At 44.6% G+C, this 144,179-nt stretch overlaps 7 protein-coding genes and 1 long non-coding RNA gene across 12 annotated transcripts; 4 read left to right on the top strand and 4 right to left on the bottom strand.

The window, feature by feature from the left end:
* Positions 1-2,767: 2,767 nt before the first annotated feature.
* COA4 (cytochrome c oxidase assembly factor 4 homolog) lies at positions 2,768-34,923 on the bottom strand. The gene is made up of 2 exons (XM_075851317.1): positions 34,216-34,923; positions 2,768-3,248 (listed from the first exon to the last, which is right to left on the bottom strand). The coding sequence occupies exons 1-2, from the start codon at positions 34,274-34,276 to the stop codon at positions 2,986-2,988; spliced, it is 324 nt and encodes a 107-aa protein (XP_075707432.1). The 5' UTR covers positions 34,277-34,923; the 3' UTR covers positions 2,768-2,985.
* On the top strand, positions 4,309-30,771 carry PAAF1 (proteasomal ATPase associated factor 1). 3 transcript variants are annotated; one of them, XR_012881261.1, is made up of 13 exons: positions 4,309-4,383; positions 5,692-5,732; positions 8,229-8,332; positions 8,782-8,871; positions 18,855-18,953; positions 19,274-19,424; positions 20,715-20,909; positions 21,675-21,766; positions 22,872-22,987; positions 23,145-23,227; positions 23,875-23,957; positions 25,814-29,715; positions 29,797-30,771. XR_012881261.1 is itself a non-coding variant. In XM_075851316.1 (12 exons), the coding sequence occupies exons 1-12, from the start codon at positions 4,337-4,339 to the stop codon at positions 25,889-25,891; spliced, it is 1,179 nt and encodes a 392-aa protein (XP_075707431.1). In that variant the 5' UTR covers positions 4,309-4,336; the 3' UTR covers positions 25,892-30,771. The 3 variants fall into 3 exon arrangements, 1 of the variants encoding a protein (XP_075707431.1); XR_012881260.1 differs by having other exon boundaries at positions 25,814-29,910; positions 29,952-30,771; XM_075851316.1 differs by having other exon boundaries at positions 25,814-30,771.
* On the top strand, positions 33,669-36,571 carry COA6 (cytochrome c oxidase assembly factor 6). Its single transcript, XM_075851318.1, has 3 exons — positions 33,669-34,549; positions 35,332-35,482; positions 35,939-36,571. Exons 2-3 carry the CDS (start codon positions 35,339-35,341, stop codon positions 36,032-36,034), a joined length of 240 nt encoding a protein of 79 aa, XP_075707433.1. The 5' UTR covers positions 33,669-34,549; positions 35,332-35,338; the 3' UTR covers positions 36,035-36,571.
* Positions 36,572-37,492: 921 nt separating this feature from the next.
* LOC142741979 (uncharacterized) lies at positions 37,493-54,272 on the top strand. Its single transcript, XM_075851311.1, has 10 exons — positions 37,493-37,629; positions 42,993-43,131; positions 44,101-44,286; positions 44,375-44,498; positions 46,048-46,152; positions 49,364-49,464; positions 49,566-49,635; positions 50,625-50,725; positions 51,207-51,276; positions 51,625-54,272. Exons 2-10 carry the CDS (start codon positions 42,997-42,999, stop codon positions 52,551-52,553), a joined length of 1,821 nt encoding a protein of 606 aa, XP_075707426.1. The 5' UTR covers positions 37,493-37,629; positions 42,993-42,996; the 3' UTR covers positions 52,554-54,272.
* A 657-nt stretch (positions 54,273-54,929) lies between these two features.
* Positions 54,930-85,446, bottom strand: LOC142741980 (uncharacterized). Its single transcript, XM_075851312.1, has 10 exons — positions 85,204-85,446; positions 84,498-84,636; positions 83,970-84,158; positions 74,193-74,292; positions 72,367-72,456; positions 72,203-72,282; positions 71,949-72,030; positions 60,021-60,121; positions 59,840-59,909; positions 54,930-56,243 (listed from the first exon to the last, which is right to left on the bottom strand). The coding sequence occupies exons 2-10, from the start codon at positions 84,621-84,623 to the stop codon at positions 55,705-55,707; spliced, it is 1,377 nt and encodes a 458-aa protein (XP_075707427.1). The 5' UTR covers positions 84,624-84,636; positions 85,204-85,446; the 3' UTR covers positions 54,930-55,704.
* A 15-nt stretch (positions 85,447-85,461) lies between these two features.
* On the top strand, positions 85,462-104,456 carry DNAJB13 (DnaJ heat shock protein family (Hsp40) member B13). Of its 3 annotated transcripts, none has more exons than XM_075851314.1 (8): positions 85,462-85,535; positions 86,141-86,244; positions 86,937-87,098; positions 87,368-87,525; positions 89,313-89,426; positions 98,928-99,041; positions 102,951-103,027; positions 104,057-104,456. In XM_075851314.1, exons 1-8 carry the CDS (start codon positions 85,477-85,479, stop codon positions 104,208-104,210), a joined length of 942 nt encoding a protein of 313 aa, XP_075707429.1. In that variant the 5' UTR covers positions 85,462-85,476; the 3' UTR covers positions 104,211-104,456. The 3 variants fall into 3 exon arrangements, with proteins under 3 accessions (XP_075707429.1, XP_075707430.1, XP_075707428.1); XM_075851315.1 differs by lacking the exon at positions 85,462-85,535 and adding an exon at positions 85,581-85,758 and having other exon boundaries at positions 102,951-103,031; positions 104,057-104,143; XM_075851313.1 differs by lacking the exon at positions 85,462-85,535 and adding an exon at positions 85,582-85,758.
* A 1,296-nt stretch (positions 104,457-105,752) lies between these two features.
* UCP2 (uncoupling protein 2) lies at positions 105,753-113,405 on the bottom strand. Its single transcript, XM_075851310.1, has 8 exons — positions 113,283-113,405; positions 110,760-110,917; positions 109,647-109,845; positions 109,122-109,329; positions 108,806-109,000; positions 108,589-108,690; positions 107,645-107,825; positions 105,753-107,171 (listed from the first exon to the last, which is right to left on the bottom strand). Exons 3-8 carry the CDS (start codon positions 109,770-109,772, stop codon positions 107,057-107,059), a joined length of 927 nt encoding a protein of 308 aa, XP_075707425.1. The 5' UTR covers positions 109,773-109,845; positions 110,760-110,917; positions 113,283-113,405; the 3' UTR covers positions 105,753-107,056.
* A 20,586-nt stretch (positions 113,406-133,991) lies between these two features.
* LOC142740375 (uncharacterized) lies at positions 133,992-135,983 on the bottom strand. The gene is made up of 2 exons (XR_012880628.1): positions 135,800-135,983; positions 133,992-135,153 (listed from the first exon to the last, which is right to left on the bottom strand). It is a non-coding gene; the product is annotated as an uncharacterized LOC142740375 (long non-coding RNA).
* Positions 135,984-144,179: the final 8,196 nt, after the last annotated feature.

Here is a 144,179-nt window from a genome sequence, read left to right as displayed (position 1 = left end):
GGTAGACACACTCGCTCTGGTGTCCTCACACAATCCCCCCTCCCTTATTCTGGCTAGTGCCAGGAGGAGGGGGTTGAATCTTCAAACCTCCTACACTGTGTGCCGCCATTTTCTGAGCGACTGCACAGTGTAGGAGGATTAGATACAGGGCTCAGCAGACAGTATCACGTACACAAACATACATTACCTGCTACTGCTGCCGCCTCTGCTTGTCTACGCTCCTCTTCCTTGCGCCTTCGCTTCGTTGAACATATGGCCGGAAGTCGTCATCTTACTGTCCGGCAGCGGCTTCCGGTCCATATGAAAATGACGCCGGATTTCGCTCTACGAACTAGTTTCGTTTTGGTCTGTGTGGGAGCAGCTCATGCGCCGTTTCCACACAGACGGCGTACGCTGCAGAGAATGGAACGGCTCCCGTTCGCATTCGCTATGGGGATGTGTGTGCCGTATTCCATCTCTGTATGTGTCGTTAATCGACACATACAGAGATGAAAAAAAAATGGCAGCCCCATAGGGAAGTAAGAACACAGTAAAAATTAGAACATGAGAACACAAATAAAATGTAGGTTTTATATCGTATTAAAAGCAATATAATAAAAAAAAAAATCATGACACCTTCCCTTCAAGGCCATCGCGGGGTGCCGATGGTTGTCATGGCAGCGCGGGGGCCTAAGGAAGGGCTTAGCAGAAGCCTGTAAAAATGATAATATACTGCAATACATTAGTGTATTGTTAAAGGCCCATAGGGGGACTAATGAAATGTGTAAAAAAAAAAAAAAACATTTCCCCCCCCAAGCACAATGTAAAAAACAATTGCTATCGCTGTGTCCGTAAAAGTCCGAACTATTACAATATACTCGCACAGTGAACGCTGTAAAAATAAAAAAATTGAAACCGCCAGAATTGTTGTTGTTTTGGTCACCTTAGCGCTGTAATGAAAAGTGATCGAAAAAATCTTATGTACCAAAAAAAACTACAGGTCGTCCCGCAAAAATAAGCCCTCACCGCTCAATCGACAAAAAAATAAAAGTTCTGGTTCTCAGAATGTGGTGAAACTAAACGGGAGTCCGGAGGCGGCCGTGCGTGCGGTGCTCAGCTGTTTCTGTACTTCAGAACATTAATGCTAATAATCATTTACAGGCCCGGCCCCAGGTTTATGCGGGCCCCTGGGCGACAGACTTAGTAGGCCCCTTTGCCGGGGAACTCCCGGTGGCAGTAAAATGACAGAAAACTTCACTTTGTGCCCCCATAAAGAAGTTAGGCCCCCAGTTTGTACCCCTATAAACTTGGTGCCCACTGTAGCTAGTGCCACACAGCCAACCTCCCTGTAGGTAGCACTTTTGGGGCTCCCTCTAGGAGTGGAATCCTCAACCTGAGGATTCCATTTCAGGAGGAGCCCCTGATGTCACTGTCCAAATATGGACAGTGATGTCGGAGCTTCCCCAGAGACTCTTTCTCTCCTGGCATCACTGTCCATATATGGACAGTGATATCAGGGGCAACCCCAGAGCCAAAGTCCAGTGTTTAATAGTATTGGAGTCCTAGGGACGCAGAAACAATTGAATGTGGCGTCGCTACTGCTGTAACAACCATAGCTGCTGCTAGCGGGGCTACTCGGCCGGGGGGAGCGCGCATGCCGTGACGGGTGGCACGGACCCTCTCATGCCACGGGCCCCATAGCAGCCGCTATGGCTGCTACAGCGGTACTTATGCCGCCTCCTAGACGGGCTCCCTCTAGAAGCAGAATCCTGGAGGCAAAACTGGCCGGGGATTCCAGTCCTGGAGGAGCCATGATGGCAGCGTCAGCACCCGGCAGCTGAGTAAGCACCTCAAACGGGTACGGATGCCGGCCCTGACCGTTTATGTTCTGCCTGTGTCAGTCTTAAGGCCTCATTCACACGACAGGGCTTCCCGTCCGGGTGCCGGCCGTTCATAAATCGGCCGGCACCCGGCTGCATTAGGAATAATAGACCCCTAATGGGGCTGTTCACACGACCGATTTTTTGACGGCCGGGAAAACCGGCCGTCAAAAAATAGGACATGCTCTATTTTCGGCCGGGTAATACACGTGGCTTGCGCTCTATCTCCTCCTCCTCACAGCAGAGTGCATGTGAGGAGGAGGAGTTGATGCCATTCTGACAAATGGCATCGCTGCACACGGTGTGGCAGGGCCGGGGTGTACAGCAGGTGGAGGGAGCGCTGCGCTGGCTCCCTTCCCCTGCTTGTTAAAAGCGCCCTTGCCCGGCGACACCTTCCATGGCGCCGCTAGCAGATGCTGCGGGTGATACTACTGTAGCGACGCCACTATAGCAGAGCGGGGACGTATCTCCCCGCTCTGCTATGTGCTAGCCGCACTTTAGCTCCTTGAAGGAGCGGAATCCCCGTGTGTTCGGGGATTCCACTCCTGGACAGAGCGCTTGATGTCTCTGTCCATATCTGGGCAGTGACATCAGGGGAAACTCCTGAAGCGGAATCCCCGAACACATGGGGATTCCCCTTCTGGAGTTGCCGCTGATGTCACTGTCCAGATCTGCCCGGCCCGGAACGGATGCAAAACTTTATGCAAACCGGCCGGGCAAAATGGCCGATTTTACAGGCCGACACTCGAGCTCGGGTGGGACCCGGTCGTGTGAATCCCGCCTAACTGTTGTTCTCGGATTGCATTCATGAGCCAGAGATCCCAGCATGTACCGCAGGTAACACCTCCCCCCAGAGATGCGCTGTGGCACAGTCCTAGCGGAGTATCAGACACAGACTTGGGCAAATATGAAGATAAAAAATTATAATTTCTCAGATATAACGAACAAAATAAAATAAAGACGTCCAAAAAAATCTCAGTGGTTGGATCTTAGGACTCCCTCAACGAGCCGTGGAGCCGACGGTCACAGTCACATGGTGACAACATGGATTCCCACATGACACATATATATATAGTACAGGCGTAAAAGGCGGAGTCAAGTGCGGGGTAGGCAGATCCCCTGAAGACTAGGAAGCACTTCCAGGCATGTGGCCCCTCTTCTTCCTCAGCTCCTCCGTCCTCCTCTTCTGATAGTTCTGCATACAGTTCTTGAAGTCCTGCACTTGGTCCTGGCATCGCCTCCAGTCTTGGTGCTCCGCCATACACTCCTGTACCGCGTAGTGAAACGCCGTACATCCGGTCCGTGAGATCATCTGATCCACTGGATCCTCCTCATCCTCCTGCGTGCGACTGCGGTCGTGGGGTTGAGGGCTCGGGGCAGACATGTTTTCTGTGAAGGACAGAGGCATCAATGAATGACAGCTTTTCTAGGCTCCTGAACGGCAAATCCGGCTATTTATACAATTATTTGCCGGGGGGGGGGGCGTAACATTCTCAAAACGAGACCTGATAATTTGTTACAATGTATCAGTGCAGGTAGAATGTATCAGTCCAGAGTCCAGGGGAGGATTGTCTAGACTGGATACAATTGTAACAAACGCTCAGCTGTGAGAAGTATTAGATCTGTACAGGATTATAAAGAAATAAAATTGAGCCGATATGTTAATAATCATGAAAAGTTAGACTGGATAAAACTCGATCGATGGAAACTGCGCCAATTTCCTCACAATGGCGTACGCTGTATACATTTTGCACAAGTCGCTCTTCTTTTATGACACTTTCCTTACGCCACCTCATGGTTGGCATACTTCCCACCAATATTTGGCGCAAAAAAATACTGCACGCCGTTAATAAATGTAGCATAATAAACAACCGTCTTAGCCACTACCCGTTTCCTACAAACGGTCGAGAAAAACAACAACACTTTGGCGCAATTTGTGCAGTAGTTCTGGCGCATACATTGTCTCCCCTGATGCTTTCATTCACTGACAGCAAGTATAGATCTTTAAAATAGGAAGTTGCAGCTGTTCAATGTACAATTAGTATACACTGGTGATGACATCAGAGCTGTACTTCATAACATCACAGATGGGTGGTCAAATACTGGCAGTCTTTAGTGTGCTGGGACTTGTAGTTTACTAGACCTGTTATCTGTAAGGGACACCACACCGGGGTCTCACCATTCACTTGTGTCACTGTGTCCTCTCTCTCCAATCCTCCTCGTGTTTTAGTTCCTCCACCCCCGACCCTATCACTAAAACTTGTCTCCAGTCTCCGTGTCACCAGCACAGGCGGACGCCATTTTATCGTAGTCCAAGTGTCATTACACTGCGCACAGCTGGAGACACCGCGGACAGAGACACTTTTATTGCACATGCGCGGCGACCTCTTGTGACGAGGGAGTTCTACTTCCTGTTCACTAAAGGTCTCCGCCTCCGTCGTGACGTCAAGTTCCGGTTGTGTTCTGCCTGCACCAATATGTCCGCCAGGATTTTTATCCAGTGCGACTGGGCTCGTAATTTGAGGTGGGTGCTGCAATCGGTGGCAGGAATTTATCCCAGTTATATATGTTCATTGTACATTAGTGTGTGCAACCTATGGGCCCCAGATGTTGTGAGACTACAATTCCCAGTGTGCCCTGGCAGCATTGAACTGTGAGGGCTTGCTGGGAGTTGTAGTTTTAAAACATGTAGGGACGTAAAGCTTCCACAGTTATATGTTATACATTGGCTGCGCAAAATTTTATTTACATTTTTCTGTCCCTTTAAACGGGCGAATATTGTCATGTCACGGAGGGTGCGAAACTGTCACTGCGGTTCTGTTTAACCCCTTAGATGCCGCGGTCGTGTGATACACTAAGTATTCCAAGGCATTATACCAGCGATCAAACGAACGCAGCTTGTGGGACAAAAAATAAAAAAATAAAGTTGAGCAAAATTTTTTTATTTTTAATATTTAATAAATTATATGTAAAATTGTACCAATAATAACAACAACTAATTTCGCCCAAAAATTAGGCCGGCCCGGGGTGTCTCGCTTGGACCCTGTTACCCTTCCATTTGCCCTATTCCCTCTTTTTACCCCTCTAGACAATCCTCCGTGAACTAAACTCTCCGCACACCAGACTGATAAATGTTACCTGCGCTGATACATTGTAGCAAACTCTCTGCTTAAATATGTACAGATTTCTGAATGTAGACAAGAATGTACCCATTCACTGACAACAAGCAGAGATCTTAAACGTTGTGATGAATTGAAAGTCTATTGGAAAGTTGCAGAACTTTTCATTATATACAAACCTGGACAGGTTGAGTTCACCTCGGTGCAGTCTTGGACTATCTATACAGCCTGTGACTGTCAGGGCATGCTGGGAGTTGTAGTTCCTCGACCACAGATAACAGACTACTGCCCTATAAAACAGCTGTGACCGTGACAAGTATGTGGGCTTAATGATTTTTCGGATGGAATGTCCTGCGGGTTCCAGGTCGGATAATTTGAGTGGTTTTTACGCAGCGTATCCATCCCGTGGGAACCCGGCCTAAGGATATGTTCACACGTAGTGTTTTTCGGGGTGTACACCCCATGAAAAACTGAAGCAGAACGCCTCCAAACATCTGCCCATTGATTTCAATGGGAAAAACGACGTTCTGGTCGGACGGGGCGCTTTTTTATGCGGTCGTTTGAATCAACGGCGCGTAAAAAAAACGCCCTGTAAAAAGAAGTGCATTTCACTTCTTGAGACGTTTTTGATTGTGTCAATAGAAAAACGGCTCAAAAAAACGCATGAAAAAACGTGCAGTCCCCGGCTTCATGACACTTTTTCTGTCTTTCAGGAAGGCGGAAGGAGAGGCGTGGGTCTCGTGTAAGATCCCAGGTAAGACGTCGTACTGATGCCGGTAGTGGGTGAGACGAGGTGCCCGACATTGGCTGAGATCTATGCAGACCCTTAATAGGATTTACTGGATTTGAAAAACATGGCGTCTTTCTTCCAAAAACAGCGCCACATCTGTCTACAGGTTGTGTGTGGTATTGCAGCCCAGACCGATTCACTTCATTAGAGCTGTAATACCATAAATAACCATGGGTCGGTGTGGCGCTATTTTTGCAAAAATGCATCAATGTTTTTCTAACACCTTTAACCCCTTCAGGACCGAGACATTTTTCAGTATTTCTTTTTTGTTTTTCACTCCCGCGTTCCAAGAGCCATAACTTTTTTTTATTTTTCCGTCAATGGAGCGGTGCGAGGCCTTATTTTTTCGGGAGGAGTTGCAGTTTGTATTGATAGCCTTTAAAGTACCATTTAATCTACTGGGAAACTGAAAAAAATAATTTTTTGGACATCATTTATTAGTCCCCCTTGGGGACTTGAACCAGCAATCGTTAGATCGGCAGACCTGGGGGGCCTTCATTAGGCCCCTGGGCTGCCATGACAACCATTGGGAACCCCAGATCGCTTTGCGCTGTTGGAGGGGGCCTCCCCTCTCTTTTCAACGCTTCAGATGCTGCGGTCGCAATTGACCTCAGCATTTGAGGGGTTAAACGGCTAGGTACAGTGCGATCGATGTTCCTGGCCGCTGATCCCGGGTGTCGGCTGGGTGTTGGGGAGGGGGGGGGGGGGGTCGGGAATGTTGCGATCTGCCGTACAGAAGATTTGATGTAATATGTGGACGGGTCTGCCAGAGAAGGGGCTCTTTGTTAGCTACTTGCTCATAGAGGGGGGTCCCATGTAGAGGACCCCACTCTTTAATGCCCATATGCCTTAATACAGTATATAGAAAGGGATTGTCCTAGTGAGAGCCCCTTTAAAAGAAGATCCCTGGTAAAGCTCTGTTCACACTGGCAGGAGATGGAAACCTGACGGACCCAGAATATGTCAATGGAAGGAAATTTCGGATCCTAATGGAAATCCTTGAGTCGTCCTCTTCTGTCAACTTTGTAAATATTCAATTTATCCGTTTTTAATCCCATCTCTTTGGGTGTAGCAACATGGCTGCCTCTACAGGTCTCACACGGGATGTCACCCGGACGTTTCACCCCCATAGTTGTAAATCTGTCTAGTTATTCAGTCATACACATCAATACCAGAGCAAGGGGTGGATGGCTGTAAACACTGAGGGGCCACTTTATTAGACACACCGGCGCTCTAAATAACGTGTCCGAACCCACAAGTCGCCGCTCCTGATCCCGGATGAGCTATAACGGCAGACGAGCGGTTCTAGCGCCATTGATTTCTAATGAAAACACAAAAACAAGACTCCAGTGGGCGAAAGATCGCAAAAATGACATCACTGAGCAGTGGAAAAACATCGCCTGGTCACATGATCCGGCTTTCTGCGGCACCATGTGGATGGAGGTGGAGTAATGGGGTGGGGGATGTTTTGTTGGCGCCCTGGTCCTCTTATACCTGTGGACGGACGGTTCAGTCGGGTTCACCTAAACATTGTGGCCGACCAAGTTCATCCCTTCATGGCGGCTGTTTACCCTGTGGCAGAGTGACACTGTACGGTGAGAAGCGAACCGGTGCACAAGTGACAATATTCCCGCAGAACGATCGACACCTGGTGGAGTCCGGCCCACGATGAACTGCGGCGGTTCTGAAGGCCAGAGGAGGTCCAACGCGCTACTAGATGGGGATCTAAAAAAATGGCCGTTCAGTGTAACGAGGTGCATGTGTGAAAGGGGAGTGTAATGTCAGACATACTGGTTGTCACCCAGCTTTCCCAAGAAAGGATAAAAACTTGGCATTAGGGCTACAATATAACAAAGGTCATTCAGCCATAGATCACGGTGTCGCGCTGCCTGCAGCGCAGATTTTGAAACTCATTGTGGTCGTGACACGACAGTCGCAAGAAATCTGAACATGCCGGCTTTTTTCGACAGTCCTGTTTCAGTTACAGCAACCCGTGGGTCGCAACGTGATAAAGGCAGGACAACACAGCCATTCCTGACCGCGCCACATGTCATGCGGCCAAAGTCGCCGTGTAGCCCTATTCCGAGAGGGATTGTACAGGATTAGAAACTCATGACCTCTTTCTTCCAGAAACAGCGCCACACCATCCAATGGATGTGTCTAGTATTGCGGTCCTATTGACGTGAATAGGGCTGAGCTGCAATACCAGGCACAACCCATAGACAGGTGTGGCGCTGTTTTTGGAAGAAAGCCGCTATGATTTTCTAATCAACAGAAGTGGCGACTCAAGGACTTATCTGTATTACTCTCAGTCACAGGAAATGACTTACACATCATATACAAAAATATTAGCCCCTCCCCTTTATCGGTGACAACCCATCTTTCCTTGCAATATCCAGAGTATAAGTTGCGTCCTTGAAATTAGATTCCTTGCTAACTTTAGATTTCTCTGTCTTCTAGGAAAGCCTACGGTCTACGGGACCCTGAAGTGTGGAGGAAGCGGTCCAGATGGGACCCCTGAAATTACGTCTTCAGTGGAATTCTCTGTTCTTGAAGTCACTAAGGTATCGCAGTCCTTCTCCTCAAAACTGTACCCAAAGTGCCGCTCCGCCATCATAATTATAAAACTATAGTCAACCATAGACGGCCATTTTGGAGGCTCTGGAGCTGAGTGTTTTAGTCACCTGGTCACTCGACCTGCATACAAGTCTACTACTTCCTTCCCTTTTTTCTCTGCATTTTGTCACTTCCATAGCCACAACTTCTCTGTCCAAGGAGATTCTAAAGTAAGAACGTCCACATAGCAGCCCACATACCAACGTAGAAGAGTGAACGCAAACATCTCTCAGGGCTTCTATTCATTTCAATGGATAAGTCAGAAAGCCGCTATAATAATGATATGGTCATTGTTAAAGAAAATGTAATATTTTAATAGTATTTATCGGACACCGTTGACTATATGTATCAGATGTGGGCATTGCTCCCTCCTGAAGTGTACATTTTACTTCTACAGAAGAGTCTCCACATCTCCTGTCCTGCTGAGAACGTCTCCTGTACATTTTTGACTCCTTACACCAGCTTCTCAAGAGTCCATAAGAAAAGTGTACGTTATTATTATTATTCCTTGCCTGTCTACACAAGAATTCAGGGGAAAATGCTCCACAATCCTGTGACCAGTGTCACCTGCTGCTGAGTAATGTATTATGTATGAACAGCAAGAGGAGTCGGGAAAATAAGGGACAAACTCATTCAGTTGTTGAATGGACAAAAAAACAACTACTATAATACTGCTCCTATATACAAGAATATAACTACTATAATACTGTTCCTATATACAAGAATATAACTACTATAATACTGTTCCCTATATACAAGAATATAACTACTATAATACTGCCCTCTATATACAAGAATATAACTACTATAATACTGCTCCCTATATACAAGAATATAACTACTATAATACTGCCCCTATATACAAGAATATAACTACTATAATACTGCTCCTATATACAAGAATATAACTACTATAATACTGCTCCTATATACAAGAATATAACTACTATAATACTGCCACCTATATACAAGAATATAACTACTATAATACTGCCCCCTATATACAAGAATATAACTACTATAATACTGCCCCCTATATACAAGAATATAACTACTATAATACTGCCCCCTATATACAAGAATATAACTACTATAATACTGCACCCTATATAGAAGAATATAACTACTATAATACTGTTACTATATACAAGAATATAACTACTATAATACTGCCTCCTATATACAAGAATATAACTACTATAATACTGCCTCCTATATACAAGAATATAATTACTATAATACTGCTCCTATATACAAGAATATAACTACTATAATACTGCCCCCTATATACAAGAATATAACTACTATAATACTGACTCCTATATACAAGAATATAACTACTATAATACTGCCCCCTATATACAAGAATATAACTACTATAATACTGACTCCTATATACAAGAATATAACTACTATAATACTGCCCCCTATATACAAGAATATAACTACTATAATACTGCCTCCTATATACAAGAATATAACTACTATAATACTGTTCCTATATACAAGAATATAACTACTATAATACTGCTCCTATATACAAGAATATAACTACTATAATACTGCTCCTATATACAAGAATATAACTACTATAATACTGCTCCTATATACAAGAATATAACTACTATAATACTGCCCCCTATATACAAGAATATAACTACTATAATACTGCTCCTATATACAAGAATATAACTACTATAATACTGCTCCTATATACAAGAATATAACTACTATAACACTGCCCCTATATACAAGAATATAACTACTATAATACTGTCCCCTATATACAAGAATATAACTACTATAATACTACCCCTCTATACAAGAATATAACTACTATAATACTGCTCCTATATACAAGAATATAACTACTATAACACTGCCCCTATATACAAGAATATAACTACTATAATACTGTCCCCTATATACAAGAATAGAACTACTATAATACTGCCCCTCTATACAAGAATATAACTACTATAATACTGCCCCCTATATACAAGAATATAACTACTATAATACTGCCCTTATATACAGGAATATAACTACTATAATACTGCCCCTATATACAAGAATAGAACTACTATAATACTGCTCCTATATACAAGAATATAACTACTATAATACTGCTCCTATATACAAGAATATAACTACTATAATACTGCCCCTATATACAAGAATATAACTACTATAATACTGCCCCCTATATACAAGAATATAACTACTATAATACTGCTCCTATATACAAGAATATAAATACTATAATACTGCTCCTATATACAAAAATATAACTACTATAATACTGCCTCCTATATACAAGAATATAACCACTATAATACTGCACCCTATATACAGGAATATAACTACTATAATACTGCTCCTATATACAAGAATATAAATACTATAATACTGCTCCTATATACAAAAATATAACTACTATAATACTGCCTCCTATATACAAGAATATAACTACTATAATACTGCTCCTATATACAAGAATATAACTACTATAATACTGCTCCCTATATACAAGAATATAACTACTATAATCCTGCTCCCTATATACAAGAATATAACTACTATAATACTGCCCCTATATACAAGAATATAACTACTATAATACTACTCCTATATTCAAGAATATAACTACTATAATACTGCTCCTATATACAAGAATATAATTACTATAATACTGCCCCTATATACAATAATATAACTACTATAATACTGCCCCTCTATACAAGAATATAACTACTATAATACTGCCCCTATATACAAGAATATAATTACTATAATACTGCCTCCTATATACAAGAATATAACTACTATAATACTGTCCCCTATATACAAGAATATAACTACTATAATACTTCCTATATACAAGAATATAACTACTATAATACTGCCCCCTATATACAAGAATATAACTACTATAATACTGCCCCTATATACAAGAATATAACTACTATAATACTGCTCCCTATATACAAGAATATAACTACTATAATACTGCTCCCTATATACAAGAATATAACTACTATAATACTGCCTCCTATATGCAAGAATATAACTACTATAATACTGCCCCTATATACAAGAATATAACTACTATAATACTGCTCCCTATATACAAGAATATAACTACTATAATACTGCCCCCTATATACAAGAATATAACTACTATAATACTGCCCCTATATACAAGAATATAACTACTATAATACTGCCCCTATATACAAGAATATAACTATTATAATACTGCCTCCTATGTACAAGAATATAACTACTATAATACTGCTCCTATGTACAAGACTATAACTACTATAATACTGCCCCTATATACAAGAATATAACTACTATAATACTGCCCCTATATACAAGAATATAACCACTATAATACTGCCCCTATATACAGGAATACAACTACTATAATACTGCTCCTATATACAAGAATGTAACTACTATAATACTGCCCCCTATATACAAGAATGTAACTACTATAATACTGCCCCCTATATACAAGAATATAACTACTATAATACTGCCCCCTATATACAAGAATATAACTACTATAATACTGCCCCTATATACAAGAATATAACTACTATAATACTGCCCCTATATACAAGAATATAACTACTATAATACTGCCCCTATATACAAGAATATAATTACTATAATACTGCCCCTATATACAAGAATATAATTACTATAATACTGCCCCTATATACAAGAATATAACTACTATAATACTGCCCCTATATACAAGAATATAATTACTATAATACTGCTCCTATATACAGGAATATAACTACTATAATACTGCCCCTATATACAAGAATATAACTACTATAATACTGCCTCCTCTATACAAGAATATAACTACTATAATCCTGCTCCCTATATACAAGAATATAACTACTATAATACTGCCCCTATATACAAGAATATAATTACTATAATACTGCCTCCTATATACAAGAATATAACTACTATAATACTGTCCCCTATATACAAGAATATAACTACTATAATACCGCTCCTATATACAAGAATATAACTACTATAATACTGCTCCTATATACAAGAATATAACTACTATAATACTGCCCCTATATACAAGAATATAACTACTATAATACTGCCCCCTATATACAAGAATATAACTACTATAATACTGCCCCTATATACAAGAATATAATCACTATAATACTGCCTCCTATATACAAGAATATAACTACTATAATACTGTCCCCTATATACAAGAATATAACTACTATAATACTGCCCCTATATACAAGAATATAACTACTATAATACTTCTCCCTATATACAAGAATATAACTACTATAATACTGCCCCTATATACAAGAATATAACTACTATAATACTGCCCCCTATATACAAGAATGTAACTACTATAATACTGCCCCCTATATACAAGAATATAATTACTATAATACTGCCCCTATATACAAGAATATAACTACTATAATACTGCCTCCTATGTACAAGAATATAACTACTATAATACTGCCCCTATATACAAGAATATAACTACTATAATACTGCCCCTATATACAAGAATATAACCACTATAATACTGCTCCTATATACAAGAATATAACCACTATAATACTGCTCCCTATATACAAGAATATAACTACTATAATACTGCCCCTATATACAAGAATATAACTACTATAATACTGCTCCTATATACAAGAATATAACCACTATAATACTGCTCCCTATATACAAGAATATAACTACTATAATACTGCTCCTATATACAAGAATATAACCACTATAATACTGCTCCCTATATACAAGAATATAACTACTATAATACTGCTCCTATATACAAGAATATAACCACTATAATACTGCTCCCTATATACAAGAATATAACTACTATAATACTGCCCCTATATACAAGAATATAACTACTATAATACTGCTCCTATATACAAGAATATAACCACTATAATACTGCTCCCTATATACAAGAATATAACTACTATAATACTGCTCCTATATACAAGAATATAACCACTATAATACTGCTCCCTATATACAAGAATATAACTACTATAATACTGCTCCTATATACAAGAATATAACCACTATAATACTGCTCCCTATATACAAGAATATAACTACTATAATAATGCCCCTATATACAAGAATATAACTACTATAATACTGCTCCTATATACAAGAATATAACTACTATAATACTGCTCCTATATACAAGAATGTAACTACTATAATACTGCCCCTATATACAAGAATATAACTACTATAATACTGCCCCTATATACAAGAATATAACTAGTATAATACTGCCCCCTATATACAAGAATATAACTACTATAATACTGCCCCTATATACAAGAATATAACTACTATAATTCTGCCCCTATATACAAGAATATAACTACTATAATACTGCCCCTATATACAAGAATATAACTACTATAATACTGCCCCTATATACAAGAATATAATTACTATAATACTGCCCCTATATACAAGAATATAACTACTATAATACTGCCTCCTATATATAAGAATATAACTACTATAATACTGCCCCGTATATACAAGAATATAACTACTATAATACTGCTCCTATGTACAAGAATATAACTACTATAATACTGCTGCTATGTACAAGAATATACCTACTATAATACTGCTCCTATGTACAAGAATATAACTACTATAATACTGCCCCTATGTACAAGAATATAACTACTATAATACTGCCCCCTATATACAAGAATATAACTACTATAATACTGCCCCTATATACAAGAATATAACTACTATAATACTGCCCCCTATATACAAGAATATAACTACTATAATACTGCCTCCTATATACAAGAATATAACTACTATAATACTGCCCCTATATACAAGAATATAACTACTATAATACTGCCTCCTATATACAAGAATATAACTACTATAATACTGCCCCTATATACAAGAATATAACTACTATAATACTGACCCTATATACAAGAATATAACTACTATAATACTGCCTCTATATACAAGAATATAACTACTATAATACTACTATATACAAGAATATAACTACTATAATACTGCCCCCTATATACAAGAATATAACTACTATAATACTGCCTCCTATATACAAGAATATAACTAGTATAATACTGCACCCTATATTCAAGAATATAACTACTATAATACTGCCCCTATATACAAGACTATAACTACTATAATACTGCTCCTATATACAACAATATAACTACTATAATACTGCACCCTATATACAAGAATATAACCACTATAATACTGCCCCTATATACAAGACTATAACTACTATAATACTGCTCCTATATACAACAATATAACTACTATAATACTGCTCCCTATATACAAGAATATAACTACTATTATACTGCCGCCTATATACAAGAATATAACCACTATAATACTGCCCCTATATACAAGAATATAACTACTATAATACTGCCCCCTATATACAAGAATATAACTACTATAATACTGCTCCTATATACAAGAATATAACTACTATAATACTGCCCCCTATATACAGGAATATAACTACTATAATACTGCCCCCTATATACAGGAATATAACTACTATAATACTGCCCCTATATACAAGAATATAACTACTATAATACTGCTCCCTATGTACAAGAATATAACTACTATAATACTGCCCCTATATACAAGAATATAACTACTATAATACTGCCTCCTATATACAAGAATATAACTAGTATAATACTGCACCCTATATACAAGAATATAACTACTATAATACTGCTCCCTATATACAAGAATATAACTACTATAATACTGCCGCCTATATACAAGAATATAACCACAATAATACTGCCCCTATATACAAGAATATAACCACTATAATACTGCTCCTATATACAAGGATATAACTACTATAATACTGCCCCCTATATACAAGAATATAACTACTATAATACTGCCCCCTATATACAAGAATATAACTACTATAATACTGCCCCCTATATACAAGAATATAACTACTATAATACTACACCCTATATACAAGAGTATATCTAATATAATACTGCCCCCTATATACAAGAATATAACTACTATAATACTGCTCCTATATACAAGAATATAACTACTATAATACTGCTCCTATATACAAGAATATAACTACTATAATACTGCCCCTATTTACAAGAATATAACTACTATAATACTGCTTCTATATACAAGAATATAACTACTATAATACTGCCCCCTATATACAAGAATATAACTACTATAATACTGCCCCCTATATACAAGAATATAACTACTATAATACTGCCCCCTATATACAAGAATAGAACTACTATAATACTGCCCCTATATACAAGAATATAACTACTATAATACTGCCCCCTATACACAAGAATATAACTACTATAATACTGCTCCTATATACAAGAATATAATTACTATAATACTGGCCCCTATATACAAGAATATAACTACTATAATACTGCCCCCTATATACAAGAATATAACTACTATAATACTGCCCCCTATATACAAGAATATAACTACTATAATACTGCCCCCTATATACAAGAATATAACTACTATAATACTGCCCCCTATATACAAGAATAGAACTACTATAATACTGCCCCTATATACAAGAATATAACTACTATAATACTGCCCCCTATACACAAGAATATAACTACTATAATACTGCTCCTATATACAAGAATATAATTACTATAATACTGGCCCCTATATACAAGAATATAACTACTATAATACTGCCCCCTATATACAAGAATATAACTACTATAATACTGCTCCTATATACAAGAATATAACTACTATAATACTACTCTTATGTACAAGAATATAACTACTATAATACTGCCCCCTATATACAAGAATATAACTACTATAATACTGCTTCTATATACAAGAATATAACTACTATAATACCTCCCCCTATATACAAGAATATAACTACTATAATACTGCCCCTATATACAAGAATATAACTACTATAATACTGCTCCCTATATACAAGAATATAACTACTATAATACTGCCCCCTATATACAAGAATATAACTACTATAATACTGCCCCCTATATACAAGAATATAACTACTATAATACTGCCCCTATATACAAGAATATAACTACTATAATACTGCCCCCTATATACAAGAATATAACTACTATAATACTGCTCCCAATATACAAGAATATAACTACTATAATACTCCTATATACAAGAATATAACTACTATAATACTGCCCCCTATATACAAGAATATAACTACTATAATACTGCCCCTATATACAAGAATATAACTACTATAATACTGCCCCCTATATACAAGAATATAACTACTATAATACTGCCCCCTATATACAAGAATATAACTACTATAATACTGCTCCCTATATACAAGAATATAACTACTATAATACTGCCCCCTATATACAAGAATATAACTACTATAATACTGCCCCCTATATACAAGAATATAACTACTATAATACTGCTCCTATATACAAGAATATAACTACTATAATACTGCCCCCTATATACAAGAATATAACTACTATAATACTGCCCCTATATACAAGAATATAACTACTATACTACTGCTCCTATATACAAGAATATAACTACTATAATACTGCCCCCTATATACAAGAATATAACTACTATAATACTGCCCCTATATACAAGAATATAACTACTATAATACTGCCCCCTATATACAAGAATATAACTACTATAATACTGCCTCCTATATACAAGAATATAACTACTATAATACTGCCTCCTATATACAAGAATATAACTACTATAATACTGGCCCCTATATACAAGAATATAAGTAATATAATACTGCCCCTATATACAAGAATATAACTACTATAATACTGCTCCTATATACAAGAATATAACTACTATAATACTGCCCCCTATATACAAGAATATAACTACTATAATACTGCCCCAATATACAAGAATATAACTACTATAATACTGCTGCCTATATACAAGAATATAACTACTATAATACTGCTCCTATATACAAGAATATAACTACTATAATACTGCACCTATATACAAGAATATAACTACTATAATACTTCCCCTATATACAAAAATATAACTACTATAATACTGCTTCTATATACAAGAATATAACTACTATAATACTGTCTCCTATATACAAGAATATAACTACTATAATACTGCCCCTATATACAAGAATATAACTACTATAATACTGCCCCTATATACAAAAATATAACTACTATAATACTGCTTCTATATACAAGAATATAATTACTATAATACTGCTCCTATATACAAGAATGTAACTACTATAATACTACCCCCTATATACAAGAATATAACTACTATAATACTGCCCCTTATATACAAGAATATAACTACTATAATACTGCTCCTATATACAAGAATATAACTACTATAATACTGCTCCTATATACAAGAATATAACTACTATAATACTGCCTCCTATATACAAGAATATAACTACTATAATACTGCCTCCTATATACAAGAATATAACTACTATAATACTGCCCCCTATATACAAGAATATAACTACTATAATACTGCCCCTATATACAAGAATATAACTACTATAATACTGCCTCCTATATACAAGAATATTACTACTATAATACTGCTCCTATATACAAGAATATAACTACTATAATACTGCCTCTATATACAAGAATATAACTACTATAATACTCCCCCTATATACAAGAATATAACTACTATAATACTGCCCCCTATGTACAAGAATATAACTACTATAATACTGACCCTATATACAAGAATATAACTACTATAATACTGCCCCTATATACAAGAATATAACTACTATAATACTGACCCTATGTACAAGAATATAACTACTATAACACTGCCCCCTATATACAAGAATATAACTGCTATAATACTGCCTCCTATGTACAAGAATATAACTACTATAATACTGCTCCTATATACAAGAATATAACTACTATAATACTGCCTCTATGTACAAGAATATAACTACTATAATACTGCTCCTATATACAAGAATATAACTACTATAATACTGCTCCTATATACAAGAATATAACTACTATAATACTGCTCCTATATACAAAAATATAACTACTATAATACTGCCCCCTATATACAAGAATATAACTACTATAATACTGCCCCCTATATACAAGAATATAACTACTATAATACTGCCCCTATATACAAGAATATAACTACTATAATACTGCCCCTATATACAAGAATATAACTACTATAATACTGCCTCCTATATACAAGAATATAACTACTATAATACTGCTCCTATCTCCATGTTACTGTTACCTGACTATGCTCGTGTTATGTTTGCAGGTCACATGTCTGGATGTTTCCAGTGGTGGGGGTCTAGGGGTCTCCACCAGTGCAGATGGGTCGATGAAGATCTGGCAGACTAATAATGGGGAGACACGAGTAAGATTTGTTCAGGTCGTCTTCTGTATTTATCTGTAAGATTCGGTAGTTGACCTAAAGTCTCAGCCCAATTGACAGAACTGCCTTACACTGGCTAATAAATAATATCCCTGGCAGTAATCCTGTAGTTGTTCCCTGTTATCTGCCGCTTTGTTCTGTACTGACACTATTATATGTATTCAATGTAACTGCTATTACAATAGTTCGTATTATTAATGACTGGACACCTACAGAATATACTGAATAAAAATGTGTCTAAAAGTGAAGTATAAATCCTCCACGGGGGCTGTTCTTAATTTTGGGGTCCTTGTCCTCCCCAGAGAGTTCTGGAAGGTCACGTCTATGATGTTAATTGCTGCACGTTCTTCCCCTCCGGTATGGTGGTGCTAAGTGGCGGCATGGACGCACAGGTGAAGATCTGGTCTGTGGAAGACGCCAGCTGCCCGGTCACCTTCAAAGGACATAAAGGAGGTGGGTTACCGCTATATTTACTGTAGTCCCGTCTATGAACTATTCTACATCCATGTTGTTATTTTTGGTTGCCATGGGCTAGATTTTGAGGCACCACATTGTTCCACCCTATTAGGACATTTTTGTATAATATAGAGGGGGTCCTCTGTTCAGGATCCTCATCTCTTGGTCAGGGTGGAGAGCTGTTACATAGAGCGTCTCTCTCTCTAGAGGACCCGTCCTGTCCTGTATTACACAGATAACACGTTCATATGAATGGACAATGTGTAATACTTCATTTCTCCTGTGGTGGTGCTGCAGGGTTACTGAACACTTACTGCCAGGTACTCCACAGATCACAGCTGATCGCTGGGGGTGAGGTCACACGGTTTTACATCAATCACTTTAAAACCGTGAAACTCGTGGACTTACCCCATAAATTATCCTTTATAGGGTCACATCATTGATGATTAAAAGGGATGTCTGACTTTGTAATACTGTTAAAAACCTTTTTTTTTTCACAATTAGGAGACTTTTTTAATATGCAAATTAGGTTATACTAGCCAAAGGGGCGGTAACGCTCCACTCTCTGTGGGCGGTGTCTTTGTTGTCTGTATGACGCTGTTCAATCAGCTTTTATCGAGAGATCATGCTGTGTTCACACAGGTCCTTCACCATATCGCCTTAGCACTCATCCCGGAAGACTCTTTGCATCGACTCCAGCCTCGCCAGGACGACTACCCGGAACACGCTGTGCAGGGAAGGGGAGAAGCTGTGTGACGCTTCATACAGGCAACAATGCCCCGCCCACAGAGAGCAGCGATACCGCCCCTTTGGCTAGTATAGCCTAATTTGCATATTCAGAAAGAGACTCCTAACTGTGAAAATAAAAAAACATTTTGGGAAACAATTTAGATTATTATCAGCGTGAGAGCGCCTATGAGATTGGCCAATAAAAGACTAGTGACCGATCCTCTTTAAGGCACTAATAGCATGTTTCTAGGATATGCAATCCAATTAGTGGGGGTCTGACAACTGTGACCCCCGGCGATCACTTCCGATTTTTACGATTTTTCTCAGCGATCACATGGTCAGCCTATTATTGTCACTTCGAGATGAGACAAAGGGGTGCAGCGGTTTCCCAGCACGATCACCGTTTTCTTCTGGAGACGTCTGTGGAGTCAACAATAGCATTTCCACCACCCGTTAACATATTTGCTGTTCCCTTTAGATTTCCATATATTATATATATATCTCTATCTTGATTTTCTTTGCTGTCAGTGATAAGAATCTGTTGTATACATTCTGTAGGAATTTTGGATTTGGCCGTGGTCGATCGTGGTAGAAACGTTGTGTCCTGTTCCAGGGACGGTACAGCTAGATTATGGGACTGTGGGGAATCCACCTGCCTGGCAGTGGTGGCGGACTGCGGAGCTGTCATTAATGGGATCGCCGTAGGTGTCGCTGATAACACCATTGACCTGGGAACCCCAGAAACACCCCCAAGTAAGTGGAAGCTGCCTTGTCTTGTGTACATGTGAAGAATTAAGTTACGCTAAAATTCCCTGCATCAGAGGAACCTCCGATCCTGGCCGTTTAACCCTTTGATCGCCGCGGTCCATGATCAATGGGGACACTTCTTCAATCGCATCACCGAAGACCCGGTAACGTGATGGGAGATTGGGGAACCTAGGGCTGCCTGCTGTTAGGGCACACTACAGTATGTGTTGTCATAGCGACACAGTGTAATGTATCCGCATACAGAAGTAGGCTAATACATTATAAGTATAAAATAAAGGTGTAAAAAAAAGTTATCCCTTCATGGGTAAAAAAAAAATGGAACAAAAAAATATAAAAAAAATGACCACTAAAAAATTAAAACAACAAAAAAAAAAAAGCCAAAAATATTTTTCCCCGTATTTACGCTACACAAATAAATTCCAGAAGTGACACAGTAATGTTTTAATACCCCCAAACTGCGCAGGAAAAAATATAATTTCTCCTGTATAAAACAAGGCGTCCTACAGACACATCAATTTAAAAAAAAAATGGCTGCTGAAAAGCAAAAAACGAACAAATTTAGCTGATCATAAAGAAGTTAGTGGGGGGATCTGAGCTCCACGGGGTTCACGTGCTGTATCGAGGTGGTCAGGATCAAACTATCGCAGTTCTCAATAAAAGTCATGGTCTAATAAAGAGGGGGAGGGGCAACAGGGTCGCTCTCCGCACTAGTGGCTCTATATAAACTATCACTTTCTCTCTGGGCTGCAGGTGACCGGGAAACAGGGACTGAAGGAAAGTTACTGCTGCTGGCGAGAGAAGATAATAAGCTGGAGGGTGTGAGTCTGCAGAGCCGCCAGTCTGTAAGTATCCATGGGGATTATGGGTTAGTATCTAAAATTCCTGGAGGTCTACAGTGGTTTGGGGGTTTACACCTAGTATTTGTGTTGGTTTGGGCTTATGAAGGGGTTAATGGTGGGGGTCTAGAGCTAGAAAGTGTATATCAAACATCTACAACAAATCCCCTGCACGAAGCCATAGCGTAACATGATGATCTGCTGCCTGCAGCCACCACAAGAGGGAGCTCAATACATACAGATATATACAGCTCCCATAGAGTTACATGATAACATTCTGCTGCCTGCAGCCACCACTAGAGGGAGTTCACTACATACAGATATATACAGCTCCCATAGTTATATGATCACATTCTGCTGCCACCACTAGGGGGAGCTCACTGCATACAGATCTATATAGCTCCCATAGGGTTACATGGTAACATTCTGCTGCCTGCACTCACCACTAGAGGGAGCTCCCTACATACAGAAATATACAGCTCCCATAGAGTTACAAGATATTCTGCTGCCTGCAGTCACCACTAGAGGGAGCTCCCTACATACAGAAATATACAGCTCCCATAGAGTTACAAGATATTCTGCTGCCTGCAGTCACCACTAGAGGGAGCTCACTACATACAGAAATATACAGCTCCCATCGAGTTACATGATATTCTGCTGCCTGCAGGCACCACTGGGGGGAGCTCACTACATACAGATATATACAGCTCCCATAGAGTTACATGAAAACATTCTGCTGCCTGCAGTCACCACTAGAGGGAGCTCACTACATACAGATATATACAGCTCCCATAGAGTTACATGATCACATTCTGCTACCTGCAGCCACCACTAGAGGGAGCTCACTATATACTGCTCCCATAGAGTTATATGATAACATTCTGCTGCCACCACTAGGGGGAGCTTACTACATACAGAAATATACAGCTCCCATAGAGTTACATGATAACATTCTGCTGCCTGCAGCCGCCACTAGGGGAGATCACTACATACAGAAATATATACAGCTCCCATAGAGTTACATGAGATTAGATTCTGAGATGATTAATGTTTTTCACCTTTACCCTTTGAGTGTCTGACCCTCCCCCCTTTCGCCATCTTTACATTGCAGGTTTTCACTTTTGAAGGCGCAGACGCCTTTAATTGTTGCACTTTCCTCTCCAGTGTGAACGTCTTAGGAGGGGGTCAAGACGGTAACATCTACCAGCTGGACATCAGAAACACGAAGTAAGTGCACCCTGTGACGTCACAGACCTTGAGCAGACCCGATCCTCTCCGCGCAGGAGACGCCGGCGCTGCCCGTGTCTCGTGATGGGATCTCGCCGCTGTCTGGAGCGCGCACCCCGTGTTCTGTTCTGATTTATTGCATCTTTTCTCTTCTCAGAGCCCCTGTGCGGACCGTGTCCAAGTCGGGAGCGCCGGTATTATCGCTGGCGCCATTCAGGGAAGGTTTCATCGCCACTCAAGGTGCGGTCACCACGCAATCTGCGTCACGCAGTAATAGTGTTTGGAAGAAACGTTTGCGACATTAATTGTAAGTTGCGCCTGTATGACCGTTCAGCCCGAACTCCGTTATTTGGTGGTGCTGTTCTATACGCCACTATATTACGACCTTACCAAGGTGCGATACATTGATACACTATATGGCCAAAAGTATGTGAACCCCTAATTATTGAGTTCAGGTGTTTCAGCCACGCACATTGCAAACAGGTGAATAAAATCAAGCACACAGCCATGTCATCTCCATAGACAAGCATTGCTAGTAGTATGGGTCGTACTGAAGAGCGTGTGGGAAGAGTTTGGGGTTCGGCCCTTTTGTTTTCTGGCATGACTGTACCCCAGCGCACACAGCCAGATCCATAAAGACATGGGGTGAGGAGTTTATTGTGGAGGAACTCAAGTGGCCGCACAGAGCCCGAAACCTCAACCCCGTCCAACACCTTTGGGGTGAACTGGAACGGAGATAATGAGCAAAGGCCCCCTCCCCCAACATCAGCGCCTGACCCCACAAATGGGCACATATTCCGACAAACACCCCCAAAAAAATGATCGCACGATAATTAATACATGACCTCATGGAGACGCGTGGTAAATGCTGTGTATTATTTTCTCAGGGGACGGGACGTGCTTCATCCTCCAGCAGGATTCGGATCATCTTCTGGAACTGACGGATCCGGACTGTGATCCTGTTTATAAGGTCAGAGACCCCACACACTGCGTATAATCCATATTGTTCAACAACTGTCCCATGGGGGGTAGAATATGTGACCCCAAAACAGCCATGGGGCTAGTAATGTAGTGAAATTCCAATAGTCCAGAATTCGATCCTCAGGTGAGGGGTAAGGGGATTGCTCCTTATTTTTCCAATAATCCAGAAAGTCCATTAGTACGGCATCATGTGATATTGATGTATTCTGTCAAATCGCTATGGAGGGTGTTGGTGAGAGAAGTGTTAGGCGATGGAAGTTTTTTCTCCTAGCAGCAGAGTATTTAAGGAGAGGAGTGTGATGATCTTGAGGGAGATCAGACTGATAATTACTTATATAGCGGAGGGATCAGATCTTCCAGCAGCACATGGTATTTCAGGAGAGGATTGTGCTGATCATGTGGGGGGCACTCAGGTGATGATATTAGTGAGGATCAGGCTTCATGTGGCTAGGAGCAGGGTCTCTCGGCAGCATAGAATATTTAAGGAGATGTGTGTACTGATTTAGCAGTAGGTCACAGAGCATTAGGAAGTGCAGGGTCCCACTGCAGGACAGAGTATTTCAGGAGCAGAGTGTGCTGAATTTGAGAGAGGTCACAGAGTTACATAGTGGAAGTTACAGGGTCTCCCAGCAGCACAGAATATTTTAGGAGAGGTGTATGCTGATCTAGTAGGAGGTCACAGAGCATCACAGAGTGAGAGCATTTTTCCACAGCAGCACATAGTATGTCAGGAGATGTGTATGCTGATCTAGCAGGAGGTCACAGAGCATTACATAGTGGGAGGAGCATTGTTCCACAGCAGCACATAGTATGTCAGGAGATGTGTATGCTGATCTAGTAGGAGGTCAGAAAGCATTACATAGTGGGAGCAGCAGGGTAACGCAGCGGCACAGATTATTTCAGAAGAGGTATATTCTTATAAGCATTACATAAAGGGAGCAGCAAGGTCTTCCGGTAGCACAGAGTATTTCAGGAGAGGTGTATGTGTTTTCTAATAGGAGGTCACAGAGTATTAGATTGGGGGAGGAGCAGGGTTCCACAGCAGTACAGAGTATTTCAGGAGAGGTGTATGCGTTTCTACTAGGAGGTCACAGAGCATTAGATTGAGGGAGGAGCAGGGTTCCACAGCAGTACATAGTATTTCAGGAGGGGTGTATGTGTTTTCTACTAGGAGGTCACAGAGTATTAGATTGGGGGAGGAGCAGGGTTCCACAGCAGTACAGAGTATTTCAGGAGAGGTGTATGCGTTTCTACTAGGAGGTCGCAGAGCATTAGATTGAGGGAGGAGCAGGGTTCCACAGCAGTACATAGTATTTCAGGAGAGGTGTATTCGTTTCTACTAGGAGGTCACAGAGCATTAGATTGAGGGAGGAGCAGGGTTCCACAGCAGTACAGAGTATTTCAGGAGAGGTGTATGCGTTTCTACTAGGAGGTCGCAGAGCATTAGATTGAGGGAGGAGCAGGGTTCCACAGCAGTACATAGTATTTCAGGAGAGGTGTATTCGTTTCTACTAGGAGGTCACAGAGCATTAGATTGAGGGAGGAGCAGGGTTCCACAGCAGTACATAGTATTTCAGGAGAGGTGTATGCGTTTCTACTAGGAGGTCACAGAGCATTAGATTGAGGGAGGAGCAGGGTTCCACAGCAGTACAGAGTATTTCAGGAGATGTATGTGTTTCTACTAGGAGGTCACAGCATTAGTTTGAGGGAGGAGCAGGGTTCCACAGCAGTACAGAGTATTTCAGGAGAGGCATGTGCTGATCTTGTGAAGGGCAGTGACCTGTCCACTCAATGAGCTGATGTTGGGGACCGTTCTGTATTATCTCCCTGTTTGTCTCTCTGCAGGTTGCGGTCTTTGAGAAGTTGGCTTATACCTGCTGCAGGGATGGGATTATCCGCAAATATCAGCTCGCCGATCTCTGAGCTGCGCTCTGTATACTGGGAGCACTGGGTCTGAGCTGTATACTGGGAGCGCTGGGTCTGAGCTGCGCTCTATACTGGGAGCACTGGGTCTGAGCTGTGCGCTGTATACTGGGAGCGCTGGGTCTGAGCTGCGCTGTATACTGGGAGCGCTGGGTCTGAGCTGCGCGCTGTATACTGGGAGCACTGGGTCTGAGCTATGCGCTGTATACTGGGAGCGCTGGGTCTGAGATGTATACTGGGAGCAATGGGTCTGAGCTATGCGCTGTATACTGGGAGCACTGGGTCTGAGCTGTGCGCTGTATACTGGGAGCACTGGGTCTGAGCTGTGCGCTGTATACTGGGAGCACTGGGTCTGAGCTGTGCGCTGTATACTGGGAGCGCTGGGTCTGAGCTGCGCGCTGTATACTGGGAGCGCTGGGTCTGAGCTGTGCGCTGTATACTGGGAGCGCTGGGTCTGAGCTGCGCGCTGTATACTGGGAGCACTGGGTCTGAGCTGCGCGCTGTATACTGGGAGCACTGGGTCTGAGCTGCGCGCTGTATACTGGGAGCGCTGGGTCTGAGCTGCGCGCTGTATACTGGGAGCGCTGGGTCTGAGCTGCGCGCTGTATACTGGGAGCGCTGGGTCTGAGCTGCGCGCTGTATACTGGGAGCGCTGGGTCTGAGCTGCGCGCTGTATACTGGGAGCGCTGGGTCTGAGCTGCGCGCTGTATACTGGGAGCGCTTGGTCTGAGCTGCGCGCTGTATACTGGGAGCGCTGGGTCTGAGCTGCGCGCTGTATACTGGGAGCGCTGGGTCTGAGCTGCGCGCTGTATACTGGGAGCGCTGGGCCTGAGCTGCGCGCTGTATACTGGGAGCGCTGGGCCTGAGCTGCGCGCTGTATACTGGGAGCACTGGGTCTGAGCTGCGCGCTGTATACTGGGAGCACTGGGTCTGAGCTGCGCGCTGTATACTGGGAGCGCTTGGTCTGAGCTGCGCGCTGTATACTGGGAGCGCTGGGTCTGAGCTGCGCGCTGTATACTGGGAGCGCTTGGTCTGAGCTGCGCGCTGTATACTGGGAGCGCTGGGTCTGAGCTGCGCGCTGTATACTGGGAGCGCTGGGTCTGAGCTGCGCGCTGTATACTGGGAGCGCTGGGTCTGAGCTGTGTGCTGTATACTGGGAGCGCTGGGTCTGAGCTGTGCGTTGTATACTGGGAGCGCTGGGTCTGAGCTGCGCGCTGTATACTGGGAGCACTGGGTCTGAGCTGCGCGCTGTATACTGGGAGCGCTTGGTCTGAGCTGCGCGCTGTATACTGGGAGCGCTGGGTCTGAGCTGCGCGCTGTATACTGGGAGCGCTTGGTCTGAGCTGCGCGCTGTATACTGGGAGCGCTGGGTCTGAGCTGCGCGCTGTATACTGGGAGCGCTGGGTCTGAGCTGCGCGCTGTATACTGGGAGCGCTGGGTCTGAGCTGTGTGCTGTATACTGGGAGCGCTGGGTCTGAGCTGTGCGTTGTATACTGGGAGCGCTGGGTCTGAGCTGTGCGTTGTATACTGGGAGCGCTGGGTCTGAGCTGTGCGTTGTATACTGGGACCACTGGGACAGGGTCGGATTTACCGATGGACATTTATGATTCATAATTGATCCTGCCGGGACTGTGACAGTGAAGCGGATTATTGAGACGCTGCCGAAGATCATCACATATAGACTGGAGCGTATCACCCTATACGAGGATTAGTCACCGCTGGGATTTATAGGAAAATTCTACAATTTAAAGGGATTTTCCAGCTGTAACTAGCGCTCCAGCATTGTATAATAAAAAGTTCTGCTACTTTGTAATAGATTTTTTTGCTTCAGTTCCTGAACATTTATTTTAGCCCTGCTTACTGTCAGTGAATAGAAACAGTCATGTTTACAGCCAGAGGCTGAAAACCCATCTTAACACACTTCTCACTGCTGAGGGTTTGCTACAATTGTATCCAGTCTAGACAATCCTCTGCGGTGCAACAGCACAAACCTTTATCCTGTCCCGATAGTTTGTTACAACAGATCAGTAAAATGTATCAGTCTGGAGTCTCGACTGTTTACCTCACAGAGGATTGTCTAGACCGGATGCAAATGTGACAAACCCTCAGCTGGGAGAAATATCAGGTTTGTAGTGGTTTTCAGCCTCCGGATTTAAACAAGAATGTTCCCATTCACTGACAGAAAGCAGAGATCACGAAAATTGTGAGAAATTGAAACAGTCTATTATAAAGTGGCAGAGTTTTCATTATATGACGATTACGCGTCATTTACATAAAACCGGGAAACCCCTTTAACCGCGATCTTTGTCATGTGACCAGGACGCCGCTGCCGGGACCGAGAATTATTAAAAATCTTATTCATAAGGCAAATGCCAAAATTCGGGATTATTATTTTCGCCTGGGCGGAGAGTGAAGGCAAGCGTACTGTTTCTGTATCTCCTATAGAAGTTATATGAAGAGACGGGGTCACGGGTCCCCATTCTCCAGGTAGGTGCGAGTCCCAGAGGTGGGACCCGCACCGATCAGATACTTCTGGCGTATCTTATGTCTATACCATAAATGTCTGAGGTGGAAATATTCCTTTAGTCATTGTTTAATGAAAATTCCTGAACCTAATATACTTCCTGTTCCAATTTCTCAACATTTTCAAGATCTCTGCTTGCTGTCAGTGATCCAGAGGCTAAAGCCTTTTACAGATACAATGATACATTGTAACAAAATCTCAGATGTAAGTAATAGCTATCCGTGTTAAGTCTGGAACGGTCCAGCTGCTGTGTTCAGCCTATATAAGATTGTTTAGAGTAGTAGAACTGTCACAAACCCTCAGTAGTGTGAGCAGGACTTGTTCTGGACAGATTTGCAGCCCGCGGAGTAGAATGTCCCCATTCACTGATGGCAAGCAGAGAAATAAAAAAAAGGTTTTCCATATGGCCAAAAGTATGTGGACCCCTGACCATTACACCTGGAGATCACATTCCATGGGGTTAATATGGGGTTGTTCCACTCTTCTGGGGGCTTTCTACAAGATTTTGGGGTGTCTGTGGGATTTTGTGCCCATTTGTGGGTTCAGGCGCTAATGTTGGGGAGAAGGTCTGGCTTGCAATTGGGGTTCTGATTTATCCCAAAGGTGTTGTAGTGGGGTTGAGGTCGGGGCTCTGTACAGCCACTCGAGTTCCTCCACAACAAACTCCTCACCCTATGTCTTTATAGAGCGTGTTGCGTGAACAGGGGTACAATCATACTGGAACAGGAAAGGGCCGACCCCCAAACTATTACCACAAAGTTGAAAGCTACAATTATGTGTAAAATCTTTTGTATTCTGCACTATTAACCCTTCACTTTAAATAAGGGGCCAAGCCCTAAAATAAAACCTCCTCCCCCACAAATTACAGTAGTCACAATGCATTCCGGTAAGTAGCGTTCTCCTGGCATCCGCCAAACCCAGATCCCTCCGTCAGACTGCCAGAACATGCTGCTCCAGAGCCAGTGGCGACGCGCTTTACACCATCTCAGCCGCAGCTTGGCATTGTGATCCCAGGCCCGTGTGCAGCGATAATGGAAACTCATTTCATGAAGCTCCGGACAGTTCTGCTGCTGATGTCGTCACTTCCAGAGGCAGCGATCCAACAGAGGATAGTAGATTATGACACATCACATGTTTCCGCTCTGTGTGTTACGTGGTCTTCAGCTCCGTGTCTGAACTGTTCTTACTCCTAGATGCTTCCACTTCAGAATAATAGCACTTACAGGTGACTGGGGCAGATCTAGCAGATAATAACACAGGTGACTGGATCAGATCTAGCAGGTAATAATAGCACTTACAGGTGACCAGGGCAGATCTAGCAGATGATAATAATAACACTTACAGGTGACTGGGGCAGATCTAGCAGATAATAATAACACAGGTGACCGGGGCAGATCTAGCAGCTAGCACTTACAGGTGACCGGGGCAGATCTAGCAGCTAATAATAACACTTACAGGTGACCGGGACAGATCTAGCAGATAATAACAATTACAGGTGACCGGGGGAGATCTAGCAGATAATAATAACACTTACAGGTGCCCGGGGGAGATCTAGCAGATAATAATAACACAGGTGACTGGGGCAGATCTAGCAGATAACACTTACAGGTGACCGGGACAGATCTAGCAGATAATAATAACACTTACAGGTGACCGGGGGAGATCTATCAGATAATAATAACACTTACAGGTGACCGGGGGAGATCTAGCATATAATAACACGAAGGGTGTGTTCACAAATGAGTTGTATCAGCATCAGTTTTTTTGTCTCAAGTGATTAGAACTGATGCAAAACTGATGCAAAAATGTATCAGTTGCCATCTGGCTTTTTCACAATTTTTACTACAATGGTCCACAAAATGGTAGTTTAGGCTCTGAAAATGTGCCCTGTATGTAGTGTCACACACCCCCTGTAGATAATGCCACACACCCCTGTAGCTAATGCCGCAGTGTTCTCTGTATATAGTGCCACAGTACCCCCTGTAGATAATGTCACACAGCCCCCTTGTAGGTAGCGCCACACAGCCCCCTTGTAGGTAGCGCCACACAGCCCCCTTGTAGGTAGCGCCACACAGCCCCCTTGTAGGTAGCGCCACACAGCCCCCTTGTAGGTAGCGCCACACAGCCCCCTTGTAGGTAGCGCCACACAGCCCCCTTGTAGGTAGCGCCACACAGCCCCCTTGTAGGTAGCGCCACACAGCCCCCTTGTAGGTCGCACCACACAGCCCCCTTGTAGGTCGTACCACACAGCCCCCTTGAAGGTAGCGCCACACAGTGCCCTTGAAGGTAGTGCCACACAGCCAACAGTCCCCTTGAAGGTATTGCCACACAGCCACCTCTAGATAGCACCACTGTAGCTCCCTAAGCGGAATCCCCGTACACAGCGTTGCCGACTCTGTGACCAGGGATTCCACTCCAGGAGAAGCCCCTGTCGTCTGACGTCACTGGCTCATCTTGGAGTGGAATCCCCGGTCACAGAGTCGGCAACGCTGTGTACGGGGATTCCGCTTAGGGAGTTGGCCCTCATTGCTGCCAAACCCCCCCCCCCCCCCCCCCACCATTATATAGACCTGATCCCAGACAATGTAAACGGGGATCTGACTACCACGCTGCAGAACATGTCAGCGCTATAGAAACATACGTAATTATAATCAATGTGATTACTATTCTAATATCATCGGTGACACAATGTACATATATATGTATCCAAGACTGCGATACTGTGAATATGCTGGGAGTTGTAGTTCTACAGTTATCAGTCATACATTCCCTGCTGCATAACTAGGCAGATTTACCATTCAGGGGCTGTGGAAAGCTGGGTGGTACCCTCTGTGGGAGCGCTAATGGCAGCCATATTGGTGGTCACCCAGCTTTCCCAGACACAGATATAACTAGACGACGTCCGCGCTTCTTCACGTCTGAGGGTATGTTCACACGAGGGCGTCCGTAACGGCTGAAATTACGGGGATGTTTTCAGGAAAAAACATCCCCGTAATTTCAGCCGTACCGGCATGTGCAGGCGCTTGAACGCCGTGTCCATTACGGACGTAATTGGCGCTGCTATTCATTGGAGTCAATGAATAACGGCTCCAATTACGGCCAAAGAAGTGACAGGTCACTTCTTTGATGCGGGCGTCTATTTACGCGCCGTCTTTTGACAGCGACGCGTAAATTACGCCTCGTGTGAACAGACAAACGTCTGCCCATTGCTTTCAAGCCGCATTTTTCGGACGTAATTCTGGGCAAAAACGCCCGAATTACGTCCGTAATTAGTGCGTGTGAACATACCCTTAGGGTATGTGTACACGCCCTATTTGCGGACGTAATTCAGGCGTTTTACGGCCGAAAAAACGTCTCCAAACCGTCTGCAAACATCTGCCCATTGAATTCAACGGGTCTTACGATGTTCTGTGCAGACGAGCTGTCATTTTACGCGTCGCTGTCAAAAAACGGCGCGTAAATAGACGCCCGCGTCAAACAAGTGCCTGTCACTTCTTGGGACGTAATTGGAGCCGTTTTTCATTGACTCCATTGAAAAACAGCGCCAATTATGTCCGTAATGGACGTCGCGAAAAACGGGAGTACGAGCAAAAACGTCTGAAATTCAGGAGCTGTTTTCGCCTGAAAACAGCTCCGTAATTTCAGACGTAATTGGCGTTGCCGTGTGAACATACCCTTATCCTTTATTACATCCAGTCACTGTAAGGCTCTGTTCACACGCAGAGTCAAAAACATCTCAAAATACGGAGCGGTTTTCAAGAGAAAACAGCTCCTGACTTTCAGACGTTTTTGTTCCACTCGCGTTTTTTGCTGCGTTTTTTACGGCCGTTCTCTGAGCTTTTTTCAATAGAGTCAATGAGAAACGGCTCCAAAAACGTCCCAAGAAGTGACCTGCACTTTGATATCAATGGGAGGTCAGAGGCGTAAACGTGCAAAGATAGGGCATGTACCTTCTTTCTCCTGCGAGGCGGTTTTACCGCTCGCGTGAGAAAACCGCCCCCGCCTCCCATTGAAATCAATGGGAGGCATTTTCGGCTGGTTTTTGACGAGTTTTGCGGCGCGGATTCTGCTCCAAAAATCTCGTCAAAATACTCAGTGTGAACATGGCCTTATACTTCAATACATTGCTGGATTGATGCTTTTTATACACTAGTCACACCCAGAGCTGCCGTCAGAATCCTTGCACTCCAGTCCCATGCAAAGCTGCATTTATCATTTTTATAAGCCGAGTACAAGTAGAGCTGCATTGACTATTTTTATACTGCAGTCACATTCAGAGCTGCATTCAGAATATATGAGCAATTTATTTTGGTTACTGCACCTTCAAGAGTTTTAAATGCAGCTTTGGATGTGACTGCAATCCCAATCCCTGAGCTATAGATCCCGGGAAATGTAAATTCAGAGCCTACAACACATTGTAAATCCAGCTTTGGATGTGACCGGAGTACAACTAGAAAACAAAAGCCGCTGTTACAGCTCCCTCGAAGGTTCCCATTTAGCTGCATAACTAGGCCGACCTGCCATTCAGGAGTCTGGGAAAGCTGGGTCGCGTCATGGCGTTCCTATAGGTCCAGCTTTCCCTGAATCGGATAAACCTCAAGTGTCTGTGTGTCCGTTCCTTATAGGCGGAGACCCTGCGGAGCGCCGCATCAGCCCTGAGCTATGTCAGGAAAATGGCGCAAATAGGGCGCTGGAAAGGCTACCAATGTTTTCAGTCCTTTGCGCCAGAGGTAGCGTAAATCTACGACAGGTCGAAAACGTCATGAAGCGCCAAACTTAGGGAGTCCTGAATAGCACATTTGCCCGGTCACGCGGTGACGGTTCTGATATCACAGATGGAGCGGAGCGCGCAGGAGGCGGATCCTGGTTCTGCCACTGCGAAAATACAGTTAAAGGGCCGGTGTCCAATGTTATGTTAATAAAGCTCAAACATTGTACAATAAAAAGTTCTGAAACGTTCTAATACACTTTGTGTTTCAATTCCTCCACCATTTTTAAGATCTCTGCTTGCTATCAGTGAATGGAAACATTTATTTATATCCAAGTCTAAAAACCTGTACAGAACTTAACACAGCTGAGGGTTTGTTACAGTTCTATCCAGTCTAGACCATCCTCTGTGAGCTAAACAGCCTGGACTCCAGACTAATTACATCTACCTTCACGGATACATTGTAACAGACTTTCAGGAGTATTTGTGCTGTTCTGGTGTTTAGAGGATTGTCTAGACAGAGCGCATTTGTAACAAGCTCTCAGCTGCGAGAAGTATTAAGTCATGATGGGTTTTTGGCCTCTGGATGAATAGTCATATTCACTGACAGCAAGCAGAGACTTTGAAAATATAATAGAAAGTTGCTGAACTCTTCATTACACAATCATTAAGCTTCATTTACAAGAAATCCCATAAAATTCTTCCACCTTTAATGTCCTCTTTCTGGAATATCTTTGTTTCACCACCTATGGCCGCCATTTTAGTGGTCGTAGGGGCCTTCATCCAGCTTTTCATAGACCCAGAATAGTGTATACACCCACAATGTTATGTCCACTTACATTTCTCCCCCTTGTTCCTAACTATTCTGGCTGTGTCAGTCTTCACTGTAGCTCTCGCATTGTATTCATGAACCCCCTTGTGGCCAAAATACCATAACCCGGAAATATATTTATTACATAAGAACGTATCATAGCGCTTCCAGTAGCGGCCACCAGTTGGCAGTATAAAACACCAAAAATACCGTGTCCATAGAAACACGATAGTACTCTAATCATAGGACAAGATCATGTGACACGCAAGGGGCGCGGTTACCTGAATGACCTCCAGAGGGCGCGATTGCAGGAGTCGCAGTGGTGAAAGTCATTACCACCATTTTGTTGAAGACCAGTGACCGCAGCTTCAGAGTCTACAGGGAAAACATGCACAACCATCCAAGGCTTGCGGAAGATTAAGTCAACCGTGAATTTTGTTTTATTCCGTGTGATCAGCTGCGGTGTTCTGCTTTCCTAGGACATGGAAGCAGTGTTCGTATTAGGGAACCTCAATTTGGCCTCTACTGTCGGATTTGATAATGACATCATCAAGCGGCGACTGATTTCGTGAAAGTCCTGTATGTGCCTCGGGTCTGTTTGTAGCGTTGTCTCCGGTAAGAGTCCTTGTGCTGCTGGTCATTTCCGGGGTGCTGGGGGTACAAGCACCGGGTGGGTGATGGGGAGACGGTCACTAGAGGAGAGGGGCGGCCGTTATCTGAACGTTTTCCTTTTGACCTTAGAGGAGTCATTGCAGCTTTGAGGGTGATATCAGGGTCTTTAATCTCATGACACCCCAAGAAAGTGGCGGAGGGGGAGGGGTGACTGCAGTGTGATTGGATCTGATTGTCTTTTGCGCAGCATTGACCTCAGTTCTGCTACAGACTGATTCTACATGCACTTAAAGGAATTGTCCAGATTATACTCAGAGCCCACAGACTGCGGCGTAGTGTCAGCAGCAGCTCTAGATGGAGAAAAGGGCAGCACCGATCCAGTGGGAATTTATATTGCTCCGCCTCTTTTCCGAAACCCTGTATTGCTCCGCCCCTTGACCCGAAACCCTGTATTGCTCCGCCCCTTGACCCGAAACCCTGTATTGCTCCGCCCCTTGGTCCGAGACCCTGTATTGCTCCGCCCCTTGGCCCGAAACCCTGTATTTCTCCCCCCCTTGGCCAACCCTCGGCTCTCCGGTTTGGGTTCTACAGCTTTCTAATACTTTTGTGTATGTTTTTCACTTTCTCACCAATTTCGAGATCTCCGCTTGCTGTCAGTGAATGGGAGCATTCTTGTTATAGTAATCTGTCAGGCCACCCCTCTCTTTGGAACATAAACCTTTCCATTTCTTCCTTTAGCCCCTAAAAACATAATCCTTTTTTTTTTTTTTCGGCTTTTATTGCAGAGGTAAAATGTCGGCGCCCTCGGCGCAGGAGAGAGAAGCATGCTGGGATGCCAGGGACAAGTACTGGCAGTGTCTGCAGGACAATAAGGAGGAGGCAGCCAAGTGTCAGCAGTTACGACAAGGGTTTGAAAGCCTCTGTCCACGGCAGTGGGTATGTTCCGTTATTACACGGAAGCTCCGCCTTTTCTCAACATTGGCGCTGTAATCCGCTTATCTCCGGTGTTATATATCCATGTGTGGGGGACACAAAAAAAATAGTAGTGTTGATTTGGATCCATACATGGTCTTCTGTAAATACCTCAAATTATGCGGCGTAACATGGCAAATGCTTCACTTTACTTGTCACATGTCTCATACTCCAATCACATCCAAAGATGCACCAACAATTTCACCAGTTTGATCTTCGCTCTCAGGCTGCTGCTTTCTGCTGTTTGTGTCTGGCATGAGCATGCGTAGGCCCAAGCTACACAGGATAGCAGGATTGGGACTGCAGCTTTGGGTGTGACTGGAGTACAAGACACGATGTAAATATTTGCAGAATCGCTAATAAGTATGGTGTCCATGGTGATCGGATTGCACTGATTTTATGATTCCTTCTCTCTAATAGACAAAGTACTTTGATAAAAGGAGAGATTACCTAAAATTTAAAGAAGAGATGGAATCGAAAGGATTTGAACCGGCAAAACCCTCTAAGAACACGTAGTGACGGACGCCGCCGCCGCCGCACGCCCACACGTAGGAGATGGATATTTTAATTATTATATTAGAGCCTTAATTGCCATAAATCACCGGCCACCGCGGTCACTGGATCCGCTATTTTACATTTTGGGGAGACACAAGCGACAACATTGGTGACCTTGGATGGAGACGATGACCTTGGATGGAGGCGATGACCTTGGATGGAGGCGATGACCTTAAGTGACATTTTTTATACGTTGATTTTTTGATTTTGCGTCGTTTCTGTTCTGCAGCTTCTATGTCCGCACTGTACGTAGAAGCTGCAGGACGCCGGATTATCAGATCCCTGGTTTGGCGGCTCCTCTGCGCCTCTGATACCTCATCTAACCCTCACACCGATCACGTGTAAATTGATCTGATTATATTATAAAAGTTCTGAATATCAAGAAACACGAAAAAATGGCATTGATGCTTCTAAATCTTCCAAGAAGGCGGCGATCTCCCCGGTTACTGCTGTTCTTGTGTCTACGGTCAGTTAATAAATACAACATCCTGCTCTTCAGTCACTTCATGTTTTCTTCTCTGGTCACATCTAGAGCTGCATTCATAATTTTGCAATTCTCTGCTAGCTGGCAGGTTGCAAGGGGTCCCATCTCATTGTTGCCCCCTGCTGGTTAAGGGTCTGTACATCACATTCTGGGTCCCCCTTCACATCACGTTCATTCACTAGGATTAGCGTGAGTCTCGGGAAAGCTCTCGGCGTGCACGCTAAACGTGTCTGTAGGGAACATTAGACCGATGGAGGCCAAGAGAGTGTCCTTGCGGGATACGTCGGGCTGGTATACATCAGTATACGTTTTTTTTAAGTATGGCGCAGCGCAGTACAACGGAATTCTGTAAAAAAGCGTATAATGCGCAGTGTACTTCTTAATGTATTTTTTTTTAAGCTTGCATTTAACGCATGTCGAGTTTTTTTCCGGCATATGTGTCAAACGAAGTGCAATAAACGTGATGGGGAGGGGGCGAAATGGATACAAAGTTCATACCAGACATTTAAAAAAAACAAAAAACTACATCACCCACAATGCACTGCATCAAGGCACAAAATTTTCTTTCTGTCCCCTGGTATGTCAGTTCATGGTCAATGAATAAAAGCATCAATGCTATGGTAATTGACTTTGTATGCTCCATTCACATCCAGAGCTGCAGTCAAAAGTTCATTTATTATTATTCACGTTCTCGGGCGGGTAGCAGTGGTACTGTGCATCCCCTCATTACTACAATGTGCGTTGTTCTGTATGTACGTGACAGCGGGCGGGGGCTGCACTCGCCATTTATTGATCGTCACGTGGAAGGAGTAGATGTTGCGCTGTTCACTTCTGTACGGAAGATTCCCTGCGGTGGACGCTGAGTGATGACGATGGGATCACGTGACACGGCTTCGTTCTAAAGCTGCGCTGTAGTCTCATTGTACGGAAGATTGCGCCAGTCCCTGCGTGATGACGTAGTGATCACATGACACAACAGCCTGCCGATTCTTCTCGTAGTCACCGTGCTGCTCTCCGGACCGCTTTGTTCTTCACTCCCCGTCTTTTTTCGCTTGTTTCTGGAGCCCGGCCGGTAAGTGTCGTCATTATAGATCCTGGGCGGAGGCCGGACATCATTTTGTTGGTGGGATAGATTGCTGTATAGCGCTGCCAGCGTCTTCGTTCTTCATCTCCTCCTGACCTCACCCATCACCCCCCCCCAACCAGATCACCGAATAATAAGAATCCACCATGTACCAAGTCATCTATGGGAACCCCAATATGTGTACAGCTAATAAACCGAAACCTGCAGCAGTAATAGGTGTAAATATAACCAATGTCACTCAAGCCCCGCCCCGTATACTGACCACACCCTACTGCCCCAATAACAGTGTATCCTCCACAGATGTCCCCATAACAGTGTATCCTCCACAGATGTCCCCATAACAGTGTATCCTCCACAGATGTCCTCATAACAGTGTATCACCCACAGATGTCCTCATAACAGTGTATCACCCACAGATGTCCCCATAACAGTGTATCACCCGCAGATGTCCTCATAACAGTGTATCCTCCACAGATGTCCTCATAACAGTGTATCCTCCACAGATGTCTCCATAACAGTGTATCACCCACAGATGTCTCCATAACAGTGTATCACCCACAGATGTCCCCATAACAGTGTATCATCCACAGATGTCCCCATAACAGTGTATCCTCCACAGATGTCCCCATAACAGTGTATCACCCACAGATGTCCTCATAACAGTGTATCACCCACAGATGTCCTCATAACAGTGTATCATCCGCAGATGTCCTCATAACAGTGTATCACCCACAGATGTCCCCATAACAGTGTATCACCCACAGATGTCTCCATAACAGTGTATCACCCACATATGTCCCCATAACAGTGTATCACCCACAGATGTCCTCATAACAGTGTATCACCCACAGATGTCTCCATAACAGTGTATCACCCACAGATATCCTCATAACAGTGTATCACCCACAGATGTCCTCATAACAGTGTATCACCCGCAGATGTCCCCATAACAGTGTATCACCCACAGATGTCCTCATAACAGTGTATCACCCACAGATGTCCCCATAACAGTGTATCACCCACAGATGTCCTCATAACAGTGTATCACCCACAGATGTCCTCATAACAGTGTATCACCCACAGATGTCCTCATAACAGTGTATCACCCACAGATGTCCTCATAACAGTGTATCACCCGCAGATGTCCCCATAACAGTGTATCATCCACAGATGTCCTCATAACAGTGTATCACCCACAGATGTCTCCATAACAGTGTATCACCCACAGATGTCCCCATAACAGTGTATCACCCACAGATGTCTCCATAACAGTGTATCACCCACAGATGTCTCCATAACAGTGTATCACCCACAGATGTCTCCATAACAGTGTATCACCCACAGATGTCCCCATAACAGTGTATCACCCACAGATGTCCCCATAACAGTGTATCACCCACAGATGTCCCCATAACAGTGTATCACTCACAGATGTCCTCATAACAGTGTATCATCCACAGATGTCTCCATAACAGTGTATCACCCACAGATGTCCTCATAACAGTGTATCACCCACAGATGTCTCCATAACAGCGTATCACCCACAGATGTCCCCATAACAGTGTATCACCACAGATGTCCCCATAACAGTGTATCCTCCACAGATGTCCTCATAACAGTGTATCACCCACAGATGTCCCCATAACAGTGTATCATCCACAGATGTCCCCATAACAGTGTATCACCCACAGATCTCCCCATAACAGTGTATCACCCACAAATGCCCTCATAACAATGTATCATCCACAGATGTCCCCATAACAGTGTATCACCCACAGATGCCCTCATAACAATGTATCATCCACAGATGTCCTCATAACAGTGTATCACCCACAGATGTCCCCATAACAGTGTATCACCCACAAATGCCCTCATAACAATGTATCATCCACAGATGTCCCCATAACAGTGTATCACCCACAGATGTCCCCATAACAGTGTATCACCCACAGATGTCCTCATAACAGTGTATCATCCACAGATGTCCTCATAACAGTGTATCACCCACAGATGTCCCCATAACAGTGTATCATCCACAGATGTCTCCATAACAGTGTATCACCCACAGATGTCCTCATAACAGTGTATCACCCACAGATGTCCTCATAACAGTGTATCACCCACAGATGTCTCCATAACAGTGTATCACCCACAGATGTCTCCATAACAGTGTATCACCCACTGATGTCCCCATAACAGTGTATCACCCACAGATGTCCCCATAACAGTGTATCATCCACAGATGTCCCCATAACAGTGTATCCTCCACAGATGTCCCCATAACAGTGTATATTCCACAGATGTCCCCATAACAGTGTATCCCCCACAGATGTCTCCATAACAGTGTATCACCCACAGATCTCCCCATAACAGTGTATCACCCACAAATGCCCTCATAACAATGTATCATCCACAGATGTCCCCATAACAGTGTATCACCCACAGATGCCCTCATAACAATGTATCATCCACAGATGTCCTCATAACAGTGTATCACCCACAGATGTCCCCATAACAGTGTATCACCCACAAATGCCCTCATAACAATGTATCATCCACAGATGTCCCCATAACAGTGTATCACCCACAGATGTCCCCATAACAGTGTATCACCCACAGATGTCCTCATAACAGTGTATCATCCACAGATGTCCTCATAACAGTGTATCACCCACAGATGTCCCCATAACAGTGTATCATCCACAGATGTCTCCATAACAGTGTATCACCCACAGATGTCCTCATAACAGTGTATCACCCACAGATGTCCTCATAACAGTGTATCACCCACAGATGTCCCCATAACAGTGTATCATCCACAGATGTCTCCATAACAGTGTATCACCCACAGATGTCCTCATAACAGTGTATCACCCACAGATGTCCTCATAACAGTGTATCACCCACAGATGTCCTCATAACAGTGTATCATCCACAGATGTCCTCATAACAGTGTATCACCCACAGATGTCCCCATAACAGTGTATCATCCACAGATGTCTCCATAACAGTGTATCACCCACAGATGTCCTCATAACAGTGTATCACCCACAGATGTCCTCATAACAGTGTATCACCCACAGATGTCTCCATAACAGTGTATCACCCACAGATGTCTCCATAACAGTGTATCACCCACTGATGTCCCCATAACAGTGTATCACCCACAGATGTCCCCATAACAGTGTATCATCCACAGATGTCCCCATAACAGTGTATCCTCCACAGATGTCCCCATAACAGTGTATATTCCACAGATGTCCCCATAACAGTGTATCCCCCACAGATGTCTCCATAACAGTGTATCACCCACAGATGTCCTCATAACAGTGTATCACCCACAGATGTCCTCATAACAGTGTATCACCCACAGATGTCCTCATAACAGTGTATCACCCACAGATGTCCTCATAACAGTGTATCACCCACAGATGTCCCCATAACAGTGTATCACCCACAGATGTCTCCATAACAGTGTATCCTCCACAGATGTCCTCATAACAGTGTATCACCCACAGATGTCCCCATAACAGTGTATCACCCACAGATATCCTCATAACAGTGTATCACCCACAGATGTCCCCATAACAGTGTATCACCCACAGATGTCCCCATAACAGTGTATCATCCACAGATGTCCTCATAACAGTGTATCCTCCACAGATGTCCTCATAACAGTGTATCATCCACAGATGTCCCCATAACAGTGTATCACCCACAGATATCCTCATAACAGTGTATCACCCACAGATGTCCCCATAACAGTGTATCACCCACAGATGTCCCCATAACAGTGTATCACCCACAGATGTCCCCATAACAGTGTATCCCCCACAGATGTCTCCATAACAGTGTATCACCCACAGATGTCCTCATAACAGTGTATCCTCCACAGATGTCCTCATAACAGTGTATCATCCACAGATGTCCCCATAACAGTGTATCACCCGCAGATGTCCCCATAACAGTGTATCACCCACAGATGTCCTCATAACAGTGTATCCTCCACAGATGTCCCCATAACAGTGTATCACCCACAGATGTCTCCATAACAGTGTATCACCCACAGATGTCCCCATAACAGTGTATCACCCGCAGATGTCCCCATAATAGTGTATCATCCGCAGATGTCCCCATAACAGTGTATCACCCGCAGATGTCCCCATAACAGTGTATCACCCCGCAGATGTCCCCATAACAGTGTATCACCCCGCAGATGTCCCCATAACAGTGTATCACCCACAGATGCCCCATAACAGTGTATCATCCACAGATGTCCACATAACAGTGTATCCCCCGCAGATGTCCCCATAACAGTGTCCTCCACAGATGTCCCCATAACAGTGTCCTCCACAGATGTCCCCATAACAGTGTCCTCCACAGATGTCCCCATAACAGTGTCCTCCACAGATGTCCCCATAACAGTGTCCTCCACAGATGTCCCCATAACAGTGTCCTCCACAGATGTCCCCATAACAGTGTCCTCCACAGATGTCCCCATAACAGTGTCCTCCACAGATGTCCCCATAACAGTGTCCTCCACAGATGTCCCCATAACAGTGTCCTCCACAGATGTCCCCATAACAGTGTCCTCCACAGATGTCCCCATAACAGTGTCCTCCACAGATGTCCCCATAACAGTGTCCTCCACAGATGTCCCCATAACAGTGTCCTCCACAGATGTCCCCATAACAGTGTCCTCCACAGATGTCCCCATAACAGTGTCCTCCACAGATTTCCCCATAACAGTGTCCTCCACAGATTTCCCCATAACAGTGTCCTCCACAGATGTCCCCATAACAGTGTCCTCCACAGATGTCCCCATAACAGTGTCCTCCACAGATGTCCCCATAACAGTGTCCTCCACAGATGTCCCCATAACAGTGTCCTCCACAGATGTCCCCATAACAGTGTCCTCCACAGATGTCCCCATAACAGTGTCCTCCACAGATGTCCCCATAACAGTGTCCTCCACAGATGTCCCCATAACAGTGTCCTCCACAGATGTCCCCATAACAGTGTCCTCCACAGATGTCCCCATAACAGTGTCCTCCACAGATGTCCCCATAACAGTGTCCTCCACAGATGTCCCCATAACAGTGTCCTCCACAGATGTCCCCATAACAGTGTCCTCCACAGATGTCCCCATAACAGTGTCCTCCACAGATGTCCCCATAACAGTGTCCTCCACAGATGTCCCCATAACAGTGTCCTCCACAGATGTCCCCATAACAGTGTCCTCCACAGATTTCCCCATAACAGTGTCCTCCACAGATGTCCCCATAACAGTGTCCTCCACAGATGTGGGCGTGTACTTTGCCTGATCTGGTGTCGGTGTGTTTCCCTCTCAGGATCATGCTCGTCTGTGAGGATCACGGCAGATTTTCGGAGTATTTACACCATTCACTGATGATGAGCAAGAACAAGATGGAGGTGTCGGAGAAGATATTGAAGCTCACCCTGGAAATCATATTCCTGCTGACCGGAGAGGTGAGGACGAGGCCTGTGGGGTGAGCCGGGATCACAGGACCTATCCTAAGAGACATCATCTTTTATTCTCCAGCCACATCCAGAGCTGCACTCTCAGTTCTGCCGTTTTTCTTGTTTGCTCTCAGGCTGCAGGATTTCACATTACTGCTGCCCCCTGCTGGTGAAATGCTGGTACAGAACCTTCTCTGCTGTGCTGCATTGTAGGAAATGGAGTGTTTATACCAGTTCCAATTGGAATTAAGAAAAATACAACTCCTACAATGCAATACACCGGAATGTAGTGCAATATATATGCGCTTGGCTAAGCTGTTTGGGATGTATTTGTCAGCGCAGTGACGACGGATTGCGAGTGGCAGGTAATAGATTTCTGAAAGCAGCTCTGGATGTGACTTGAGTATAAGACCAGATGTAACCCAGCTTTGTGTTGTTGTAAACATACAGGGCAGGACCACATAATACGGAAGGTGCCCCCACCCCCCACTATTTCAAATTGATTTCCCCTCCCCACGCTCTATCAACATGGTGGTCGACGTCGGAGGTGAGCCATGACCAAACATCTCCGGCTCAGGTCATCCCGGAGGGAAATCAGAAAGGATTGATTGACTGGAGAAATCCAACATGGACGATCGGTGACCGATCCTCGATCCAAATCACCATCCACATCAATGTCCACACATCACTGCCACTAGGTAGGCTGTAGATATTGATGCGGATGGTCTATTCGGATCCATACAAGGTCTAAACACTGAACCCGACAGAAATCAGAAGCGGACATGATGTCATCAGAGCCTCTCAGTAGTGCAGCCTCAGGCTTCGGGCCTGTAACGTCAGACAAAAATATCTCCGCGTGGAATTAAGATATCACAAAACGGTTTTCACATTTTTGTTGTACATGCAAATGTTTTTTAGATTTGCCTCCTGGTTCGTCTCCCCACGGACCGGACCTAATATTCTCACGTCTCCATACAGGATTTTGTCCTGAAGAAGAAACAGAATGAGCAATCGATAGACGACTGCCAGTTATGTTTATCAGAGGGATCGACCAAGGATCAAAGTCTAAGCGAAGAACCTCCATGTCAATCTCCATCACATGAGGAGGACACAGAGGAAGAGACCCCAGAACCTACGGAGACCACCCTCAATACGACTGAAGAGGTGGGCAGGTCGTCTCCACGCAGCTACCAAAGTCAATGCAAAATAATAACCCTAATGACTAGATCAGGTTTTCTTCTGATTGTCTCAGGTTCCGGTGCGGTGTGAAGATATTGCTGTCTTCTTCTCCATGGACGAGTGGGAATACTTAGAAGGACATAAGGAACGTTACAAGAATGTGGTGTTAGAGAGTCCTCAGCCTCCTGTTTCTGCTGGTGTGTAATAATCACTTCAAAAGGGGGCATTCCCCTTTAAATAATATTTAGCTAAAGATAAGTCTATAAAACAGTGAAGTCACTGTGTACATACATTACATTACTTATCCTGTACTGATCCTGAGTTATATCCTGTATTATACTCCAGAGCTGCACTCACTATTCTGCTGGTGGAGTCACGGTGTACATACATTACATTACTTATCCTGTACTGATCCAGAATTATATCCTGTATTATACTCCAGAGCTGCACTCACTATTCTGCTGGTGGAGTCACTGTGTACATACATTGCATTACTTATCCTGTACTGATCCTGAGTTACATCCTGTATTATATGCCAGAGCTGCACTCACTATTCTGCTGGTGGAGTCACTGTGTACATACATTACATTACTTATCCTGTACTGATCCTGAGTTATATCCTGTATTATACTCCAGAGCTGCACTCACTATTCTGCTGGTGGAGTCACTGTGTACATACATTACATTACTTATCCTGTACTGATCCAGAATTATATCCTGTATTATACTCCAGAGCTGCACTCACTATTCTGCTGGTGGAGTCACTGTGTACATACATTTCATTACTTATCCTGTACTGATCCTGAGTTATATCCTGTATTATACTCCAGAGCTGTGCTCACAATTCTGCTGGTGGAGTCACTGTGTACATACATTACCTATCCTGTACTGATCCTGAGTTACATCCTGTATTATACTCCAGAGCTGCACTCACTATTCTGCTGGTGGAGTCACTGTGTACATACATTACATTACTTATCCTGTACTGATCCTGAGTTACATCCAGTATTATACTCCAGAGCTGCACTCACTATTCTGCTGGTGGAGTCACTGTGTACATATATTACATTACTTATCCTGTACTGATCCTGAGTTACATCCTGTATTATACTCCAGAGCTGCACTCACTATTCTGCTGGTGGAGACACTGTGTACATACATTACATTACTTATCCTGCACTGATCCTGAGTTACATCCTGTATTATACTCCAGAGCTGCACTCACTATTCTGCTGGTGGAGTCACTGTGTACATACATTACATTACTTATCCTGTACTGATCCTGAGTTACATCCTGTATTATACTCGAGCCTTTTTACCCATAGAAACCAATCAGAGCTCAGCTATCATTTCTTAATCAGCTCTGTAAAAATGAAAGCTGTGCTGTGATTGGTTGCTATGGGTATCATCTCTTGACACATTTTATTCACGTTACTACGACAGGAATCTTTCCTAAATTAAAAGTTGTAGATATTTTATAAATTTCTCTTGATTTTATCCTGAATGTCCCTCCGATCATGCTTCAGGGTGGAGCACAGGTTTCATATTCTCTTACCCTAGGTGGAGTTTTCCCCTATGCTCACTGTCGCCCCCTGCAGAGTAATGTATAGCATATGAGCTTCCAAGAGGAGCTTGGGAGGGGCAGACTACTGCTCTGAGCACATTTTTACAGCACACTCCTAGGCTCTGTTCACACTGCTCTCTGAGTTGACGAGAAGACTGTCGCAACATGTGTTTTTCTCCCAGACTGTGACCAGGTCAGTGCTGCCGAGACGGCTGACGATGAAGGCAAAGAGATGAATAGTATCCAGGTGGATACGGCCCCAACAATCGCTGACACTCCCGTCACCGGTCAGTGGCATTTACGGTTACGTTTTATGTTTTTTGGCCATTGCTGCAGAAGTCAAGTGTTACATTCAAGTGGATGGGATTTAAAGGGGAACTCCTACCACGCACATTCGTAATGTATCCACAGGATGTGCCATAAATGTGTGATAGGTCTCGCTCCTATAAAGAACAGGGGTCCCCCAACAAACGGTGGGACCTACAACTATCACACATTCCTGGCATGTTCCGTGGATACACCATCAGAGTGTGTGTTGGGATTACACCTTTAAAGGAGATCTGACGGCAGCAGTAGATAAAAGGGAAGGGGCTGAGCTCGGGGATATATCGTTTTCTATGATTTGAATGCATATTTTTATGTAAAAAGCCGTTTAACTGCAGTCATGACTCAGAGAAAGCCTGTGAGTCCTGCCCACTCCCCTCCCACTTATAGAGAGATCCTGTGAGTCCTGTCTCCCCCGGCCAATCATAGAGAGAGCCTGTGAGTCCTGCTTCCCTCCCCCACTCAGAGAAAGCCTGTGAGTCCTGCCTCCCCTGCCAATCAGAGAGCCTGTGAGTCCTGCCTCCCCCGGCCAATCATAGAGAGATCCTGTGAGTCCTGCCTCCCCGGCCAATAATAGAGAGATCCTGTGAGTCCTGCCTCCCCCGGCCAAGCATAGAGAGAGCCTGTGAGTCCTGCCTCCCCCGGCCAAGCATAGAGAGAGCCTGTGAGTCCGGCCTCTCCCGGCCAAGCATAGAGAAAGCCTGTGAGTCCTGCTTTCCCCTCCCACTCATAGAGAAAGCCTCCCCCGCCCACTCAGAGAAAGCCTGTAAGTCCTGCATCCCCCTCCCCTCATAGGGAAAGCCTGTGAGTCCTGCTTCCCCCTCCCCTCATAGAGAGAGCCTGTCAGTCCTGCTTCCCCCTCATAGAGAGAGCCTGTCAGTCCTGCTTCCCCCATCCCTCATAGAGAGAGCCTGTGAGTCCTGCTTCCCCCTCCCCTCATAGAGAGAGCCTGTCAGTCTTGCTTCCCCCTCCCCTCATAGAGAACGCCTGTGAGTCCTGCTTCCCCCTCCCCTTATAGAGAGAGCCTGTGAGTCCTGCTTCCCCCTCCCCTCATAGAGAGAGCCTGTGAGTCCTGCTTCCCCCTCCCCTCATAGAGAGAGCCTGTCAGTCCTGCTTCCCCCTCCCCTCATAGAGAGAGCCTGTGAGTCCTGCTTCACCCTCCCCTCATAGGGAACGCCTGTGAATCCTGCTTCCCCCTCCCCTCATAGAGAGAGCCTGTCAGTCCTGCTTCCCCACATATTTTAACCGTTATTTTATTTATTATATGTAAATTTCTTTTTTACCCCATAACGTTGCAGTGTTATCTTATACGTGTGCGCCAGTTTATTACACGGTGTTAGTTACATACATCAGTTTGCCCGAGCTTCCAGCTATACTAATAACCAGTGGACAGTAGGACCCTCTGCCCAAACAGGAATCCCTGTGACCCTCATAAAGGGGCATCTCTCCTTTGATTTGCCTCTTCTATGCCGCGGTCAGCATTTACTGCTGCATAGAAGGGGTTAAACGGCGGAGATCAGAGGCTCCTTAGAGGTGGAGTGCGGCTAGGATTGCCACCTGCACTCCCGCTCCTCATCTCGTGGGCAGTTTCTTTGCCTACGATATGTCAGCGCCATAATATGTCGCTATACGGGATCCTACCCCCACTGGCACCCTGTTATTATGTCGCTACGTGCCAACAGCTTGTTGTTATTATCGTGCCACCAAATTGGAGGCACACAGATCTGTATAGACCTTGGCATGCGGTAGCGGCAATGTGTACTTCCTGCTATTGTCAGCGCTGTCTTCTTGTCTATGTGGCTTCCAGCAGTAGAGCAGAGCTGTCATTCAGTCATAAACACCCCCCCCCCCAACAAGAGACCAGTGGTTTACAAGAGGAGCGCTCTCTACACACAGTAAACCGAGCAGAGTTTCTGTATTCACTTCCCACAGCTATTGTCAGTGGTGTTATCCTGCCTATCTAGTCTCCAGCAGTAAAGCAGAGCTGTCAATCAGTCATTATAAACCCTAATCAAAGAATAGTAAGTTTCAGAAGGAGCTCTCCCTACAGACAATGAACACAGCAGAGCTTATGTATATACACTGCGTCTGTTATTATAAGTGGTGCAGTCCTGCCTATCTAGTCTCCAGCGGTACAGCAGAGCGGTCAGTCATTATAAACCCCCATTAAAGAATAGTGAGTTTCAGAAGGAGCTCTCCCTACACGCAATGAAAAAAGCAGAGCTTATGTATATACTTTGCGTCTACTATTATAAGTGGTGCAGTCCTGCCTATCTAGTCTCCAGCAGTACAGCAGAGCTGTCAGTCATTATAACCCCCCAACAAAGACTATTGAGTTGCAGAAGGAGCTCTCCCTACACACAATGAACACAGCAGAGTTTGTGTATATACTCTGCCTATTGTCAGTGGTGTTATCCTGCCTATCTAGTCTCCAGCAGTACAGCAGAGCTGTCAATTAGTCATTATAAACCCCCATCAAGAATAGTGAGTTTTAGAAGGAGCTCTCCCTACACACAATGAACACAGTAGAGCTTGTGTATATACTCTGCCTATTATCAGTGGTGCAGTCCTGCCTATCTAGACTCCAGCAGTACAAAAGGCCTGTTGTTATTCAGTCATAGGAAAACTACCACCCTTTAACTCGAGGCTAGGAAGAACCAGTAGACAGACTACATAAAACATCCCCTTCCTGACAAGTAGCAAAAAAGAGCATTGTGTGTGTTCCCTTTGTCTTTGGTGGCATCCTGCCTATCTAGTCTCCAGCAGTACAACCGGTGTATTATCATAAATCCCCCCCACTCTAGCAGAAATGGTTTGTTTCTTCTTAGAGCTTTTACTCTGCACAGCTGTAAAGTGAGATGTACAACACCCAAAGTGTAATCCTATTGTGCGCCCTCCAGTGGCCCTTGTAAAAATTGCAATATTTCAGATCTAATTTAATAGAATAAATTATTAATATAATTACTAAAATTAGGTGCACAGTATTAATTGTGAGGCAGAACCATAATTACCATGGCTTTCTGTTGTGGATGCAGCCATTTTGTGGGAGGAGCCAGTATTTATACATACTGGCTCCTCCCACAAAATGGCTTCTTTATTGATGTCCTATCACTAGGATCAGTAGACCACATGTTACTGCGGATTGCTATATGCACGTCTCTCTATCCCTCACAGGTGGAAATATTCCTACGAAACCCCCCGAAAGCTGCCCGAGCCCCCTCATTTCCCAGAAATGCATGAAGGAGGATAGCAGGATGATGGCACAGGAATACCAGGTACAAGAACCTGCTCCACCCAATGCCACTCTGTGTGCCCCCCTCTGCCCCTGTTCTCCCTCCGTGCATGCTGGCGTGACGTCCATGTTTTTATGTGACAGGATAATCCGGAAAAAGGAATATTACCGCCCCAGTGTAAAGAGGAAGATCTTCCAGTAGAGATCACCTCCGGTAAGAAAAGTCATTATTAAAGGGATTAACATCATCCAATAATCCAGAATATCTGATCATTCCACACTTATCGAGTCCCATTGATGCCAGATTAAAGGAATGTAGATCCAATAATCCAGAATATCTCATAATTCCACTTATCAAGTCCCATTGATGCCAGATTAAAGGAATGTAGATCCAATAATCCAGAATATCTCATAATTCCAAATTTATCAACTCCCATTGATGCCAGATTAAAGAAATGCAGAACCAATAATCCAGAATATCTCATAATTCCACATTTATCAAGTCCCATTGATGCCAGATTAACGTAATGTAGATCCAATAATCCAGAATATCTGATAATCAATGTATTTATTCCACACTTATCGAGTCCCATTGATGCCAGATTAAAGGAATGTAGATCCAATAATCCAGAATATCTGATAATTCCACACTTATCGAGTCCCATTGATGCCAGATTAAAGGAATGTAGATCCAATAATCCAGAATATCTGATAATTCCACACTTATCGAGTCCCATTGATGCCAGATTAAAAGAATGAGCACCCAAGATCCAGACTATGCAATATTTCGACATTTAATAAATACATTGATTCTAGATTAAAGGAATGTAACTCTAATAATCCAGAATATCTCATAATTCGAAATGTATCAGGTCCAGTTGATGCTGGATTAAAGGCACGAGCCGGCAAATGATTCCGAATATTTGATAATTCCGCACCGGTCAGGTCTCATTGATGATGGAATGAAGGAATAAACGTCCAATACTCCAGAATATCATATCGTTCTGCACCTTCAAGTCCCCTTGATACTGAATTAAAGAAATGAACGGCCAGTAATCCAGAATATTTGATAATGCACCAACTATCCGGTCCCATTGGCACTGGATTGACGGAAGTTTTACCGTGTTACCCGCAGCCGGAGTCCCCCACGGACAATCCGGTCTCTATTACTATATAAAAATACTTTGTGTCTATATCCCACAGGTGACCAGAGCGCCATGAACCCCCCAGAAATAAGTGGGAGCCCCGTCTGCTCTCTGGACTGCATAGAGGAAGAGAACGGGATGACCCCACAGAAATATCCGGTACTAGAACCAACTCCCGCCTTAAAGGGAAACTCCACCTATTAGCAGCTGTGCAGCATATATGAGGGTGTTGCATTGTTGTCTATTATAATGATATAATCAGCATTACTTGGGCTCTGTTCACACTCGCTTAGTGGCCTCTGTTTACAATGAAAGTCACGATGCAGTGCTGGATCCGACGCATTACCGAAATCAGCGGCGCCTGACAGACCCTACTGACTTGCAATGGACTCTGTCGGGTTCCCCAGAGGGGTCTGTCGTTTGACGTACGCAGCGCTGTTTTTCCGTCAAATTTGACGGTATCTGGGTGGTGGCTCCAGAAACAGTGGGAGGTAACCAAGTCTACTGCATCTGTAGTCCGGCAGGGAAACCATGGAGGCTCTTAGTCTTCCCTAAGCGGGTTTGTGGGGGAGCCATCCCAGAACCGAGCAGGCAGATCCACGTATGATCCGTGTGACGCGCTGATATTTTTGTATTACAGGCTGAAACTGGAGACAACACGTTGCCCAACTGGTGTAAGGAGGAACCGGATCCTTCCAAGATGAGTTCAGGTGAGACTCCGTAAAGAAGAAGCCCTGTTCTTATTAGGTGCCTCCTTAGTGCAGCTGGAACGTACGGTGTGTTCTATAATGTTTACAATGCTGAGCAGCTGAGTGTGGGCGGGGCTTCATTGTGACTGACAGCTCTGCTCTGAAACTACAGGTCATGTGTTGGGCGATCACTGCATAAAGCCGTCAGCTGACACATGACGACAGGGTTCCCGCTCAGGCATCAGTATCCACATTTTGTAGGGATCCTAGAAATAGGGATCATCTCCAGTTTCCATGCATTTAGGGGCAGGGGCACATTTTTTATCATATCGAGTCTGTGGTCACTTTATTACCTATGATCTATTACAGGTCTACCAACCAGCTGGAAAGTCCAACCTGACTCCCCCCACCTGTTAATTCCTGTCCACCATAAAAAGGGAGCTAAACCAAGTAACCCGGAGGGGAGTATTTCCAGCGACAGCCCCCCCATAGCGGTAATGGTAAAACCCAAGACCGTTCTGAACGAGGTACCGATCCCAAAGATCAAAACAGACCTGCCAAACATGTTTCGGCAAAAAGCCAGAGTAGATGCCTCCTCCAGTCTAATGAAGCACAGAGGCGGGGCCTTAAACTTACCGCCGGTCCATGAGAGTCCCGCAGCCCATAAGTGCCTGCAATGTGGGCGGAGCTTCCGAAACCAGATGGACCTGATTTCTCACCAGAGGACGCACGAAAAAATGTTCCACTGTGCGCTGTGTCAACAGAGCTTCATGGATAAGTCCGCCCTGGTGGTCCACGAGTGGACTTTTCATATTCACGAACCCAAGATGGGAGAGTCCCAGCCCAAACATACCACGAAGGAAGAGAGGCCCTTCTTTTGCGTCGAATGCGGGAAGTCGTTCATGAAGAAGTCAAGCCTCGTCAAGCACCAGAGGATCCATACGGGCGCCTTCGCCTGTCCCGACTGCGGGAAGTGTCTCTCAGACAAGACGGGTCTCATTATACACCGGAGGACTCACACGGGAGAGAAGCCCTTTTCTTGTTCTGAGTGCGGGAGACGGTTCACCCAGATGTGCCACCTCATTACCCATCAGAGCGTCCACATGGGCAAGGGATCGTTTGCTTGCTCCGATTGTGGAAAGTGTTTTTCGGTCAGGTCGGTTCTGGAAGCTCATCAGGCCCTCCATAATCGGCACAAGGCCTTCACCTGTTCGGACTGTGGAAAGTGTTTCCTGCAAAGGTCCGCCCTTATGGCCCATAGCAAGGTTCATACAAACGAATCGGACTCCACATACTGATCCTGTTGGGAGTTGTATTCCTCAAGCGCTCATGATTCAAGATTCTGGAGATAACACTTGAATCGGGTGGATCGGCTACTCATGTCTAGAACCGTGACTACTGGACAAATCCATCCAACCAATCATTCATGAATCGATCGGCCCATTGCATGCTGAGGGCTGCCGCGTAGGCGGATTCGCCTAATTGGGGCTAAGAGATGTGGAATGACCAAGAAATTGCGAAAATGCGGATCCAATAAGAGAATCAAAATTGATCTCCTCCTCCCCCAGAGACACTTGGCGTAGGGATCGGGGGAAAAGCTGACGAGAGATCGTGGGACGAACCCTAAATTATAGAATAATCATTGTATAATGAACAGTTCTGCAACTTTGTAATTTGCTTTTATGTTTCAATTCCTCATCATTTAAGACCTCTGATTACTGTCAGTGAATAACCTTTAATTTTCTTTGAACCTGTTCAGACCTATGAAGTCTTGTGTCCGTGAAACAGTCCGGATTCCCGGCTGATACATTTGACCTGCACCGATACATTGTAGCTGTTGAGATTTTTAGTTGACAGAGGATTGTCTACACTGGATACAATTGTAGCAAACATTATAGGAAGGACTGGTTTTCAGCCTCCAGAATGTAAAGAATGATGGTCCCATTCATTGACAGCAAGCAGAGATCTTGAAATGGTGAGGAATTGAAACTAAGGGGAGATTTATTAAGGGTAGCATGGCATGAGTACGTGTAGACTTGCGCAAATTTTTTTTTGTCTTTAGTAATATTCTGTCGGAATTTTGTTGGCCGCGGCCCCTCCCAGATTAACCCCGTGCACTTTCCTCAAGACTATTGGAAATGGGCAAGTGGCGAGAAGAAGTTGCCCATTTTAGTGCAGATATGGCGTGCCCAATTTTTTATTCTATTAGGAAGTTGCAGAACTTTTCATTATACAGCGATAAAGCTTTGCTTGCAAAGAATTGGAAGACCTAGAAGACCCCTTTAATACTTAAAGGAGTATTCCAGCATAAAACATTCATCACCTATCCACTGGGTGGGGTCCGACGGCCGAGACCCCACTGATCTCCAGCACAACTGAGTCAAAGAGGACTTTGAACAGAGTGGCGGTCAAGCACAGTGCTAGAGGAGACGGGGGTCCTAGTGACCGGTCATTGTGCTGGAATACCCCTTTAAGACACCCGTTGACATTTGAAGGCTATTTCCGTAGCTGGCTGATCTTTGCGGCGGTCTCAACACTCGCCATGTGACACAATCTGATGTTCATATCCAAGTTTTTTTTGTTGACCGGAACATGTGGCCGACATGTAATCGCAATGGTCAGCTGAGGGCCACACAGGGAAGACCACTAACCGAGCAGCGACACAAGTGTAATAATACCCCATTAATCATTGTTACAATAGGGTTACTCCTTGACAACTATTTTCCCACACCTGCAAAAAAATAAAAAAAAGACTCCACCCCTTTATTATATTTCCTTATTATATGATTTGCCTGGTGCTCACATGGAGTTTTTCACAGTGACTCTCAGCACGAAACAAAACTATAAAATGTGAAAAACTTGGGTCCAGACCCAGTGCACGTCGTTTCGCTCCAGTCGTTGTGTCACGGTTGTCAGAGACTTAACGACAAATATTGAAATGTTGTGTCCTTTATGTTTGTATAAATTATGATGCGCACCCTCTGCCTTATTTATCATTAAAGAGTATAACACACAAATTCTGGTACCTGTCAGTCTGGTTTCTACACTGTAGCAGCACGAGGCTGCCATGCTCGTGACAACTTTTTTCCCACACCAGGAATGTTAATTATATTCCCCTAAATACTCGCCAGTCAGCAGGGGCACACAGTCATGACAACTAAGCTCCGCCTAGGGTAGGCAATGGCAGCTGAGAATGATGCATTATGGGAAGTAACATTAAAATAGGTGATTTCTACAATTCCACTACACAATTTGTATCTGATGACTGGAGAGTTTCATTATATAGACATAAGTGACATGTATGAACTCTGCACATCCTAAACTTTTATTTCTAGGGGGCGTTGTGCTTTACATTTTTCTTCTTGGGTCAGATTTTTAGCCAGAAACATGAATTTCTGTTTTGTTTTTTTTTTTACAAAAATTGCATGAAGGCGCTTGTGTGTAAAAACAACGGAGTGGAATTGTGACGATGTGCAGGGGGTCTACATTCATAAAATAAATAGGTATGGGGGTCTAGTAATATTTTTTTATTTGTACATTAAAACTTAGCCAGAAATCCTGGCAATGAAAGGGTTAAGATCTAATGAACTGTGAAGCAGAAGAGCCGGAGCATCGCCGATCCTCATACTGGATAAGCAGCCATTAAGAGGTTAAAATCCATATATAATGTTAAATAACTTTGGAAATTAATTTGTTTTATTTGTGTCTTGTACTCCAGTCACATCCAGAGCTGCATTCACCTGCAGGTGAAGATGTAAGAAATAATAAACACACAATACATACAGGTAGAGCTGGATATGCTGGAAGAGATGTCCAGTAACAGCAATAGCTCAGCCGTAAAAGAGCGGCCACGGAAGTGAACAGGCAAGGGCTGAAACGCGTGGGGTGTAAATATCACCTGTCCTCGGATACAACACTCACTACGGCTCCAACCTCTGCACCAGAACCGATCTTCAAGACCTTCATGGGTTGGGGTCTCCATGGCCGAGAAGCCACACAGAAGCCTGGGACCAGTCTGCTCAATGCCAAGTGGCAGCTGGAGAGGTGTAAAGCCACTCGATTCTGGAACTGTTAAAACATCATCCCTGAAGGGATGGAACCACGTCGCCATCTGATGCAGGAACGTGGGTTTGATGGATTCTAGGAGAAGACTTCTTACCTGGATGTTCGATTCTAGGAGAAGACTTCTTACCTGGATGTTCGGAGACAACTGTAGAGTCTAGTGGAGGAAGAATAATGGTCGGGTCTGATTTTAAAAGTCCATATCTGGGACATTCACAGTGCAAATCCGATACCAGACCCTCAGTGACGTCATTAGTTTCTAAACATGAACAGGTTGCGTTTTTAAAAATATTCATCCACCCCTAAAAAAAATGGTTCCTTCCGCTAAGAGCAGAGATAGAAATAGGAGGAGCATCATAAATATGAGACAAATGGGGGAGGAGCAGTCTATAAAAACTGGTGCAGAATTCTTTGGTGTCGAACAAGGTTAGAGCTCTGAGAGAAGCAGCGTCCGCAATGAGAACAGACAAACGGTCTCTCGCCGGTGTGAATGCGCTGGTGCTTGACGAGGCTGGATCTCTGGACGAAGCTCCTGGCGCATTCTGTGCAGTTAAAGGGCTTCTCTCCGGAATGAATGCGCTGATGAGTGACGAGAGCCGATCTCTCTGCAAAACATCTCCCGCACACCGGACACGAAAACGGCTTCTCCCCCGTGTGCTTCCTCTTATGGGACAGGAGACGCGAGCGCTGGTTAAAGGATTTTCCGCAGTAAGAGCAATCGTAGGATTTCTCCTCTGTGTGGAATCGCTGGTGAGCGACAAAAGTTGACTCAGAACTGAAGCGAATTCCGCAGATGGAACATGAGAAGGGATTATTTGTGCAGCGGGATTTCTGGCGGGCAGTCGGGTCTGAGTGATTCGGGAAATGTTCTTGGGCCTGTGAGGACTGAAGAATCGCCACTGCGCCGAGAGCGGAGACAGCCGGACCTGTGAGGAGAGGGAAAAAAAGTGAAAAGAATTTACCGTATACGTACTAGAAAGATACTATAATACTATATAATATACAGCGATCAGCCGTAACATTAACACCACCCCCTAATCATGTGTAGTCGCCCTCGTGCCCCCGTACAGCTCTGAGTCATCAGACCAGGCGTCTTCTTCCATTACCCCAGTTCGGATTTTCATGCGTCCATTGTAGACACTTTCGGTGGTGGATGGGCCATCATGGGCACTCTGCCCTGTCTGCAGCTACACAACCCCCATATACAGCAAGCTGCGATGCTCTGCGTGTCCCGACACCTTTCTATCGTAGTCAGCAGTAACTTTATCGGTAATTTGTGCTCCAGTAGATCTTCTGTGGCATCTGATCGGACGGGCTAGCCTCCCTTCTCCCGCACATCAATAAATCTTGGGCGCCCATGACCCTGCCGCCGGTCACTGGTTGTCTTTCCTTGGAAGACTTTTGGTAGGTACTGACTACTGCATACCGGGAAACACCCCACAAGACCGGGAAACACCCCACAAGACCGGGAACACCCCACAAGACCGGAAACACCCCACAAGAACGGGAAACACCCCACAAGAACGGGAAACCCGACAAGACCAGGAAGACTCCATAAAACCGGGAACACTCCACAAGACCGAGAACACTCCACAAGACCGAGACTACCCCACAAGACCGGGAACACCCTACAAGACCGGGAACACCCTACAAGACCGGGAACACCCTACAAGACCGGGAACACCCTACAAGACCGGGAACACCCTACAAGACCGGGAACACTCCACAAGACCGGGAACACCCTACAAGACCGGGAACACCCTACAAGACCGGGAACACTCCACAAGACCGGGAACACCCTACAAGACCGGGAACACTCCACAAGACCGGGAACACCCTACAAGACCGGGAACACCCTACAAGACCGGGAACACCCTACAAGACCGGGAACACACCACAAGATCGGGAACACACCACAAGACCGGGAACACACCACAAGACCGGGAACACCCCATAAGACCGGGAACACCCCAGAAGACCCGGAACACCCCACAAGACCCGGAACACCCCACAAGACTCGGAACATCCACAAGATTGGGAACACTCCACAAGACCCGGAACACTCCACAAGACCGAGAACACCCCACAAGACCGAGAACACCCCACAAGACCGAGAACACCCCACAAGACCGAGAACACCCCACAAGACCGGGAACACCCCACAAGACCGGGAACACCCCACAAGACCGGGAACACCCCACAAGACCGGGAACACTCCACAACACCGGGAACACCCCACAACACCGGGACACCCCACAACACCGGGAACATCCACAAGATTGGGAACACCCCACAACACCGGGTACACCCTACAAGACTGGGAACACCCCACAAGACCGGGAACCCTCCACAAGACCGGGAACCCTCCACAAGACCGGGAACACTCCACAAGACCGGGAACACTCCACAAGACCGGGAACACCCTACAAGACCGGGAACACCCTACAAGACCGGGAACACCCTACAAGATCGGGAACACACCACAAGATCGGGAACACCCCAGAAGACCGGGAACACCCCAGAAGACCGGGAACACTCCAGACTGGGAACACTCCACAAGACTGGAAACATCCACAAGATTGGGAACACCCTACAAGACCGGGAACACCCTACACGACCGGGAACACCCTACAAGACCGGGAACACCCCACAAGACCGGGAACACTCCACAAGACCGGGAACACTCCACAAGACCGGGAACACCCCACAACACCGGGAACACCCCACAACACCCCACAACACCGGGAACATCCACAAGATTGGGAACACCCTACAAGACTGGGAACACCCTACAAGACTGGGAACACCCTACAAGACTGGGAACACCCTACAAGACTGGGAACGTCCACAAGACTGGGAACACCCCACAAGACTGGGAACACCCCACAAGACTGGGAACATCCACAAGATTGGGAACACCCCCCCACACCGGGTACACCCTACAAGACTGGGAACACCCTACAAGACTGGGAACACCCTACAAGACCGGGAACACCCCACAAGACCGGGAACACCCCACAAGACCGGGAACACCCCACAAGACCGGGAACACTCCACAAGACCGGGAACACCCTACAAGACCGGGAACACTCCACAAGACCGGGAACACTCCACAAGACCGGGAACACTCCACAAGACCGGGAACACTCCACAAGACCGGGAACACTCCACAAGACCGAGAACACTCCAAAAGACCGGGAACATCCACAAGATTGAGAACACCCCACAAGACCGAGAACACTCCACAAGACCGAGAACACTCCACAAGACCGAGAACACTCCACAAGACCGAGAACACTCCACAAGACCGGGAACACTGCACAAGACTGGGAACATCTACAAGACCGGGAACACCCTACAAGACCGGGAACACCCTACAAGACTGGGAACACCCAACAAGACCAGGAACACTCCACAAGACCGGGAACACCCCACAAGACCGGGAACACTCCACAATGCCGTCCATTTTGGAGAAGTTATGACCAGTTCTCTACACATCACCATTTGGTCCTTGTTTCAGTCGCTCAGATTCTTAGGGTATGTTCACACGGCTTATTTACGGCCCGAAAAATATCCCAAAAAAAATCGGAAAACTGAGTTCTGTTCCGGCGGGCCGTTTTTTTACGCAGCAGTTTTGAAAAACGGCCGCGAAAAAGAAGTGCATGTCACTTCTTGAGCCGTTTTTGGAGCCGTTTTTCATTGACTCCATAAAAAAACTGCTCCAAAAACGGCCATAAAAAAACGCAGCGAAAAACACGAGTGGCTTAAAAAACAGCTGAAAATCAGGAGCTGTTTTCCCTTGAAAACAGCTCCGTATTTTCAGACGATTTTTATTAAGCGTGTGAACGTACCCTGACACTTCTCCATTTTTCCGGCTTCCAACATCAACTTCTAGAACGGACTGATCACTTGCTGCCGTATATCCCCCTCCCCGTCATTGTAATAAGATCATCAATGTCAATCACTTCTCCTGTCAGTGGTTGTAGTGTTAGGGCTGAATGGTGTATACTATATAATACATTGTTTACTATATAATATGCTACTATAATAATAACTATTGATGATTATAAAATAATTGAGTGGTTGTCTTATGACAGACATTGGTAACATATTGTTATTATATGCCCGACTGATGAGGGTCTGACCACTGAGACCCCCAACAATCACTAGAACTAAGTTGGTCCCATTTGAATTTCTTCAGCTCTGGCATCGCAGGCCTAATGTAGTCAATGACCAACCATGTGACCGTTTCTTATTATCGCTATCATTACTGGATATACACACCTATTAGAAGACGGGAGTTATGGCGGCATCGCTGATTGGAGGAGACCCTGCTACTCAAGCTCCACCCACACATACTTTTTCACCCTGAACTGTCACTTTAAGAGGATGTCAAAAACGGTTTGAGCCTACATAATAACCCCTGTACAATAGTCAGATATACATCTATATACGGCTAAATATCAAATGTATTTCTTAATAAAAGATTAGTTGAAATAATTTTTTATTGTCATTTCTGTACCTGAGTTTATGTAATCAGGACCATCTTCCTCCTTACACGGCTGGTGAAATATCACGTCCCCGACACCCGACTGTAATTCAGGAACACGTGTTATTATCGCGTGACCTCAGTACACAAGGAACGGGGACATAAGAGGGATACAGGACATGTGTTTACTGTATATGACATGGGGTCACTGTACCTGATATCCCTGTGACATCATCTGATTATCTGCCTCTATAAAATCCTCGGAGGAGATGGGGTTCGGGCATTGCTCCTGGTGGTCTGTAGAATGAGCTCCACCTGCGAAGAATTTAAGGGTACCAAAATGAAATCCTGAACCGTTGTGTGCAGTCTCTTTCTCTTGTAAACTCATCTATTTGTGCTCCAGGCTTCAGTTTTTAGGGACAGGAAGTAGCTATCTGGCAACTACCATTGACCACCATTTTAGTCATTATGGGGCTTTTTTTATCTGTCACCCAGGCATTTTGCTACCTTCCCTCCTTCAGGTCTTCCTGGAGGTAATATAAACTTCTTCTTCTATTTCCTTTCACTTTACAAAGACATGCTTGATTAAACGTATTAAGTATGAACAAGATGAATAACAAGGAATTCTAGAAAGTGTAGTTCTATAATTAACCCCTTAATGACCGGGCCTGTTTGGGCCTTAATGACCAAGCCAGATTTGTTAAATCTGGTATGTGTGACTTTATCAGAGAATAACTCTGTGAAAGTTTAGAATATCCAAGTAATTCTGACATTGTTTTTTCGTCACATGTTGTACTTTATTTTAGTGGTAAAAGTAGACTGATACGATTTGCGGAAATTAATTAAAAAATAGAAAAATTGAAGAAATTTTGTAAAAATTTCATTTTTCCCTATTTTTAACGGCAATATGTCACATATGTACACACATACTGCACAATTTTCTTTATTAAATATATATTTCCATCTCTTTACTCTATTTTGGCAGCACTTTTGAAAAAAAAATTATTTTTTTTGAGCAATTTAGAAGACTTACAAGTTTAGTAATAATTTTATACATTTTGAAGTACATTTGGTTTTCCTGCACCAAGCCAGGTTTTCAGAGGCTCATAGGTGTCAGAATGGTGGAAACCCCCACAAGTGACCCCATTTTGCAAACTACACCCCTTAAGGTATTTATTAAGGGGTGTTGTAAGTATTTTGACCCCACAGTTTTTTTGTAAGAATTCATGCAAAGCAGGCGTAAAAAAATATAGTCTCACTTTTTTCATAAAAGTATCACTTTGAAGACCGATTTCTTTGTAAAGCGACCATGAGAATGAAGAATCACACCCCAAAATCTATCACCCTGTTTCTCCTGTTTTCAAAAATGCCCCCATTGTGACCCTAATGTGTTGCCTGGACACACAGCAGGGCTTGAAAGGAAGGGAGCACCCGGAGGCTTTCAGGACTCATATTTTGCTTGAAAATGTTTTAGGCCCCACTGTATATTTGGAGAGGTTTTGAACTACCAGAACGATAGAAACTCCCCATAAACTACCCCATTTGGAAAACTAGACCCCTTAAGGTATTTATCTAGGGGTGTAGTGAGTATTTTGACCCCACAGTATTTTGCTAAATTTAATGCATAGCAGGTGAAAAAAAATAAAAAATCACTTTTTCCATAAAAGTATCACTTTGAATACCGATTTCTGTGTAAAGCGACCATGAGAATGAAGAAACACACCCCAAAATCTATCACCCGGTTTCTCCTGTTTTCAAAAATGCCCCCATTGTGACCCTAATGTGTTGCCTGGACACACGGCAGGGCTTGAAAGGGAGGGAGCACCCGGAGGCTTTCAGGACTCATATTTTGCTTGAAAATGTTTTAGGCCCCACGCAGAAATGACCCCATTTTAAAAACGAAACCCCTAAAGGTCTTCATCTAGTGGTGCAGTGGGCATGCGGACCAAACATTTTTTAAAGGAGGAAATAATGGGTATCATTTCAGACACTATGGGTATATAATGTTTTCTTCAAACTCTTATTACGTTTCCACATGAAATAGAGGAGACGTGGTAGAAGGTTATTTTGTTAGAAATTAATAAATTTGTGCGGCACAGAAGAGAAGTGAAGCCGTGTATTCATAATGGATACATGTCGCTATAGACGTATTTGCCTGTACTTGTGACTATGTCTTGCTGAAGAAGCAGTTGGTGCCATTATGATGTCATTGTGGACAGAATTCTGTCCTAATATAAAATCAGTCAGAGAGGAAAAAATAAACTGTGATGGAGTGACGGGCAATATCTTCAAACAAATGGAGGAAAATGTATCCAACTATGTTGCAAACTCGAGTCTGTTCACCGGATAGAAGAACCTGCAGGGCTGTCAAGGCAAGGTTTTTTTTCAGTGACTGGTTGTACAACGTCTCTTTAGCTCCATCAATCCTTATATGAGGGACGAATGTGCCAAGTGACGCGGTTCACCATAACAGACCCCTGCCCGGCAAGGTAGGAACCGCTATGTGCACAAAACAACCAATCACCTACAGAATATATAGAGGGGCAATGTCCAAAACCATCTATAGGAACAGTAAAGGATCACTAATCCCCAAAATGATGTCAGTATTTCCAGAAGAACCGTAACAAAGCCCATGGTGTATTGATAAGGAACAGCTCGATTATTAGAGATCCTCCAAATAAAAAATATATCATGCCCGTATCACGGTACAGAATTAGGAATGTAACAGCCGTATGTGGCAGGACACAGTCATAAGAAAAAGGAAATACGTCCTAAATTTATTCTTGTAACCATTGCTAAAATGCACGACTTCCACTAATTCAGGGGCGGCACGGGCCGCAGGTGTTGGATTTATCTACTAATAAATGCAATGCCCACATTTATTTTTTATTTCAAGAACACTTGTGGGGTCCATGTTCTGAATAGACAGACGTGGCTCCTGCACAATAAACAGTATTCATTTGTGAGTGATCAAGTCCAGGATTTAATTGTCCAAGAATTGTATAAAAAAAATCATAAAGGGGAAATTTAGTTTTACAGTCTGAAATAAATAAACCTCCCCATGAGAATCCCTCCCTCCCTTGGGAAGCCCAGAAACTAAACAAAAAAATATGCATAAATGAAATTGACTCCCTAAAAAGAAACCCCCACCCCACCCTTTTTGGTTTTCCCTAAATTATAGATAAAGTTAATAATTAGAAACGGCGTGGTAGGTCTCAAAACAGGGGTATAGTTGCACAGGCCTGGATTTGAAGGGCACATGGGGCAGTAAAACCGGGAATCGCTCCTCCTTCCGTGTTTACTGCACACCCGGCATCTCTTTTGGGGGTATCTTTGGTTCACACAGGCAGGGACGGGGTGAAGGAAGTGGCGCTCAGTGAGCCTTTTGACATCCTCTGACTGGAAGGAGTCTCTAGGTGCGGGGGAGTCAAACAGGAGGCGCTCTATAATTTTCTCCTGATACTGGAGGAAGCTGAGCGTTCCCTGGGTCTTGTACAGCACATAGCTGTTGTAAGTGGCCATTTGGATAAGGTAGATCGCTACCTTTTTATACCAGGCCCTAGTTTTGCGCTTGACCAGGTACGGTTGTAGGACCTGGTCAGATAGATCGACTCCCCCCATGAACTTGTTATAGTCCACCACGCAGACCGGTTTCCTCTTATCAGAGGTAGCGCCCCTCTCTCTTACTGCCACTGTGGTGTCCTCGTGCACGGTGGAGAGCATGTACACGTCCTTTTTGTCACTCCATTTGACAGCGAGCAACTGGTCACTTGCAAATGAGAGTGACGCACCCCTTACTAGTCGCCTGGACACCAGTCGTTGAGGGAAGCCGACTCTATTTTTTCGTACCGTCCCACAGGCCCCTGTATTCGCAGCATGGAGGGACTTATACAGGGGGACACTGGTGTAGTTATTGTCGGTGTACACATGGTACCCTTTCTGTAGGAATGGCACCATGAGTTCCCAGACAATTTTCCCACTAATGCCAATATCCTCTGGGCATCCTGGGGGATTAAGGTGGCGGTCCCTGCCCTCATAAATGAAAAAGCCACAGGTGTAGCCTGTTGTGCTCTCGCACACCTTATAGAGTTTCACTCCGTATCGGGCTCTTTTGGAGGGGATGTATTGGCGAAACGATAGACGGCCCTTGAAGGACATAAGGGACTCGTCTACCGCTAGTTTTTGGCCTGGGGTGTATAAATTGAAAAATGAGTCACTTAGGAGGGAGATTAGGGGTCTCAGTTTGTTGAGGCGATCATAGGCTGGGTCACTTCTTGGGGGGATTTGTGTATTGTCAGAAAAATGCATGAAACGCATTAGAGTCTCATAGCGCGTTCGGGCCATAACGGCTGCAAATACAGGCGTGCTATGGATAGCGCTGGTAGCCCAATAGGAGCGGATAGAGGTTTTTTTTACTATCCCCATGTTTAGGGTAATTCCCCAAAAAAAAATTATTTCAGAAACTGTTGTGGGGATCCATCCTCTGGCATAGCAAGACCTGGGATTTTGGGTGCCAAATTGCCTGGCGTATAAATTCGTCTGCTGGACGATTAGTTCCAGGACCTGATCGCCTATAAACAAATGAAAAAAATTATAGGGACTAAAATTTGAGACATCTGCGTTGATGCCTGGAGTCGCTGTAAATGGCAAAACTTGGGGGGAGAAAGCAATTGCAGGATCCCAAATTGCGGAAGGGACTGCAGTACTAGGCCCGTCTCCTGACGCTTCACCGCTGACCGCTGCGTCCACCACCATAGGGCTGGGGGGTCCAGTGGCAGAAGCAGAACTTGTGTCGCTTTATGAGCCAAGTTCTGCTTCTGACGCAGTGTCCGTATCACTGCCGGAACCGCTAGAGCACAGCATGGCGTATGCCTGCTCTGTAGAGAACATTCTGCCGCTTCTGCGGTTCATGTTCACCACACTAATAATTGTTTTTTTTGTTGTTTTTTTTAGAAGACAAACAAAAAAACGGGGGTGATTACCTGTAATTACCCCAGATTACCAGTAATCTGGGGTAATTACGTGTAATCTGGGGTAATTACGGGTAATCTGGGGTGATTACGGTAATCTGGGGTAATTACGGGTAATCTGGGGTGATTACGGTAATCTGGGGTAATTACGTGTAATCTGGGGTAATTACGGGTAATCTGGGGTAATTACGGGTAATCTGGGGTAATTACGGGTAATCTGGGGTGATTACGGTAATCTGGGGTGATTACGGTAATCTGGGGTGATTACGGGTAATCTGGGGTGATTACGGGTAATCTGGGGTAATTACGGACAATATTCGGATAATATCGGAACACTGGCGAGTACGTATGTGGTGTATTTCACAGTATAATACAGCACAAGATTTGTATAGTATTTCTCTCTCTCCTCTCACAGATCAACTACAGTGAGAGGAGGGAGGGAAAGAGCACAAATCTTGTGCTGTATTTTGAAAATATGGGACTATGGTCACTGTGATAGGTATATCACAGTGACCATCTGATCAGGGACCAATTATAACGGTCCCTGATCAGTTTCTATTTACAGGCAGAATAGCTGCCTTTCAACTGACAGCGCATGCGTGCGCCATTTTTTTTAAAATTTTCTCGGCGGTTGGGGGGAGGGGGGGGGCACGATCGGGGGCCTAACAAGTAGTTTTTTATCTCCTCTCACCAAACATTCATGGTGAGAGGAGATAAAAATGTTAATTTTCCACCGCTGCGTTAATTGTAACGGCGGTCGCCGGTTTGGGGACCGCAAACAACGGTCCCCAGACTGTGCTCCAAGCCCTCAGCTACCTCCGGTAGCTGAGAGCAGGGAGCTTCACGGCGCCGCAATTTTATTCTGATGCAGTGCCGTGAAAAGGCCTATGCATCAGAATAAAGCCCGTTAGTGGCCGCCGTGAAAAGGCGTATTGGCGGTCACTAACGGGTTAAGGACGCAGCCTAGTTTGGACCTTAAGGCTCAGAGCCCATTTTTCAAATCTGACATATTTCACTTTATGTGGTAATAACGTCGGAATGCTTAAACCTATCCAAGCGATTCTGAGATTGTTTTCTCGTGACACATTGGGCTTCATGTTAGTGGTAAAATTTGGTCGATATATTCAGTGTTTATTGGTGAAAAATTTCAAAATTTAGAGAAAATTTTGAAAAAATAGCATTTTTCAGAATTAAAATGCATCTGCTTGTAAAACAGACGGTTATACCACCCCAAATAGTTACTAGTTCACATTTCCCATATGTCTACTTTAGATTGGCATCGTTTTTTGAACATTAGTTTATTTTTCTTGGACGTTACAAGGCTTAGAACATAAACAGTCATTTCTCATATTCTTAAGAAAATTTCAAAAGCCTTTTTTTTAAGGTACCTCTTGAGTTCTGAAGAGGCTTTGTGGGGCCTATGTATTAGAAACCCTGATAAAACACCCCATTTTAAAAACTAGACCCCTCAAAGTATTCAAAACAGCAGTTAGAAAGTTTTTTTTAACCCTTCAGGCATTTCACAGGAATTAAAGCAAAGTGGAGGTGAAATTTGCAAATTTCATTTTTCTTGCTGAATTTCAATTTTATTCATTTTTTTTCTGTAACAGAGAAGGTTTTACCAGAGAAATACTACTAAATATGTATTGTCCAGATTCTTCAGTTTTTAGAAATGCCCCACATGTGGCCCTAGTGCGCTCGTGGAATAAAACACAAGCCCTAGAAGCAAAGGAGCACCTAGTGCATTCTGAGGCCTCTTTTTTATTAGAATATATTTTAGGCAGCATGCCAGGTTTGAAGAGGTGTTGAGGTATCAAAACAGTAGGAATCCCCCAATAGTGACCCCATTTTGGAAACTGCACCGCTCAAGGAATTCATTTAGGCTATGTTCACACGGAGTGGGGGAGGAATATCTGCCTCAAAGCTCCAAACGGAATTTTGAGGCAGATATTCCTCCCCCAAAATACTCCGTGTGAATAGCAATTATCGCGCCGTTTTTCGCCCGCGGCCATTGAGCGCCGCGGGCATAAAACACGCTTTCTCCTGCCTCCCATTGAAGTCAATGGGAGGTCGGAGGCGGAAGCGCCCGAAGATAGGGCATGTAGCTTCTTTTCCCCGCGAGGCAGTTTTACTGCTCGCGGGAAAAAGACGCCGACGCCTCCCATTGAAATCAATGGGAGGCGTTCTCGGGCCGTTTCTGCCGAGTTTTGCGACGCGGTTTCCGCGTCAAAAAACTCGGCAAAAGACCCCGTGTGAACATAGCCTTAGGGTTGTTGTTACCATTTTGACCGCACAGTTTTTTCACAGCACGTATTTGAATTGGGCTGTGAAATGAAAAAAATGTCATTTTTTCCAATAAAATGTCATTTGTGATCAAAATTTCTTATTTTCACAGGGAAAAAAATACCCCATTTTGTTGCCCAATTTGTCCTTAGTGCGGCAATACCCCATTTGTGGTGATAAACTGCCGTTTGGGCCCATGGGAGGGCTCAGAAGGGAAGGAGCGCTATATGTTTGTTGGAGTCCAGATTTTGTTGGATTGGTTTTCGGGTGCCATGTCGCATTTGCAGAGCCTCAGAGGTATCAAAGCAATGGAAACCCACGAAAAGTGACCCCATTTTGGAAACTACACCCCTCAAGGAATTCATTTATGGTTGTTGTTAGCATTTTGACCTCACAGTTTTTTCACAGCACCTATTTCAATTGGGCTGTGACATTAAAAAAATGAAATTTTTTCCAATAAGATGTAATTTTTTATCAAAATTTCTTATTTTCACAGGGAACAAAATACTCAATTTTGTTGCCCAATTTCTCCTGAGTGCAGCAATACCCCATTTGTGGCAATAAACTGCCGTTTGGGCCCATGGGAGGGCTCAGAAGGGAAGGAGCGCTGTGTGTTCTTTGGAGTACAGATTTTGCTGGTTTGGTTTTCGGGTGCCATGTCGCATTTGCAGAGCCCCAGAGGTATCAAAGCAACGGAAACCCATCAGAAGTGACCCCATTTTGGAAACTACACCCCTCAAGGAATTCATTTATGGGTAATGTGACCTTTTAGACCCCATAGTTTCTTCACAGAACTTATTTGAATTGGGCTGGGAATTAAAAAAAAATATATTTTTTCCTATAATATGTCATTTTAGCTCAAAAATTCTTATTTTCACAAGAAATAAAATACTCCATTTTGTTGCCCAATTTGTCCTGAGTGCGGCAATACCCCATTTGTGGTGATAAACTGCTGTTTGGGCCCATGGGAGGGCTCAGAAGGGAAGGAGCGCTGTGTGTTCTTTGGAGTACAGATTTTGCTGGATTGGTTTTCGGGTGCCATGTCGCATTTGCAGAGCCCCAGAGGTATCAAAGTAATAGAAACCCACCACAAATGACCCCATTTTGGAAACTACACCCCGCAAAGAATTCATTTATGGGTGTTGTGACTATTTTGACCTCATAGTTTTTTCACAGAACTTATTTGAATTGGGCTGGGAATGAAAAGAAAATTATTTTTTTCAAATAATATGTAGTTTTGGCTGAAAATTTCTTATTTTCACAAGAAACAAAATACCCCATTCTGTTGCGCAATTTGTCCTGAGGGCCGCAATACCCCATTTGTTGTGATAAACTGCCGTTTGGGCCCATGGGAGGGCTCAAAAGGAAAGGACCACCATTTGGCCTACTGGGGATTTTCTAGTGCGAAGTCAGGTATGCAGAAGCCCCTGAGGTACCAGTACAGTTGAAACCCGCAAGAAGTGACCCCGTTTTAAAAACTACACCCTTGAGGCATTCATCTAGAAGTGTAGTGAGCATTTTGACCGGAGACCTACACCCCATAACCTGTAATGTGGGTTCTCCCGGGTATGGCAATACCCTACATGTGGCTGTTATCAGCTGCCTGGACACACAGCAGGGCCCAGAGGGGAAAGACGAGGGGGGATAAGCTGTGCGGAGTGCATCAGGGTAAGTAAAATTGGGGTAAATTATAAACCAAGGGATGTATGATCAATTTTAAAACACTCTTTCATACAGAGCTCTGGTTATTCGGGACACGTGTCACATTGATATATTGTGTCCTCCCTTATCCCCCTCTTATAGCAGACTTTGCACCTCTTTTGACTTTTTCCCTTCTTGCCAGTTTGGGGAACTTCTCCTGGAAAGTGTTGCCCTGGTACGATGCGTGTGGCCCCGCTTCCAGAAGTACTGGGTGCCCCCCCCTTCTTGGTCCCTAAAGATTAGGTTCTTGATAACCACCTCTTGAAATTCCAGGAAAGTTCCCCTCTGGCCTGCACATCGACGTAGCACGTACACATTGTACAATGCCATCTGTATGATGTGCCCGGCCAGCTTCTTATACCTCACCGCATGGCGCTGTAGGGCTTCAGGACTGGATCTGACAAGTCCACCCCTCCCATGTACCTATTGTAGTCCAGGATGCAGTCTGGTTTGGGGGTGGCCTTTCCTTCATATATCCTAAACCTGTAGGTATACCCTGATGCACTCTCGCACAGCTCATACATCTTCACGCCATACCTTGCCCTCTTACCCAGCAGGTACTCGCGGAATTGAACCCTCCCTTTAAAATGTACCAGGGACTCATCAATAGAAATACACTTCTCGGGGGTGCATGCTGGGAAAACCGGGCACTGGAACGGTCTAATAGGGGTCTCCGTTTATACAAACGGTCAAAACTGGGGTCATCTCGGGGTGGGCACGGCTCATTATCAGTATAATGTAAGAAGCGAAGTATTGCCTCATTTATTTATTTTTTTAGGTTCCAGTTCAGTTCTGAAGTTGCTTTGAGGGGCCCATATATTAGAAACCCCTATCAAACACCCCATTTTAGAAACTAGACCCCTCAAAGTATTCACAACAGCATTTAGAAAGTTTATGAACCCTTTAGGTGTTTCACAGAAATTTAGAGCAAAGTAGAGGTGAAATTTACATTTTTTTTTTGTCAGAAAATCCTCTTTATACCATTTTTTTTATAACACAAAAGGATTTACCAGAGAAACGCAACTCAATACGTATTGCCCAGATTCTCCAGTTTTGAGAAATATCCCACATGTGGCCCTCGGGCCGGTAATGGACTGAAGCGCCGGCCTCCGAAGCAAAGGAGCACCTAGTGGATTTTGAGGCCTCTTTTTTATTAGGCAACATGTCCGGTTTGAAGAGGTCTTGTGGTGCCAAAACATTGGGAACGCCCCAAAAGTGACCCCAATTTGGAAACTAGACCCCTTGAGGAATCCATTGTAGTTTTCTTGGGGTGCATGCGACTTTTTGATCAGTTTTTATTCTATTTTTAGGTGGCGCGGTGACTAAAAAACAGCAATTCTACTATTGTTTTTTTATTCTATTTTTTTACAGCGTTCACCGTGCGCTATAAATGACACATTCACTTTATTCTGCGGGGCGATACGATTACGGCGATACCAGATGTTTATCGTTTTTTATGTCTTATGGCGTTTGCACAATAAAATACATTTTGTAAACAATCATTCCCTTTTTGTGTTCCTTATTCTAAGAGCCAGAACTTTTTTATTTTTCCATCAATAAAGCCGTGCGAGGACTTATTTTTTGCGCAACGAACTGTAGTTTCCATCAGGACCATTTTTAGGTTCTTGCGACTTTTTGATCTCTTTTTATTCCATTTTTTGGGAGGTGAAGTGACCAAACAATTGTGATTCTGGTACGGTTTATTATTATTTTATTTTACGGCGTTCACCGCGCGGGATAAATAACAAAATAATTTTGTAGTTCAGGCCGTTACGGACGCGGCGATACCAATTATGTAGAGTTTATTTGTTTGTTTATATATTTTTATTAATAATAAAGGACTGATAAGGGAAAAAGGGGGACTTTTACTTTTAATACTTTTATTTTCTTATTTTTACACAACTTCTTAACTTTTTTTTCACTTTATTACTTTGTCCCACTAGGGGACTTGAGGGCAGGAGGTCCTGATCGCTATTCTAATACACTGCACTACATGCGTAGTGCAGTGTATTGGAACTGTCAGCTACTCACTGACAGCAAGCATAGTGGGTCCTGACGTTGTCAGGACCCACTAGGCTTCCGTCTATCGCATAGCCGGACGCCATTGTTTGGTGTCCGGTTGCCATAGTCACCATCGCCGGCCGCTATCGCGTAGCAGGCCGGCGATGGCAGCTTAACCCCTAAAAAGCCGCGATCTCTATAGAACGCGGCTTTTAAGGGGTTAATCAGCGGGGACACAGCGATCGGTCCCCGCTGTAGGAGCTGTGACAGCTGCTGAACAAGACAGCAGCGTCACAGCTCCTGTATGTGTCGGGAGGACGGCCGAAACGGCCGTTACTCCCGAGACGTACTATTACGGCATGGAGCGCGAACGATACAGCTGCCATGACCTAATAGTACGTCCAGGAGCGGGAAGGGGTTAAAGGGATTTTCTGAGTTATTTAAAAAATTGGCCAATGTGGGTATATGGGCACGTCATCGCTGCAGCTATGTCAATGCACAGCGGCGGGGAGGAACGGAAGCGGAGGCACTGGAATGACGGGGATCCGTGATTGAGCAATGTGTTAGGTTTTTATTGCATCCCTCCTACCTTGGTCAATATTTTAAATAACTTGGAAAACCACTTTAAGGATGGAAGTAGCTAACTTCTTCTTCTACATATAAATGGCAGCCTGGGCATAAGTTGAAAAACAAGGAATGCTGCGAAATCTAGTTCTATCATTGAGCAGGATAGTAGCTAGCTTCTCCTCTTACATATAAATGGCAGGCAGCGTGGGACATACATTAAAAACAAAGAATGCTGGGAAGTCTAGTTTTATCATTGAGTGGGAAAGTAGCTAGCTTCTTCTTCTACACATAAATTTCAGACAGACAGTTGAATGGAAACAGGGAATGCTGGTCTAGTTCTATCACCCAAGGAGGAAGTAGCTAACTTCTCATGCTACATATAAATTGCAGCCTAGACGTAAGTTGTAAAACAAGGAATGCTGTGAAATCGAATACTATCATTGAAGTGGGAAGTAGCTAGCTTCTCCTCCTATATAGAAATGGCAGTCTAAGATTTTGGAATTACATAATAATGTAGGAACGTTAGGAATATGTATTTATGTGACGGCTATTATGATAGAGAAATCCTACAGAGGTCCTGTCTATTTTTGGTGATGAGGATGGTTATTATCCAACCTTACCTGTCACAACGTCATCAGGAATGGCCGTGTCTTGCTCCTCCTTGCACTGCTGATGTAACATCTCATCTCCCGGCGGTTCAGTCTGTCACATACAAACAAGTATAACAGTATATGAATATACTATACCCAGCATTCCTTTCATTTGGCGAAAATTATATCTGACCAGTGCCGGATTATCAAATAGTCCAGGTTAATAGAGCCGTGTTCCCCAAGCCGTTGGTCAGCACAGTCAATGTCCGATCATTTCCATGTACCTGGCAATCCAGCGTGATACAGTCCTGAGGACACAGGGGCGTCTGACATTTTGTGGGGGGACTTTCTGTGCTCCGTGCAGCTGTGGAGATCAAACAATGGTGAGAATCCTTGGTAATACTCAATAGAAGCCGTCGTCGTCGTCACCGCAACGCAGATCACTGACCTGAAATGTCATTTGCTATACGGTCTGTAGAGTCGTGGCGACCACCGAAACTCGGCTCAAAAATTCTCTGGTGAACTGCGGCAGAATCTCCTTGAAAATCAACACATTGAAATTGTTACGGTGTTAAAGGGGAACCCCACCTCAATCCACTAGAGTAGCTACATACACAGAGTATAACTAGTGTTAGCCAACGTAGTACAATCTATAATTCTATCTCAGTTTACTGTACTCCTCCGGGTGTGTTGCCTGGCAACCACTTCACTTCCTGTCTGGGTGACCACCATTAGCTCCACATAGTCTTACATAGTGATCACAGGAAGTTCCCTCTGCTGTGGGGGGTCATTTTAGGTCCCACACAACAAAATCACGTAGATCCAGGATAAAAATAAGCAAGGCCAGGGGGGGAAAGGGTGCTGGAACAAGAAAGAGTGTAAGTCATGTGCTATCTGTGTACTGAGAGACATGTTAGAAGGTTAAGGGTCCGTAACTTAAAGGGGTTCTCCACTTTGGACAATACTTACTTGTTAGAAGTGTCCATTGACAATAAGCAGATCACAAAGTGTCCCCCTGCTAGGACCCCCAGCGATCAGCTGTAATCTGTGGTGTAACTTGTCAGGAAGTGTTTAATTCCCCTGCAGCGCCACCACAGGGGATATGAAGCATTGCACGGTGTCCATTCATATCAATGGGTTGTCTCTGTAATACGGGACAGGACAGGTCCTCTAGACGAGAGACACTCTTTATAGCCGCTCTCTACTGTGGCCAAGAGATAAGGATCCCCCTCTATTAACTCAGAACCCCAAAGTAGGGTGTATGAAAATGGATTTTCTAGACAATCCCTTTAAGGTCCACTCGCTCAGAGTGACCAAACCTGTTCACCAGTTGTGATAATTTGTAGATTTGCCAGTCCATAGACTATAATGAACTATATCCTCTTCAAGGCTGTTTACCTTCGCAACCACATTTGTTTGGATCGTTGTGTCTCCATGGTAACAGACTACAACCAAACCCTGTGTAGTCTGATCCTCCAGTCACACTCCCTTCTATCTGCCCCCTACTACTTTCTAATGTACATTTGGTATATCAGTAAGAAGGAGGGGACAGATAGAAGGGAGTGTGACTGCAGGATCAGACTACACAGGGTTTGTTTGCAGTCTGTTACCATGGGAACACATAAATTTGCATAGGAGCTGTAGACACAAAACGATAGGACATTTTCAATTGAGACTATTTGCGACGTGGATTTATTTTTCATTTTAGATGCATTGGAGCAATAAAGAAAATGATTCTGGAGGTGAATATTCACCAAAAAACAAATATAAAACCTGGCAAAGTGATTCGGCCAATAGATCCTACCAGCCGGGGAATCACAAACCGATTCACACATTGGCAAAACGCGAATAGGGCGAATTTGCTCATCTCTACTCGGTATCTGGCACACAGCGCGAGGAGGTGCCACGGTAATCGGAACGGCTAGTGATCTCACTCCTGCCATTGGTATTAATGGTGCTCCCGAAATCAGCTGTTCCCAACGACCCCAAAAAATGTAATGTGTTTGTGCGAGATCTCTATGGAAGTCAATGGAGAGACTGACCGCAAAACTGGCGCCAAAATGGAGAAACTCTAGCGAAGCGCTGCGGCCCTTTCGTTGTAGCGAATGATGGGGGTCCCTATCCAGGAACCCCCAATGATGCTATAACCTGACATGTCCCAATGAAGTGTGGGGGTCTTGAACCACATACATAACAGCGCACATATTTGCCCCCATTTTTATAGACCACAGAGGCAACTAGGACGTAAATAGATATAAAGAAAAGAAATGATACCGGCTGAGCAGCGCGGCTCCGGAGCGACCGCCACGGCGTCCCCGTGCTCCGCTGAATAGTCCCACGCGGTGACCTCGGCATCCTCCGACTTTACAGGAAGCTACAGGAGAACAGGTGACGTGTCAGTATCTATACACTCCATACACTGAAGCACAACTCCCCCCAAAATACAGAATACCCCCCACTAACCGCCAGCAAATGTATCGTCTGGGGTCTGTATTCATTTAGGGGGAGTTTGGTCTAGGGTCAGTATTATGGTGGTCTGGGGTCTGTATTAGTTTACGGGGTCTGGTCTAGGGTTTGTATTTAGGGGGTCGAGTCTGGGGTCTGTATTTATTTAGGGGGTCGAGTCTGGGGTCTGTATTTATTTAGGGGGTCTGTTTTGGGGTTTGTTTTTATTTAGGGGATCTGGCCTGGGGTCTGTATTTATTTAGGGGGTCGAGTCTGGGGTCTGTATTTATTTAGGGGGTCTGTTTTGGGGTTTGTTTTTATTTAGGGGATCTGGCCTGGGGTCGGTATTTATTTAGGTGATCTGGCCTGGGGTCTGTATTAGTTTAGGGGATCTGTCCTGGGGTCTATTTATTTAGGGGTCTGGTCTGGGGTCTGTATTTATTTAGGGGGTCGAGTCTGGGGTCTGTATTTATTTAGGGGATTTGGCCTGGGCTGTTTTTATTGAGGGGATTTGGCCTGGGGTCTGTATTTATTTAGGGGTCTGTACTTAAATAGGTCTGTTCTGGGGTCCGCATTTCTTTAGGGGTCTGGTTTAGAGGGTATGGTCTGGGGTCTGCATTAGTTTAGAGGGTCTGGTCTGGGGTCTGTATTAGTTTATGGGTCTGGTCTGGGGTCTGTATTAGTTTATGGGTCTGGTCTGGGGTCTGTATTAGTTTATGGGTCTGGTCTGGGGTCTGTATTAGTTTAGAGGGTCTGGTCTGGGGTCTGTATTGGTTTAGGGGTCTGGTCTGGGGACTGTATTAGTTTAGAGGGTCTGGTCTGGGGTCTGCATTAGTTTAGAGGGTCTGGTCTGGGGTCTGTATTAGTTTAGGGGTCTGGTCTGGGGTCTGTATTAGTTTAGAGGGTCTGGTCTGGGGTCTGTATTAGTTTAGGGGTCTGGTCTGGGGTCTGCATTAGTTTAGGGGTCTGGGGTCTGTATTAGTTTAGAGGGTCCGGTCTGGGGTCTGTATTAGTTTAGGGGTCTGGTCTGGGGTCTGTATTAGTTTAGGGGTCTGGTCTGGGGTCTGTATTAGTTTAGGGGTCTGGTCTGGGGTCTGTATTAGTTTAGGGCTCTGGTCTGGGGCCTGTATTAGTTTAGGGGTCTGGTCTGGGATCTGTATTAGTTTAGGGGTCTGGTCTGGGGTCTGTATTAGTTTAGAGGTCTGGTCTGGGGTCTGTATTAGTTTAGGGTCTGGTTTGGGGTCTTTATTAGTTTAGGGGTCTGGTCTGGGGTCTGTATTAGTTTAGGGCTCTGGTCTGGGGCCTGTATTAGTTTAGGGGTCTGGTCTGGGGTCTGTATTAGTTTAGGGGTCTGGTCTGGGGTCTGCATTAGTTTAGAGGGTCTGGTCTGGGGTCTGCATTAGTTTAGAGGGTCTGGTCTGGGGTCTGTTTTGGTTTAGAGGGTCTGGTCTGGGGTCTGCATTAGTTTAGAGGGTCTGGTGTCTGTATTAGTTTAGAGGGTCTGGTCTGGGGTCTGTTTTGGTTTAGAGGGTATGGTCTGGGGTCTGCATTAGTTTAGAGGGTCTGGTCTGGGGTCTGTTTTGGTTTAGAGGGTATGGTCTGGGGTTTGTATTAGTTTAGAGGGTCTGGTCTGGGGTCTGTATTAGTTTACGGGGTCTGGTCTAGGGTTTGTATTTAGGGGGTCGAGTCTGGGGTCTGTATTTATTTAGGGGGTCGAGTCTGGGGTCTGTATTTATTTAGGGGGTCTGTTTTGGGGTTTGTTTTTATTTAGGGGATCTGGCCTGGGGTCTGTATTTATTTAGGGGGTCGAGTCTGGGGTCTGTATTTATTTAGGGGGTCTGTTTTTATTTAGGGGATCTGGCCTGGGGTCGGTATTTATTTAGGTGATCTGGCCTGGGGTCTGTATTAGTTTAGGGGATCTGTCCTGGGGTCTATTTATTTAGGGGTCTGGTCTGGGGTCTGTATTTATTTAGGGGGTCGAGTCTGGGGTCTGTATTTATTTAGGGGATTTGGCCTGGGCTGTTTTTATTGAGGGGATTTGGCCTGGGGTCTGTATTTATTTAGGGGTCTGTACTTAAATAGGTCTGTTCTGGGGTCCGCATTTCTTTAGGGGTCTGGTTTAGAGGGTATGGTCTGGGGTCTGCATTAGTTTAGAGGGTCTGGTCTGGGGTCTGTATTAGTTTAGGGGTCTGGTCTGGGGTCTGTATTAGTTTATGGGTCTGGTCTGGGGTCTGTATTAGTTTATGGGTCTGGTCTGGGGTCTGTATTAGTTTAGAGGGTCTGGTCTGGGGTCTGTATTGGTTTAGGGGTCTGGTCTGGGGACTGTATTAGTTTAGGGGTCTGGTCTGGGGACTGTATTAGTTTAGGGGTCTGGTCTGGGGTCTGTATTAGTTTATGGGTCTGGTCTGGGGTCTGTATTAGTTTAGAGGGTCTGGTCTGGGGTCTGTATTGGTTTAGGGGTCTGGTCTGGGGACTGTATTAGTTTAGAGGGTCTGGTCTGGGGTCTGCATTAGTTTAGAGGGTCTGGTCTGGGGTCTGTATTAGTTTAGAGGGTCTGGTCTGGGGTCTGTATTAGTTTAGGGGTCTGGTCTGGGGTCTGCATTAGTTTAGGGGTCTGGGGTCTGTATTAGTTTAGAGGGTCCGGTCTGGGGTCTGTATTAGTTTAGGGGTCTGGTCTGGGATCTGTATTAGTTTAGGGGTCTGGTCTGGGGTCTGTATTAGTTTAGAGGTCTGGTCTGGGGTCTGTATTAGTTTAGGGGTCTGGTCTGGGGTCTGTATTAGTTTAGGGGTCTGGTCTGGGGTCTGTATTAGTTTAGGGGTCTGGTCTGGGGTCTGTATTAGTTTAGGGGTCTGGTCTGGGGTCTGTATTAGTTTAGGGCTCTGGTCTGGGGCCTGTATTAGTTTAGGGGTCTGGTCTGGTCTGGGATCTGTATTAGTTTAGGGGTCTGGTCTGGGGTCTGTATTAGTTTAGAGGTCTGGTCTGGGGTCTGTATTAGTTTAGGGTCTGGTTTGGGGTCTTTATTAGTTTAGGGGTCTGGTCTGGGGTCTGTATTAGTTTAGGGCTCTGGTCTGGGGCCTGTATTAGTTTAGGGGTCTGGTCTGGGGTCTGTATTAGTTTAGGGGTCTGGTCTGGGGTCTGCATTAGTTTAGAGGGTCTGGTCTGGGGTCTGCATTAGTTTAGAGGGTCTGGTCTGGGGTCTGTTTTGGTTTAGAGGGTCTGGTCTGGGGTCTGCATTAGTTTAGAGGGTCTGGTCTGGGGTCTGTATTAGTTTAGAGGGTCTGGTCTGGGGTCTGTTTTGGTTTAGAGGGTATGGTCTGGGGTCTGCATTAGTTTAGAGGGTCTGGTCTGGGGTCTGTTTTGGTTTAGAGGGTATGGTCTGGGGTTTGTATTAGTTTAGAGGGTCTGGTCTGGGGTCTGTATTAGTTTACGGGGTCTGGTCTAGGGTTTGTATTTAGGGGGTCGAGTCTGGGGTCTGTATTTATTTAGGGGGTCGAGTCTGGGGTCTGTATTTATTTAGGGGGTCTGTTTTGGGGTTTGTTTTTATTTAGGGGATCTGGCCTGGGGTCTGTATTTATTTAGGGGGTCGAGTCTGGGGTCTGTATTTATTTAGGGGGTCTGTTTTTATTTAGGGGATCTGGCCTGGGGTCGGTATTTATTTAGGTGATCTGGCCTGGGGTCTGTATTAGTTTAGGGGATCTGTCCTGGGGTCTATTTATTTAGGGGTCTGGTCTGGGGTCTGTATTTATTTAGGGGGTCGAGTCTGGGGTCTGTATTTATTTAGGGGGTCTGTTTTTATTTAGGGGATCTGGCCTGGGGTCGGTATTTATTTAGGTGATCTGGCCTGGGGTCTGTATTAGTTTAGGGGATCTGTCCTGGGGTCTATTTATTTAGGGGTCTGGTCTGGGGTCTGTATTTATTTAGGGGGTCGAGTCTGGGGTCTGTATTTATTTAGGGGATTTGGCCTGGGCTGTTTTTATTGAGGGGATTTGGCCTGGGGTCTGTATTTATTTAGGGGTCTGTACTTAAATAGGTCTGTTCTGGGGTCCGCATTTCTTTAGGGGTCTGGTTTAGAGGGTATGGTCTGGGGTCTGCATTAGTTTAGAGGGTCTGGTCTGGGGTCTGTATTAGTTTATGGGTCTGGTCTGGGGTCTGTATTAGTTTAGAGGGTCTGGTCTGGGTTCTGTATTGGTTTAGGGGTCTGGTCTGGGGACTGTATTAGTTTAGAGGGTCTGGTCTGGGGTCTGTATTGGTTTAGGGGTCTGGTCTGGGGTCTGTATTGGTTTAGGGGTCTGGTCTGGGGTCTGTATTAGTTTATGGGTCTGGTCTGGGGTCTGTATTAGTTTAGGGGTCTGGTCTGGGGTCTGCATTAGTTTAGAGGGTCTGGTCTGGGGTCTGTATTAGTTTAGAGGGTCTGGTCTGGGGTCTGTATTAGTTTAGGGGTCTGGTCTGGGGTCTGCATTAGTTTAGGGGTCTGGGGTCTGTATTTATTTAGGGGGTCTGTTTTGGGGTTTGTTTTTATTTAGGGGATCTGGCCTGGGGTCTGTATTTATTTAGGGGGTCGAGTCTGGGGTCTGTATTTATTTAGGGGGTCTGTTTTTATTTAGGGGATCTGGCCTGGGGTCGGTATTTATTTAGGTGATCTGGCCTGGGGTCTGTATTAGTTTAGGGGATCTGTCCTGGGGTCTATTTATTTAGGGGTCTGGTCTGGGGTCTGTATTTATTTAGGGGGTCGAGTCTGGGGTCTGTATTTATTTAGGGGGTCTGTTTTTATTTAGGGGATCTGGCCTGGGGTCGGTATTTATTTAGGTGATCTGGCCTGGGGTCTGTATTAGTTTAGGGGATCTGTCCTGGGGTCTATTTATTTAGGGGTCTGGTCTGGGGTCTGTATTTATTTAGGGGGTCGAGTCTGGGGTCTGTATTTATTTAGGGGATTTGGCCTGGGCTGTTTTTATTGAGGGGATTTGGCCTGGGGTCTGTATTTATTTAGGGGTCTGTACTTAAATAGGTCTGTTCTGGGGTCCGCATTTCTTTAGGGGTCTGGTTTAGAGGGTATGGTCTGGGGTCTGCATTAGTTTAGAGGGTCTGGTCTGGGGTCTGTATTAGTTTATGGGTCTGGTCTGGGGTCTGTATTAGTTTAGAGGGTCTGGTCTGGGTTCTGTATTGGTTTAGGGGTCTGGTCTGGGGTCTGTATTGGTTTAGGGGTCTGGTCTGGGTTCTGTATTGGTTTAGGGGTCTGGTCTGGGGACTGTATTAGTTTAGAGGGTCTGGTCTGGGGTCTGTATTGGTTTAGGGGTCTGGTCTGGGGTCTGTATTGGTTTAGGGGTCTGGTCTGGGGTCTGTATTAGTTTATGGGTCTGGTCTGGGGTCTGTATTAGTTTAGGGGTCTGGTCTGGGGTCTGCATTAGTTTAGAGGGTCTGGTCTGGGGTCTGTATTAGTTTAGAGGGTCTGGTCTGGGGTCTGTATTAGTTTAGGGGTCTGGTCTGGGGTCTGCATTAGTTTAGGGGTCTGGGGTCTGTATTAGTTTAGAGGGTCCGGTCTGGGGTCTGTATTAGTTTAGGGGTCTGGTCTGGGATCTGTATTAGTTTAGGGGTCTGGTCTGGGGTCTGTATTAGTTTAGAGGTCTGGTCTGGGGTCTGTATTAGTTTAGGGGTCTGGTCTGGGGTCTGTATTAGTTTAGGGGTCTGGTCTGGGGTCTGTATTAGTTTAGAGGTCTGGTCTGGGGTCTGTATTAGTTTAGGGGTCTGGTCTGGGGACTGTATTAGTTTAGGGGTCTGGTCTGGGATCTGTATTAGTTTAGGGGTCTGGTCTGGGGTCTGTATTAGTTTAGAGGTCTGGTCTGGGGTCTGTATTAGTTTAGGGGTCTGGTCTGGGGTCTGTATTAGTTTAGAGGGTCTGGTCTGGGGTCTGTATTAGTTTAGGGGTCTGGTCTGGGGTCTGTATTAGTTTAGGGGTCTGGTCTGGGGTCTGTATTAGTTTAGGGCTCTGGTCTGGGGCCTGTATTAGTTTAGGGGTCTGGTCTGGGGTCTGTATTAGTTTAGAGGTCTGGTCTGGGGTCTGTATTAGTTTAGGGTCTGGTTTGGGGTCTTTATTAGTTTAGGGGTCTGGTCTGGGGTCTGTATTAGTTTAGGGCTCTGGTCTGGGGTCTGTATTAGTTTAGGGTCTGGTTTGGGGTCTTTATTAGTTTAGGGCTCTGGTCTGGGGCCTGTATTAGTTTAGGGGTCTGGTCTGGGGTCTGTATTAGTTTAGGGGTCTGGTCTGGGGTCTGCATTAGTTTAGAGGGTCTGGTCTGGGGTCTGCATTAGTTTAGAGGGTCTGGTCTGGGGTCTGTATTAGTTTAGAGGGTCTGGTCTGGGGTCTGTTTTGGTTTAGAGGGTATGGTCTGGGGTCTGCATTAGTTTAGAGCAGGGGTCAGGAACCTTTTTGGCTAAGAGAGCCGTAAACGCCACATATTTTGAAATATAATTCCGCGAGAGCCGTACAATATGTTTAAAGGGCCATTGACAGATCAATCGCTCCAATGTTCACTTAGTACAGCAAGGAATGCTCCTCCCTGCTGTATAAAGCCACAACTGGACTGAAACAATGGTAATTAGCAGTAAAAAATTAAATAAATAACTTACATTGTGAGCTTGCGATGCATGACATCAGTCCAGCAGTCTGGCTTCTTCTTTTTCCTGCGCATGACTGGAAGCTGGCATTCTTCCCACCTGATGTTGAGAGAATGCCAGCTTTGAGGCATTCGCAGAAGAAAGAAGCTGGAATGTTGGACATGTCACACAACGCATTGTCAGTTATGTCAATTATCTATTTTATTATTTTACAGCGAATTATTGTTTAGGTCCAGCGGTGGCTTAGTGCAGCAGAGAGGAACACTCCTTTGTGTACTAAGTGACCGCTGGAGCAATTGTATCTGTCAGTGGCCCTTTTAAAAGTGTTGGTCTTACAGAAAATGAACAAAAAAGAGAGGCTCAGACCCATCTGGGAGACCTCCAGAGCTGTAATAAAGCGCTCAGAACAGATTTTTGCCCTGATAGTGGTCCTTTAAATCAGTTTCTTATGCCCACAAGAGATTAATTTAAAGCCCCCAAGAGTGTAATATGGGTGGCAGATGTTTTTTAAGGCCATATTTTTATTTTTTTTGGGGGGGGGGGGGGCTATATTATGGATTATGTGGGATTATTTTCAGGGGTGAAGTGGGAAGGGGGGGTTGGTGAGACACACTGTATTACACAGCCCCTTTATTGATGCAGCTCACTGCTGCTGACCATGAGGCTGTGTAACAATTTCCATGTTATAATGTTCACCTTCAAAGCAGCAGCACAGCCAGGGGTTTCTGGAACGTCCAAGGGAGACACAAGGGAGGAGGCAGATGCCGCTTCACTAGGGGACGCAGGTGCGTGCTTGCAGACGGCGCGGCTATGCAGGGAGTTATGGGAAATGTAGTCCATGCTCCCTGCCGCTCACCACTGCCGCCAATGCTTATCAGGCCATCAAAGAACTACCGTATATGTCGGCGTATAAGACGACTGGGCGTATAAGACGACCCCCAACTTTTACCCTTAAAATATAGAATTTAAGATATACTCACCATTTCGTGCAGGAGCGCTTCACTATGGCCATCGGCGGCAGGACCCAGGACTCTGTCTCTTTGAACTCGCGCATGCGCAGATAGGCGAGGTACATGATGGGGTTAATTACTATTAATGTGAGGAACATGGAGGGTAAATTCATCGCACCTCGCGCCTCACATTAATAAGTGAATGAAAGCCGTGTTTATTTCATTTTTTTACAGCGTACACATCATAAATGATGCAAAAACATTGTTGTCCGCGCCATTACTGAATGTGTATATTTTATGTATTGAGAGTTATTTTAATGTTTATTGTAAAAAAGGTGAAGGTGTATATTTTTTAAAAATGTAACAATACTTTGTTTTTACTTTATTTTTAAACTTTAATGTACTGACATATATCAGATATGTGCCAGTACATTAGCCTGTGGACAGATCGCACACAGGCAGTTGTTAGGACATACTTGGGTATATCCTAACAACAAGAGATATGGTCAGACAGCCCTGGGGTCCGTCAATAGACCCTGGGCTGTCTGCCCATATATGGTATGGCCCTCGATCGCGTCACAGGAATTCCCTGTGATGCGATCCAGGGGCATCCCCCCTTCTCACTTTCCCCTGAATGCTGCAGTCAGCTGTGATCGCAGCATTCACGGGAATAACGGCGGAGATGAGAGGTTCTCTGATCTCCGGCGTTATAGAGCGGGGCTGCGGCTGTGTAATACAGCCATTGCCCCGCTCCTGACAGGAAGTGCGCGCGCGGTCAGCATGAGGAGATGCGGCCGGCGCTGCACTAATGAGCGGCAGTTCAGGCACTGAAGACAACATGGGGGTGCTTTGTAGCGCGCCCGCCATGTTCTGTCTTCAATGCCGCAGATCATTAGTGCAGCGCCGGCCGCATCACATGATGCTGACCCCGCGCGCATATGTCAGGACTCAGGAGCGGGGCTGTGGCTGAATTACACAGCCGCAGCCCCGCTCTCATAGTCATGTGTACTATACTGAGCTGTGCGGCTGCAACGTGCATCCCTCCCATAGACAGGTAGGAGCCCTGTCTGCGAGCCAGATACGGCCATCAAAAGAGCCATATCTGGCTCGCGAGCCATAGGTTCCCGACCCCTGGTTTAGAGGGTCTGGTCTGGGGTCTGTTTTGGTTTAGAGGGTATGGTCTGGGGTTTGTATTAGTTTAGAGGGTCTGGTCTGGGGTCTGTTTTGGTTTAGAGGGTATGGTCTGGGGTCTGCATTAGTTTAGAGGGTCTGGTCTGGGGTCTGTTTTGGTTTAGAGGGTATGGTCTGGGGTTTGTATTAGTTTAGAGGGTCTGGTCTGGGGTCTGTATTAGTCTCTCTCCTGTCTTTACAATGTATCAGTCTTGAGTCCAGGCTGTTTGCCTATACTGGATACAATTGTAACAAACTCTCAGCTGTGAGAAATATTAGGTCAAGACAGTATTTTCAGGTTCTGGATGTCAATTTTAAATGTTTCCATTTACCAACAGCAAGCAGAGATCTTGGAAATGGTGAGGAATTGAAACACAAAGTAAATTAGAAAGTTGCATAACTTTAATGGAGCATATGCAGTGTGAGGGAACACATCCTGGCCACAGGCTCATTTAAAGAGGAACAGTCACCTCCCTGGACATATCGGCTTTAGTAAATACTTGTATTCCCCAGGAAACAACAATTCTGGAGCATCTTTGCTTAGAACTCTTCATTGTGCCGTTCCTCTGTTATTCCTCCTAGAAATTTATGAATGAAATGACAACTAGGGGTTACTAGTTGGGGGTGTGTCCCTATACAGACTGACAAGGTCCAATCAGTGCTGACAGAGTGAGACTTGTAGGGACACGCCCCTTTGATAAGGGGAATGGTAACACCCAGTTGTCAATTTATTCTCACATTTCTAGGAGGAATAACAGAGGAACAGCACAATGCAGAGTTCTAATAAAATATGTTCCAGAATTGTCACTTCATGGGGAACCCAAAACAGACATTTTAGAGAGGTGACCGGTCCGCAAAAAAAAAAAAAAAAATCACCTTTTCAGTGTCTCGGTGAAGTCTTCTGGAAGGTGTTGGGAACCTCGGGGAAGGATTCTCCTCTGTCACAGGAGGGGGAGGTGACCCCCCGGATATTAGACTCTGGTCCACGCTAGACTTGTCTGACACGCGGCGTCCACTCTTCTCCGCGGCACAGGGGTCACCTGATTTTCTCACCACGATATAATCCTAAAAATAGAGACACCATCAATGTTGAAATATTACAATGATAATGATAACAGGATCCTTCAACGGATTGGATTTATAAGGGTTAATAAGAATGCCCTAAAAATACTAAACTGACCCCCAGAGGGCATCCAGAAGTGCCGGTCAGGGAAACTTCCTTCCTATGTCCCCCCCCTGTGTCACCCATTTCAGCCAATCAGCACGACCGATAGAGATCACATGATTGGAATTATTAAGAAACAGGAAGTCCTGTTTCTACGGAGTTGGGGGAGGGGATCAATGTAAAAATAATGGGTCCATTATCCCAAACATGTCCACCCGGACCTATATAATGTCTCTCACCTCTCCGCTCAGCAGACAGATAATCTCCAGCGTCAGATTTAGGAGCTTGTCTATAATCAGATCCTTGTTCCTGTCGATCATGATTGAGTGACGCACGTGATCCATGAAGGGGATCTCCATGTTCATTGGTCGATGGCGGCTGTGGGATAAATATCGTAAACAGAAATAATACATTAAAGGTCACCCACCGAGACCACATAATCAAACGTCATACACAACATAATTCCCTCAGTTTGAGGGTACCCATAAAAGCAAGCAGTTTTACATTCGCCAAAGAGCGTAAGTGGCGGAATTTGTATTTCCTGGTGCCGGATTATTTTATTTCCGTTTTTAGTTGTTTTAGCGCTTTGGATAGCCCCGCCTCCAGAGTGTGAGAATGACCTGGGGTAGCCACGCCCATTGTACCATGCTCAGCCAATGACAGCGTGGAATGTTAGGATTCCCTCAATGCCATTGGCTGAGCTGCATGTCAATCACCCTCTGGACAGCTGAATATGTCTAAGGCTGTGTCCCCGCCCCCTCATGGGTCATTCTCACTAATGCAATCAAATCCTGGATAATTCTGTCCTCTGTTGTGATAATATAAAATAATTAACATCATCTACAGGTCCTGGTGTATATTCAGCCATGGCTGGTGCAGCGTCCCCAAACTTCATAGCATAAAATAACATAAAGACATAAGAATCCTGCTCAGAGTCATTCATACCGTGATCCCGGAGCAGCAGGGTGTATCTGCAGCAGATGGATAGACTAGATCACATTAGATCTCCTGTTTACACTGTATTTGCGCTCTGCGCGCAAGTGCTCACGGGAGTTGTAGTCAGTCCTGTATACAAACCAAGGACATTCGAATGAGATAGGACTACATCTCCCAGAATCTCTTTGAAATAAGCCGTCGGCAGGTGCTTGGAGGATTGCAGTGAGTATCGATCTTCAATAATATGGCTGCCGGCTGATTATACTCTATGACGCAGACAAGATGGACGCCGTTCTGGAGACAAAGCACGAATTCTTACAAGGTGCTAGTGCCATCTTCAGGTAGAAGGTGGAACTGCAATCTCATAACTACGCCGGGATGTAAGCGAGCAATGCATGCCGGGAGTCACCATAGTAACGGTTTTGTGCCTTTCCCAGGGTGCACCGCGGCCGGGCGTCCTTAGTAACGCGGGCAGAGCTACCGGGACGCGGTCAAAATGGGGCAGGATTATTATTCGGTGCTGGAGATAACCCGCAGCGCCGGTGATGCGGAGATTAAAAAAGCGTAAGTGTCCCCGGTGACGGGTAGGATAGCACGACATGTCGTCAGAGGGTTGGTCATGTGACCCTATAAAATGGACCGTGGAGCTTACACTCATCTCCAGTCTGATAATGTATACAATGAGCCAGTCACACCCACAATCCAGTGACAGCGCGGGAAACTATTAAACATCCAAGCACCGAAAAAGAAGAAGAAGAGATCCGTCAACAGTAGCTTGTTGACAGTTTCCTCTTTTTTTTCTTCTTAATACTGCATGGAGTGATTGATTTGGTATGGGGTTTTGGTCGTATTGTTGAGTTGTCACAGACCGGATGATCACAGGTGGGACGGGTCCTCTATACTTTGCCTTCACCCCATTAATCCCACTTTTTTTTTCTGAGTTCAGGTACCGGAAATTGGCGTTAAAGTACCATCCACTGAAAAATAAAGAGCCGTCAGCACCGCACCGATTCAGACAGCTCGCCGAGGCCTACGATGTTCTCAGTGACCGTGAGCAGACTTTAGTGTCCCGCGCCGTTTCTTTTTTGTTACCATTAAATTAATTTAGAATATTTTCCATTAAAATTAAAGGGGTTGTTCAGGATTTAAAAAAAACATTGCGGCTTTCTTCCAGAAACAGCGCCACACGTTTTGGCAGGTTGTATGTTGTATTGCAGCTCAGCCCTATTAACTTCAATGGAGCTGCAATACCAGCCAAAACCTGTGGACAAGTGTGGTGCTGTTTCTAACAGCTGCCAAGTTTTTCTAATCCTGGACAACCTTTTTAAAAATAATCCAAAATGTTTTAACATTGCACACACCTAATACTACTCACAGCAGAGGGTTTGTTACCATTGTATCCAGTCTGGACTCCAGACTGATCCGTTTTACCTGCACTGATACATTGAAACAAACAGGACAGGAAAGAGATTTGTGCTGCTGAGGTGTTTAGAGAATTGTTTAAACTGGATACAACTGTAACAAACCCTCAGCTGTGAGAAGTATGAGGTCTGTACAGGTGTATTGGATGTAAACAAGAATGTTCCCATTTACTGACAGCAAGCGGAGATCTTGGAAATGTCGAGAAATTGAAACAGAAATAGATTAGAAAGTTGCAGAACTTCTCTGTGTGAAATGGCGCTCTAGGTAGCGGCGTCTCCTCGCTCATCCGGGACTAACGATGTTTATCCGTCTCCGAGCAGTCAGGAAGAAGGCGACATACGATAAGTTCGGAGAGGAGGGTCTGAAGGGGGGAATCCCGGCTGAGTTCGGGGGTCAGGACGCCTGGACCGCAGGTTACGTGTATCATGGGAACCCCGACAAGACCTTTAGAGAGTTTTTTGGAGGAGACAATCCATTTGCAGGTAAGAACAGGTAAAATCTCAGTGACAGCAGCGCTGCCGCCCCGTCAATCCCAGAGGTCGGACCCCCGTCGATCATAAAGTGGCGGCATAGCCTAGCCAAATATATGTTATCACTTTATAAGATGGGAGTACCCCTTTATATGGCCCCGGACCCACCTCTTCATCTCGGGGCTCCCTGCTACGGTGTGTAGTTGCGCCCAGAAAATGATGGCGCGAAACCGGCAATTCCTGATTATGCGATCATTTATTTGACTGTATTCCCGCTCCAGATTTTTATACACCGGAAGGGTCTGAAGTGAACACAGGATTTGGGGGTCTGCGAGGAAGAGGAGTCAAGAAGCAGGACCCACCGATCGAGCGCGATCTCTTCCTGTCTCTGGAGGACTTGTATTTTGGGTGCACAAAGAAGATCAAAATTTCCCGTAGGGTAAGAGTCGCCCTCCACCCCCTCTGTAAAGATCTGCACGTTTCTGATCACTCTCTGTATAAGCTCATGACCCGCTGCTCTCTGACACCCAGGGCCAGACACTTCCTCCCTCGCTCAGACACCCAGGTCCAGACACTTGCTCCCTCGCTCAGACACCCAGGTCCAGACACTTGCTCCCTCGCTCAGACACCCAGGTCCAGACACTTGCTCCCTCGCTCAGACACCCAGGTCCAGACACTTGCTCCCTCGCTCAGACACCCAGGTCCAGACACTTGCTCCCTCGCTCAGACACCCAGGTCCAGACACTTGCTCCCTCGCTCAGACACCCAGGTCCAGACACTTGCTCCCTCGCTCAGACACCCAGGTCCAGACACTTGCTCCCTCGCTCAGACACCCAGGTCCAGACACTTGCTCCCTCGCTCAGACACCCAGGTCCAGACACTTGCTCCCTCGCTCAGACACCCAGGTCCAGACACTTGCTCCCTCGCTCAGACACCCAGGTCCAGACACTTGCTCCCTCGCTCAGACACCCAGGTCCAGACACTTGCTCCCTCGCTCAGACACCCAGGTCCAGACACTTGCTCCCTCGCTCAGACACCCAGGTCCAGACACTTGCTCCCTCGCTCTGACACCCAGGTCCAGACACTTGCTCCCTCGCTCAGACACCCAGGTCCAGACACTTGCTCCCTCGCTCAGACACCCAGGTCCAGACACTTGCTCCCTCGCTCAGACACCCAGGTCCAGACACTTGCTCCCTCGCTCAGACACCCAGGTCCAGACACTTGCTCCCTCGCTCAGACACCCAGGTCCAGACACTTGCTCCCTCGCTCAGACACCCAGGTCCAGACACTTGCTCCCTCGCTCAGACACCCAGGTCCAGACACTTGCTCCCTCGCTCAGACACCCAGGTCCAGACACTTGCTCCCTCGCTCAGACACCCAGGTCCAGACACTTGCTCCCTCGCTCAGACACCCAGGTCCAGACACTTGCTCCCTCGCTCAGACACCCAGGTCCAGACACTTGCTCCCTCGCTCAGACACCCAGGTCCAGACACTTGCTCCCTCGCTCAGACACCCAGGTCCAGACACTTGCTCCCTCGCTCAGACACCCAGGTCCAGACACTTGCTCCCTCGCTCAGACACCCAGGTCCAGACACTTGCTCCCTCGCTCAGACACCCAGGTCCAGACACTTGCTCCCTCGCTCAGACACCCAGGTCCAGACAAAAAATCTGAAGCAGAACGCCTCCAAACATCTGCCCATTGATTTCAATGGGAAAACCGGTGTTCTGTTCCGACGGGCCGTTTTTTTATGTAGAAGTTTTGAAAAACGGCCACGTAAAAATCGGCCGCGAAAAAGAAGTGCATGTCACTTCTTCAGCCGTTTTTTAGGCCATTTTTCAGAGAAAAAAAACGGCCGTAAAAAAACGCAGCGAAAAACACAAGTGGCTTAAAAAACATCTGAAAATCAGGAGTTGTTTTCCCTTGAAGACCGCTCCGTATTTTCAGACGTTTTTGAGTTTGCGTGTGAACACGGCCTTACAGTCCGTAGATGATTCCCATTACATCAAGGACAAAATTATTACAAATAAAATACCAGTGAAAAGAAAATGATGATCGGGGATCGGACTGAGGGGAGGAGCCTCAAAAATGGGGAGGAGCCTCAATAATGGGGAGGAGCACAGAGAAGGGTTTAGTGTTATGCAGAATGCAGTTATCCTGCTGGTTCTTCTTTGTATCTATAATTCATAGACTATATATATATATACACATCTGTCTGTGACCCGCAGGTGATGAATGAAGACGGCCACACGTCCAGCATACGAGAGAAGATCCTCTCCATCGTCGTCCATCCTGGCTGGAGAGCAGGCACCAAAATCACATTTCCTAATGAAGGCGACCAGGTCAGAATCCCATCCCTTGTGTTTCATCAGTGTTGAGCTGACACCACAATCAGCCTCTCCCCAGGACAGGTGAATGCAATCTACTGTTCCCTGTTGTCAGCCATTTCAGGCTGGGGAGATGCTGACTACAGAGTTCTTCAATGGGATGAGTGCCAGGAAGTGTGGACACCTCCCCTCCCCCGTGATCACTACTTTATATCACGTATCTCCAGCACTGATATCAGCCGCTCCTCTTATAACACTCCAGCACTATTATATTCTCCAGAGACATTACATCATATGTGTGACTGATATCAGCCGCTCCTCTTATAACACTCCAGTACTATTATATCCCCCAGAGACATGACATCATATGTGACTGATATCAGCCGCTCCTCTTATAACACTCCAGTACTATTATATCCCCCAGAGACATGACATCATATGTGACTGATATCAGCCGCACCTCTTATAACACTCCAGTACTATTATATCCTCCAGAGACATTACATCATATGTGACTGATATCAGCCGCTCCTCTTATATCACTCCAGCACTATTATATCCTCCAGAGACATTACATCATATGTGACTGATATCAGCCGCTCCTCTTATATCACTCCAGTACTATTATATCCTCCAGAGACATTACATCATATATGTGACTGATATCAGCCGCTTCTCTTATATCACTCCAGTACTATTATATCCTCCAGAGACATTACATCATATATGTGACTGATATCAGCCGCTCCTCTTATATCACTCCAGTACTATTATATCCTCCAGAGACATTACATCATATGTGTGACTGATATCAGCCGCTCCTCTTATAACACTCCAGTACTATTATATCCTCCAGAGACATTACATCATATGTGTGACTGATATCAGCCGCTCCTCTTATAACACTCCAGTACTATTATATCCCCCAGAGACATGACATCATATATGTGACTGATATCAGCCGCTCCTCTTATATCACTCCAGTACTATTATATCCTCCAGAGACATTACATCATATATGTGACTGATATCAGCCGCTTCTCTTATATCACTCCAGTACTATTATATCCTCCAGAGACATTACATCATATATGTGACTGATATCAGCCGCTCCTCTTATATCACTCCAGTACTATTATATCCTCCAGAGACATTACATCATATGTGTGACTGATATCAGCCGCTCCTCTTATAACACTCCAGTACTATTATATCCTCCAGAGACATTACATCATATGTGTGACTGATATCAGCCGCTCCTCTTATAACACTCCAGTACTATTATATCCTCCAGAGACATTACATCATATGTGTGACTGATATCAGCCTCTCCTCTTATAACACTCCAGCACTATTATATCCTCCAGACATTACATCATATGTGTGACTGATATCAGCCGCTCCTCTTATAACACTCCAGTACTATTATATCCTCCAGAGACATTACATTATATGTGTGACTGATATCAGCCTATCCTCTTATAACACTCCAGCACTATTATATCCTCCAGAGACATTACATCATATGTGTGACTGATATCAGCCGCTCCTCTTATATCACTCCAGCACTATTATATCCTCCAGAGACATTACATCATATGTGACTGATATCAGCCGCTCCTCTTATATCACTCCAGTACTATTATATCCTCCAGACATTACATCATATGTGACTGATATCAGCCGCTTCTCTTATATCACTCCAGCACTATTATATCCTCCAGAGACATTACATCATATGTGACTGATATCAGCCGCTCCTCTTATATCACTCCAGCACTATTATATCCTCCAGAGACATTACATCATATATGTGACTGATATCAGCCGCTCCTCTTATAACACTCCAGTACTATTATATCCTCCAGAGACATTACATCATATGTGTGACTGATATCAGCCGCTCCTCTTATATCACTCCAGCACTATTATATCCTCCAGCGACATTACATCATATGTGACTGATATCAGCCGCTCCTCTTATATCACTCCAGTACTATTATATCCTCCAGAGACATTACATCATATGTGTGACTGATATCAGCCGCTCCTCTTATATCACTCCAGTACTATTATATCCTCCAGAGACATTACATCATATGTGTGACTGATATCAGCCGCTCCTCTTATAACACTCCAGCACTATTATATCCTCCAGAGACATTACATCATATGTGACGGATATCAGCCGCTCCTCTTATAACACTCCAGTACTATTATATCCTCCAGAGACATTACATCATATATGTGACTGATATCAGCCACTCCTCTTATATCACTCCAGTACTATTATATCCTCCAGAGACATTACATCATATGTGTGACTGATATCAGCCGCTCCTCTTATATCACTCCAGTACTATTATATCCTCCAGAGATATTACATCATATGTGACTGATATCAGCCGCTCCTCTTATATCACTCCAGCACTATTATATCCTCCAGAGACATTACATCATATGTGACTGATATCAGCCGCTCCTCTTATAACACTCCAGTACTATTATATCCTCCAGAGACATTACATCATATGTGACTGATATCAGCCGCTCCTCTTATATCACTCCAGTACTATTATATCCTCCAGAGACATTACATCATATGTGTGACTGATATCAGCCGCTCCTCTTATATCGCTCCAGTACTATTATATCCTCCAGAGACATTACATCATATATGTGACTGATATCAGCCGCTCCTCTTATAACACTCCAGTACTATTATATCCTCCAGAGACATTACATCATATATGTGACTGATATCAGCTTCTCCTCTTATATCACTCCAGCACTATTATATCCTCCAGAGATATTACATCATATGTGACTGATATCAGCCGCTCCTCTTATATCACTCCAGCACTATTATATCCTCCAGAGATATTACATCATATGTGACTGATATCAGCCGCTCCTCTTATATCACTCCAGTACTATTATATCCTCCAGAGACATTACATCATATATTTGACTGATATCAGCCTCTCCTCTTATATCACTCCAGTACTATTATATCCTCCAGAGACATTACATCATATGTGACGGATATCAGCCGCTCCTCTTATAACACTCCAGTACTATTATAACCTCCAGAGACATTACATCATATATGTGACTGATATCAGCCACTCCTCTTATATCACTCCAGTACTATTATATCCTCCAGAGACATTACATCATATGTGTGACTGATATCAGCCGCTCCTCTTATATCACTCCAGTACTATTATATCCTCCAGAGATATTACATCATATGTGTGACTGATATCTGCCGCTCCTCTTATATCACTCCAGTACTATTATATCCTCCAGAGACATTACATCATATGTGTGACTGATATCAGCCGCTCCTCTTATATCACTCCAGTACTATTATATCCTCCAGAGACATTACATCATATGTGACTGATATCAGCCGCTCCTCTTATATCACTCCAGCACTATTATATCCTCCAGAGACATTACATCATATGTGTGACTGATATCAGCCGCTCCTCTTATAACACTCCAGTACTATTATATCCTCCAGAGACATTACATCATATGTGTGACTGATATTAGCCGCTCCTCTTATATCACTCCAGTACTATTATATCCTCCAAAGACATTACATCATATGTGACTGATATCAGCCGCTCCTCTTATATCACTCCAGTACTATTATATCGTCCAGAGACATTACATCATATGTGTGACTGATATCAGCCGCTCCTCTTATAACACTCCAGTACTATTATATCCTCCAGAGACATTACATCATATGTGTGACTGATATCAGCCGCTCCTCTTATAACACTCCAGTACTATTATATCCTCCAGAGACATTACATCATATGTGACTGATATCAGCCGCTCCTCTTATATCACTCCAGCACTATTATATCCTCCAGAGACATTACATCATATGTGTGACTGATATCAGCCACTCCTCTTATATCACTCCAGTACTATTATATCGTCCAGAGACATTACATCATATGTGTGACTGATATCAGCCGCTCCTCTTATAACACTCCAGTACTATTATATCCTCCAGAGACATTACATCATATGTGTGACTGATATCAGCCGCTCCTCTTATAACACTCCAGTACTATTATATCCTCCAGAGACATTACATCATATGTGACTGATATCAGCCGCTCCTCTTATATCACTCCAGCACTATTATATCCTCCAGAGACATTACATCATATGTGACTGATATCAGCCGCTCCTCTTATAACACTCCAGTACTATTATATCCTCCAGAGACATTACATCATATGTGTGACTGATATCAGCCACTCCTCTTATATCACTCCAGTACTATTATATCCTCCAGAGACATTACATCATATGTGTGACTGATATCAGCCGCTCCTCTTATATCACTCCAGTACTATTATATCCTCCAGACATTACATCATGTGTGACTGATATCAGCCGCTCCTCTTATAACACTCCAGCACTATTATATCCTCCAGAGACATTACATCATATGTGTGACTGATATCAGCCGCTCCTCTTATATCACTCCAGTACTATTATATCCTCCAGACATTACATCATATGTGTGACTGATATCAGCCGCTCCTCTTATATCACTCCAGCACTATTATATCCTCCAGAGACATTACATCATATGTGTGACTGATATCAGCCGCTCCTCTTATAGCACTCCAGTACTATTATATCCTCCAGAGACATTACATCATATGTGTGACTGATATCAGACGCTCCTCTTATAACACTCCAGCACTATTATATCCTCCAGAGACATTACATCATATGTGTGACTGATATCAGCCGCTCCTCTTATATCGCTCCAGTACTATTATATCCTCCAGAGACATTACATCATATGTGACTGATATCAGCCGCTCCTCTTATAACACTCCAGCACTATTATATCCTCCAGACATTACATCATATGTGTGACTGATATCAGCCGCTCCTCTTATATCCTCCAGAGACATTACATCATATGTGTGACTGCTATCAGCCACTCCTCTTATAACACTCCAGTACTATTATATCCTCCAGAGACATTACATCATATGTGTGACTGCTATCAGCCACTCCTCTTATAACACTCCAGTACTATTATATCCTCCAGAGACATTACATCATATGTGTGACTGATATCAGCCGCTCCTCTTATATCACTCCAGCACTATTATATCCTCCAGAGACATTACATCATATGTGTGACTGATATCAGCCGCTCCTCTTATATCACTCCAGTACTATTATATCCTCCAGAGACATTACATCATATGTGTGACTGATATCAGCTGCTCCTCTTATAACACTCCAGCACTATTATATCCTCCAGAGACATTACATCATATGTGTGACTGATATCAGCCGCTCCTCTTATAACACTCCAGCACTATTATATCCTCCAGAGACATTACATCATATGTGTGACTGATATCAGCCGCTCCTCTTATAACACTCCAGCACTATTATATCCTCCAGAGACATTACATCATATGTGTGACTGATATCAGCCGCTCCTCTTATAACACTCCAGTACTATTATATCCTCCAGAGACATTACATCATATGTGTGACTGATATCAGCCGCTCCTCTTATATCGCTCCAGTACTATTATATCCTCCAGAGACATTACATCATATGTGTGACTGATATCAGCCGCTCCTCTTATATCACTCCAGTACTATTATATCCTCCAGAGACATTACATCATATGTGACTGATATCAGCCGCTCCTCTTATAACACTCCAGTGCTATTATATCCTCCAGAGACATTACATCATATGTGTGACTGATATCAGCCGCTCCTCTTATAACACTCCAGCACTATTATATCCTCCAGAGACATTACATCATATGTGTGACTGATATCAGCCGCTCCTCTTATATCACTCTAGTACTATTATATCCTCCAGAGACATTACATCATATGTGTGACTGATATCAGCCGCTCCTCTTATAACACTCCAGCGCTATTATATCCTCCAGACATGACATCATATATGTGACTGATATCAGCCGCTCCTCTTATAACACTCCAGCACTATTATATCCTCCAGAGACATTACATCATATGTGTGACTGATATCAGCCGCTCCTCTTATAACACTCCAGTACTATTATATCCTCCAGAGACATTACATCATATGTGTGACTGATATCAGCCGCTCCTCTTATAACACTCCAGTACTATTATATCCTCCAGAGACATTACATCATATGAGACTGATATCAGCCGCTCCTCTTATATCACTCCAGCACTATTATATCCTCCAGAGACATTACATCATATGTGTGACTGATATCAGCCGCTCCTCTTATATCACTCCAGCACTATTATATCCTCCAGAGACATTACATCATATGTGACTGATATCAGCCGCTCCTCTTATAACACTCCAGTACTATTATATCCTCCAGAGACATTACATCATATGAGACTGATATCAGCCGCTCCTCTTATATCACTCCAGCACTATTATATCCTCCAGAGACATTACATCATATGTGACTGATATCAGCCGCTCCTCTTATATCACTCCAGCACTATTATATCCTCCAGAGACATTACATCATATGTGTGACTGATATCAGCCGCTCCTCTTATATCACTCCAGCACTATTATATCCTCCAGAGACATTACATCATATATGTGACTGATATCAGCCGCTCCTCTTATAACACTCCAGCACTATTATATCCTCCAGAGACATTACATCATATGTGTGACTGATATCAGCCGCTCCTCTTATAACACTCCAGCACTATTATATCCTCCAGAGACATTACATCATATATGTGACTGATATCAGCCGCTCCTCTTATAACACTCCAGCACTATTATATCCTCCAGAGACATTACATCATATGTGTGACTGATATCAGCCGCTCCTCTTATAACACTCCAGTACTATTATATCCTCCAGAGACATTACATCATATATGTGACTGATATCAGCCGCTCCTCTTATATCACTCCAGCACTATTATATCCTCCAGAGACATTACATCATATGTGTGACTGATATCAGCCGCTCCTCTTATAACACTCCAGCACTATTATATCCTCCAGAGACATTACATCATATGTGTGACTGATATCAGCCGCTCCTCTTATATCACTCCAGCACTATTATATCCTCCAGAGACATTACATCATATGTGTGACTGATATCAGCCGCTCCTCTTATAACACTCCAGCACTATTATATCCTCCAGAGACATTACATCATATGTGTGACTGATATCAGCCGCTCCTCTTATATCACTCCAGCACTATTATATCCTCCAGAGACATTACATCATATGTGACTGATATCAGCCGCTCCTCTTATATCACTCCAGCACTATTATATCCTCCAGAGACATTACATCATATGTGTGACTGATATCAGCCGCTTCTCTTATATCACTCCAGCACTATTATATCCTCCAGAGACATTACATCATATGTGTGACTGATATCAGCCGCTCCTCTTATATCACTCCAGCACTATTATATCCTCCAGAGACATTACATCATATGTGTGACTGATATCAGCCGCTCCTCTTATATCACTCCAGCACTATTATATCCTCCAGAGACATTACATCATATGTGACTGATATCAGCCGCTCCTCTTATAACACTCCAGCACTATTATATCCTCCAGAGACATTACATCATATGTGTGACTGATATCAGCCGCTCCTCTTATAACACTCCAGTACTATTATATCCTCCAGAGACATTACATCATATGTGTGACTGATATCAGCCGCTCCTCTTATATCACTCCAGCACTATTATATCCTCCAGAGACATTACATCATATGTGTGACTGATATCAGCCGCTCCTCTTATAACACTCCAGCACTATTATATCCTCCAGAGACATTACATCATATGTGACTGATATCAGCCGCTCCTCTTATAACACTCCAGTACTATTATATCCTCCAGAGACATTACATCATATGTGACTGATATCAGCCGCTCCTCTTATAACACTCCAGTACTATTATATCCTCCAGACATTACATCATATATGTGACTGATATCAGCCGCTCCTCTTATATCACTCCAGTACTATTATATCCTCCAGAGACATTACATCATATGTGTGACTGATATCAGCCGCTCCTCTTATATCACTCCAGTACTATTATATCCTCCAGAGACATTACATCATGTGTGACTGATATCAGCCGCTCCTCTTATAACACTCCAGTACTATTATATCCTCCAGACATTACATCATATGTGTGACTGATATCAGCCGCTCCTCTTATAACACTCCAGTACTATTATATCCTCCAGAACATTACATCATATGTGTGACTGATATCAGCCGCTCCTCTTATAACTCCAGTACTATTATATCCTCCAGAGACATTACATCATATGTGTGACTGATATCAGCCGCTCCTCTTATATCACTCCAGTACTATTATATCCTCCAGAGATATTACATCATATGTGACTGATATCAGCCGCTCCTCTTATAACACTCCAGCACTATTATATCCTCCAGAGACATTACATCATATGTGACTGATATCAGCCGCTCCTCTTATATCGCGCCAGTACTATTATATCCTCCAGAGACATTACATCATATGTGACTGATATCAGCCGCTCCTCTTATAACACTCCAGTACTATTATATCCTCCAGAGACATTACATCATATGTGTGACTGATATCAGCTGCTCCTCTTATATCACTCCAGCACTATTATATCCTCCAGAGACATTACATCATATATGTGACTGATATCAGCCGCTCCTCTTATATCACTCCAGTACTATTATATCCTCCAGAGATATTACATCATATGTGTGACTGATATCAGCCGCTCCTCTTATAACACTCCAGTACTATTATATCCTCCAGAGACATTACATCATATGTGACTGATATCAGCCGCTCCTCTTATAACACTCCAGTACTATTATATGCTCCAGAGACATTACATCATATATGTGACTAATATCAGCCGCACCTCTTATATCACTCCAGTACTATTATATACTCCAGAGACATTACATCAAGTGACTGATATCAGCCGCTCCTCTTATAACACTCCAGTACTATTATATCCTCCAGAGACATTACATCATATGTGTGACTGATATCAGCCGCTCCTCTTATAACACTCCAGCACTATTATATCCTCCAGAGACATTACATCATATGTGTGACTGATATCAGCCGCTCCTCTTATAACACTCCAGCACTATTATATCCTCCAGAGACATTACATCATATGTGTGACTGATATCAGCCGTTCCTCTTATATCACTCCAGTACTATTATATCCTCCAGAGACATTACATCATATGTGTGACTGATATCAGCCGCTCCTCTTATAACACTCCAGCACTATTATATCCTCCAGAGACATTACATCATATGTGTGACTGATATCAGCCGTTCCTCTTATATCACTCCAGCACTATTATATCCTCCAGTCTTACATATATATGAGTGACTGATATCCGCCTATTCTCCAGACCGAAATATAACTTTATAACTGAATTCCGTCTCTAGGGCCCCAACATTATCCCAGCAAACATTGAATTTATCGTGAAGGAGAAGCCCCACCCCCGTTTTGAAAGACAAGAAGACAATTTGATCTACACCGCGACCATTGAACTTGGCAAGGTAACAAAATGCAGGTGAAAAGACACGTGTACGGTAAGCGTGCGCTGCACTACAGGGGTACGGCTTAAAGGGGTACTCCTGACATTTATGGCATATTCACAGGATACGCCATATATGTCTGATCGCTAATAAAGGGGTGTGGCTTAGTGAAAAGGGGGCGTGGCTTGTAACCTTAAAATGCTGCATACTCCAGATGTTTGAAGGTGTTCAGCTTCCGTTTTTCGGGGCGTTTACGGCCTGAAAAATGGCTGAAAATAAGCTGTGTGAACATACCCTTATTGATCCCGGGAAAGGTTAAAAAAAAGACAAATTAAAAAAAAAAAAATTACCCATAAGGCATTGGGCAATCTGCTTTATTTGCTCGGCTACCGATCTGATTTTTTTTTTCGTGATTAATGCAGTTTGTTTTATTATTTTTGTATTTTAAGCATTTTTAGGTTTATAGTTTGAAAAAAAAAAATAGTAACAAAAAAAACCATGCCTTTTTAACGCCGTTTTCTGGATTTTCATTTTAATTTTTTCCTCCACACCTGCCAAAACCCATAATATTTTTATTTTTTACATTACTTTAGAGGAAAAATGGGAAAAGTTGCTTTTTTTTTTTTTGAACTTTTGTATTTTTTTTACACTACTTGTGTAAAAAAAACAAAAACGTTTTAAGTCCCCTCGGAGGACTTGAACCAGCGATCATTAGATCTCTGGTACAATATTGTCATTTTTACAGGCCGGAGATGAAGAAAGGCTGTCCTGGGGGCCTTCATTAGGCCTGTGGGTTGCCATAACAACCATTGGCACCCCGCAATCGCATCACGGGGGATGGGGGGGAGAGATGAGCTGTCAGAGGGGGGGATGTGGCAGCGCCCCCCTCTTTTTAACGTCTCAGATACTGCAATCATGATTGATCGCCGCCTCTAAGGGGTTAAATGGCCAGCCGGTGTCGAATATTCCAGAAGATATAGCCGCACGTGGCCTGTCTGCCTTCTCTGCCCTGTTCTATACATTTCCATCACCCTCCAATAATCCAGAATGTCGCTTCAATGCTGGATTAAAGGAATTTTACTCAATTAACGCCCATCCTCCAAAATTTGCGCACTGAAGGGCCCAGCGCGGTGTAAGGCTGGGTTCACACGTGGCGGAATTTCACTTAAATTCCGCTGCGGACACTCCGCAGCGTTAATCCGCAGCGGAGCCGTTTCTGCATTGCCTTCCACTTCTATTTAGAAGTGTTCGTTTAGACGATGCGTAACATTCCGCTGCGGAGCATAGGCTGCGGAGCGGAATTTGGTGTCCGCAGCATGCTCTGTCTGTTGCGGAGCAGTGGCGGACTCATGGCGGAATTTCTCCATTGACTTCAATGGAGATTCTAAGTTCCGCAATGAAGTCCGCAGCTGTCATGCACATGTTATGTGTGCTGCGGATGCGTCTTGCTTTTTTGCCATGATATTTCTTCATTCTGGTTGGACCTATGTATTTCTAGGTCTACAGCCAGACTGAGGAAGTCAATGGGGCTCCCGTAATGACGGGAGCGTTGCTAGGAGACGTCAGTAAATAGTCACTGTCCAGGGTGCTGAAAGAGTTAAGCGATCGGCAGTAACTGTTTCTGCACCCGGGACAGTGACTACCGATCCCAATATACAGCTACCTGTAAAAAAAATAGAAGTTCATACTTACCGAGAACTCCCTGCGTCTGTCTCCAGTCCGGCCTCCCAGGATGACGTTTCAGTCTAAGTGACGGCTGCAGCCAATCACAGGCCAATCACAGGCTGCAGCGGTCACATGGACTGCCGCGTCATCCAGGGAAGTAGGGCTGGATGCCGAAAGAGGGACGCGTCACCAAGACAACGGCCGGTAAGTATGAAATTCGTTTACTTTCACTAGGGAAAGTGCTGTCCCTTCTCTCTATCCTGCACTGATAGGGAGAAGGGAAGTACTTTTACCGCAGTCCGCAGCAGCTAGTCCGCATCAATTTACTGCACATTTTGTGCAGATCCGCAGCAGAATCTGCAACGCAGATTCTGTGCGGCATTGATGCGGACAGTTGCGGAGGAAATCCGCCACGTGGGGGCATGCCCTAATAGAGGGCTGCAGTAATATACAAAGCGTCAGATCAACTCTCCAGTAATGGCGGGTGTGAATACTTCCTGAGCACGGACGTAAGAGGGGGAGGAGCGTCCGCGTGATGATGTCATACACCTGTCATTTAGCCTCGTGCCCCGGAAAAGCGAGAGGCCGTTACCAGGCAGCACCGGAGCAGTCGTTACCTGCGTCTGTCCAGATCACGGATCCGCACGTGACGGCCATGGGCTTTATCGTTTCCAAGGTCTTATTAGTATGAAAATCGTAGGTTGTCCCAATCGCTCACGGTACAAAAATTGACCGCAAGCCACGAAATGGCGCAATGGGAGTATGTGGTCACCCAATGCTGGGAATACGATACCGATCTATAATCCATAAGGGCAGATACAGACGGACGTTGCGTTTTTGCGCGCGCAAACAACGCGGCGTTTTGCGCGCGCAAAAAACATTTGACAGCTGCGTGTGTCATCCGTGTCTGATGCGCGGCTGCGTGATTTTCGCGCAGCCGCCATCATAGAGATGAGGCTAGTCGACGCCCGTCACTGTCCAAGGTGCTGAAAGAGCTAACTCTTTCAGCACCCTCGACAGTGAATGCCGAACACAATATCGAAAAACCTGTTGAAAAAAAAAAAAACAGTTCGTACTTACCGAGAACTTCCTGGCCGTTGCCTTGGTGACGCGCCTCTCGACATAGGGCCCCACCTCCCTGGATGACGCGCCAGTCCATGTGACCGCTGCAGCCTGTGCTTGGCCTGTGATTGGCTGGAGCTGTCACTTGGACTGAATTGTCATCCCGGGAGGTCAGACTGGAGGAAGAAGCCGGGAGTTTTCGGTAAGTCAGAACTTCGTTTTTTTTTCTACAGGTTCATGTATATTGGGATCGGAAGTCACTGTCCATGGTGCTGAAACAGTTTAACTCTTTCAGCACTCTGGACAGTGACTGTCTCCTGACGTCGCGTACCGATAATTTTTTTGCCGGGTTCGGCCAAAACGAGTTCGGCCGAACCCGGTGAAGTTCGGTTCGCTTGTCCGGCTTCGCTCATCGCAAAGACACTCCGTTTGGATGTTCGGAAACAGAAAAGCACGTGGTGCTTTTCTGTTTACATTCATCCTTTTGACAGCTGGTGCGCTGTTTGTCGGTTCGCACGGAAGTGCTTCCGTGCGACCTGCGTGGTTTTCACGCACCCATTGACTTCAATGGGTGCGTGATGCGCGAAATACGCAGAGTTATTGAACCTGTCGCGCTTTTTGCGCAGCAGACAAACGCTGCGCAAAAAGCACGGACTGTCTGTACTGCCCCATAGACTTGTATTTGTCCATGCGTGCCGCGTGAAAACCACGCGGCCCGCACGGACCGAATACACGCTCGCGTGAATCCCCTGTTCACACGGAGTATTTTGCCGAGTTTTTTGACGCGGAAACCGCGTCGCAAAACTTGGCAAAAACGGCCCGAGAACGCCTCCCATTGATTTCAATGGGAGGCGTCGGCGTCTTTTTCCCACGAGCAGTAAAACTGCCTCGCGGGAAAAAGAAGCGACATGCCCTATCTTCGGGCTCTTCCGCCTCTGACCTCCCATTGACTTCAATGGGAGGCAGAGAAAGCGTATTTCGCTCTGTTTTATGCCCGCGGCGCTCAATGGCCGCGGCCGAAAATCGGCGTGCAGGGAGAGGAAAATCTGCCTCAAAGTTCCAAACGGAATTTTGAGGCAGATATTCCTCCCCCAAAATACTCAGTGTGAACATGTACTGACCCATCTAAAATCTGATAACAGTGCAGTATCTTATACTGTCCAGCAGGGGGCAGCACTTACAGCGGAATCTCTTGTATTTCAGGCGCTGACCGGCTGTACGGTGGAGGTGGAGACGCTGGATGAGAGAATGTTAAATATTCCAATCAATGACATTGTGCAGTAGGTATTAACCCCGTGTCAGCTGGAGGAAGGGACAAACACTTATAAGGGGGAGGGTGAAAAAAACCGAATTGTTAAAAAAAAATATATATATATTCTGAGAGCCACAACTTTTGTTTTTCCATGGACGGAGCGCGGTGAGGGCGTTTTTCTTGGTACCCCCTTATGACTTCTCAATCACTTTTTATTTTTTAGGAGGAAAGGTGATTAAAAAAAAAAAACGCAATTGTGGCGTTTAAGCTTAATTATTTTTTTTTTCATGGCGTTCACCATTCGATATTAAAAACGTTACACGGATTGTTACGGACGCGGCGATACCAGTTATTTTTACTTTACATTATTTTATGGGATTTTTTTTTTAACATTTAATATTGTTTTTGTATATTATTAAAAACTTCGTTAAATTTATTTTCCCATTTTTTCCATCTCACTCGGGGATCTGATTGGATCTCATTTGATCACTGGTATTTGTGTATTTCGATTTTAAGTCTCCTATTAAGGGGCTTTTACCAGAATCAAATATTTTGAACTATCCAAAGGATGAGTAATTGTTCTCTGGTCGCCGGGACCCCCCACAGATCGTGAGAACGTGGAGTGGATGAGCGGTGGAGGGTGCGCACTGCCGCTCCTTTACAGTCTATGGGAATGACGGAAACTGGCGAGTACAGCGCTCCGCTGTGTCCGTGATTCTCAGACATGGAATAGATCAGTGGTGGCTACTGGTCCTGTGGAGGAGGGGTGTGTACTATAGGGGCACTCGCTGCAGTGGTGGTTATGGGGTCTGTGGAAGGGGAGGGGGGGGGGGTAGTTCTGCTCACATTATCTGCAAACAAGAGAATAGGCTCAAGTCATATCACCATCAGAAATAGAAGGGGGGGGCAACCAGGCTTGGAGACACCCCCACCCTCTAAGTGCTTTAGGATTGAGGTGATATCACTCAGCACCTGAAGGGGGCACTGTTTTTATGGTTCCCCTCTTTATATACACCTTGACAGTGAATGTTGATGTCACCATTTTCCCCCACAACAGCCCCAAGTACAGCAAAGTGGTCCCAGGGGAGGGCATGCGGACATCTGGAGACCCCACCCTGAAGGGCGACCTCATTATCCAGTTTGATATCCAGTTTCCAGAACACCTGACGCCGCAGAAGAAGCAAATCCTCCGGAAAGCCCTCCTGTCCTGAGACGTGGCAGATCCTCCGGCAAGCCCTCCTGTCCTGAGACGTGGCAGATCCTCCGGCAAGCCCTCCTGTCCTGAGACGTGGGTGATATCGTATTCCAGTACTGGTCACATCATCATCTGCTGGACACAAAACCTGCCGCATTACGAGCCTCTCAGGGTCTTCATCAGGTGTACGTGCGCTTCATGGAGACCCCTGCGAGGGTCATGTTTTCGTGTTGGAGGAATAAAGATTGATCTATTTGGCGCAGTCACGTCTTTACGCTGTACGGTCACCACCCAAGTGCGTTCCTGGACACCGTGACTTCATACTTCCATGACATCCATTAAACCGATCCTATTACAGCCCATGGGCGACAGCCGCCACGTGACGTATAGTTCTGCAGCTCACGTGACAGCGGTCTATATGTGGATAGTTAGAGCTGGCGCTTCCTGTCAAAGGCCGTCCTGCCCTCACACTAAGGCCTTATTTACACGAGCGTCGTCCACCTCAGACGTGAATAACTATAGTTTTTCACAGCCGAGGTGCATCCGTGCTCGGCCCTGCAGGACGCGATCTCTCCGTAGATGAATCTATGCAGGGATGCGTGAAACAAACAGACATGTCCTATTTTCACACGGTCCATTGAAACAACGGGCACATTCTATTACATAGCGGCCGTGCCACGGACGTTTAACACACGTGACTCATTATGGTCTTACTTACGAGCGTAATGCAAGTCCATGATACGCACGTGAAAATCACGCGCGTCGCCCAGACCTATGTAAGTCAATGGGGCCTTTCAGACATTCCGTGTTTATCACGCAGCGTGTCCGATATTTTAGCGTTTTCTCATGCATTCATTGAAGTCAATGGGCGCCTGAAAACCGCACACGGACGCACTTCCGTGTGCCACACGTGATTCGCGCTACAGTTGAAGAAAAGGGAATAAAAACTACCGCCTTCATTTGTTTATAAATAACAAAGCCACGCACCAAACACTGATGCCACATGCAACTGCAACACGCAAAAACGCAGCGTTTTTTTGCAAACGCAAAACACACACACCCACGTGTGAATTTCACCTAATTCACAATGTAACGCAATGTCAGCTCTCTGGGATCCACACCGTACCCTACATATACCCACTGGTACAGCAGCCCTATCCAGCAAGACCTATAGAGCAGCCGGCGTCCCGACAGCAGCGAAGCGTTCACAGGCAGCTGGAGAAGATCCTGATGTGTCTGGTGCTGTGACATCACTAAACCTCAGCCAATCAGAGCTAAGTATCAGCCATCAGTGATTGACCGCGTCACCACCGTGTTCTGTTGACCCTTCAGCTGCCAGGCTATTGCCCAACACAGACTGTATAGGCGCTTGGCCAACCTAGGAAGGAGCCACGTGAGCTGCAATGGCGGCCATATTGGGTGTTCCCCAAATCTCCGAAGAAGAGCATACCAAAAACTGCCAACCCAAGTGATGAGCTCTGCTACATGGTCGCCTCATCTAGTCCACGCTGCAGTTTCACTTCCCCACCCCCAAAGTAAATAAGCTGCGAGGCCGTAGTCGTTTGTGCATTTACTTTATTTTTAGTCGCTCATAAAGACAAAAAAAACAGGATTTAAAAAACCATGAACGAGTCATTTGGTCTGTAGGAGGGGGAGGGGCAGCGTCACATTCTGCGGTACCGGAAGCAGCGGAGACACGACAGCAGCTTCTGGAATGTGACAGTCACTTAACAGAAAACCATAAAAAAAGCAGAAGTCCGTCTCAGCTTGCAGCTTGTGGTGTGCTTGTAGAAGCTGAAAACTGCAACCGGTGACTAGATACATACCGAGCACTATTACAGTAAAATCTAAACGATCAGTAATTCTGCAAATACTTTGTTTTATACTGATCCTAAAATTACATCATGTCTTCCACTCTAGTCACATCCAAAGCTGCATTCAAAATGCTGGCATTTTCAGCTGTACACCAGTTTAGTGGAAATCATAATCTCTGTCACTGCATTCTGGAAGATGCGGTTTTCTGCAGACGACTTGTTTCCAGGTCTTGGGTGTAAAGCCCACATCTTCCACAACGAACTACAGCAGAGCAGGTTCTAAGTCATCCACAACCTGCAGCCCTTCAGCTATTGCAAATCTACAACTCCCAGCATGCCGTGTGCGAATGGATTGTTCCCCAACCAGTAACCCCCCCCCCCAGCTGTTACACAACTACAATTCCCAAAATAACCCGACAGCAACTTTTAGGGCATGATGGGAATTGTAGTTTTGCTACAGCGGAAGGACCATAGGTTAGGGAAGAACGAAGGCAGACGCTAGCAGCAAGTCCCTGAGAGTCTACAGGAAACTAGTCGTTTTGAATGCAGCTTTGAATGTGACTGGAGTACAAGGTACGATTTAACTATAAATAGGGATCAGAACAAGTTAAGCAAAGGATTTCCAAAGTTACTCAACATACTACGTAAAGCCTGAAAACTTGAAACTGGACGTAAACCCAAAATTACAGGAGTAAAAAAGTTAGCAAATTGCTCAGAAATTTCAGATTAAAATCAATGCAACAATTAAAACTGGAGTGAAGGATTCTGGGTTTGTTTTGTGAGGGTTTTCGGCAATACGGCCGCCACCGGAAGCGAGTGCCAAATCCCGCCTGCTCCTATAGGCCGGTTCGGTGGAGCAGAACGGAAGGTTTGGGGGTTTTTTTTTTGTACATTTTTTTTTTTTAATTCTAAGTAGTAAGAACCAAACCTGAGCTTCTAACTAAGGAAGGACTTTTGCTTGAGGACAAGAAACACGTAATGTAAACAATACTACGGGAGGTAGAGACGGGTGCGACACCAGGGCCGCTGAGCGGGCGCCTCCCCGGCGTCAGACCGGAGCCTCCCAGGAGACGCGGGCGGACATCATGGCTCTCTTCAGCTGCTCGTAGGTCACAAACATCACGACGTTCCAGGAGCCCAGCCGCAGGAAGGACGGCATGAACCTGCGCAAGAAGACGGGTCATGTTATAACCAGCGCTTCCCCTTTAAGACATTCCAGTACATCTACACCCTTGGATCAAGACCAATATGGCCACCAAAACCGCTCCCTGTAACGCAGATAGTCGACTCCAGAATGCCAAGTGTACACAGTTCTGCGGGCACAGGTCCATATTGCCATTCAGGAGACTGGGAAAGCTGGGTCGCAACACTGGTTGGCGCTGTAACGGCAGCCGTATGGGTCATCACCCAGCTAACTAATCTTTTCAGAACAATTTAAAACCCATGAGTGCCTGAGAGATGTGAAAATCTTCATGGTGCATTTCTACTTTTGGCCACTAGGGGCACTATGGTACTTGATTAAATTACACTGAAACAAAACCAGCTCCACCAGACTTCTACCTACCGCCTCACCCCTTTCCTCCAATTTTTAGGAGGTCCTCAAAATCATGGATTGATTTGTATTAGTACAACTTACCCCTTGTAGAAGGCCATGGGTCCCTCTTTTCGCAGCATGGTGAAGGCGCAGTTCAGGGCACCCTGGTACTGTCCCTTGGCAGAGTTCATGTATCTTGTCTTCACTACATCAACGGGGGAAGCGATCACCGTGGTGCAGAAACCAGCGCCGAACGCAGAGGTGAAGTGGCACGGGAGGGTGTCTGCAAGACGATTATATAGGGATTATGCTCAGGGCTCTATACATGGCACCAACATATACTGCAGCGCTGCAGATGACCCGTGTACATTCACTCAATTTGAAGGGGTTTTCCCGGTTATAGCAAATTAATCTAAGGCTCTGTTCACATCCGTGTCTGAGAACGCTACTCAGACCACATCCATATTGTTTGACGGACCAGGCAAAGCGTCTGGATTTCTAAAAACCTTGACGCAGATGTGAACAAAGCCTCATTGTAGAATGAAAAGTGCAACATTTACCCCAGTTTTTAAAGATCTCTGGTTGCTGTAAGTGGCTGAAAACCTTGGTTTATATTTAGTAAATGGATCTGTCCCGGTCATGTGATCACAGGTGCAAGGCTCATTACAGAAGAGGGCCACGTGTGTGATTACTAGATGACCAGGGCGGATATTCATCCTCTAGACAAAAACCATCAGTGTTTCAATTCACTGATTAAAACCTTGATTGTTTACATCCAGAGGATTAATATCTGTCCGGGTCATTTAGTGATCACACAAGTAGCCCTCTTATGAGCCTTGCACCTGTGGTCACATGACCAGGACAGATTCATCCTCTAAACAGAATTAGGGTTTCCATTCACTGAGAGCAACCATTGATCTTTAAAAACCATGAAGAATTAATACGCAATCGCTGAACTTCTCATTCAATAAAAAGAAAAATTTATCGGTCGACGGTTGGATTTGAACCCAGGGTCTGTGCACTTTTATTACGGATGGAAGACGCACCACTCATAAGGTTGGATGTTAGGAGTGCGTCCTTGATGAGGTCATAGGTCACCAGCTCAGTGCAGTTCACTATGGCATTTCGGGCGATGTTGGGGGAGGTACCTGCACGTAGAAAAAAAAAAAATAATTAAAAATTTTTTTTAATTGGAATCCTGTCGGCAGAAATACAAAATTCTTAGAATTTGAAAAAAAACAAAACGTAAGATTCAATGCGAACCTTTCCACAGGCCGCGCATGCCTTCCTCTTTGGCGATAGTCTTGTAGGCCTGCATTGTTCCCTTGTATCGTTTAGAGCTGGAGACATTGACCTGAGCTTGGAAGCGCACCTTCACCACATCGGTGGGCTGAGCGATTGCGACGGCCATGGCTCCGGTTGTGCAGCCAGCGAGCAATCTGCTCCCTATTCCAACATCTGCAAGATTAAAGGCAGGGATTTAAAAAAAAAAAAAAAAAAGTTTCAGTGCAGCTCCGGATGTGACTAGAGTATTAAAGGAACGCACACCTATTGCACGTTCCAGGGATGGGCTACTTACGTTCAGATCCTTTGGTGTAGAATTGCTTGACAGAGTCGTAGAGTCCGATACGGACGGAGGCAAAACTCATCTGTCGCTGGAGACCGGCCACCAGCCCGTTGTAAAGGCTCCGGGGTCCCTCTGTCTTGACCATGGTGGAGATGGTCCCGAAGACGCCCTTATACTGGACAGACTTCACATTGACGAGGTTCTTGGTCTCTCCTTGGATCTACAAAGATCAAAGTACATCTAACTACACCAGTCTGGAGCCAACCACCACTGTGTGGAATAAACAGCATCTGTTCCTGGGAAAGCTGGGTGGCCAGCAATAGTTGCACCAGTAGGAGCGGTCATCCAGCTTTTCTAGGGTTCAGCATGGCAGATTATCTAGTGAAGCGGCAATATGAGGGAGGGTGGGGCACATTACGGCATAGGCAGATATTATGAGGCACAACCCCTGAGGATCTGTAATGATGGCCGTCACCCAGCTTTCCCAGCAACAGATACAAGTTACTTTATGAGAATGGAACCGGCAGTTTAACTCACCTGGAGTCGGACTTTAGCGGTGTCCAGAGGGAAGGTGAACAGATCAGCAATACATGCTGCTGTACCTGCGCCAATGAACTTCACTGCAGCAGTAGGGGGAATATCCGTGGGTTTAAATCCAACCATTTTGAGGTTTTTGGTGATGCAAATAACCAAAGAGTTGTAATGATAAGACAAGGCAAATGAACTCTGCCGGAATCTAAAAAAAAAAATTTTTTTTTTTTTAAAGTAGATTAGAGAATTCTTCTGTTTATTAAGCATCAGACACAATTTGTTTTTATTACAATGCCCAAAAAGTGAGATCTGATGGGGAACAAAAAAAGAACAAAAACACACGGACAATGGTCCCTATAGAAGAAGCTGCAGTCCTGTACTAGGCCGGATCAGTCCAGTTTACAGGTTGCCATGGTTACTGAACGCAGCGATTCCCTGGGGAATGTGAAGCTACGTATATATTGCTTATGTAGGACATTTGATGGGGGTTACACACTTTTTTTTTTATATAATTGTTGAAGGACGGAGCCAAATTAAGGTTGGAAAAACCCCCCCAAAAAATTGAGAAAATGTGAAAAAAAAAAAAAAAAAATTAGCTATATATACAAAAACAAACAAAAACACCCTATAGTTTGTATTTTATAGACTTTTCTCTTTTATACTGGTGTCTTGTCTCCTGCTGGCAGCAGAGGGGGGGGGAGGGGGGGGGGCGGTCGTTGCTGCCGCAGGTTTGGCGGGGACCTTTCACCCACATCCTGCGTGGAGATCAGTAAGAACCGGCCGTCCCCAGTTATCGGGTTACAAGTCTGACGTCTGCAGAATTACTGCCATTGTGTTTTCTATGAAAAAAGGGGACGGACCGTAGAACAAACGGCGAGCTACGACAGGTGCGAAACAGGAGCGGTGAAATATATCCGGGCGCAACCGCTCTGTTTATACTTTATACACGGACAGTATTTTTGCTGATGAAAAAAAAATAAATTTTAATTCTCGTTTGGGTGTTTTCAAAACTTCAAGTATTTTTCTAGAGTTCCCAAATTTCTAAACTTGACAAATTTATTTAACATGAACTTTTTTAAAAGAAAATGTGAAATCCGCGTGTAACAGATCAGACATTACCGTCAAGGTTTCCAGCCGGAGAGGAGATGTTTGAAGATCAAGCTTCCCTAAAGGCGTCGCGCCCGTCAGATTTACCACCGGCAGTGGACACCCGATACCCTTTACTTTCCATAGAAAATTGTTGGTAAATTTGATGTTGTGAAACCATAATACTTATACTGGAAGAAAGAGGGAGAAAAAAACCGAAACATTAGTAAGAAAACCAAAAACTGCACCTGTAACAAAACGACAAAGAAATAGCGGAATGAGAAAGAAGAAAATTAAAGATATATTTGCCCGTGGCACAAGTGGACGTGGCGCAGCACGGAGGATCACAGCGATCATAGATCGATACCAGTGATGGATGGAACTAATTATTTTTCCCTCCTGAGCTGAAGATCTCGACCTCCACGAGGCGATACAAAGATGTCGGTCACCTGTGATTACGACGTTTCATGTCCCTTTTTAGGACCGGCCTTTACATGGCAGGTTTCCGTGACCTCAATGTCTTCCTATTGGGGGGGGGGGGGGGGGGGGCATCACAACAAACTATTAATCTCTGTTCACACCTCAGTCACTGATCACCAGAGTTCCCCGGAGACAATAGCGCAGTGTTCTGCGGTATTGTGTCTGGTAAAATCGCGGACACCCCGACAGAACCCATTAAAAAGTCAACGGGTTCCGTCAACCGGCGGCGTCCATTGTGCAAGTTTTTTTGTACTTCTGACGGATAAGAATGGAACTGCAGATGTGAACACAGCCCTAGTCTGAATTCTTACAATAGTCATGTCACACCCCCCCCCCCCCCACCATAGGGAAACCTTGATGTCAATATCAGCCCCCTCCTAAGGCCTCTGTGGGAGGGGGGAAAGGAAATGTCAGACTTTTTTTTGGCGCTGATGCCGATGCGGTTTCCACAACCAAATCCGTGCCAAAAAACCCTAAACTGATGCCGAGAGTGCAACGCATCTTAGGGTCCCTCCCATTTGCTACGCAGGTGAATGCAGTCAATTGTTCCCTGTTGTCAGCCGTTTCAGGGCGGGAAGAGGCCCCCCTTTACACAGGGCGGGAAGAGGCCCCCCTTTACACAGGGCGGGAAGAGGCCCCCCTTTACACAGGGCGGGAAGAGGCCCCCCTTTACACAGGGCGGGAAGAGGCCCCCCTTTACACAGGGCGGGAAGAGGCCCCCCTTTACACAGGGCAATCATCGTAACATTCATTGGCTGATTGGATCATTTGTGCAGCAGAAATCCTCATCGTTATCGGCCGCACATCTCCCGGTGTAAACAACGATGCCGACATGATGGAAACGGGGACGAGCGATCAGAGAAACGAGTGCGCGCCCCCATACACGACTCCACGTGAACGGAGCAAACGAGCGCCGATCGATGAGCCGTCTCGTTGATCGTCGCCCATTTACTCTGCCCACGTCGGGTGGTGTAAACGCTTCGTCACCCATCCCACAGACTTTTGGACCCTGTTATCACTTGTTTCAGGCTGACGGTAGTCTAACGGGATGTCCGGAAACCTCCCCTCCCCCCACAATCGTTACTTTATAATCCTTTATAGATCATACGTGACGGATATCGGCAGAGAGTCTTATTACGCTCCTGCACTATTATAAGCGGAGGACTATAGGGTCACAATAGACGGGCTGCTCAGCCATGAAGAGGGGATGCCACCTCCAGATGTACAGTTAACAGAGATAATAGTGACTCAACCCCTCCCCCGACACGAGCCAAAAACACCCAGCAGGAGAGAAGTCACATATACAAGAAGTCACTAAAGAAGATCCCCCCCCCCCCCTAAAATAAAGTCACACTGGCTATTCAGCCATTTCTCAATAGGATTAAGTCATTTCATGGGAAAGTCGTGCGGCAGTCAATATGGCCCCCATTATAGCGCCCACATGGGCAGTCACCCAGCTTTCTTTGGTTCCAGAATGCCTCTATTGCCGCATAGGGAGACAAATTTGCCATCCACCATCAATAACGCAGGAGCGTGAAGACTTGTGGCCGTCCTCTCAGCCTCACATTGGAAAAGGAACAATTTTCATATCAGATTTGGCATTCAGGCACCAAGGAAAGCTGGGTGACAACCCATGTGGGGTCCGGAATAGATGGTATATTGGCCGTCAGCAAACTTGCAAAGAGATTAATAAGTCTACAATGCCAGGAAAAAGTTGAGGATGAGGGGGGGGGGCGGGTCTTATTAAAGGAGAACTCCACATTTATAAGGTCATAATCTGGGCTCCCAACTATTCCCAGGAGAAAGGGACCACAGCTCTGAAGCGGTTTGGCACCATAAATGGGGAGGGTGTTACGGATCTGGTATCAGCAGGTTCCCCCCACATGTCAGACAGGTAGTGGAGTCATCTGGGTGGTGGGGAAACGCAGGAGGAGGCCCCCACTTCATAGATATGGGCGATAGTTACAAGAGTTATTAACACCAGTGTCTATAACGAGGAAACCCATTATAAAAAATATCAAACAATAACAAAATAGCAACAATGTATCAATTATTCTAAACACATTGGAAACTTACCGGTAAGAGAAGAAAGGGAATCCGTGCTGGTCCCGGAGGGGCTGTGAGCGGTGACAATGGGGGGCAGAGGAGGAGAAGTGCTTGTCCTCAGCTGGGAGAGAAAGGGCTGAGTCACAGGTTTGGGCTCTGCTACATTATATAGACTGGAGGTGGGGGGAGGGCCAGTGCTCACCACTCCCAGCCCCCTCCCTGTTATCATCCTGAACTCTCCCCCTCCCTATTGTAACCCTGCACCCCAACCCCCATCATTGCCCTACAACCCCCACCATGCTTCTCCATCATAGCTCACCTTGTACCCTCATCACCCATCCCCCTCACCCTCCCCATGGCTACCCTACAATATTTCTCCCTATAATCACCATTCATTAATACCCTGTGTCTCCCTAAAATCCCGAACCCCCATCTTATCATGTTTTAACCGCTTGTTATCGACTTATCAGACCCCTTGTCTTCACTGCTCCCCTTAAATCATTATCCTGAACCGTACCCTATTATTACCCTGCACTGCACCCCATCCCAGCACTACATCCCCCATTATCTACCCCCCATAGTGCGATTTCTAGAACCATAGTAACATAACCTGACTACAGGAGGCTGCCGGTACTGGTAGAACTACAAGGCCCAGCATAGTGCACCAGGGTTGGCAAGGCAAACAGAGGGAGCGGACCCTCCTTAACCCAATACGTTATAATATACAGTATAATAAACAAGTGGTGCCCAATATGTCTGGTGGATGCAGTACTAGAGGTGACCACCAGGTGGCCGGAAGGATTCTACTGTGGTATGAAGTTCAATGTCGCCGTTTTCCTAAAATTTGCGGGATTTCTTCTGTGCGTAATACGGCTGTATAGAACCGTATCGAGCACCGTATTCTTAAAATGTGTGTTCTGTAATATTTGCCATGTATTGGACTGTATGTTCCCCCTTCAGTTCCATTAGGGAGAGAGAATAGTCCAATATATAGGATTGGGGTGCATGCTGGGATTTTTTTAAAATGCAGTTTCCTTATAAAGACACCAACGTATATGGCGGCATATGTAGCTCCATAAGAAACCAGCAACAGGGAGCAGGAATCCCCTGGTGTGCATGAACCCTTAGTAATAGAGACATTTATTCGGAGTCATGTGACACACATACGCGGCAGACGTTGTTCATATTAATGACATCGCCGTATCTGGCGCCTACAAAAGTATTAATAAATCTGCCCCATGTATAAGAAGCAGGGCAGACAAGAAGTGGAGTTATAGCAACCAATCAGAATCCAGCTTTCATTTTCCTCTTGCAGCTTAAAAATTAGAAGTCATAATCTGATTGGTTGCCAAGGGCAAAAACCATAAAATTAAAACAGTGATTTTATTGGTTGCTTGATGCTATTTTATAAGGTCAGCAAATGAAAGTACTGATTTAATTGGTCTCTATGTGCTGGTTGCTGTGGTCCAAGCTCCAGAAATGAAAGTGCTGACCTGATTGGTTGCTATGGTTTAAGGCCTGGAATTGAAAGTGCTGATTTCATTGGTTGCTATGGTCCAAGCTCCAGAAATGAAAGTGCTGACCTTATTGGTTGCTGCTAGGAAATGAAAGTGCTGATTTAATTGGTCGCTAAGTACCAAGGTCAGGAAATGAAAGTGCTGATTTCATTGGTTGCTATGGTCCAAGCTCCAGAAATGAAAGTGCTGATTGGTTGCTATGGTTTAAGGCCTGGAATTGAAAGTGCTGATTTCATTGGTTGCTATGGTCCAAGCTCCAGAAATGAAAGTGCTGACCTGATTGGTTGCTATTGACAACTGCTCCCCTCTTTGTCTGCCCTTGTTTACATGCCTGAGACCCTTATATTGTCATCGTTGTTGTATTCACTTCAGTCGTTATGTTTTACAGCTGCGAGGTCCCATTTATTTACAGTAAACTTTGTCCCACCCAGAAAAGTCCATTGAGACCCAAATTCCCCCATGTGGTCGCGAAGCAGAAGCTTCCACTGGTCATTGAGCTTTATGTCACTACAAGGAGAGGTGGATATGGAAGGGGCTCCCTGCAGAGATGGTAATGAAGACGGTAAGGGTATGTTCACACGGCGGGGGTCCGTAACGGCTGAAATTACGGGGATGGTTCAGCCTGAAAACATCCCCGTAATTTCAGCCGTAACGGCATGTGCAGGCGCTTGAACGCCGCGTCAATTACGGACGTAATTGGCGCTGCTATTCATTGGAGTCAATGAATAACGGCTCCAATTACGGCCAAAGAAGTGACAGGTCACTTCTTTGACGCGGGCGTCTATTTACGCGCCGTCATTTGACAGCGGCGCGTAAATATACGCCTCGTGTGAACAGACAAACGTCTGCCCATTGCTTTCAATGGGCAGATGTTTGTCAGCGCTATTGAGGCGCTATTTTCAGACGTAAATCGGGGCAAAAACGCCCGAATTACGTCCGTAAATAGGCCGTGTGAACATACCCTTAGGGTATGTTCACACGAGGGCGTCCGTTACGGCTGAAATTACGGGGATGTTTCAGCCTGAAAACATCCCCGTAATTTCAGCCGTACCGGCATGTGCAGGCGCTTGAACGCCGCGTCAATTACGGCCGTAATTAGCGCTGCTATTCATTGGAGTCAATGAATAACGGCTCCAATTACGGCCAAAGAAGTGACAGGTCACTTCTTCTACGCGGGCGTCTATTTACGCGCCGTCATTTGACAGCGGCGCGTAAATATACGCCTCGTGTGAACAGACAAACGTCTGCCCATTGCTTTCAATGGGCAGATGTTTGTCAGCGCTATGGAGGCGCTATTTTCAGACATAATTCGGGGCAAAAACGCCCGAATTACGTCCGTAAATAGGCCGTGTGAACATACCCTTACAGGACCATGTTCTGCGCCTTTTTGCCGTTGCGGGATATGATGTCTGTTCTATCCGTACAAACGCAATCAGCGAAAAACAGAAGTCTCCATACTCTCCGTAACCACAATGATCAGCGATCATGTGCACGGATCCTCATAGAGCCGCCATTTATCAGACAGCCTTTATAATGAAATTGTTGTCCTTAGTTGTGCCGTTTTTGGGGTTCTTTAAAGTCGCTTTATTGGCCCCGCCCCCGTCTACGTGCGGCAGTTCTCTAAAAATCTTTTTTTTTACTGGTGATTTAGTTGTTTTTCGTTTATAATCATTCTGTCCTTAAAGGGGTTGTCCAGTTTAGAAAACCCATTTCAGGGTCAGAGTTTTATGGCGCTAATTTTGAAGCGGAAACCGCGTTGGAATCAGCGTAAAAAAAACGGCCACAATTGCCCCCCTATTGATTTCAAAGGCGTTTTTTTCTTCTGGCAACTTTTGGCCGCTCACGGGAAAAAAAACCGCATGTTCTTTCTGGTTTCTTGCATTAGATTAGGGCAAAAAACGCTGCGAAAAACACTGGGGAAAAAGCGCAAAATCTGCCTCGAAACTCCTGAAGGAATTCTGAGGAAGAATTTTTCTGCCTGCAAAAAAACACAGTGTGAACAGGGTCTTAGGTTCTGTATTTATTTAGGGTTCTTGTCTGGATTCTGTATTAGTTTAGGGGGTCCTGAGGTCTTCACGTGTTTAACAATCTGGGGGTCCGTATTCATTTAGGGGGACTGGTCCGGGTACTGTATTTATTTAGGGGGTCTGAGGTCTGTTTTTTTTAAGGGGTCTGGTCTGGGTCTGTATTTGTTTAGAGGGTCTCAGGTCTGTATTCATTTTAGGGTGGGATGAAGGGGATCATAAGCACTAATTATGATTCTATTACTTAGGTCGGGGGCGTGTCCTTTATAAATGGGCGGAGAATGTGGTGCAAAATTTGATGTGTTCTTTCCGAAATGTCCCTGATTCCACTTCTCAAAAGTTGTCAGGTATGTAAATAATCTGTACAGTCTGTGTATGGGAGTGTCCAGTTTTAGAATTGCCCCTCGGGGGTCCTGAACTTGCAGGATTATTGGACTTATACTTTTTCTATTATACACTCTGGATATTGCTCTCCCGGGACTGGTGGTTTTAGGGTTAAGTCTCAGGTGATGCAAATAATGACACCAGCTGTTTACTGTAACCATCCTAGGCTCTGTCCCTACTCTGCTATTGGCTGCCCAGGTGGGGGTGCTGTCCTGCTCCTCCAATGGGAAACAAGCTAGAGATCAAGCGATACTATGTATTGGAATGTAACCACATTGCATAAAGCAGATTAACCCCGTCACTGCCGCAGACTGTGTTCTAGAATGTTACAGATTGTAGCTTTATTTAGCACTGAGCAGAATTCAGTCACAAATTTAAAGGGGAACTCCATATTTCCAGAATGAAGGGACCATGGCACATAGACATGCACCCATGCCCCTCCTAGACTGTCCAGAAAATCCAAAGTGTAAGAGCCAGTTTTATATACATAGAGACTGAACATTGGCACCGTTTAAACAGCATTGGGACCGGCATATGGCGGCCATTACAGCTCCTATTGTGGGGTAATTGGGCAGCAATGAGGTAACGCACCCATCACCCTTTATTTCTTAATACAAGGGGCAGCAGGACACCGGCGTGGTTACATGAGCCGGGTGGGATCAGGAGATGGACACGGTTTTCTCTGTCAGATAACTGTCCCTTTATGTGACCCCCTGAGGCTGTGACTTTATGATCAGGTCGCTTCAGGTTCTCCACCCTATTGTGGTCGCTTTCTAAGGTTCTCAATAGGGTCGGACTGGGTCAGTGGTGACATGTTGGGTGCCAGTTTGCATTTCTGTGCCCTTCACTGTGAATATTCCAAACACCACTGGATCCCTCATAGAAGAAAATGGAAATTATGTCCCAATTCTAAGGACACTGTGGGCGGGGGGGGGGGCATTGTAACATGTAAAGCAGAAAGGGATATGATGTCATCACAATGTAACATCACCCTGTGCTGCAGGAGACGTGGCCACTGGATAGGGCAGAGACACCAAACCTTCAGATACCAGGGATTGTAACACAGAAACATTGGGCATTGGAAACCCTGCACCAAACCAGAGGCTACCAGGGAGACACACAAGCACTGGGCACCAAGGACTGCGCCATTAAACCACAAGTAACCAGGGATTGAGCCACACAACTACTATACATCAAGGACTGGGACACCAAACCACAAAACCAGGGACTGAGACATGCAACCACTAGACACCAGGGAATAAGACCTCAAACCCCAATAAACCAGGGATTGAGACACAGAAACACTAGACACCAAGGACTGGGACACCAAACCACAACACCAGGGACTGAAACATGCAACCACTACACAGCAGGGACTGGGGCGTCACACCACAAGAAACTAGGGATTGAGACACACGAACACTAGACACCAAGGACTGAGACACCAAACCACAAAACCAGGGACTGAGACATGGAACCAGTAGACACCAGGGAATGAGATCTCAAACCAAACCACAAAAAAAAAACAGGGATTGAGACACAACCACTAGACACCAAGGACAGGGGCGTCAAAGCACAAGAAAACAGGGACTAGGGGAAAAAAACAAAACATAAAAAAACATGGATGGAGACACCACACCAATAGAAACCAGGGACCGGGACACCAAACCAACAAAAAACATTAGACAGCAGGGATTTGAGAACAGAAGCACTGGACACTAAGGCTTGAGCAACAAACCACAAAAAAATCAAGGACTGAACACCAAACCAAAAGAAACCAGGGACTGGAAGACAGAACCACTGGACACCAGGGAATGGGGCACTTAACGGCGGGACATCAGGGATTGGAGAATATAAAAATTGTTTGATACATTATAAACACCCATAATAAACCTTTATAACTAGACCAGCCCGACACTGGGCCTCAACGTAACGTCACATGATCACTTATAATCCAGTCACCCTCCGGTCATGACGTTTTGTCGTTTGATCCTTTGGTAGAATGAAGTTAAATGGTCCAATCCCCTCTTTAAATTGTACAGACGATCTCAGGACCTGACACATTATAACCGGCCGCACTTTATACCTTGTACCGTATCGTAGAGGGTCGTGTTCATGAGCCCGAACAGAAGCAAAGTCAGACACTGCACATTGTTATATAGTACAGCGCAACAATATGGCACTAACGGCACCATAATACTGTGTAGGGCACGCTTATCTCTGCACTGTATGGCGCCGTTATCGCACCACATGATGTTGGGCACTGTATGGCGCCAGCCATTATCTCAGCACATGATGTTGGGCACTGTATGGCGCCGTTATCTCAGCACATGATGTTGGGCTCTGTATGGGGCCATTATCTCAGCACAAGATGTTGGGCACTGTATGGGGCCATTATCTCAGCACATGATGTTGGGCACTGTATGGCGCCATTATCTCAGCACATGATGTTGGGCACTGTATGGGGCCATTATCTCAGCACATGATGTTGGGCACTGTATGGGGTCATTATCTCAGCACATGATGTTGGGCACTGTATGGGGCCATTATCTCAGCACATGATGTTGGGCACTGTATGGCGCCGTTATCTCAGCACATGATGTTGGGCTCTGTATGGGGCCATTATCTCAGCACATGATGTTGGGCACTGTATGGGGTCATTATCTCAGCACATGATGTTGGGCACTGTGTGGCGCCATTATCTCAGCACATGATGTTGGGCTCTCTATGGTGCCATTATCTCAGCACATGATGTTGGGCTCTGTATGGCGCCATTATCTCAGCACATGATGTTGGGCTCTGTATGGTACCGCTATCTCAGCACATGATGTTGGGCTCTGTATGGGGCCATTATCTCAGCACATGATGTTGGGCACTGTATGGCGCCATTGTCTCAGCACATGATGTTGGGCACTGTATGGGGTCATTCTCTCAGCACATGATGTTGGGCACTGTATGGCGCCATTATCTCAGCACATGATGTTGGGCACTGTATGGGGCCATTATCTCAGCACATGATGTTGGGCTCTGTATGGAGCCATTATCTCAGCACATGATGTTGGGCACTGTATGGGGCCATTATCTCAGCACATGATGTTGGGCACTGTATGGGGCCATTATCTCAGCACATGATGTTGGGCACTGTATGGGGCCATTATCTCAGCACATGATGTTGGGCACTGTATGGCGCCGTTATCTCAGTACATGATGTTGGGCTCTGTATAGCGCCATTATCTCAGCACATGATGTTGGGCACTGTATGGGGCCATTATCTCAGCACATGATGTTGGGCACTGTATGGCGCCGTTATCTCAGTACATGATGTTGGGCTCTGTATAGCGCCATTATCTCAGCACATGATGTTGGGCACTGTATGGGGCCATTATCTCAGCACATGATGTTGGGCACTGTATGGGGCCATTATCTCAGCACATGATGTTGGGCACTGTATGGCGCCATTGTCTCAGCACATGATGTTGGGCACTGTATGGGGTCATTCTCTCAGCACATGATGTTGGGCACTGTATGGCGCCATTATCTCAGCACATGATGTTGGGCACTGTATGGGGCCATTATCTCAGCACATGATGTTGGGCTCTGTATGGAGCCATTATCTCAGCACATGATGTTGGGCACTGTATGGGGCCATTATCTCAGCACATGATGTTGGGCACTGTATGGGGCCATTATCTCAGCACATGATGTTGGGCACTGTATGGGGCCATTATCTCAGCACATGATGTTGGGCACTGTATGGCGCCGTTATCTCAGTACATGATGTTGGGCTCTGTATAGCGCCATTATCTCAGCACATGATGTTGGGCACTGTATGGGGCCATTATCTCAGCACATGATGTTGGGCACTGTATGGCGCTGTTATCTCAGCACATGATGTTGGGCTCTGTATGGGGTCATTATCTCAGCACATGATGTTGGGCACTGTATGGCGCCGTTATCTCAGCACATGATGTTGGGCTCTTTATGGGGTCATTATCTCAGCACATGATGTTGGGCACTGTGTGGCGCCATTATCTCAGCACATGATGTTGGGCTCTCTATCGTGCCATTATCTCAGCACATGATGTTGGGCACTGTATGGTACCGCTATCTCAGCACATGATGTTGGGCACTGTATGGGGCCATTATCTCAGCACATGATGTTGGGCACTGTACGGCGCCATTCTCTCAGCACATGATGTTGGGCACTGTATGGTGCAATTATCTCAGCACATGATGTTGGGCTCTGTATGGGGCCATTATCTTAGCACATGATGTTGGGCACTGTATGGGGCCATTATCTCAGCACATGATGTTGGGCACTGTATGGGGTCATTCTCTCAGCACATGATGTTGGGCACTGTATGGCGCCATTATCTCAGCACATGATGTTGGGCACTGTATGGGGCCATTATCTCAGCACATGATGTTGGGCTCTGTATGGGGACATTATCTCAGCACATGATGTTGGGCACTGTATGGCGCCGTTATCTCAGTACATGATGTTGGGCTCTGTATAGCGCCATTATCTCAGCACATGATGTTGGGCACTGTACGGCGCCATTCTCTCAGCACATGATGTTGGGCACTGTATGGTGCAATTATCTCAGCACATGATGTTGGGCTCTGTATGGCGCCATTATCTCAGCACATTATGTTGGGCACTGTATGGGGCCATTATCTCAGCACATGATGTTGGGCACTGTACGGCGCCATTCTCTCAGCACATGATGTTGGGCACTGTATGGTGCCATTATCTCAGCACATGATGTTGGGCTCTGTATGGCGCCATTGTCTCAGCACATGATGTTGGGCACTGTATGGGGTCATTCTCTCAGCACATGATGTTGGGCACTGTATGGCGCCATTATCTCAGCACATGATGTTGGGCACTGTATGGGGCCATTATCTCAGCACATGATGTTGGGCTCTGTATGGAGCCATTATCTCAGCACATGATGTTGGGCACTGTATGGGGCCATTATCTCAGCACATGATGTTGGGCACTGTATGGGGCCATTATCTCAGCACATGATGTTGGGCACTGTATGGGGCCATTATCTCAGCACATGATGTTGGGCACTGTATGGCGCCGTTATCTCAGTACATGATGTTGGGCTCTGTATAGCGCCATTATCTCAGCACATGATGTTGGGCACTGTATGGGGCCATTATCTCAGCACATGATGTTGGGCACTGTATGGAGCTGTTATCTCAGCACATGATGTTGGGCTCTGTATGGGGTCATTATCTCAGCACATGATGTTGGGCACTGTATGGCGCCGTTATCTCAGCACATGATGTTGGGCTCTGTATGGGGTCATTATCTCAGCACATGATGTTGGGCACTGTGTGGCGCCATTATCTCAGCACATGATGTTGGGCTCTCTATCGTGCCATTATCTCAGCACATGATGTTGGGCACTGTATGGTACCGCTATCTCAGCACATGATGTTGGGCTCTGTATGGTACCGCTATCTCAGCACATGATGTTGGGCTCTGTATGGCGCCATTATCTCAGCACATGATGTTGGGCACTGTATGGGGCCATTATCTCAGCACATGATGTTGGGCACTGTACGGCGCCATTCTCTCAGCACATGATGTTGGGCACTGTATGGTGCAATTATCTCAGCACATGATGTTGGGCTCTGTATGGGGCCATTATCTTAGCACATGATGTTGGGCACTGTATGGGGCCATTATCTCAGCACATGATGTTGGGCACTGTATGGCGCCATTGTCTCAGCACATGATGTTGGGCATTGTATGGGGTCATTCTCTCAGCACATGATGTTGGGCACTGTATGGCGCCATTATCTCAGCACATGATGTTGGGCACTGTATGGGGCCATTATCTCAGCACATGATGTTGGGCTCTGTATGGGGCCATTATCTCAGCACATGATGTTGGGCACTGTATGGCGCCGTTATCTCAGTACATGATGTTGGGCTCTGTATAGCGCCATTATCTCAGCACATGATGTTGGGCACTGTATGGGGCCATTATCTCAGCACATGATGTTGGGCACTGTATGGCGCTGTTATCTCAGCACATGATGTTGGGCTCTGTATGGGGTCATTATCTCAGCACATGATGTTGGGCACTGTATGGCGCCGTTATCTCAGCACATGATGTTGGGCTCTGTATGGGGTCATTATCTCAGCACATGATGTTGGGCACTGTGTGGCGCCATTATCTCAGCACATGATGTTGGGCTCTCTATCGTGCCATTATCTCAGCACATGATGTTGGGCACTGTATGGTACCGCTATCTCAGCACATGATGTTGGGCTCTGTATGGTACCGCTATCTCAGCACATGATGTTGGGCTCTGTATGGCGCCATTATCTCAGCACATGATGTTGGGCACTGTATGGGGCCATTATCTCAGCACAAGATGTTGGGCACTGTACGGCGCCATTCTCTCAGCACATGATGTTGGGCACTGTATGGTGCCATTATCTCAGCACATGATGTTGGGCTCTGTATGGGGCCATTATCTTAGCACATGATGTTGGGCACTGTATGGGGCCATTATCTCAGCACATGATGTTGGGCACTGTATGGGGCCATTATCTCAGCACATGATGTTGGGCACTGTATGGCGCCATTGTCTCAGCACATGATGTTGGGCATTGTATGGGGTCATTCTCTCAGCACATGATGTTGGGCACTGTATTTCGCCGTTATCTAGGCACATGATGTTGGGCACTGTATGGGGTCATTATCTCAGCACATGATGTTGGGCACTGTATGGGGCCATTATCTCAGCACATGATGTTGGGCACTGTATGGGGCCATTCTCTCAGCACATGATGTTGGGCACTGCATGGGGCCATTATCTCAGCACATGATGTTGGGCACTGTATGGGGCCATTATCTCAGCACATGATGTTGGGCTCTGTATGGCGCCGTTATCTCAGCACATGATGTTGGGCACTGTATGGGGTCATTATCTCAGCACATGATGTTGGGCACTGTATGGGGCCATTATCTCAGCACATGATGTTAGGCACTGTATGGGGCCATTATCTCAGCACATGATGTTGGGCACTGTATGGGGCCATTATCTCAGCACATGATGTTGGGCACTGTATGGGGCCATTATCTCAGCACATGATGTTGGGCACTGTATGGTGCCATTATCTCAGCACATGATGTTGGGCTCTGTATGGTGCCATTATCTCAGCACATGATGTTGGGCTCTTTATGGGGCCATTATCTCAGCACATGATGTTGGGCACTGTATGGGGCCATTATCTCAGCACATGATGTTGGGCTCTGTATGGCGCCATTATCTCAGCACATGATGTTGGGCACTGTATGGCGCCATTATCTCAGCACATGATGTTGGGCACTGCATGGCGCCATTATCTCAGCACATGATGTTGGGCACTGTATGGGGCCATTCTCTCAGCACATGATGTTGGGCAATGTATGGGGCTATTATCTCAGCACATGATGTTGGGCTCTGTATGGGGCCATTATCTCAGCACATGATGTTGGGCACTGTATGGGGTCATTCTCTCAGCACATGATGTTGGGCTCTGTATGGCGCCATTATCTCAGCACATGATGTTGGGCACTGTATGGGGCCATTATCTCAGCACATGATGTTGGGCACTGTACGGCGCCATTCTCTCAGCACATGATGTTGGGCACTGTATGGTGCAATTATCTCAGCACATGATGTTGGGCTCTGTATGGGGCCATTATCTTAGCACATGATGTTGGGCACTGTATGGGGCCATTATCTCAGCACATGATGTTGGGCACTGTATGGCGCCATTGTCTCAGCACATGATGTTGGGCATTGTATGGGGTCATTCTCTCAGCACATGATGTTGGGCACTGTATGGCGCCATTATCTCAGCACATGATGTTGGGCACTGTATGGGGCCATTATCTCAGCACATGATGTTGGGCTCTGTATGGGGCCATTATCTCAGCACATGATGTTGGGCACTGTATGGCGCCGTTATCTCAGTACATGATGTTGGGCTCTGTATAGCGCCATTATCTCAGCACATGATGTTGGGCACTGTATGGGGCCATTATCTCAGCACATGATGTTGGGCACTGTATGGCGCTGTTATCTCAGCACATGATGTTGGGCTCTGTATGGGGTCATTATCTCAGCACATGATGTTGGGCACTGTATGGCGCCGTTATCTCAGCACATGATGTTGGGCTCTGTATGGGGTCATTATCTCAGCACATGATGTTGGGCACTGTGTGGCGCCATTATCTCAGCACATGATGTTGGGCTCTCTATCGTGCCATTATCTCAGCACATGATGTTGGGCACTGTATGGTACCGCTATCTCAGCACATGATGTTGGGCTCTGTATGGTACCGCTATCTCAGCACATGATGTTGGGCTCTGTATGGCGCCATTATCTCAGCACATGATGTTGGGCACTGTATGGGGCCATTATCTCAGCACATGATGTTGGGCACTGTACGGCGCCATTCTCTCAGCACATGATGTTGGGCACTGTATGGTGCCATTATCTCAGCACATGATGTTGGGCTCTGTATGGGGCCATTATCTTAGCACATGATGTTGGGCACTGTATGGGGCCATTATCTCAGCACATGATGTTGGGCACTGTATGGGGCCATTATCTCAGCACATGATGTTGGGCACTGTATGGCGCCATTGTCTCAGCACATGATGTTGGGCATTGTATGGGGTCATTCTCTCAGCACATGATGTTGGGCACTGTATGGCGCCATTATCTCAGCACATGATGTTGGGCACTGTATGGGGCCATTATCTCAGCACATGATGTTGGGCTCTGTATGGGGCCATTATCTCAGCACATGATGTTGGGCACTGTATGGGGCCATTATCTCAGCACATGATGTTGGGCACTGTATGGGGCCATTATCTCAGCACATGATGTTGGGCACTGTATGGGGCCATTATCTTAGCACATGATGTTGGGCACTGTATGGGGCCATTATCTCAGCACATGATGTTGGGCACTGTATGGGGCCATTATCTCAGCACATGATGTTGGGCACTGTATTTCGCCGTTATCTAGGCACATGATGTTGGGCACTGTATGGGGTCATTATCTCAGCACATGATGTTGGGCACTGTATGGGGCCATTATCTCAGCACATGATGTTGGGCACTGTATGGGGCCATTCTCTCAGCACATGATGTTGGGCACTGCATGGGGCCATTATCTCAGCACATGATGTTGGGCACTGTATGGGGCCATTATCTCAGCACATGATGTTGGGCACTGTATGGCGCTGTTATCTCAGCACATGATGTTGGGCTCTGTATGGGGTCATTATCTCAGCACATGATGTTGGGCACTGTATGGCGCCGTTATCTCAGCACATGATGTTGGGCTCTGTATGGGGTCATTATCTCAGCACATGATGTTGGGCACTGTGTGGCGCCATTATCTCAGCACATGATGTTGGGCACTGTATTTCGCCGTTATCTAGGCACATGATGTTGGGCACTGTATGGGGTCATTATCTCAGCACATGATGTTGGGCACTGTATGGGGCCATTATCTCAGCACATGATGTTGGGCACTGTATGGGGCCATTCTCTCAGCACATGATGTTGGGCACTGCATGGGGCCATTATCTCAGCACATGATGTTGGGCACTGTATGGGGCCATTATCTCAGCACATGATGTTGGGCTCTGTATGGCGCCGTTATCTCAGCACATGATGTTGGGCACTGTATGGGGTCATTATCTCAGCACATGATGTTGGGCACTGTATGGGGCCATTATCTCAGCACATGATGTTAGGCACTGTATGGGGCCATTATCTCAGCACATGATGTTGGGCACTGTATGGGGCCATTATCTCAGCACATGATGTTGGGCACTGTATGGGGCCATTATCTCAGCACATGATGTTGGGCACTGTATGGTGCCATTATCTCAGCACATGATGTTGGGCTCTGTATGGTGCCATTATCTCAGCACATGATGTTGGGCTCTTTATGGGGCCATTATCTCAGCACATGATGTTGGGCACTGTATGGGGCCATTATCTCAGCACATGATGTTGGGCTCTGTATGGCGCCATTATCTCAGCACATGATGTTGGGCACTGTATGGCGCCATTATCTCAGCACATGATGTTGGGCACTGCATGGCGCCATTATCTCAGCACATGATGTTGGGCACTGTATGGGGCCATTCTCTCAGCACATGATGTTGGGCACTGTATGGGGCTATTATCTCAGCACATGATGTTGGGCTCTGTATGGGGCCATTATCTCAGCACATGATGTTGGGCACTGTATGGCGCCATTATCTCAGCACATGATGTTGGGCACTGTATGGCGCCATTATCTCAGCACATGATGTTGGACACTGTATGGGGCCATTCTCTCAGCACATGATGTTGAGCACTGTATGGGGCTATTATCTCAGCACATGATGTTGGGCTCTGTATGGCGTCATTATCTCAGCACATGATGTTGGGCTCTGTATGGGGCCATTATCTCAGCACATGATGTTGGGCACTGTATGGCGCCAGCCATTATCTCAGCTCATGATGTTGGGCACTGTATGGCGCCATTATCTCAGCACATGATGTTGGGCTCTGTATGGGGCCATTATCTCAGCACATGATGTTGGGCTCTGTATGGGGCCATTATCTCAGCACATGATGTTGGGCACTGTATGGGGCCATTCTCTCAGCACATGATGTTGGGCACTGTATGGGGCCATTATCTCAGCACATGATGTTGGGCACTGTATGGTGCCATTATCTCAGCACATGATGTTGGGCACTGTATGGTGCCATTATCTCAGCACATGATGTTGGGCACTGTATGGCGCCATTATCTCAGCACATGATGTTGGGCACTGTATGGTGCCATTATCTCAGCACATGATGTTGGGCACTGTATGGCGCCATTATCTCAGCACTTGATGTTGGGCTCTGTATGGGGCCATTATCTCAGCACATGATGTTGGGTTCTGTATGGGACCATTATCTCAGCACATGGTTTTGGGCTCTGTATGGGGCCATTATCTCAGCACATGGTTTTGGGCATTGTATGGCGCCATTATCTCAGCACATGGTTTTGGGCTCTGTATGGGGCCATTATCTCAGCACATGGTTTTGGGCATTGTATGGCGCCATTATCTCAGCACATAATGTTGGGCACTGTATGGCGCCATTCTCTCAGCACATGATGTTGGGCACTGTATGGCGCCATTATCTCAGCACATGATGTTGGGCACTGTATGGCGCCATTATCTCAGCACATGATGTTGGGCACTGTATGGCGCCATTATCTCAGCACATGATGTTGGGCTCTGTATGGGGCCATTATCTCAGCACATGATGTTGGGCACTGTATGGCGCCAGCCATTATCTCAGCTCATGATGTTGGGCACTGTATGGCGCCATTATCTCAGCACATGATGTTGGGCACTGTATGGCGCCAGCCATTATCTCAGCTCATGATGTTGGGCACTGTATGGCGCCATTATCTCAGCACATGATGTTTGGCACTGTATGGCACCATTATCTCAGCATATGATGTTGGGCACTGTATGGGGCCATTATCTCAGCACATGATGTTGGGCACTGTACGGGGCCATTATCTCAGCACATGATGTTGGGCACTGTACGGCGCCATTCTCTCAGCACATGATGTTGGGCACTGTATGGTGCCATTATCTCAGCACATGATGTTGGGCTCTGTATGGGGCCATTATCTCAGCACATGATGTTGGGCACTGTATGGCGCCAGCCATTATCTCAGCTCATGATGTTGGGCACTGTATGGCGCCATTATCTCAGCACATGATGTTTGGCACTGTATGGCACCATTATCTCAGCACATGATGTTGGGCACTGTATGGGGCCATTATCTCAGCACATGATGTTGGGCTCTGTATGGGGCCATTATCTCAGCACATGATGTTGGGCACTGTACGGCGCCATTCTCTCAGCACATGATGTTGGGCACTGTATGGTGCCATTATCTCAGCACATGATGTTGGGCTCTGTATGGGGCCATTATCTCAGCACATGATGTTGGGCACTGTATGGCGCCAGCCATTATCTCAGCTCATGATGTTGGGCACTGTATGGCGCCATTATCTCAGCAAATGATGTTGGGCACTGTATGGCGCCATTATCTCAGCACATGATGTTGGGCTCTGTATGACGCCATTATCTCAGCACATGATGTTGGGCTCTGTATGGCGCCATTATCTCAGCACATGATGTTGGGCACTGTATGGGGCCATTATCTCAGCACATGATGTTGGGCACTGTATGGGGCCATTATCTCAGCACATGATGCTGGGCTCTGTATGGGGCCATTATCTGAGCACATGATGTTGGGCACTGTATGGGGCCATTGTCTCAGCACATGATGTTGGGCACTGTATGGGGCCATTGTCTCAGCACATGATGTTGGGCACTGTATGGGGCCATTATCTCAGCACATGATGTTGGGCACTGTATGGGGCCATTATCTCAGCACATGATGCTGGGCTCTGTATGGGGCCATTATCTGAGCACATGATGTTGGGCACTGTATGGGGCCATTATCCCAGCACATGATGCTGGGCTCTGTATGGGGCCATTATCTGAGCACATGATGTTGGGCACTGTATGGGGCCATTATCTCAGCACATGATGCTGGGCTCTGTATGGGGCCATTATCTGAGCACATGATGTTGGGCTCTGTATGGGGCCATTGTCTCAGCACATGATGTTGGGCACTGTATGGGGCCATTATCTCAGCACATGATGTTGGGCACTGTATGGGGCCATTATCTCAGCACATGATGTTGGGCACTGTATGGGGCCATTATCTCAGCACATGATGTTGGGCACTGTATGGGGCCATTATCTCAGCACATGATGTTGGGCACTGTATGGGGCCATTATCTCAGCACATGATGTTGGGCACTGTATGGGGCCATTCTCTCAGCACATGATGTTGGGCACTGTATGGGGCCGTTATCTCAGCACATGATGTTGGGCTCTGTATGGGGCCGTTATCTCAGCACATGATGTTGGGCTTTGTATGGGGCCATTATGTTAGCACATGAAGTTGGGCACTGTATGGGGCCATTATCTCAGCACATGATGTTGGGCACTGTATGGGGCCATTATCTCAGCACATGATGTTGGGCACTGTATGGGGCCATTATCTCAGCACATGATGTTGGGCACTGTATGGCGCCATTATCTCAGCACATGAGGTTGGGCACTGTATGGCACCGTTATCTCAGCACATGATGTTGGGCTCTGTATGGGGCCATTATCTCAGCACATGATGTTGGGCTCTGTATGGCGCCATTATCTCAGCACATGATGTTGGGCACTGTATGGTGCAATTATCTCAGCACATGATGTTGGGCACTGTATGGTGCCATTATCTCAGCTCATGATGTTGGGCACTGTATGGCGCCATTATCTCAGCACATGATGTTGGGCACTGTATGGGGCCATTATCTCAACACATGATGTTGGGCACTGTATGGCGCTGTTATCTCAGCACATGATGTTGGGCACTTTATGGCGCCGTTATCTCAGCACATGATGTTGGGCTCTGTATGGCGCCATTATCTCAGCACGTGATGTTGGGCACTGTATGGCGCCATTATCTCAGCTCATGATGTTGGGCACTGTATGGTGCCATTATCTCATTACATGATGTTGGGCTCTGTATGGGGCCATTATCTCAGCTCATGATGTTGGGCACTGTATGGCACCATTATCTCAGCACATGTTGGGCACTGTATGGCGCCATTATCTCAGCACATGATGTTGGGCACTGTATGGCGCCATAATCTCAGCACATGATGTTGGGCTCTGTATGGTGCCATTATCTCAGCACATGTTGTTGGGCGCTGTATGGTGCCATTATCTCAGCCTATGATGTTGGGCACTGTATGGCACCATTATCTCAGCACATGATGTTGGGCACTGTATGGTGCCATTATCTCAGCACATGTTGTTGGGCACTGTATGGGGCCATTATCTCAGCACATGATGTTGGGCACTGTATGGCGCCATAATCTCAGCACATGATGTTGGGCTCTGTATGGTGCCATTATCTCAGCACATGATGTTGGGCACTGTATGGTGCCATTATCTCAGCCTATGATGTTGGGCACTGTATGGGGCCATTATCTCAGCACTTGATGTTGGGCACTGTATGGTGCCATTATCTCAGCACATGATACTCCGCATCATGGCGTATGTCGGGCACCGTATGACCATTTTATTTTTGGTGCTGGATTTGGAAGAAGACGACTCAAGGACTTCTAGTTACTGGGGTTCTACTCTTACATACCCGTATGATGCACTTTAGGAAAACACAAGCGGTGTGGGTGACACGGGAGGAAGCTGTGCGATATATATTGGCGAGTAATTATGGATGTCCTGAGCTGCGTCTGAAGTTCAAGTAGCTATAATTAATCATGTGACAGCGCAGGGAGACGCAGGTGGCGGACATCTGCATCAACGCCGTGTTCGGAGTCCAGTGTCCGGTGTCACAGGCTCGATCCATCTGCGTAAATAATATTAGAAGCTTGACTGGAATGAGCTGGGACAGGGATTCTGCTGCGGGGACAGGGAGGCTGCTGCGGGGACAGGGAGGCTGCTGCGGGGGCAGGGAGCCGATATGGGTTATTATATATATATAGTACTTTATGTTTTGTTATTTTATGTTTTACAATATTCTATATTATCATTTCCTACATTATGTAATTATATTATATAACAAGTCACATTCTATATTACAGATACCCACTAAACGTGACCTGGTGGGGTCTCTCGTCATGGCCTGATGAGGTATGAAGAGGTTTATTGGGCCCTGAGTTGTCAGGGGCGGGGCTGTGACAACGACCCAGTTTTTTAGTACTTTGAATTTGCATGTGAAAAATGCATTTAGGGGCGACATTTTGGTTGAATGACCCTAGTGCTATATTGTATTTTTTGTGCTGTCGTGTCACCAATTTTTTATTTTTTTTTGCACTGAGAACCTTTTTTCCGATGTGAAACCAGATGACCAAGGAAACATCGTCGTACAGGACATCATGGTCCTCCGCAACAAGCACTGTGCCCACAATGATGCCAGACAATATAACCTTGTCCTATCAGGTCCTGGCAGGATTCTCCACCAAGTGGCATCGAAAGTATTCTAATCACATGTTTAAATGACATTTCATTCATACTGGGGGATGTAGAGCCGAGGAGACTGGAGTAGTTCTGCGAGACAGTATCACACATGATAGGATTAGATACAAGGCTCAGCAGAGTATCACACATGATAGGATTAGATACAGTGGCTCAGCAGACAGTATCACACATGATAGGATTAGATACACAGCTCAGCAGACAGTATCACACATGATAGGATTAGATACACTGCTCAGCAGACAGTATCACACATGATAGGATTAGATACAGTGGCTCAGCAGACAGTATCACACATGATAGGATTAGATACAAGGCTCAGCAGAGTATCACACATGATAGGATTAGATACACAGCTCAGCAGACAGTATCACACATGATAGGATTAGATACACAGTTCAGCAGACAGTATCACACATGATAGGATTAGATACATTGGCTCAGCAGACACTATCCCACATGATAGGATTAGATACACAGCTCAGCAGACTGTATCACACATGATAGGATTAGATACACAGCTCAGCAGACAGTATCACACATGATAGGATTCGATACACAGCTCAGCAGACAGTATCACACATGATAGGATTAGATACACAGCTCAGCAGACAGTATCACACATGATAGGATTAGATACACAGCTCAGCAGACAGTATCACACATGATGGGATTAGATACAGCAGCTCAGCAGACAGTATCACACATGATAGGATTAGATACACAGCTCAGCAGACAGTATCACACATGATAGGATTAGATACACAGCTCAGCGGACAGTATCACACATGATAGGATTAGATACAGAGGCTCAGCAGACAGTATCACACATGATAGGATTAGATACAGAGGCTCAGCAGACAGTATCACACATGATAGGATTAGATACACAGCTCAGCAGACAGTACCACACATGATAGGATTAGATACACAGCTCAGCAGACAGTATCACACATGATAGGATTAGATACACAGCTCAGCAGACAGTATCACACATGATGGGATTAGATACAGCAGCTCAGCAGACAGTATCACACATGATAGGATTAGATACACAGCTCAGCAGACAGTATCACACATGATATGATTATATACACAGCTCAGCAGACAGTATCACACATGATAGGATTAGATACAGAGGCTCAGCAGACAGTATCACACATGATAGGATTAGATACACAGCTCAGCAGACAGTATCACACATGATAGGATTAGATACACAGCTCAGCAGACAGTATCACACATGATAGGATTAGATACATCAGCACAGCAGACAGCATCACACATGATAGGATTAGATACACAGCTCAGCAGACAGTATCACACATGATAGGATTAGATATGTGGTTCAGCAAACAGTATCACACATGATAGGATTAGATACACAGATCAGCAGACAGTATCACACATGATAGGATTAGATACACAGCTCAGCAGACAGTATCACACATGATAGGATTAGATACAGCAGCTCAGCAGACAGTATCACACATGATAGGATTAGATACACAGCTCAGCAGACAGTATCACACATGATAGGCTTAGATACACTGATTCAGCATACACTATCAAACATAATAGGATTAGATACACCAACTCATCAGTCAGTATCACACATAATAGGCTTGGATACACCAATAATATCAGAGGTCAGTAGAATATCATTTTTATTTGTAAACTTTGTAGTGCAGGATCTTCATGCTTCAAGTTAAATGCAGTAAACAAGACACACGTATCCTATGAAAACATGGAATGGATCCCGGACGTCAGGCGCCATTTATCCGTTCTCCTGGATGATTATTTCAGCAGCATATTTGGTCGTTGTCTCGGATTTTGCTAGTTGGTGTAATACCCCTTTAAGTCTTATCAGACCCTGTTCATTCCTCCAGTGATTTGTTTTTGATCATTGTGATCTCCATCTTGTTCCCTTTGCGCCATCCAGGAGTAGCGTAACATGGATATCGGATACGCGGGGCGGCTGCGACTGCGCCATTCAGAGATGCAGCAAGTGAAAAGTTATCAGTGGCTCTGATTCGCTGCATTGTGCGCTACAGAAAGGGGGGGGCACCACCGATCCTGTACTATAGGGCCCTCTTGTAGCTGGGGCTATATAGCATTTACAATGGTTGCTATGGCAACAGTGCCACCCCTGTTCCGCTCCCTTCTGTTATTGCAGATTTCCATCAGTCTGGCATTGGGATAATTTTGAACTTCCGAACCATCAGCCACTGAATAACCGGAAGTTCACTAAGTATATATATATATGTACAGTATATTTTACAGTCATGGTCTACACTTTGCCCCCTCGGACCTTGCCCTGTTTTATACCCACATAACACAAGGAGTGGCACCTGTAAAGTTAATATTAGATGCTTGCAAAGCAAATTCTAGTCAGTCAGGTATTGGCAGAATGAAGGGCACCCGGCTGAAATGCCCGGTCACTCGTAGATTCCATAGAGTCGTCCGACCAAGCGTAATACTATGAGCTTTATAATCCCATCATATAATCCTCCAGGTCCTGCATCACCCAGCCGTCTCCCACTATATCCCACCCTATATATGACAGCCACAGGTCTATGGGCACCTATAGGATGTCATCATATACAACCCTTCACCCCTCACCCAGGGGCAAGGTTTCATTTGGTCACCAGGAAGGAATTCCCCGGGGTATTGTGACCCCTAAAAGTCATTGCTCTTTAGTGGGGGTCTTCCCAGGAGCCATGAACCATCATCATCGCTCTCTTCAGCTGCTCATAGCTCACGAACATGACGATATTCCAGGAGCCGAGTCTAAGGAACGCCGGGACAAACCTGCCGAAAGGAAGACAGTGATTAAAAAGGGCATTGCCCCCCTAAAATCTTGTGTGAAGTATTTTTTTTTTCAATTCCTCATCATTTTCAAAATCTCTGCTTACTGACCATAAATGAAATAATTCTAGTTTACATTCAGACTGAAGCTAAAAAGCTGTCTTGAACTAATACTTCTCTTTGCTGAGGGTTTGTTACTATTGCATCCAGTGTAGGCAATCCTCTGTGAGCTAAAAGTCAGCAGCACAAATCTCTCCCCTGTCCTGATAGTTTGTTACAATATATCGGTGCAGGTAAAATGTATCAGTCTGGAGTCCAAGGATTTTCTAGAGAGGATGTAAATGTAACAAACCCTCAGAAGTCAGAAGTCTGTACGAATGTTTAGACACTGGATGTAATTACAGCTGTTCTCTGAATTCACTGACAGCAAGCAGACATTTTGAAAATGGTGAGAAATTGAAAGTTGCAGAGTTCTGAATTAGATGTACTTGTTTGTGCCAATGAATCCCGGATACACGTGTGTGTGCGCCCGTGCGCGTGCGTGTGTGCCGGTGGGGGGTGGGGGTGCTGCATCATGCAACCTAACAGTTCTTTGAAATTTCTTAAAGGGTGCAGTATTATTTTGTGGCAATCATTTATTAGAGCTTACCCCTTGTAAAATGCCAGGCTGCCCTCATTAACCAGCATGGTGAAGGCGCAGTTCAATGCATTCTTGTACTGCCCAGCTGTAGAGTTCATGTACCGAGTCTTCACCACATCCACTGGAGACGCCACAATAGTTGTACAGAATCCGGCGCCAAACGCAGCCACGAAATGACACGGCAGGTTATCTGGAGACAATTCATCATAATACAGGAACTCAGTATTTATTCAATATTCTTCTGTCCACCTCTATACTAGACTGGCTAATAAGGGCATGACCACACGTAGTGGAATTGCTCTGGAAATCCGCAGCGGACCCGTTTCTCCATTGCCTTCCACAGCTTTTTAGTAGGGTTCGTTTACACGTTGCGGACAATTCCGCTACGGAGCATAGGCTGCCGTGCGGAATTTGGTGTCTGCAGCATACAATGGATGTTGCGGACGTGTAGCGAACTTGTTGCGGACTCATTGCGGAATTTCTCCATTGACTTCAATGGAGAGTCAAAATTCCGCAATGAAGTCCGCAGATGTTATGTAGATGTTATGTGTGCTGCGGAGCGTATTGGTTTTACTAACATGACATTTCTTCATTCTGGCTGGACCTATGTATTTCTAGGTCTACAGCCAGACTGAGGAAGTCAATGGGGCTCCCGTAATGACGGGAGCGTTGCTAGGAGACGTCTGTAAATAGTCACTGTCCAGGGTGCTGAAAGAGTTAAGCGATCGGCAGTAACTGTTTCTGCACTCGGGACAGTGACGACCGATCCCAATATACAGCAACCTGTAAAAAAAATAGAAGTTCATACTTACCGAGAACTCCCTGCTTCTGTCTCCAGTCCGGCTTCCCAGGATGACGTTTCAGTCTAAGTGAAGGCTGCAGCCAATCACAGGCCAATCACAGGCTGCAGCCAATCACAGGCCAATCACAGGCTGCAGCCAATCACAGGCCAATCACAGGCTGCTGCGGTCACATGGACTGGCGCGTCATCCAGGAAGGTCGGGCAGGATGTCAGAAGAGGGACGCGTCACCAAGACAACGGCCGGTAAGTATGAAATTCTTTTACTTTTACTAGGGAAAGTGCTGTCCCTTCTCTCTATCCTGCACTGATACAGAGAAGGGAAGTACTTTTACCGCAGTCCGCAGCAGCTAGTCCGCATCAATTTACTGCACATTTTAGGGAGATCCGCAACAGAATCTGCAACGCAGATTATGTGCGGCATTGATGCGGACAGTGTCTGCAGAAATAAGCCACGTCTGGTCATACCCTAATACTGCCCGATATATATACAAGAATATAACTACTATAATACTGCTCCCTATATACAAGAATATAACTACTATAATACTGCTCCTATATACAAGAATATGACTACTATAACACTGACCCCTATATACAAGAATATGACTACTATAATACTGCTCCCTATATACAAGAATATAACTACTATAATACTGCTCCTATATACAAGAATATGACTACTATAACACTGACCCCTATATACAAGAATATAACTACTATAATACTGCCCCTATATACAAGAATATATCTACTATAATACTGCCCCCTATATACAAGAATATAACTACTATAATACTGCTCCTATATACAAGAATATAACTACTATAATACTGCCCCCTATATACAAGAATATAACTACTATAATACTGCTCCCTATATACAAGAATATAACTACTATAATACTGCTCCTATATACAAGACTATAACTACTATAATACTGCCCCTATATACAAGAATATAACTACTATAATACTGCCCTCTATATACAAGAATATAACTACTACAATACTGCCCCCTATATACAAGAATATAACTACTATAATACTGCCCCTATATACAAGAATATAACTACTATAATACTGCCCCTATATACAAGAATATAACTACTATAATACTGCCTCCTATATACAAGAATATAACTACTATAATACTGCCCCATATACAAGAATATAACTACTACAATACTGCCCCCTATATACAAGAATATAACTACTATAATACTGCCCCTATATACAAGAATATAACTACTATAATACTGCCCCTATATACAAGAATATAACTACTATAATACTGCCCCTATATACAAGAATATACCTACTATAATACTGCTCATATATACAAGAATATAACTACTATAATACGGCCTCCTATATACAAGAATATAACTACTATAATACGGCCTCCTATATACAAGAATATAACTACTATAATACTGCCCCCTATATACAAGAATATAACTACTATAATACTGCCCCCTATATACAGGAATATAGCTACTATAATACTGCCCCTATATACAAGAATATAACTACTATAATACTGCCCCCTATATACAAGAATATAACTACTATAATACTGCCCCTATATACAAGAATATAACTACTATAATACTGCCACCTATATACAATAATATAACTACTATAATACTGCCCCTATATACAAGAATATAACTACTATAATACTGCTCCTATATACAAGAATAAAACTACTATAATACTGCTCCTATATATAAGAATATAACTACTATAATACTGCTCCCTATATACAAGAATATGACTACTATAATACTGCTCCCTATATACAAGAATATAACTACTATAATACTGCTCCTATATACAAGAATATGACTACTATAACACTGACCCCTATATACAAGAATATAACTACTATAATACTGCCCCTATATACAAGAATATATCTACTATAATACTGCCCCCTATATACAAGAATATAACTACTATAATACTGCTCCTATATACAAGAATATAACTACTATAATACTGCTCCCTATATACAAGAATATAACTACTATAATACTGCTCCTATATACAAGACTATAACTACTATAATACTGCCCCTATATACAAGAATATAACTACTATAATACTGCCCTCTATATACAAGAATATAACTACTACAATACTGCCCCCTATATACAAGAATATAACTACTATAATACTGCCCCTATATACAAGAATATAACTACTATAATACTGCCCCTATATACAAGAATATAACTACTATAATACTGCCTCCTATATACAAGAATATAACTACTATAATACTGCCCCATATACAAGAATATAACTACTACAATACTGCCCCCTATATACAAGAATATAACTACTATAATACTGCCCCTATATACAAGAATATAACTACTATAATACTGCCCCTATATACAAGAATATAACTACTATAATACTGCCCCTATATACAAGAATATACCTACTATAATACTGCTCATATATACAAGAATATAACTACTATAATACGGCCTCCTATATACAAGAATATAACTACTATAATACGGCCTCCTATATACAAGAATATAACTACTATAATACTGCCCCCTATATACAAGAATATAACTACTATAATACTGCCCCCTATATACAGGAATATAGCTACTATAATACTGCCCCTATATACAAGAATATAACTACTATAATACTGCCCCCTATATACAAGAATATAACTACTATAATACTGCCCCTATATACAAGAATATAACTACTATAATACTGCCACCTATATACAATAATATAACTACTATAATACTGCCCCTATATACAAGAATATAACTACTATAATACTGCTCCTATATACAAGAATAAAACTACTATAATACTGCTCCTATATATAAGAATATAACTACTATAATACTGCTCCTATATACAAGAATATAACTACTATAATACTGACTCCTATATACAAGAATATAACTACTATAATACTGCCCTCTATATACAAGAATATAACTACTACAATACTGCCCCTATATACAAGAATATAACTACTATAATACTGCCCCCTATATACAAGAATATAACTACTATAATACTGCCCCCTATATACAAGAATATAACTACTATAATACTGCCCATATATACAAGAACATAACTACTATAATACTGCTCCTATATACAAGAATATAACTACTATAATACTGCCCCTATATACAAGAATATAACTACTATAATACTGCTCCTATATATAAGAATATAACTACTATAATACTGCTCCTATATACAAGAATATAACTACTATAATACTGACTCCTATATACAAGAATATAACTACTATAATACTGCCCCCTATATACAAGAATATAACTACTATAATACTGCCCCTATATACAAGAATATAACTACTATAATACTGCCCCCTATATACAAGAATATAACTACTACAATACTGCCCCTATATACAAGAATATAACTACTATAATACTGCCTCCTATATACAAGAATATAACTACTATAATACTGCCCCCTATATACAAGAATATAACTACTACAATACTGCCTCCTATATACAAGAATATAACTACTATAATACTGCCCCTATATACAGGAATATAACTACTATAATACTGCCCCTATATACAAGAATATAACTACTATAATACTGCCCCTATATACAAGAATATGACTACTATAACACTGACCCCTATATACAAGAATATAACTACTATAATACTGCCCCTATATACAAGAATATATCTACTATAATACTGCCCCCTATATACAAGAATATAACTACTATAATACTGCCCCCTATATACAAGAATATAAATACTATAATACTGCTCCCTATATACAAGAATATAACTACTATAAGGGCATGACCACACGTGGCGGATTTCCTCCGCAACTGTCCGCATCAATGCCGCACAGAATCTGCGTTGCAGATTCTGCTGCGGATCTGCACAAAATGTGCAGTACATTGATGCGGACTATCTGCTGCGGACTGCGGGAAAAGTGCTTCCCTTCTCCCTATCAGTGCAGGATAGAGAGAAGGGACAGCACTTTCCCTAGTGAAAGTAAAATAATTTCATACTTACCGGCCGTTGTCTTGGTGACGCGTCCCTCTTTCGGCATCCAGCCCGACCTCCCTGGATGACGCGCCAGTCCATGTGACCGCTGCAGCCTGTGCTTGGCCTGTGATTGGCTGCAGCCGTCACTTAGACTGAAACGTCATCCTGGGAGGCCGGACTGGAGACAGAAGCAGGGAGTTCTCGGTAAGTATGAACTTATATTTTTTTGACAGGTTGCTGTATATTGGGATCGGTAGTCACTGTCTCGGGTGCAGAAACAGTTACTGCCGATCGCTTAACTCTTTCAGCACCCTGGACAGTGACTATTTACAGACGTCTCCTAGCAACGCTCCCGTCATTACGGGAGCCCCATTGACTTCCTCAGTCTGGCTGTAGACCTAGAAATACATAGGTCCAGCCAGAATGAAGAAATGTCAAGTGAAAAAAGCAAGACGCATCCGCAGCACACATAACATGTGCATGACAGCTGCGGACTTCATTGCGGAAATTAGAATCTCCATTGAAGTCAATGGAGAAATTCCGCCATGAGTCCGCCACTGCTCCGCAACAGACAGAGCATGCTGCGGACACCAAATTCCGCTCCGCAGCCTATGCTCCGCAGCGGAATTTTACGCATCGTCTAAACGAACACTTCTAAATAGAAGTGTAAGTCAATGCAGAAACGGCTCCGCTGCGGATTAACGCTGCGGAGTGTCTGCAGCGGAATTCTAGTGAAATTCCGCCACGTGTGAACCCAGCCTAATACTGCTCCTATATACAAGACTATAACTACTATAATACTGCCCCTATATACAAGAATATAACTACTATAATACTGCCCTCTATATACAAGAATATAACTACTACAATACTGCCCCCTATATACAAGAATATAACTACTATAATACTGCCCCTATATACAAGAATATAACTACTATAATACTGCCCCTATATACAAGAATATAACTACTATAATACTGCCTCCTATATACAAGAATATAACTACTATAATACTGCCCCATATACAAGAATATAACTACTACAATACTGCCCCCTATATACAAGAATATAACTACTATAATACTGCCCCCTATATACAAGAATATAACTACTATAATACTGCTCCTATATACAAGAATATAACTACTATAATACTGCCCCTATATACAAGAATATAACTACTACAATACTGCCCCTATATACAAGAATATAACTACTATAATACTGCCCCTATATACAAGAATATACCTACTATAATACTGCTCATATATACAAGAATATAACTACTATAATACTGCCCCTATATACCAGATTATAACTACTATAATACTGCCCCCTATATACAAGAATATAACTACTATAATACTGCTCCTATATACAAGAATATAACTACTATAATACTGCCCCTATATACAAGAATATAACTACTATAATACTGCCCCTATATACAAGAATATAACTACTATAATACGGCCTCCTATATACAAGAATATAACTACTATAATACGGCCTCCTATATACAAGAATATAACTACTATAATACTGCCCCCTATATACAAGAATATAACTACTATAATACTGCCCCCTATATACAGGAATATAGCTACTATAATACTGCCCCCTATATACAAGAATATAACTACTATAATACTGCCCCCTATATACAAGAATATAACTACTATAATACTGCCCCTATATACAAGAATATAACTACTATAATACTGCCACCTATATACAATAATATAACTACTATAATACTGCCCCTATATACAAGAATATAACTACTATAATACTGCTCCTATATATAAGAATATAACTACTATAATACTGCTCCTATATACAAGAATATAACTACTATAATACTGACTCCTATATACAAGAATATAACTACTATAATACTGCCCCCTATATACAAGAATATAACTACTACAATACTGCCCCTATATACAAGAATATAACTACTATAATACTGCCTCCTATATACAAGAATATAACTACTATAATACTGCCCCCTATATACAAGAATATAACTACTATAATACTGCCCCCTATATACAAGAATATAACTACTATAATACTGCCCCCTATATACAAGAATATAACTACTATAATACGGCCCATATATACAAGAATATAACTACTATAATACTGCTCCTATATACAAGAATATAACTACTATAATACTGCCCCCTATATACAAGAATATAACTACTATAATACTGCTCCTATATATCAGAATATAACTACTATAATACTGCTCCTATATACAAGAATATAACTACTATAATACTGACTCCTATATACAAGAATATAACTACTATAATACTGCCCCCTATATACAAGAATATAACTACTATAATACTGCCCCTATATACAAGAATATAACTACTATAATACTGCCCCCTATATACAAGAATATAACTACTACAATACTGCCCCTATATACAAGAATATAACTACTATAATACTGCCTCCTATATACAAGAATATAACTACTATGATACTGCCCCCTATATACAAGAATATAACTACTATAATACTGCCTCCTATATACAAGAATATAACTACTATAATACTGCCCCTATATACAAGAATATAACTACTATAATACTGCCCCTATATACAAGAATATAACTACTATAATACTGCTCCTATATACAAGAATATAACTACTATAATACTGCCTCTATATACAAGAATATAACTACTAGAATATTGCTCCTATATACAAGAATATAACTACTACAATACTGCTCCCTATATACAAGAATATAACTACTATAATACTGCCCCTATATACAAGAATATAACTACTATAATACTGCCCCCTATATACAAGAATATAACTACTATAATACTGCCCCCTATATACAAGAATATAACTACTATAATACTGCTCCTATATACAAGAATATAACTACTATAATACTGCCCCTATATACAAGAATATAACTACTATAATACTGCTCCTATATACAAGAATATAACTACTATAATACTGCCTCTATATACAAGAATATAACTACTAGAATATTGCTCCTATATACAAGAATATAACTACTACAATACTGCTCCCTATATACAAGAATATAACTACTATAATACTGCCCCTATATACAAGAATATAACTACTATAATACTGCCCCCTATATACAAGAATATAACTACTATAATACTGCACCTATATACAAGAATATAACTACTATAATACTGCTCCTATATACAAGAATATAACTACTATAATACTGCTCCTATATACAAGAATATAACTACTATAATACTGCCCCCTATATACAAGAATATAACTCCTATAATACTGCCCCCTATATACAAGAATATAACTATTATAATAGTGCCCCTATATACAAGAATATAACTACTATAATACTGCTCCTATATACAAGAATATAACTACTATAATACTGCCTCTATATACAAGAATATAACTACTATAATACTGCCCCTATATACAAGAATATAACTACTATAATACTGCCTCCTATATACAAGAATATAACTACTATAATACTGCCCCTATATACAAGAAT

This window comes from Rhinoderma darwinii, chromosome 2, assembly GCF_050947455.1.
Source record: "Rhinoderma darwinii isolate aRhiDar2 chromosome 2, aRhiDar2.hap1, whole genome shotgun sequence".
Taxonomy (NCBI): domain Eukaryota; kingdom Metazoa; phylum Chordata; class Amphibia; order Anura; family Rhinodermatidae; genus Rhinoderma; species Rhinoderma darwinii.
The sequence above is the reverse complement of the archived record's forward strand: the minus strand, read 5'-3'. Positions and strand labels throughout refer to the sequence as shown.

What these genes read in the sequence shown, in the direction of transcription:
- COA6 (XM_075851318.1), top strand. Translation starts at nt 35,339, where the DNA reads ATGTCGGCGCCCTCGGCGCAGGAGAGAGAAGCATGCTGGGATGCCAGG. An exon ending in GCCTCTGTCCACGGCAGTGG is followed by an intron (nt 35,483 to 35,938) that starts GTATGTTCCGTT and finishes TCTCTCTAATAG; the next exon opens with ACAAAGTACTTTGATAAAAG.
- LOC142741979 (XM_075851311.1), top strand. Translation starts at nt 42,997, where the DNA reads ATGCTCGTCTGTGAGGATCACGGCAGATTTTCGGAGTATTTACACCAT. An exon ending in CGCTGACACTCCCGTCACCG is followed by an intron (nt 46,153 to 49,363) that starts GTCAGTGGCATT and finishes TATCCCTCACAG; the next exon opens with GTGGAAATATTCCTACGAAA. An exon ending in TCCAGTAGAGATCACCTCCG is followed by an intron (nt 49,636 to 50,624) that starts GTAAGAAAAGTC and finishes TATATCCCACAG; the next exon opens with GTGACCAGAGCGCCATGAAC.
- COA4 (XM_075851317.1), bottom strand. Translation starts at nt 34,276, where the DNA reads ATGGTGGTAATGACTTTCACCACTGCGACTCCTGCAATCGCGCCCTCT. An exon ending in GCCCTCTGGAGGTCATTCAG is followed by an intron (nt 3,249 to 34,215) that starts GTAACCGCGCCC and finishes TGTCCTTCACAG; the next exon opens with AAAACATGTCTGCCCCGAGC.
- DNAJB13 (XM_075851313.1), top strand. Translation starts at nt 85,691, where the DNA reads ATGGGGCAGGATTATTATTCGGTGCTGGAGATAACCCGCAGCGCCGGT. An exon ending in AGGAGACAATCCATTTGCAG is followed by an intron (nt 87,099 to 87,367) that starts GTAAGAACAGGT and finishes TTCCCGCTCCAG; the next exon opens with ATTTTTATACACCGGAAGGG. An exon ending in AGATCAAAATTTCCCGTAGG is followed by an intron (nt 87,526 to 89,312) that starts GTAAGAGTCGCC and finishes TGTGACCCGCAG; the next exon opens with GTGATGAATGAAGACGGCCA.
- LOC142741980 (XM_075851312.1), bottom strand. Translation starts at nt 84,623, where the DNA reads ATGAACATGGAGATCCCCTTCATGGATCACGTGCGTCACTCAATCATG. An exon ending in TCTGTCTGCTGAGCGGAGAG is followed by an intron (nt 84,159 to 84,497) that starts GTGAGAGACATT and finishes CTCTATTTTTAG; the next exon opens with GATTATATCGTGGTGAGAAA. An exon ending in GGAGCCGCGCTGCTCAGCCG is followed by an intron (nt 72,457 to 74,192) that starts GTATCATTTCTT and finishes TTGATTTTCAAG; the next exon opens with GAGATTCTGCCGCAGTTCAC.
- UCP2 (XM_075851310.1), bottom strand. Translation starts at nt 109,772, where the DNA reads ATGGTTGGATTTAAACCCACGGATATTCCCCCTACTGCTGCAGTGAAG. An exon ending in CTACACCAAAGGATCTGAAC is followed by an intron (nt 109,001 to 109,121) that starts GTAAGTAGCCCA and finishes TTAATCTTGCAG; the next exon opens with ATGTTGGAATAGGGAGCAGA. An exon ending in AACATCCAACCTTATGAGTG is followed by an intron (nt 107,826 to 108,588) that starts GTGCGTCTTCCA and finishes ATCGTCTTGCAG; the next exon opens with ACACCCTCCCGTGCCACTTC.
- PAAF1 (XM_075851316.1), top strand. Translation starts at nt 4,337, where the DNA reads ATGTCCGCCAGGATTTTTATCCAGTGCGACTGGGCTCGTAATTTGAG. An exon ending in CTAATAATGGGGAGACACGA is followed by an intron (nt 18,954 to 19,273) that starts GTAAGATTTGTT and finishes TGTCCTCCCCAG; the next exon opens with AGAGTTCTGGAAGGTCACGT. An exon ending in AGGTTTCATCGCCACTCAAG is followed by an intron (nt 23,228 to 23,874) that starts GTGCGGTCACCA and finishes TTATTTTCTCAG; the next exon opens with GGGACGGGACGTGCTTCATC.